Source organism: Heteronotia binoei, chromosome 3, assembly GCF_032191835.1.
Source record: "Heteronotia binoei isolate CCM8104 ecotype False Entrance Well chromosome 3, APGP_CSIRO_Hbin_v1, whole genome shotgun sequence".
Lineage (NCBI taxonomy): Eukaryota > Metazoa > Chordata > Lepidosauria > Squamata > Gekkonidae > Heteronotia > Heteronotia binoei.
Window position 1 is genome coordinate 139117894 of NC_083225.1, and position 125414 is coordinate 139243307.

The window sequence follows — 125414 nt, forward strand, 5'->3', positions numbered from 1 at the left end:
AACTGGGACACAATCTTTTAAGTACTTCACAATCTAGGACCAATGTATCTATCCTATGCCAGTTAAGAATTACAGTCAGGTATATGACCGCCCTGCACCACTTAAGGCGACTTATGGCGACCCCAGCCCCTCCTGTACACTTTATTTCTTCCTTCTGGTTTTACCTCACGACTAATGAGTAAAGGGGTTGGGTATAATAAGGATTTCTAGTCTCTTCGGGGTTCTCTTTTATTTTCAGGTAGACGGATAACTATGTATGTAGGGGACCAACCGCAGCTAACCACAGATTTTTATTTACACACAGTCTTCAGCTGGGGGGAAAGGGATGTATTTACATAGTCTATTTTGTATCTTGGATGAATAACAGTTGCTAAACAGTTCAGGCTTTACAATACAGAGGTTCATTGAGGTATCTCAGTGTCCACAGTTCTTATATTCTTCACTCTCCAAACTCTAATTAGGTTGGCCTCTTGGGCTTTATGTGTCTGGTCTCTTGAGTCGACTGGTGTGTCTGCTCCCAGCCCTTCTGACTCCCTCAGACTCACATCTCTCCCTCAGCTACCTTGTTAGTTCTTAAGAGTAGTGTAAATATTTCTGTGACCACTCAGGTCTTTCACTTTGACACTCGATTGTCATTCTCAGCCACCTGGCTGTCTCCACAGAGCTAACAGCGAGCTTCACTTCACCAGAAGTCTCTTCACAGCTCTCTGTATCAGCTCTCTTTTCAGCTCTCCTGCTGACCATATACTGCCCACTTCAACTGTCTTTCTCTGACAGTTGCTGAGAGTTGACTCTCCAGCCGTTATCTGTCACTCACTCATCCTGAGAGTTCCGAGCACTCCAGCCCCCACCCTCAGATCACATGACTCAGAGTCCCTGAGTCCTTAGCTTTTTTATTAACCCTTCCAATTCCATCACAAGGTACTGCTCCATTTACCCTCATTACACATGGTAAAATTTTCAACATCTACAAGCTTGGCTGTTTTGCATCACTTTCAGGCTTTGGAATAGTCAAAACTTGTTCCCATCTTATGAACATGAGTCAGCAATGTGATGTGGTAGCTAAAAAGGCAAATTCAGTTTTGGGCTGTATCAACAGAAATATTGTGTCCAGATCATGTGAAGTGATGGTATCATTTTACTCTGCTCTGGTTAGACCTAGACTATTGTGTTCATTTTTGGGCACCAGTTTAAGAAGGATATAGACAAGCTGGAATATGTCCAGAGAAGGGCAACAAAGATGGTGAGGGGCTTGGAGACCAAATTCTATGAGGAAAGGTTGAAGAAACTGGGTATGTTTTGTTTGGAGAGGATCAACAAAACGGGATCACAGTTCATATAACAAGCAATAAGAGATGTACTGGCTAGCAATGTTTAGTAAAACCTTTTTAGAAAAACCATATAAACTTTGTATACATTACAACAGCACAAGAAAGCTCCATTCTCACATTACAATATTACAATAAATTACAATATTACTATGAGCACCTGGATATAGGCTCATTTCGTCAATGAACTTCCTCAGGAGTAGTTTATTTCAGGGTTGTTAGTCTCTTGTAACAATTCTATGTAAATGCTGTTCTGCAACATCTTTTTTTTTAGATTCTGTCATCTACTCAATATCACTTAAGTGTATATATATTTCATTAGGAGCTTAAGCCAGTCCTGAACGTCTTATTTAACCAGATGCAAAAGCGTTCTGGAGTTTGCTGGCAAATTGCTCTCTACAATATTTTGATTTAAAGCAAGCTGTTCCTTTTGATGTCCATTTTAACATTATATATTTACAAATATTATTTTACATTCTTCTCACTGCATAATCAGTTATTTGTCTTGCTTTCAGCTTTTAAGTAAGTCAAAATCAATAACTAGGAAGCTTTAACACATATCAGAAAACAACTTTTAAGCCTTGTTGTGTTGTTTAGAAGTAGTGGTGATTAGTGAAATGGCAGCGCCCAGAACAGTTTTGTATCAACATGGATTATCCCACTTTCACAACTAACAAATCAACTGCTTGCACTACTAAAGACAATGGAAGAGGTACTAGCCATGCACTCTGAGTGCAGCACAACCACAGCTTGGAAGGGGACTGAAATGATGCTGTTCAGAGCAAAGGCTATTAGGGAAGCTAGGTGATTATGGTGCTGAGCTCTATCAAGCCTTGACAGGAAATAGGCTTCCCAACCCCCCTGCCCTGGCGGGGGACCCCCAGATTTGCAATTTCCTCCCCCGCTCTCAAAAAATCCAATAGCGGGAGGGGGGAAACGGCGCCAATTTTGGTGCCCCGCCGCCGCAGCAACACCAGCGCCGCCGGCCCAGGCACAGGCGCGGCTGCCACCCGCCGCCGCAGCCTGAGCTACAGGCTGCCTGAGGAGAGCGGCGGCAGGTCTCCTCTCCCTCCATCCCACCAGGCTCCAGCGAAGGAAGAGGCCACTGGCCGAGGCCCACCAACCCCAACCCGTGGCGGCAGCAGCGCGGAGCCTCATCCCCCCCACTTGGAAGCCCACCACCGAGCGGCCAGGCGGGAGGAGGCGGCGGAGGAGGAGGACGGGAGGCACTGGTGAAGCCCGGATCTGGAGGGGGGGCACAGGCTCCACCTACCTCTTGGCACTGACGTGAGAGGAGAAGAGAAGCGGGGACATATGAAGCTGCCTTAGAGTACTGAAGTACTCTAAAAATGCAGGAAGGAGAAGCACACGCGCCTTTTCCTCTCTGTATGTTTTTGAAAGATTAGTTCAAAAGTGGAGCAATCTAGGTAATTTCTAATTTGGATGGGTTTACGAATAACAGAAACAAATAGACTCTCTGATTTAATCCTTCACCCCCCTCCCCCGCTGCTCCGAAATCTGCAAACAGATCACTGAGCGCTTAGTGAGCAGAGGAATACTTGGCGTAGGGCGGTGGAGCGAGCTCGAGTCGTTGCCCGCTATTGGCGGTTGTCTTTGTGCGGAAGAGGCTGCCTGCATTCCAGAGAGAGGGTGAGTGGCTGGTGACACTGGAAGGCTTCTAGGATAGGGGCACCGGGGAAAGTGGGGTGCTGCGGATGCAGATTCCTAGATGCATGTGTCTGTTGGAGACCGCTGCTGAGAGCCCTTTTTCCTTCTGGAGGGTAGGGAGAAAGCAAATCGGGAGGGTGGGAAGGCTGGAGACAGAGTGGAAGGAGGTGAGGAGAGGCAGTGGCAGAGGAGGGAAAGCAGCAAATTGAGAAGGGGTGGAGGGAGAAAGCATGGGAAGAGAGTGAATCGGTCTCTGGGCCCAGATTGAGTAGAGAGGCAAAGAATTTAATACCCACACAAAACAAACTGGGGGGGGGGGAGCTGACCCAGTGCCCCTAAAGGCATGAAGGCCCCTAGGCCAGTGCCTACTTGGTCTAATGGGTTAATCCAGCTCTGTTGCAACTCCCACCAGTTATGGTTAACAATACCAACACAATTTCTGTAATCCTAGACCTACTGCATTGTTACGATGTCTTGTGCTGTCTGGTTGATTCATTTTCTATATTTTGTAATCTACTTTGAGTCCCAGAGAGCAAAGCAGTCTATAAATGAAGCACGTAAGTAAATAATAAGTTATAGTGCTATTATACATAGAGCTACTAGTTTTGGGCCAGCCACTTCAGAGGGCTGTTATGAGAGCAATATGGAGGTGGGGAGATCCAGGTATACCTCCCTGACTCCTTGGACCAACTAAATCAATAAAAACAATTTACCAAGCAATCCTAAACAGAATTATACATTCTAAGTCCACTGAAGTAAATGGGCTAAGTAAGGAGTAACTCTGTCTAGGATTATGCTATTAAAAGGTTTAAATACCTAACTCCCTAAGGGAGAGACCTCAGTGGGGTGTAATGCTATAAAGTCCAACCTCTAAAACAGCTGTTTTCTCCAGGAAAACTGATCTCTGAAGTCTGGAGACCTATTGTAATTCCAGAGGCTCTCCAGGCCTCACCTGGAGGTTGGCAAAGGAATACTCTAAAGCATCAAGCTAAACAGATACTAATGAGTTTATAAACAGTCAAACACTGACAATCAAAAAAAATCAGTACCCTGCTCACAACAGGAGAACTGTGAGAAAAAGACCCCCAATTCCAGAACATCGTAGTCACCTGTTTGGTTGCCAGGGTGCCTGGAGACTCAACTCACACACATCTGCCAGGAGAACGTGGGTTTTTGCCTACCAAACTGGAAGGGACTTATGAGTACTAACAGCCACAACGTTGCAGCAGCACTCCGTGTCTTTCGAGGAGAGCTAACCAGAAGAACAGATGGTTTCCAGTCGCTCTGTGCAATCCCCATCTCGGCCGTTGTAGCGGAAGAAGTTGCGCCACCAGGAACTGTCCAGGCAAGTGGTTTTCAGCCTTGACCAGATAATTCATCTTGGAAGTCTAACACTACCACCAGCTATCTTTCTGCAGTGCCAGACTCCTTTACAGCAAAGCGAGAGGCTCACGTACTCAACAGATGTCACCTATGCGTAAAGCCATCAAGCTTATCTTAGGCGTGGATCCTGCCAGACCGCCTAAGCCTTTGTCCAACAGAACCCAAGACAAAGACTGGTGCCAGTAGAGGGATGAAGAGGAGGAAGAACATCTTCACCTAGAGCCAAGTGTCTTTGTATAGACCGGGTGTTACCTTAGGTAGCAATTTGGCCATCTATTGTCACCTTTATAGATAAGTTTGATAGTTTTAATTACTCCCATCACAATCATTTTTTCCATTCTTTCCCTTAATGGTCATCCTGGAGCATCCCTCTTGGCCCATTGTTACCTGGAAGTCCAATCAGGTAACCAGAGCCAAGGCAGCCCATTGGCCAGATATGGGCGCCCTATCAGGTGCCACCAATAAACTGGCTATTGGCTACCGCATAAGTCCAGCCCTTATGGTAATTGTGGAGCCTCCCCTTTTTCTGAGGTCACGTACCAGCTGACCACTGTCATCCGCCCCTGTATCTCCCATCCCCTAAGGGTTCAAGGTAGTCCTTATAACCTGTGGTCCAGCTCCCCACAGGTGTGCATCTAGCAGTACCCCAGTTCCACTGTCTAGATACATCCCCGATTCTTGGCCAGTTGAGGGTCCCTTCCCCCTAGTCATCGTTCGTCGCCATTGGAGCCTTCCTTGAAGACTACGATCGGTAATTATCACCCTGTTTGTCAATCTCTTGTGTTATCTCTGCATTTCTCTCTATTTTTATTAGGACTGTATGTGTGTTGTATGTATTCATTGTCTTGTATGTGTGTTCTATATTTTTCTACAATAAATTAATTGTTTTTACTTAATTAGTGTCCTTGGTAAATTTAAGCAATAATTTCTGGACGTGTATCCTGTATACATAGATTCTAGATCCTTTTTAAGCCAGGTGCCCACCTGTCAAGTCCCCAACCTCGTTTTGAGGGCATTTTGGCTTACAGAACAGGAGGTCCAACCAGCATGTGTACAAGCATTTCTGTTTAAAAGACTACACTATTTGTAACCTCATACAGAATTTTGGAAATCCAGTGCATTCATGGAAGATTTCTCTCCTTGCACACACTTTTTATATGCTCTGTTATCAATTGAAAATCAGTTCTGAAAATGATAAAATAACTGGCTGTTATTCTCTGTTACTCAAAAGTTGTCTTATTGGAGCATCTGCATGACATAATAAATACAGACATGAAACTTACCTTCATCTTTATAACAGATTTTGCATATTATGGGACAGGGGAAAAATCACCAGAGTAATTTGATTGGTATCCTAGAATCTGAAATGTTAGACTAATATTTAAAATAATACAATTTGTTCCATAACTGAATTCAGGCTAGCAAAAATTAATTGAAAACTGGGGATTTTAGAACATGTGGAATGAACAATAGAATAATCATATTAATCCATTCTTTTTGTTCTCTTTGTTATCAGCCTGATGTTGGGTTTGTTTTATTTGTTGTGGTCATGACTAATCTGATTTCTTCAATATTATTATTATCCCTTATTGACTGTGCTTCAGTTATCCAAAGTCATGATGATCTGGGTTCAGTATGCTCCCACTAGCCCCTGTCAGAGCAAAACTGAGGCAAACAATACTCCTGTTTATCAGAATCCTACATATTTACCTTTCAGCTTCCCTCTGAACTATTTGGATAACTGGAAATGTACTCCCAACTAGTCCCAAGTTGTTATCATTACTGTACATCATACAATTTCTATTTTGCTGTTCTTTCAGAAAGATAAGAGAAAGGCAGCAATCATCATGAGTGCCCATTTGGATAGAATGGTTGTGTTAACAATAAACAAATGCAGTAACATTTGCTTAATTTTTTAAAATCTTAAATGTGATGTAGTTTCAGTGATAGTAAATTCCTCTTCAAATTAATAGGGTTCTGGCTTGCAAAGATGAAAATACAGAGAATGTCTGCAAAGTCTTCCGCCAAAAGTTGCTATAGGTTGCATGCAAGAAATTCAGTCTTACCAAAATATATTGGTTCAACAGGAAGATGCGGGCATAGTTTTTTGTAATATAATACAATAGAATTGACAGGAATTGACACTTTGGACAAGGACGATTCATCTCATCTGTGACCACACTGCAATTCATATTCTTAGAAGGGATTGTGTTGCAACATCTCCACACAGTGGCTGCAATGGGAATTCTACAAAGAACAATATATGTCTTTTTTTTTTTTTAAAGCAAGGATTTTGTCTGGAGGGCATGAAAGTGACTATTCAATTTGGCTTCCTATATTGTGTTCTGAATGTAATATTCTTATCAGGGAAGATAATAATGAGGAAAATGTATTTTAAATTTTTTAAATAACTTAATTTGTTTTCTGCTAACTAATGTTTTTATATTCATATAGATCTTAGAGTATATGATCAAAATAAATGTGGCAATGTGCTATGACATCATCCGGTGATAAACAGGTATAAGAAAGGTAACTGTCTGCTTTTTCCAGTGTTTTGAAATGCAGAAAGCAAAGGCAAAACTCTTCATGGAGTAAAATTAAGCATTATCACCAGCTAACTGCTGTGAACAAGCAGCTGTTGAGACTATTCCAGGTGCTGGTCAAAAGCTAATAACCCTACTTATATATTGTTTCCAAGAAAGCCTCTCAAGCAAGCAGCTGATCTTGAGCAGTAGAACTTCTCATGTTCCTTCATACTATTCTCTGTGTGGTAGGAGGTGTTCTTTGGCCCATACTTGTAGCATATGTTGGCTATACAATTTAGCCAATACACCTGAGTCACAGCAAGCACACTAACAGTGCAGTCTTAAGAAGAGTTTCAGCCATTGCCATCCCTGGGACTTTAAAGTGCAACCTTACTCAGGTCTATTCAATGGGGTTAACTTCCCAGAAAGCATTCTTAGGATTGCATTGTTAAAAGGATGTAACTCTGTTTAGGATTGGATTATAAACTATAAAATGGTTGTGGGGAAATAACAATGCTGACGATCTATGAATAACACATTAGCACATTTGTAGTTGGAGCTGGTGCTATAAGTGAAGGACCAGGATTTCTATCATCTCCCAAATGTTTATTGCTTTATTTATGTCTGGTTTTCTATCCTTGCATCAGCTTCAGCTAGCAGCAACTTGCTGTAGTTGCCCAGCAGTTACAGGATTCTCTTTTCTTCAGTGCTCACCAGAACTCAACAGGCCCTTAGCTAACCAGGGGCCCATGGGGCCTGGCCTTCTGACAGTTTTGGGGAGCCTCACCCCCAATCCCAGGGCTGCCCCTCTCTCTCCCCCTCCTGCATGATTTAAATGGTGCAGGAGGGGCACCCAGGAGTAGCCACTGCCCCTCCTGTGCCATTTAAAGGATCCACAAATCAGCTGATCGGTGGGCTCTAAATCATGTGGGAGGGGTGGCAGAATCAGTCACCAGCTTCCTGCACAATTAAAAGGCCCCATCTCCTGGGACCCCCTGCAGCCCCTAGCTATGGGGCTGGAACTCAAGCTTGTGAGATCTTATTAGACCTAAATTATGGCTGCTAGTATAGTACTTTTAAGGTTCTAGAATGTTGGTAAATAGTTTGCCCACCCCACGTAAGTGTTATGTTTATGTTACATTGTGAGCTGCATGGTAGGTAGGTTGGAAGGTCAAATAATCAGACCTAATCAATAATGGCCTACTCACCCATCACTAACAGAGGCATGCTAGGGAAGAGCTGTATAAGCAGTTCCATCTCAGTGTGTGTAGACTATTGGAGGAGGCGGGGAGAAAGCCAACTTGTCAGCTGTTGCTGCAAGGAAATGATTTAAACTTGAAGAATGAAAGAAGGCAATAATAGGTTAGGGTGACATACATCAGCTGTTTATAAGTGGCATAATCCAATCAAAACATGCTCCATTGATCTCAGTGGGGTAACTAATTCATGCTTCAATTGCTCCTGTTTTTATTAGCAGGGCTTTAAAAATGCTTTGGCTGAACTGTGCACAAAATCAGGGAGACTGATCTGGAAAGCTTCAAAGATCTAAAGGAGATCTGAAAAATTAGAGCGATGGATTATCAAATGGAAGGTCTGCTGTACCTGTCTCTTTTTTGCTGTCTGCTTAACAGCCATCTTCATTTTACCCACCAATATAAGGCTGCAGGGGAAACATCAGTAGGATAGCTAGCATTCTGATTCATTTAAATAAAAACATTTCAGTGATTACTGCATATTAAATCTGTAAGATGCAAAGGCATTGTTTGTATGTCTAGCATACATTTTCTGTTTCATTTGTTGCTCTTTAATGCAAATCGTCCTTCATATCATAATTAGCTTTCAATGGAATTTTCACATTATGATGTAATTGTTTTATTGCTATTGAACTATTTAATTGCCACATAGCATTAAGTGTGTAGTAAACTCAGTTTTGCTGTTGTTTTCTATGTCAACTAAAACTTTAATAATTATATTATGGCACTGTGTATAGTATAGCCAAGAAATCCTAAGACTGTCTGGCAGCCTGAAGTTCTAGCTCTTTTAGCATTACACACCACTAGGTGGCAAGCTAGACTTAGTTTTGGGGCTGAGAGAGCTCTGAAAGAACTGTGACTGACCCAAGGTCAACCAGCTAGTTTCATGTGGAGATATGTGGAATCGAGCTTGGTTCTCCAGATTAGAGTCCATCGTTCTTAACCACTACACCACCTGGCAGTCTCTGTCAACTATACATAGTAGATGGACTCAGAACATGACATGAAATCAGATGAGGAATGAAAAACTGGGAATGAGTAAATGACATAGTGAACAAGTATGGAGTTTCACACTCTGATGTCTACATTTCTTACATTGATACACTTGCATTTTAAATGGGTTATCATAACTTGGGATTGATATTACATCAAAGTAAATAGGCTGAAGTGCATCACACACAATCAAGTTTTTTTAATCAGCTTATAATAACTGACATGAATCAGCATTTTCAAAGTCAGTTCAGCTAGAATTTGAACACCCTTAGTATTACGTGAAGAATGTCTCACCAGCTAAATCTATTTATGCTAATGATGAAAGATTACACTACTGAAGCCCTACACTAGAGGTGTCAAACATGCAGCCCGGGGACCAAATCAGGTCCCCAGAGGGCTCCTATCAGGCCACCAAGCAACTGGCTGTCATCCGCTTCCTTCTCCCTCTCTCTTGCTTCTTTCTCTTTGCTTTGTGAGGCTTGCTCAATTGCACAGGAGCTACCGAGAAATTTTCTCTATAAGCTCAGGCTTCTCCTTTAAGGAGGAAGGGGGGGAGAGGCAGAGTTTGCTTTGCCAAGCTCTCTCAATTGCACAACAGAGCTATTGCCAAGCCTCTCTTCCTTCTATTGGCTGAGGCTCCCCCCCCTTCCTTGTCTTCTTGGGAAGGAAGGAAAGAGCCAGAGCTTCTTTTGCCCAGTTCCCTGGATCCCATGGGAAAAATACAAAGAAAGCACCTTTAATGCCAATGAGTGCTAATATTTTAAGGTTTTTTAAAAAAAACTTTAATTGTGTTTGTCTGTGTCCTTTATAAAGTTTATATCTCTGCTACCTAATCTTAAATAGGTACACACATGGCCCAGCCCAACAAGGTCTCATTGTCATATCCAGTCTTCATAACAAATGAGTTTGATATCTCTGCCCTAGACCCTGTTTGTGACACCAGCATTTATGCTTGAAATTTGTGAATAAATGACCTTAGGTAGGGTTGCCAACTCCAGGTTACAAAATTTTTGGAGATTTTGGGGTGGACCTTGAGGATGGTGGAGTATGAGGAGAGGACGGACCTCAGTGGGAGATAATGATATAGAGTTTCCAAAGCAGCCATTTTCTTCAAAGGAACTGGATCTCTGTCATCTGGGAATCAGCTGTAATTCTAGGAGAACTCCAGGTCCCAGCTGTAGGTTGGCAACCCTAAGCCTGGAGCACTTGCAGAGCATCTTTCCTGCCTTTCTAAGTACTGTCAGCAATGCTGAACATTAAGGCTTGAATCCTATGACATTGTTCCCCTTTCACTTCTTGCTGTCCACTGCGGAAGCTGTCTTCTGCTGCTGCACTTGCTTCCACTGCCACAACAAGCACTTCTGTTTGCATAAATGCTCCTTAGTAAGTGTTGGTCTTATACAAGTAAAAGTGAATTTGGTAGCAAAGGAAAGCCACTCTAGCTGCTGCAGAAAAGTGTGTGGGGAATAATATCATAGGATTCACACCACTATTGTTGTGGCATGTATATTGCCTCAATTTTTCAAAATTAAGAGGGCTGCACAATATTCAAATAAACAAGGCACTTTTTGGATTAGCAAACAGTTATGGTTGACAGCCTTCAGGTGGTGGTTAGAGATCTCCTGGGATTACAACTGATCTCCAGGTGACAGAGATCAGTTCACCTGGAGAAAATGGCTGCCTTGGAAGGTAGACTCTATGGCATTATACCCCACTGAAGTCTTGTCCCTCTTCAAATCCTGGCCTCCTCAGAATCCAGCCCCCCTCCCCCCCAAAAAAACCTCTAAGTATCCCAGAGTTGGCAACCATACAAGTAGCACTTCCAGGTCAGATGGAGATGATTTCCAGCCCAGCTTGAAGCCTGGCATTATTCTCCATATAAATCAGGCACTAGATACCTACCACTTTCTCCAAGGCACTAACATGAGTAAAAGTGTAAGGCTTTCCTAAACCTGAAACATACAGCTGCTTCCAAATTAATCTATTCAAATGGCAGATTATCAGACAGTGCAATGTATCTGAAGCAGTAACAGATAACTGATTCTGGTCCTTAAACCTCTATATAAATCCACACCATGACAGGGCTTTTTTGTACATTAAACTGAGAGCACTGCATTCGACAGCTCAAAATCTTCTCTCCATCCCTGGACCAAAGGAGGCCAGGCTGAATTCTACCACGGCCAAGGCCTTCTCTGTGGCAGTGCCAGTGCTGTGGAACACCCTCCAGGAGTCTATAAGGGCCCTACAGGATCTGGGTTGGAGACTCCAAAATTGAGGGAACCCCTGTCCTTAGTGGGAGGTTGGGGGACCTAATGATACCAGGTAGGACTGCAGGGGGGGTGGAATGAGAAAAGTCCTGCTGAATCAAACCAGTTCATAGTCCAGCATCTTATTTCACACAGTAGAGTTGCCAAAGACCTGAAGACTCTGGGGATGGATCTGGGAAAGGGGAGAGGAGGGGCCTCAGCATGGTACAATGCTATAGAGTCCACCCTTCAAAGTAGCCATTTTCTCCAGGGAAGCTGATCTCTGCCAGCTGAAGATCAGTTGTAAAAGTGGTAGATCTCCATGCCCAACCTGTAGGCTGGGAGCCTGATCACACAGTGATCAACCAGTTGCCCTGGAAGCCAATAAATTGGGCACAGAGGCCAGGGCCTTCCCCTGATGAAAGGGGGTTACTACAGCATAAAAAAGATAGGCAGTTATTAATGACTCCAGACTTCATGTATAGATATTTCCAAGGAAAGCCCTTACTTGGCTGAATATAGGATGTAACATTGCTATCCCCAGAACAGAATGAAGAAGAAGAAGAAGAAGATATTGGATTTATATCCCACCCTCCACTCCGAAGAGTCTCAGAGCGGCTCACAATCTCCTTTACCTTCCTCCCCCACAACAGACACCCTGTAAGGTGGGTGGGGCTGGAGAGGGCTCTCACATCAGCTGCCCTTTCAAGGACAACCTCTGCCAGAGCTATGGCTGACCCAAGGCCATGCTAGCAGGTGCAAGTGGAGGAGTGGGGAATCAAACCCGGTTCTTCCAGATAAGAGTCCACATACTTAACCACTACACCAAACTGGCTCTGAATGGAGGCAACTTATTTTACAGTTCTGATTCTTATGCACACTTCTCCAGGCTGTCCCCACAACTGCTTTCTGCAACCATCTCTCAGACTTGGTGATCTATGTAGGTTTGCATCAGATGCAGGATCCCAGGTCAATGGTGGTGCAATTTCGGTGTACAAGTAACCCACAATCAGTTTACAGTAAGCTGGAAGACTCTACAGACTGGCCTTGTTTACTCTTTTTTATATATATTTTAATTTAAAGGAACTATCAGAGAAGTGTGACCTCAGTTCACCTTTGGAATTACAAAACTTCAGACAATTGTCTGGATGTCAGATAAATGCCAGGCATCATGCTATGCCTTGAACATAACATAAGACAGGAAGCCTATCTCTGCACTGAAGTGTTATTATGAAAACATGAGGGAAATCAAATGTGTTACAGAAGATCCTGAAGTTCAAGACAATGCATCAATGAAGCTATCAGGATATATTTTTTCTCATCATTTATCTCCTTGGAAGCTTGCAGCATCTGGTAAATGTTATAAAGCTAACCCTGTAATTATTACAAATGATGCTACAAGGACAAAGCCATTTCCACAAATAATGCAAATTACTATATGAATGAATGTGTACCAGTGATAAATAATGTTGATGAATTGGGAGGAGGGAACTGCATGAAAACCAACATTAATGACTTGCACCTTCCTCTGAGAAGAATGACAAATATGGTGTTTGAAATTAAAAAAAAAAAAATAGGAGAAACAATTTGGGGGAATGAGAACAGTATTTCCTAACATAATGTGCTCAAAACACATAACCAGGATGGAAGTAGAAGGTCAGTTAATTAATCAGATTACTTTAGATTTAGGGGCATAACATAATCATAGGTTCCTAAGCAACACATACTTATTTATGGAAATTATTTTAGTCTCCCCACTAGAGGGAGCCCAGGGGGAGTTTACAGAAACAACAATCTATCAAAAAAACAAACAACCCTAAACCAGATTAAATACTCAATCCATGTCATAAACAGACAAATTCATTATAAAACTATCTCTGGCGACCATTAACTGGAAGTCCTCATAAAAAGGACAAGGATGCAGGTTTTTCAAATGCATCTGACCTTCAAGGGGAGTCCATTCCTTTAAGTTTGGTCTACTGCAAAACCCATTAAAAGATAGCAGCTGTTCTTACCTCCTGTGAGATGGGTCAGGTATAAAGGTTTGAAAGCAACTTGCAAGGGTTGTACCAAATCTTAGATATGGGTGACACTCCAGGAGAGTCTCTGTAATGCAGAATCCAGTGTGCAATGAGCACAATAACCAGCGCTTTTTTTTTAGCAGGAATGCACAGAAACATAGTTCCGACTTGGTGTCAGGAGGTGTGGCCTGATATGCAAATGAGTTCTGGCCAGGCGTTTTCTACAAAAAAGCCTTGTGTGAAACAATGGTGACATCAGGGGTGTGGCCTAATAAGCAAATGAGTTCATGCTGGGGGGTTGTCTTCAAAAATAGCCCTGACAATAACACAATAATAATACTTCCCATTTATATGTCACTTCACTCATATTACCTGCCATAATCATTGCAACAGCCTTATAGGGTAGGAGGCCAATTGTATTATTCCCATATTGCAGATGGAGGCTTCAGAGAAGCTTGTATCAGGCTACCAAATGAATTCATGGTAAAGGCAAAATTTGAACTGGGATAAATAAACCATGATCTCTTAGACACTAAACATCAGCAATTGGGTATATTAAAAAACTCTCACCTCCATTTCAAAATTAAATAAAATAAAAAATACTCCTAACTCAAAATGCCATAGAAATTTTTGCAAGATTGCTCTGCAGATAGAAAAGACTGGAATAATTATTTTGCATTCCTTGGTTTCTGGAATCTTGGTTCATTTTACCTCTAAGATTCACGGCCACCAAAAATAACTTATAAGCCTCCACACATATTTCAAGAGTCGGTGAGAAACATCAGAAGCTCCCTTGTGATAAACTTCAAATCCTTCAGATTCTGCATGCCAAGAGCAGCAGGGACCACAACTGCTTGAACAAAAAACGAACAGTGCTCTTGATAACCTGTCTCCCAGCAAATGCAGTCTACATTGGATTCAGTAGAAAGATAAATCTGTGAAAAGAAAAAGATAGTGAATACAGAGGACTCTGAAATGTTGAGGAACTCTGATTGTAGTTCAACATTTCAGGCAGTTCTGTGTTATTTGGGGGAGAATCTGTGTGTCCTACTCATTCACAGTTATACAGGAAGCTGACGTGCAGGGGAGGAGGGGTAATGGAAAAATATGTTGGGTAAAGGGAATGAGAATAAAACCAATGGTGGCAGTTACCACTGAAACTACTTTTAAAAAAACTCAGTAGCCAATAATATCCCAAGGCTAATCAGAATCCCTGCTGAGCACAACCCTCACCTGGCCTTGCCTCGCCCACTCTCTAAAAGCACTTGATGAGTGCCAGGAAAGGTGACCGTGGGCACTGTGATGCTCACAGACACCATGTTGGAGACTGAGCCCTAACCACCTAGTTCTATGTCTGGGCCCTATCTGAGAATCCCCCCCCCTCCGTTATTGTCTGTTTTTCCATTTGTTTTCCTCTTTTCTTCCTCTCTTCCACCCCCAACAGATCCACAACTTCCCATTGGATGGAAACCCCAGAAACTTGCATGCACAGCAGGGAGTCTGCGATTGGCTGTGATGCCTGGAGGGTAGAGCTAGAAGCTATTTGTCACACAACCATTTGCTGGGAGCCCTTGAACTTCATATGGGTAGCCATGTTAGTCTGAAGCCATAGAACAAAGTTTTGTGTGCAAAAAAGCTTATACCCAGAATTAAACTTTGTTGGTCTTAAAGGCGTCCCTGATGTAAGCCAAAATGCCCTCAAAACGAGGATGGGGACTAGTCAGGTGACACCTGGCTTAATCAGGATTTTTTACCTGTGTATACAGGATTCCACGTCCAGAAATTAATGCTTAAAAATATTAGGGACTCTAATTAAGTAAAAACAATTAAAATTTATTCCAGAAAAATATAGGCTTACATACAAGACAAGTAATTCACAAAACACAAATACAGTGCTAAAGAAAATAGAGAGATATATAGAGACAACACATGGATGGACAAACGGTGATAACTACTGATTGTAGTCTTCAAGAAGGCTCCAATGGCGACGATAGAGGACAGGGGAAATGGGACCCTCAACTGTGGCCAGAATCGGGGATGGATCTAGACAGCAGAACTGGGGTACTGCTAGATGCACACGAGTGGAGTTGGGTCAGAGGTTAGACTACCTTAGACCCTCAGGAGATGGGAGGTACAGGGGTGGATGACAGGTGGTCAGCTGATACATGACCTCAGAAAAGGGGAGACTCTGCAGTGACCATAAGGGTTGGACTAGTGCGGTAGCCACTAGCCAGTTAGTTGGCAACCCCTGATTGGACGCTCATAGCTAGCCAATGAGTGGACTTGGCCTTAGTTACCTGATTGGCTGTCCAGGTAACAATGGGCCAAGGGGGAGGCTCCAGGATGACTGTTGGGGAAAAGAATGGGGGGAATTACTGGGTGGAGGTGTGCTTAAGACTATTAAACTTATCTAAAAAGGTGACAATAGATGGCCAAATTGCTACCTAAAGTAACACCTGGTTTACACAAAGGAACTTGGCTCTGGCTGAAGATGGTCTTCCTCTTCTTCAGAGTTCTTCTTGACACCAGTCTTTGTCCTTAGTTCCGTTGGACAAAGGCTTAGGCGGTCTGGCAGGATCCATGCCTAAGAAAAGCTTGATTGCCTTATGCAGAAGTTGAAGCAGCTGTTGGATACATGAGTTTCTTGCTTTGCTGTAATGGAGTCAGGAAAACAAGATGGATTCTGGTGGTGTTAGCCTTTGGTTCATGGAAACAGGCTGGAAACATGGTGGCATGGCTTCTTCCACTGCAGCGGCCAAGATTGGGCACGCAAGGAGCAGCTGGAAGCTCGTCTGTAGTTCTGGCTAACACCCATCCAGAGATGTAGAATACTGTTGCAAAGCTGAGGCTTATAGTATCCACATAAGCCTTAGAAACCATGGGCAAAGTCCCCTTCTTAGAGCAGATGTGTGCGAGTCAAAACTCCAGGCACCCTGGCAACCATACTGGTGATCACGATGTCTATGTGTATGAAAAGTAGGGGCTTTTTCTTACACTGAACTCAAACTTCAGTGAAGGACTTCAGTGAAGGATAGCTTATTTTCGCTCACATAAAGACAGAAATGTGCAAGGTGAAACAATCACCATAAACTGACCTTCAATGTCATCCTTATAAACTGTGAAATAACCTCTAGAAAAATAGTTCACTTAACACACAATGTAGTCTATGAAATTCATAACTGTGATGCAACTTTAAAAGACAGTAGACAAATACATAGCTAAATGGAATCTGAATATGAGTGGCTGCAGAGCCACATTAAGAGGGATGCCTCTTTGTGCCTTGCTTTGGACTAGAATGAGCCTTTGGTCTAACTCACCAAAGATGGCATGTTATGTTATGAGTTTCAATTAGGTGTTGGGTAGGTGAGGTTATTGCTGTGTTTCTATTCCCTTGGTATGACATGGATTAAGAAATTTGCTGGGGAGGGGTTGTGGCTCGGTGGAAGAAGAGGAGGTGATTGGATTTATACCCCACCCTTCACTCGGAGTCTCAGAGTGGCTTACAATCTTCTTCCCTTCCCCACAATAGACACCCTGTGAGGTAGGTGGAGTTGAGAGAGCTCTGACAGAAACAGCTCTTGAGAGAAACGGCAGTAAAATAACTTGTGACTGACTCAAGGTCACACCAGCAGGTGCATGTGGTGCAGTGGGAATCAAACTCAGTTCCCCCAGATTAGAGTTCACTCTTCTAACCACTGCACCAAAACTGGCTGTACCAACTAGTTCTAACCACTGCACCACTATTGTCTCTAACCACTACAGGCTCTAACAACTACTTCAAACTGAAAGAGTTTCTGCTTTGCATGCAGAAGGTCCCTTTCAGGTTCAGTCCCCAGCACATGCAGTTAAAACCACCAGGCTGTAATGAAGACCTCTACCTGAAACCCTATTGAGCTGCTGCCAATCTGAATAGAGAACACTGACTTTGATGAAATAATGGCCTGATTCAATATTGGGTAGCATCATGTGGGTTCTTTTTATAGTTTTGTGAATTCTGGTCTCAGTGTGTAAAAAAGTGCTTTCATAGGATTTCCCCACGAACATAAAGAATCACTTGTCTCTTACAAATGGCCATATGACATGTCCAGAGATAGAAGGAAGAACAGGACTTGCAATGAGAAGAATATCAAGAGGAAGGAGGAAATGAGGAGATAACATGTCCAGATAACAAAATATAGGATTTAAACAAATGGATGTGAAAATAAAGGGGTGCATTATTGTGAGAAAATGCTCTTTCTTACAAAATTTGGGTACATCACATGGAGATTGAGGGCCTAGTATTGTCTGTAATGTACTCTCAAAATTACAAATGAGGCTTTTAAACTATAGTAAAAAAACAAACAAAAAAGTGATAATTTGTTATGCTGAGGGTTATTTCACACATGTATGTTCAGCCCATGATATCACATAATGACTTGCAAACAAACTGTTACATATCCATCATTAACAGAGCTTTCACCACACCAGTCTTCAAATTTCGGTAGACACAAGTCATGCACTGGGCTATGTGTTCTCAAATAATAAATCAGAAAATGATGTACATGTGTGAATTAACCCGCAGTCTCCATGTCAGCTAAAATAAGATGTCCTTCACAGAGGTTCTTCAGGTTTCTGAAATGATTTTATGTGGTTGTCATCATTTTAACTAACAAAATATCTTACTGGCACAAAATGTAAAGGTAAGAACAGAGAGGTTCTCCAAGAAAGCAATTCTTCTTTCAATCTCACTCTAAATGTGATCGTTAAGCTTCAAAGTCAGAGAGCAAGTGAGGTGAAGGGATAGCTATTCTTTCACCAGTGCAGTACTCTATATTCTATCCTGAGCTCCTAAGCCTATGGGGATTCTTCTGACTCTCAGAAATGTGTTTGTTAACAAGTCGGTTGAAATTCTGTTGCCAGCCAGCTTTCTCTCTGACAGCTGTCACAGATAACATTTCCCTGCATGACCTCCACAACAATACTGCTTTCCTTTTCCCACTATTTTTTTTAAATCACTGTGTGATATTATTGACCAGCTTGGGAGAGGGGCAGATTTGGGGGGGAAGGGGGGGAAAGCAAGGCTACATTAAGATTTTTATCAACGGCAGGTGAATTGTCTCCAACTGTTCAATCTGATAGAAGTAATCGAGCCAGAGGAAATAGCTGGGCCTTGCATTATTGATGAATGGAGGCTACAACAGCATTTTTTGGCTTCCAACAGGAAGCTTAGTGCTTTTCACCTGCTCATATATATTTCCTGTTGTTAGCTTTCCTCTTCATTTCAGCACACCAATTTGACTCTGTCACTTTAAGCAGTTACACCTTTTAAAATCCAGTAAAGTAAATGCGCTTTAGACGGTAGTAACTCTGCTTAGGATTGCAGTGTGAATGCATGAATAAATGATTAGCAATAGAGAATGGTTAAGCCACAAGATACTTGCCTGTCTCTGTCTGTAGGAAACAAAGTGTGGTGTAGGAGTCAAGTTGCAGTCAATTTATGGTGACCCCCTCACATTTTCAAGGAGATGAACAGACGTGGGTTTGCCATTGCCTGCCTCTGCATAGCAACCCTTTTAAGGAAGATTTTCAAACAACTTAGTGCTACGTATTTGCTTCTGTATACAACTGTGTGATTTGTGCATAACACTGTGTCTAAAACATGATGACACATTAATTTGTACAGCAAGCTGCTGGAATTCTTTGGTGGTCTTCCATTCAGGTACTAACCAGAATCAACCATGCTTAGCTTCTGAGATCAGGCTAGCCTGGGCCATTCAAGTCACGGCTGTTATAAATTGTAATATTAGCAAAAAGAGAGGAAAGCAGCCCAATAGATTAAAAGGAAAGGGTGAGTGTCAACAAGGTACATCCCAGAGTTTCTGATTAATTCACACCGTGTAAAACATCCAACATTTTGTAACAGAAGCCATCCTCAGTGGCATAGCCTTGCATGTATCTCATTGAGAAGATTTCCTAATATTCCATCTCAGGAGCTTTGTTTCACAATGGCTGCTGTGGATTGTTACCTGGAGCCTGTTACCCAGGTCAGTGAATCAGGACAGGTAGTGTTTATTTTCTTTATTTAAACTTTATTGATTAAAGTAGCTGTTTAGTATTTTAGAAATATCTGTAAGTTGCTTTGGGTCCCTTTGAGGACAAAAGGGAACAGAACGGCCAATCAGATGCAAAGCAAACCTAATAGCCATTCGAGTCTTTGTAAACGGAAATGTGAAACTGATAAATTTAGCGTACTATACAGAAGGCTTCATTTATCTGTCCTTAGAGGACTACAGAAGAGCACTATGTAGGCAGGCCCAAAGAAGTCACACATTAGAGTTTGTTATCCAGAGCACTGGCCTATTTTTCTTCATCTGCCAGTGCTAATTTTGAGTTTTCAATCATAATTCTTCCTACCCAAAATATATCCTTGGAGATTTTTTTTTTTTAACCTTTAAATACTGCCTTTGTGAAACTGCAACCTGTGCACTATTCCCCCTCCAAGAAATTTAACATAGTTCATTTGAAAACAGTCACAGGTGAAGTCTTTGAAACTGGAAATATGAAGTAGATAAATTTAGCATCTGATTTTAAAATGGACAAAATTAACATGGCACTCGTAAAAAATATTTTTACAGTATGATTATACCATCTCTGATTTCCTTGTGTGCCTATAAAGATCCAGCTGTAATACTCTCACAGAGTATTTCTATGCCATGGTACACATTTATTTTGTTCCTAGCTGGAAACCTGTGCTTCACTATGGTATTTAACTACCTTTAATCGTTATAATACTGAATTCTGAGTGATCTCCAGCTCTCACCTGGAGATTGGCAACAATGGTTCCCCAGGAGGAAATGACTGGTTTGGAGGGTGTATGGCATTGTACCTGTCTGCGGTCCCATCCCTCCTCAAACCTCACCCTCTCCAGGCTCCACTCCTCAAATCTCCAGGAATTTTCCAACCTTGAGTTGGCAACTCTATCTCCTTCCCAGCCAACCATCAACCTATTCTGATCTGGCCTTTTGACTTCAGCTTTCTATCTCCTCCTTCTTCCCTGAAGCATCTACCTAGGAAAAAGTCTTTCTCTGGAGTGAGGACCAAAGCAGCTTACATCATTCCCCAATGGCATCCTTTATAACATACTACAGTTCTGCTTTCTAGGCATTGGGAACAGGGAATTCCCCCTTGGGTGGGGGAGGAGGGGCGGTGCCAGCCCTGCAACCCTCACTGTCCTCAGGCAAAAGTCTGGCAGAACATCTCTGCTTTACAGGGGCTGCAGAATTGTAGAAGATTCCTTAGGGTAGAATTTCTAAAAATCCCTTCAAAGTGTGCACATGTCATGGAAGTACTCCCTGAATTTTGGGGTTTCTAGATTCAGGGGTTTGGGCTGGGAATTGATGAGTCAGTCAGAACACTTGTTATTGTTGTTGCTGTTGTTGTTCAGATGCACAGCCGAGTCCAACTCTTTGCGACCCCATGGACAAAGTCACGCCAGGCCCTCCTGTCTTCCACCATCCTCCGAAGTCTGCTCAAATTCGTGTTTGTTACATCAGTAACACTGTCCAGCCATCTCATCTTTTGCTGTCCCCTTCTTCTTTTGCCTTCTGTCTTTCCTAACATCAGGATCTTTTCCAGGGAGTGCTCCCTTCTCATTTGGTGGCCTAACTATATGAGCTTCAGCTTCAGCATCTGACCTTCCAGTGAACAGTCTGGGTTGATTTCCCTTAGGACTGACTGATTTGATCTTCTTGCAGTCCAAGGGACTCTCAAGATTCTTCTCCAGCATCTCAAAAGGATCTATTCTTCTGTGCTTGGCCTTCCTTATGGTCCTGCTCTCACAGCCATACATTACTACTGGGAATACCTTTTATATATACTTTTTATATACTTGCTTTTATATACCGTATTTTTCGGACCATAAGACGCACCCCCCCCCAAAAAAAGTGGGGGGGAAAGTGCGTGCGTCTTATGGTCCGAATACTAAAAGATGAGGGGGGGAGGGGCCTGCAGCCCCCGGGAGACAAGCGGCGAGATCGCTCCCTCCGCCCCCATCGCCAACCCAGCACTTTGCAGGGAGCGATCTCGCCGCTTGTCTCCCAGCCAGGCGTGCTTGCCCCGCGCTTGCGTGCCTGGCTGGGAGACAAGCGGCGAGATCGCTCCCTCCGCCCCCATCGCCAACCCAGCACTTTGCAGGGAGCGATCTCTCCGCTTGTCTCCCAGCCAGGCGTGCTTGCCACGCGCTTGCGTGCCTGGCTGGGAGACAAGCGGCGAGATCGCTCCCTCCGCCCCCATCGCCAACCCAGCACTTTGCAGGGAGCGATCTCTCCGCTTGTCTCCCAGCCAGGCGTGCTTGCCCAGCGCTTGCGTGCCTGGCTGGGAGACAAGCGGCGAGATCACCCTCACCGCAAATCCTTCACTTCGCAGGCGCCGGCATGCTTCTCTCGCGCCTGTGAGGCCCCCGGCTGAGGCGGCCCGAAGGCTGCAATGGCGCCCGCATCACCGAAGATGGCCATTTGCGCACGTAGACGAAGGTGCGTCTTATGGTCCGGTGCGTCTAATCGTCTGAAAAATACGGTATATTATCAATTTTAAAATTTCAAAATTATCAATATTTGATGTATTAATTTTAGACACCTCCCCCACACACACATACACACTACATAGCTAAAAATGGTAGATTCCTTCATGTATTTTGTATATGGTATTAAATAGGGATTACTGGAGGTCTTTGTGACTGAAACATATCTGGTCAGATTTTATTGGTTCCAGTCAGTATTACTAAGAGTATACTGAGTATACTGTAATGTGTACTGCAAAGAGTGTGGCCTAAAGGCCTATTTTGTTTTTAATGAACTATTTATGGGCATTGTAATATTAAGATACATTTTGTTTAATCTTTTTAAATATATGCTTGTTACTTCAAACTTTTAGGTATCTGACTGTAAATGAAATGGGAGAAAAATAAAGAAAAAGGTTTTAAGAGTGGACATCATTAAGGCAGGGTACCATACTTCTGTTTAATAACAGTGTGAATGTGGATATTATTTTTTAAATATAAAGAGTTCAATTTTAAAATGTTTTTGTTAAAACTAATTTGAAGTAAATAAAGTAGCATCCCATAGATATTTAGTAATCTCCAGTGAATTGCTATTCATTAGTTAGATAGGGGCTGCAGCAGACGTCAGTCAATAATACCAGAGAAATGTTTTCCAACCTGCAGTCTTGCTGCTGAAGAGGATTGAGGATGTAGTGATCGCCACAGGCACCGATGGTTTTAAAAAGGGGTTCAGCAGATGCATGGAGTATTGACTAGCTACTGTGACTAAAGAGAACCTCCAAATCCAAAGAGAGTAAAATTTTGAATACTAGTAGTGCCAAGAGGCAGGGGAAGGACTTGGCCTCTATGCCCTGCTGTTGGCTAGAGTTGCCAGGTCCAACTCAGGAAATATCTGATGACTTCTGGGGGTGAATCCAGATTTTGGAGGTGGAGCAAGGTTGTAACAAGCTGTACTATTCTACTGCGCTGTTTTGCTGCATCGTATTGTTATGCCATCTGGTCCTGCTGAACTATTCTGTTGGACGGTATATTGATATTGATTTTACTGTAATGCTGTTTTATGTTATATTGATTTTATTGTGATTTTACTATTCATGTTGTACTCCACCCTGAGCTCCTATGGGGAACGGGAAGAATATAAACAGATAATAATAATAATAATAATAATAATAATAATAAAGCATGATTGAACTACGAAGGGAGTTCTGGCCATCACATTTAAAGAAACCACACACCTTTCAAATGCCTTCCCTCCATTGGAAATAATGGAGGCACCTTATTTTGGGGCTCATAGAATTGGACCTCCGGTCCAATATTTATGAGTTTTTTGAGGAGAGGCACTAGATGCTATGCTGAAATTTGGTGCCTCAATCTCAAAAACAGCACCCCCCCCCCCAAGCCCCCAATACTCATGAATTGATTGTTCATTATACCCTGGTCTCCATAGGGTATAAGGGAGTACCCAACAGACATTCCCCCCAGACACCACTTTCTCATTACCATGAAGTAGGGGGAGGACCTCCAGACCAGGGGATCTAGCACTTATTCTCTGCTCTCTCTGAGCTTCTCTGCGCTCTCTCAGAGCTCTCTGAAATGTGCACATCAAAAAGGATATTATAGCATTAGAAAAAGTGCAGAAAAGGGCAACTAGAATGATTATGAAGAAAGGTTAAAAAGCTTGAGGCTCTTTAGCTTGGAGAAACGTCAACTGCGGGGTGACATGATAAAGGTTTACAAGATTATGCATGGGATGGAGAAGGTAGAGAAAGAAGTACTTTTCACCCTTTTTCACAATACAAGAACTCGTGGGCATTCAATGAAATTGCTGAGCAGTCAGGTTAAAACGGATAGAAGGAAGTACTTCTTCACCCAAAGGGTGATTAACATATGGAATTCACTGCCACAGGAGGTGGCGGCAGTTACAAGCATAGCCAGCTTTTTAGATAAAAATATGGAGCAGAGGCCCATCAGTGGCTATTAGCCACAGTGTGTATGTGTACATATATATGAGTACATGTGTATATATATATATTTGGCCACTGTGTGACAGAGTGTTGGACTGGATGGGCCATTGGCCTGATCCAACATGGCTTCTCTTATGTTCTTATGATCCCGTCCCAAAATGGGGATTGGTAACCCTACTTGGGACTCCAGAGTAACTGGCTGGATGCTGTGTGAAAGACTATGCAGGACTAGATGGACCACTACTCTGATGCTGCAGGGCTCTTCTTATAAGATTGTTCTAACTTGGAGTAAAGGTACAAGAAGTATGCTCACAATCTTGCTCATCTGTGAGAAATGGTGCTCATCTGCATTTTTTTTGTTCCTTTGAAACAGCACTTTCTTTTACAAACATCTTACAGAACTTTTAGCAGAGCAGCAGTTGGAGATTTTCAATATAATCCTTGAATAAATAAAAATATGAGAATTATAGTTTTAGGAGCCTAAGTCTTCCCTTTCCCATCAAATCTAACCCACTCTTGCTGCTATTAGCTGGGGATTTTAATTTCAACCATGGCAAAGAAGAGACCCCTGCTTCCTTATTCATTACAGTTCTCAGGAGTATTGGGCCGTATGCATAGGCTAGGAACAATTTTTTTAAAAAATGGATTATGAATCTGACCTACCAGATAGCAGAGTTGCAATCCTAAGTACAATGGATACTATGAGATTTATGTCTTAATAAACACACTGCCTTGAGCTTTTAAGTCTACACATGCTAACGTTTTAAAACCGGGGGCCCTCCAAAAAAGGGAAGGTAGAAAGAAAGAGCAAATGAAAGGGCATCCTCCCACCTGGAGCAGAGGATATGTCATCAAGTTGGCTTCAAATTATATGCAAGGTGCACATACACATAATTTAACCATGAGAAGCAGAATGACAACCAGGGGGACGGGGCTGAAGGAAAATTTGGGAAGGGGAATCCCACAATCTTCCCTGCTAAGAGAGTACTCCTTCCCTGTCACCTAAAGGCAGCACTCACCTACCTCTGCAATCACAGATGTTTGGGAAACCTCTGAGGCAGTGAGTGGGGGAGGAGAGGCAGATGCAAACAAGGCAAGAAGTCAGAGCAACCAGCTCTTGTTGAGGAAGAATGCCTTTGCCTGAAGCAACAACCTCACCACAGTAACTTTGGAAGCCACTTGGAAGAGCCTTGATGGGTAGAGCCTTTAGAAGTGTTCAGTATGCAAAACACTTTGTACCCCCCCCCCAAAAAAAAATACCAGCCCTTTTAGTGTTCTTTCCAGTCATTCTTGTAAAAGCAGGCTGGATATCTCCTGTATCCATTCACACAGCTGTTTTATCTTCCTTACATATATAGCCTTCAACATGATAATACATGAAGATGGGGAGTGAAAAGGCTGAGTGGTACAGGTACCAGAGCTTTGCTGGCTAGCAAAGCACCCAGAATGGCCAAAATGCTAGTATGGAGTATAAGACCAAGCAGGGGCTGAGAGAAGAAACCATGTAGACCAGAAGAAACAATGTTATTGCATTTTTGCAAGAGGGAGAACAGTAGTAGACGGTGCCTCTTGAGGCAGGAAAAACTGTGTGTGTCTGAGGGAAAATGCCTTGAGGGTGACAGCAGCAAACTAGTTGTTTTGAGGGCTCCAGAGAAAGAGCTTGGGGGCCGTATGTGACCCACAGGTTGGGGACTTCTGCATTAGACTGTTCTGTACATAGTTGTGGATGTTCAAATGCTATTCTCAAACGATCTGGCAAAGTACATAAGAGGCCACTAGGTCACATATTTTTAAGGAATACTGCAAACAGAGAATTCTGAAAGTTACTAAATTGTACTTCAATACTGATTCAAGGAAATAGTCAACTATTAATTCAAACTGACTGCACTATAAAGACTGTCAAAGAACAGCTTAAAAAGTACTTATACTACCAATTTTTTTTCATAAAAGGAAACAAATCTGTCTAAATCTATCCAACTATTACAACTGCTTTATACTTTTAATTTGCAGGATAGTTGCAGACATTTATTTTGTTTTGAAATTTGGTGCTCTGGTCACTGCATCTCATAAAAAATATTGTAGCTTTGGAAAAGGTGCAGAACAGAGCTACTAAAATGATTAATGGGATAGAACACATTCCCTATGAAGAAAGGTTAAAGAGGTTAGGTCTCTCTAGCTTGGAGAAATGATGACTGATATAGGTTTACAAAATTATGCATGGGATAGAGAAGATAAAGTAGTTTCCTTTTCTCACAGTACAAAAACTCACGGGCAGTCAATGAAATTAATTAGCAGTAGGCTCCGAGCAGTTAAAAGGAAGTTCTTCTTCACCCAAAGAGTAATTAACATGTGGAATTCATTGCCACAGGAAGTGATGGTGGCTACAAGCATAGACAGTTTCAAGAGGGGATTGGATAAACATATGGAGCAGAGATCCATCAGTGGCTGTTAGACCGAATACTACGTCTTTGGTAGCGATGCTCTGAATTTTTGGTGCTTGGGGGGCAACAGTGAGAAGGCTGGCCCCATTGGTGGGCCTCCTGATGGCACCTGGGTTTTGGTCACTGCATGACACAGAATGTTGGACTGGATGGGCCATTGGCCTGATCCAACACAACATGTTCTTATGAAATGGAAATGGTCCTCTTTTCTCTCCAAAAGGCAGGTTGTCTTAGACATATAACTCTCAGGAAAAGCTTGGAAAATAATTAAAGAACTACCTTCAAAAACTTGCAACACTGCCAGTACTTTCAAATGCTGCCATTTATTTACAACAGTCATAATGATGCTGTAAGCTTAACAATATATTATTAATTATAAAAGTCAGAATATAATCCTAAAACTGCTTGCTCCACAGTATTCCAGATACTGCTCCACAATGTTAGTGTGAAGTCTGTCATTTGTGTAGGTTTAAACATTGGTTGGGTTAACTTTTAAACATTGTTCTGAAACAGCTGTCCCAAATCAGATTAATGTTTACCCATTTTCACAACTGAACTGCACTCCTTCATAAAGAACAATCACATTGTTATATAAATAGCCATACAACAAAAAAAATGGTTATACATGAAAACATACACAAAAAACAATCCGTGAAAGTGGAAAGCCACAGTTTCAAAACAATTCACATGAGAACTAACCTGCTATCAGTGAAATCCTTCTAACTGCAGTTACAAACTGGGGAAAGAGAATAATGAAATTCCCTGCAGAGAAATTTTGTATAAAGCTCTCTTCAGAAGTATGCCAGTTTAATAATCTCATAACAATATAGCATTGTCCATTATATACAATTAAACATGTACATCCCTGAGATTCAGGAAATTTAAAATAAAGGATTTTTCATTAAACCCTTAAATATACCAGGTAAATATTTTCTTTATCAAGATGAACAATTTTAATTTTAGCATAAAGAAAACTATAAACAAGTGCAAAGTAAAGACCAACAACAGATATAAAGCTTTGACACTGACAGTGGAAGATCTACTCTTCAGAGATTCTCACGCAGTATTCTTTATAGATCTCTTGCATCAACTAGGAAGATAGACATATTCCGTCAGCAGCAGCCTCACATTTCTATCACTCCATCTTCCCTCAGCCCATCTCCCATGAGGAGAAGAGGCAACTTTAGGCAGGGAAGGACCTGTCCTAATTTTATGTCCTTTGTTTTACTTGTGAATGCTTTGATTCATTTAGTTCCATAATGCTATTTCAGTTCAAGGAAACAGCAGAAAGACATGAGAAGACTTATAGAAGTAAAAAAAATGACAAGTGTTTCCTCATTTTTCATCTATTCTCTTTTTACTTCTGGGGTGGCAAATAATGTGCCATTTGTACCCTCCAGGATGCTAAAGTCTACCCAACAACAGCAAATTAAAGATAATATTTTGGCTTCCTCCAGTCAAAAAGTCTGACTCAAGAAACAGAAGCAAACAACTCATTCGAATGCTCAAGTGTTATCGTGTACTGTATTTTCCTTGGCCAACAAACATTCCTCCTTCATCCTCCTCAGGATCTGTGAGGAACCAAGGCAAGCTCCTGGAGTTCTTCTTGGTCATATTTTATGCAAGGTTGTTCTACAGGGGTCCCAGGTTCCAAGGCATTCTGACCAACAATTTTTAGATGCACAGACTTAATTTTCCATGTGTTCTCCCTAAATGGACAGCGGATGAGACCAAAGATTTGCTCAAAGATGCCCAAGCAACAAGTATTTCTATGAACTGTGCCAGCTACTGCCACCACAACTAACCCATGCCGTGTAAAGACACACTTCAAGCCACCAGAATTCAAATTCGGGTTGAGGTAGAGGTATTCTTCTTTCACCAATGAGAGTAAACGAAGGCTCACCAATTCTGCACCTGAATATTCCTCGACATTTTGTTCTGAGGTGTTGTAACAGAACTTTAGTACTACATCATCCCAGAAGTGCTGTGGCCCCCATTCTTCAGGAGATTCTGCATACAATGGATTTTGTGAATTCAGAATAGCAAAGAACCACTGACAAAATTCTTCTCCCAAGCTGTGACACTCTTTGCTGTCTTCTTGTTTGTCTCCTCCTTGTTTTCCTCCACCTTGTTTCCCTTCCTCATCAGGTATCTGCAAAAAAAAGCAAGACCTTTTATTTCAGAAGTAACAAAAGGAGTGTTGGATTCTTTCTATATAAAACTGATTACTGATGGGTCAAAAGGATCCCAAAAATTCAAGAGTCATGCTATCTGTTTAGAAACAGAGTGTGTGATTTGTATCACTTGAAGGGTTCTGTAAATGCCTGTGTAATATTTACCTTACCAACAGTCACTTTAACTGGGCAGAAAAAGACATCTCTGACAAACAGCAGTACTCCTGACTGTTCCAAATAAGTAGGACCTTTTACATGAACAAAAGAGATTAACCTGATTAGCAGCTTCAGTTGAACAAATATGAGGCAGGTGACAGTGATGGCTTGAAGTCTACATAATGCTTACTCTTTTAGCTGACAGGTCAAAGACACTTATTTGCCTAGGCTTCAGTTGAACTTTTACCCTGATCATACTTGTCAATGATTTTGCTATTCCAAATTCTTACTTAACTGAATATAGCTTGGATTTTGTTAATTTTATTATTTAGAAAAGTTTGATTTTACAGTCCTGCCAGCCTTTAGTTTTTGTTGGTGGTTATGAGTGATTATTCTGTCATATGCTGTGGGTTGTTTTTATCATTGCTAGTCCGAGTTGTTATACAGTTATATTGTTATTTTTGATTTTATAGTATGAGATATTTTAAATCATAGTGAAATTACATAAAGAATATAAATAATCCAGAAAGCATTTGGTGCCTGTGTTATCACCACTAATCTATACAAATCTAGCTCCATTACTGACATGATGTCTATTAAGATTTTGTGGGTCACTTCTGCAAAAGAGACACACACCAATAATATATCAAAAAGAATAACAATCTTTTAAAAACTTTTACCTGACTGCTATATCTGGAGTATTCAGAAACATAGATCGTTAACGAGATAACCTCTAAAATTATTCTCCCAAAATGGAAAGTGACAATAAAATGATACTTCACACAACTTGAAATGTTAAACTTTCCGAATCTGTCAAGATGCCACTGTGAATGATATTAAGCAAGGCTTCCTCACAGCTATCCATACTGAAACTGTAATGGGGTGTGGCCGGTCTTTTTTTTCACAAGTGTTCCCTCCTGTTAAGGGGATTTTGTTCCAAAAGAATATACAGCTACCCTCAACCCTTTCATACCAGCCTACTGAATAGACTATTACACAAAACTCTTTAAAAGACATCAGAAACAATGAAAAGCTCACTGTAATTGTGCTAAATTTGAGGAGAGAAATAATACTGGCCATAGTTTATTATTCCAGGCTGCTTAGGAAGAAGTTGTGGCAATCATGCTTAGAAGTCCTGTCTCTCCTCCACAGCTCTGCACCAATCCCCGTGATTTGGGCCTCACGCAAATCTAATACCCAGGTCTTTATCTGGCTTTGAGTTAAGAGTTGGGGGCGGGGGTGTCAGCTTAGAGAAGAAAGGTTGTTTTAGTATAACAAATAAACATCCTGTTAATGGTGTCATTCCTTACTTGTGCATACAGATTCCACAGAAAGGAGCACTCTGTAGGGAAGCAGCAGCCTTAAACTTACTGTGGTAACATGTCCAGAGGATGCCATGATTTCCAGGTGTACATGCGCACACACACACACAAAATTTAGAGAAAGGTGAATCAAATCTCCCTTCAGGGTTTATTTTCTTCACTTGAGATCCTGTTTTACTATATATCGATGCATAATATTTACATTAAAGATTTTTATTTTCTGCTAAATAAATCTTTGTTGTTTATTTCAATTTGTGTCTTATTTGTTGTAAATTATCTCTATTTACCTCACATAGAATTGCAGGGCTGGTCTAGCAGGTTTCCAAACGAGAATTTCTAAGGGAGCACTTAGCTTACATGCTATCAATCACAAAGCCTGTGTTCCCATTTTATTTGATTTTGGATATTTGGGGTTTAAAGAATGTACAAGAGAGGCCAGAGTACAATCTGAGCATTCTTCAGTCCAGAAGACAGTTTTCTCAGAACCTCCCCTCCTCCATCTCTCACCCTATAGCCACAGAAATGAGTGGAGGTTAGTGAGCAAGTGATTCAAATAACAAATAGCTAAGAAAAAGGTTCAGAAGGCTCATTTTGTTTCTGAATAAAAACACCTGCTGCTAAGGCAGCATTTAAATGATCTAATGCTGAGGCGCAATGGACTCTTTCCTACTACAGGCAAAAGAGCAAACAGTTCACAAAAGATGATATTCAGATCTTAGCCAGGTTTACCTTAAACAATCATATATTGAACTAACCACAGCAGATACATGAAACTAACCAGAGCCTGCTCAGAAATCACAGCTTGTCTGCTGGCAGTAAGAAGTGACTGCAGCAGGAGAGTAACAGGAATTCTTTTTAATGCTCTGCAGCAGCAACTTAACACCTAATCCTACCAAGCAAACTATGAGTAAAACAGAACTCATGGTTCATATTCAGAGTAACTACAAATTGCGATTAATCCGAGTTTTTGGATCTCTTACTTGCCCAGGTCTGTGAAGCCATCAGTGCAACACGATGTATGAATCCAGGATACCTATGCTTCCTACCATACTTGAATTGGGAAATTCAAACACTAAACAGAAATATTCTTTATATACACACAACCAGCTTAATGCAAAAACTCTGTCACAATTTCTTCTAACAGCAGGAGAAACAGCAGTATCTTCTTGATTCATGGAGCCAGACGGATGCAGATTTATCAGCAATTGAGAGAATGTTTGGATTGTTCCTCTACATAGCTGCTTCTCTAAATCAGACATTTCTATGTAGGTTAGCTCTGCAGTACCTCAGTGACTGAACATACTAATTTCTAATCCAGTCATTTTTATCACCTAAGCAGTGGCAACAATGCTAGTTAGACAGAGATGAGGGGTATCTTCTTGTCTGCAGCAATGCACACAAAAGTGACATTAAGCCACATATTTGATAAGTCCAATTAGTTCTCTGCCATGCCAAAACAGAACCTGACCAGCTACACACTGAAACCAGCACTAAAAAAATGGGCAAGCAACAGCTATTTTCCAAAAGAACATCCCAGATGTGCAGGGCCCGCAAACAATTAGTCTTACCTTTATATTAGGCTTTTCCCATTTTATCCCTGTGCCACGATCCTGCAAATGCTCACACCAGTAGTGTTTTGCATGATTAATAAGTTGATACTTCTCAGAAGAAGGCGGCACTATAATGCCTTTTGATGCCAAGTACTTGAAGATTGTATCTCTAAATACCTTTTTTCTCTTCAGCAGTTCTTCTGTACTTTGACTGTACAGTAAGATAGCACGTATGGCTTCTGGAAAAAAAAGAGAAATTGAAGTCAGAAACAAATTTCCCAGGAAAGCAGCTTGTTGAAACAAGCTCCTCAGATGATAAAATATTTCTGAGGACCTATGTTCTCATGTTACAGCATAGGAAAGTCTTTAAGACATCATACAAGCCACAAATGGAAGCATTTAATTTTAAAACTGGTGTTTGAATTTAGAATTATTCAATTATCAGTTTTATTTCCCCCCAAAAGAGCTTATATTTTTAGTATCAGGGTAAACAACAAGATCCCCCCCACAGGTAACCAATTGCTGTAACAGCAATATATATTTTCCCATCTTGATTTGAAACATATACTTAAGCACAGGTAGATCACCCTTGAGAAAAACAATTTATAGATTTCAAGGACTTCCTGGCAGGAAATCAGAGACTATCATAACCAAGAATACTACCACAGTGTAGTAAAAATATATCTTACCATTTAAAAAAATTACTGGAAAAGAATTCTTGAGATCAAGCCAGTATATACGGTGCATTACCACTACCACTTACATGATACTATTATTTATATATACCATCAGTATATACAGTATTTGTGTATTATTATGAAAACCAGGCAAATCCCACACACTAAAAAAAAGAAAATGCTGATACTTGAACAGTGAAATCCTAGGAACATTTTTTTGTGAGTAAGCTCCTTTGAGTAGACTTGAGCAGAATTCTAAACAGAACTGCTTATGTTAGCTATCTAAATCTAGTGGAGTGGAGAAAGACAACAGATGGATGAAGTCATTAATTTGAAGGCATAATGTGCCACTGCCCCAGTGGTCAGCAAAACTGAGAGAAAAATCATGTCTCTTCATTAGGAGAAAGGGTAGAAACCCCAGCTCCTCATATGTGGAGCTATGCAGAGACTGCAAGGAAGTTCTTCGATTTCTGTCTACGGTAAGTACAACACTTGTGTGAAAATATTACCTACGTAGCTGTATATGAAATCATTACCTGAATAACCACCACTACAGACAGCACAATAAGAGGTTTCATCACAATTGCTAACTGAACCCATTAATGTACTATAGCAACCAATGATGATGTATTTTTGCTAAAACTCACACAGCCTAAGACTTTCATATTCAAGCAAATCTCACTAATATCAGATGCAGCTAGAAATATTATTGCTCACAGGGTGAACACAAGCCTAATGTTTTGTCAATAGATTCTCAAAATTATTAAACTAAGACAAAGTAAGGGCAAAAACTTCAACACTAACTCTTTTGGGGTCAGCTCGTCACAGCATACTAAAAGGAAAAGAAATATATATTTGCAAAAACACAAGACAAGACATAAGTGATAGGATCCAAAGCAGATACATAAACCTGCTGGTAGACTTCTGCTTGCTTTTTCAGCAGCATCCATTCTTAGTGCCATAGGAACAAGCCTTTTCTTAAAGCAAACTGCAGCTTCTCTCTTTAGAAGTACAGTAATCATACTAAATATTCAGAACTGAGAAGAGGAACAAAAAGTATATATTTTTATTTCCTTACACAAAGAATGAAATCACTTCCTTCTCTAGTGGCTTTTATTTTATTAGAAGATGCTGATAGCTATACAGATAAATGTTTAAGAGAGTGGCTGTATTGCTCTGCAGTTGAACAGCTAGATTAGAGTCAAGTAGCACTTCAGAAACCAACAGGAGGGCATGAGCTCCCAAGAGTCAAGTTCCCTTTGTTAGAAGGAAACTGTTTACAGTTTAAACAACAGCAAATCATGTCCATTATTCCCCAAACATATTTTGCCAAAAATCACTAACACCAGTTACCACCTAATGGGCTAAATACTCAACAAGGCTTTTTCTTTACTTTTGGGATAGAGAACGTTCAATAGGGCAGGTCTCTTTCCAAATTCCAAGACTTTTCAAAGGCAGTTTGTCACATGGAATGAGATTACATATTTGAAAGGCAAAAGACACTGGTTTGAAGACTGGAAGCAGTTTCAGGTTTATTTTCAAAACAGCTTCTGGGGGAGGGCAGCAATGGGGAATGAAAATCAGTGATACAGAAACAGTATAAGAAATAAAGCTGAAGTCTGGTGGCACCCTGAAGACTAACAATATTTACTCAGGCTTCGTTCATCATTTCCTTTTGTTAATATTTAATATCCGAGTTGTTTTATTTGGCTGCAAAATCCTAACACAGTTTAGTCTCTCTGGAATTACAGACACAGTAAGAAAAACCTCCCCCACCCCCATATCACTACACAAGTCACTTCCCGAAGAATAAGAGGAAGCAAGCCACTCAACTTTTTAAACTCCCCACTCTACCGCGCGTCAGAGAAAGCGAACAATCACACATACACCCGCTCATGGGAGTAAACTGAGAGATTCCAAATCCATTTGGGGTGAATGAAGAGAGAAGAGGCCCGAGTTCAGACACAGCTGCGCCTCCCTTCCCTCTCCTCTCCCCGAAGGTGAGAATCCAGCTGGGGTCCTTCACTCCCCGCACCCCCACCTTGGCGATTGCTCGGCTGCACTAGGCGGTTGGTCACTGTGTCCGTTAAGGCGATCAGGTCATCAGTGTGCAGCAACTCCAGCAACTCCTGGCAGCCTTTCTGCTCGCGCTCGCTCATGCCCGCCCCGGCCGAAGCCATGGTGGAGGTGGGAGGGGCGCCGCTTCTTCGAGCGCGAGACAGAGAGTGTTGGCGGCCCACACGCCCACCGCTGGGGGCACTTCCGCCGCAACCCTGGCAACCGGCGCCTGCAAGGCGACACAACGCTACTTTCGCGTTTTAGGTGCTGCTATGACTAGCTCCCCCCTCCTTCCTCATTGGGCGGCTTTCTCATTTGCTGAAGGGAGGCGGTCGAAAACGGCTCGACTAGAAACAAACGTGCGGCCTCTACTGTTCCATCAGCTTACTAGGATGCTATTCTCCAGGAGTGGAGCATTCCCTGCCTTACCTCAGGAAAGTCGTGGCAGTGTTCCCACTGCTGGGGCGTTTGTTTGTGGCGAGCGACGACCAACAAATTGGAAGGAGGCTGAGGTGGAGAATAGTGAAGCATTTAGGAATAAACTGTTATATTGAATAGGGCCACCCTGCGCCTCTTTCACCGAAAAGTTAAGGACACCGCTAGTCAGGAATTCATTTGGAAGTACCGAAGCCTTTTGACCTCAGTGGGATTTACTTCCGAGTGAAGGTGCATAAAGATGGGATTCTGCGTTGTGCTTAAACTCCAGGCAGGGTTTTAGATCAAGATGGGTAGCCGTGTTAATCTGTTTGTAGCATTAGAAAAGAGTAAGAGTCCAGCAGCACCGTTAAGACTAACAAAATTTGTGGTAGGATATGAGCTTTTGTGAGTCACTGAGAAAGTGAGCAGTGACTCGTGAAAGCTCATACCTTACCACAAATTTTGTTAGTCTTTCAAGGTGCTACTGGGCAGGATTTTGTTTCTTTGTTTTGAATTAAAACTGCAAAAAAGAAGCGATGTCGCCCGGTTGGTGAGTGATTATGAGCCTCTGTCATTTTAGAACAAAGTAGAATTATCATATTTTGAAAAACAAAAAATAGGAAATATTTTTCGACTGATTACTTCAAACAAGTAATCACTGTGACAAATCTCATTTTTAAAGACCCCTACTATTTAAGCTGCGATAACCAGTGTTCCCTCTAAGCTGAGTTAGTGTGAGCTAGCTCAGTTTTTTAGCCTCTGGCTCACACATTTTTGTCTTAGCTCAGGAAAAATGGCCCCAGAGCAAACTAATTTATGCAGTAGCTCATGAAGCAGAATTTTTGCTCACAAGACTACAGTTTAGAGGGAGCATTGGTGATAACTGCTGCTAACTAGGAAAATTTCTAACCTTCCAACCCCGAAAGAGGACATTTTAAAGAGGACATTTTTTAAAGAGCCCTATAACAGCGCCCGCCTCACGGTCCCACTGGATCGCTTTTAGATACGGCTTATGGCTACCCCAGCCTCTCTTTCTCCTCAGTTCTTCCTTTTAAAACTTTCACCTCAGGACTATATAACTCAAGGGGTGGGTATGATGGATTTCTCTGTACAAGTCTCTTCGGGATATTTGTTTTCAGATGGATGTATAATTCTATTCGTAGGGGACCACAGCAGTTTTGACAGTTTTCCCAAATTATAGGCACCAGAGAACTTTAACATAAACCACAGATATTTATTATAACACAAAGACTTAAACTGGGGTATGGGAGATATTTACATGGGCTAATATGTATCTCACACAGTTAACAAGTTGCTCAGTTGTTTCAGGCTTGGTAATATCTTTTCTTTCTCTTAGGTCTCTCAGGTTCACAGTTCCTATGTAATACACTCTCCAACACTAGCATAGGCTGGCCTCTTGGGTGTAATGTGCCAAGTCTCTCAAGTCGACTGGAGCCTCTACTCCCAGCCCTTCAGACTTCCAGACCCACATATATTCCCTCAACCACCTCTCTAGTTCTTAAGAGACGTATATAAGTGTCTGTGACCGCTCAGGTCTTCACCGTGACTCTCCTTCTTAGTCACACACAGCCCCTTGCTGTTTTTATAGAGCTAGCAGTGAACTTTGCTTCTCTTGAAGACTCTCCTTAGCTACTGCCCCAGCTCCCTCAAAGACCAACTCTCCCAGACTCTGTCAGGCACCAACTCTCTCCGGCTCTGTCAGGCACTAACTGACTCTCCTCAGCTGTTAGCTGTCAATCTCCCACACTGAGAGTTCCAAGCACTCTGGCCCCCACCCTCAGGTCACCTGATGCAGGCTCTGTGCATCTTCAGTTTTCTGTTTAACCCATAGCTTACCGTCATAAGCCCAAAAGATGACAGACACCAAAAAAGAGGACATCTGGTAACCCTAGAATAAGGCATAAATGTTAAACATACGGAAACATCAGCCAACCCAAAGTAACCTCTGGCATTTCCTACTGTGTTTTATAAAGTTCTTTTCTGTTTATTATTTGCCCGTCTTCCCACAGATATATGGAGAAATAATAATTTATGATGTATATCAGTTTTCCTAGAAGGTGGATTGATCCAATTTATCCTCGGTGCTACTCCCCATGCCAAGCTGACTGTGTCAAACACAGAAAAGTATCTAGCTGTTAAGCAAAAGTAAAGCCATGCACTCTGTTTAGGATAGAAAAGTATTAAATTGTGACTTTCGCGTGTTGTAGAAATCGTGTGGTCTGTTGTCTAGCCGAAGTTCCACATATAGACAGACAACCAGGTAACAAGTGTAAAGATTTATTGCCAGCCTGATAGGTCATCAGAGAGAAACAAGTCTGCAAATGGTCACACTATTTTATACTTGTCCGTTACAAAGCTTGAAGGAAGTATGGTTGACAGCTGTAGAACATGAAGCACAGGAGAATCTGCAAGATCAAAAAACATGCTGTGCTGCATCCCTTTTTTGGAGAATTCGCAGGCCCCCTCCCCCTCCTTTGTAAGCTAGTCTGAGGTTTTTCTTGGAGGTGCTGGATGACTACCCTAGTCACAGCTGTGCTTCTGAAATGGTTCTGGTTATGCCAAGAAGAGATCTTTAAGATCTTCATATCTCACATGACAAGTAATGGCTGATATCCTACCACTCTACTAACAAAAGTTTGAAATCTTCCTTTGGAAGAAGGCTACTTAGGCTGGAGGAACTTTCTCCAGTTCAAATTAGGATAATGCTCAGTTTTCTTCATTTCAGCATAGAAATGGGTTGTGAACTACAAGCTTTGTTAGACATTGATGAAGGGTACTTAATATTACTTAGTAATATTACTTTTTGTTGGGATAAAACCTGGATGAAAGACAAGAAAAGCCCAGTTGTCCCATTAAAAACAGGCCACTGTTAAATAATAAATAATAGTAAATTATGTGATAAATTTGTCAGTGTAACACATTTGGGGAATGCATGTTTATATTTTAGTATGAGAAGAATGTGCAAAAATTGAAATCAGTCCTTTTGTTTGTAGAACGTTAAAGGTTTTCTTACTCTCAAAATTAACGTTAAATCACCTCATTGTTTGTATTGATTTAAATGGGTAACAAATTTTGTGGTGTGACTTTTATTTATCCTCTTAGGAAGCAAGTCTGAGGGAATCCTTCCTGTCAAACTACAGAATTATAGAAGAAAACTTCTCCCAATTTAGAGTGATTTAAATCTGCTGGGGGCTTTTGTTCATTAATAATGAAGTGGGCAGTTTTTTCTCCTTGCCTGGGATGTTGAAGCACAGGCTGAGGAATGACCTTTTAAACAAAACTGAGAATATGGAAGAAAAGAAGTAAATCCTCCACACATAACTTCATCCTGCACTGCTACTTTCTGTATTTTTCTATCAGTTGACTCTGACACTGGAAATCTGCTCAAAGCACTAGGGTTTAGTTCCCCTGCATGTGTAGGACTTCCATCCAGCCTGTTTTCTCTACATGATACTTGCTTATCCTTCCATACTGGAATTCACAGCAATTGGGAGATTTGCATGAGGAAATGATACAACATACTTTACGGGTAAGATACACAAGACTGGAAGCTCAGAAATTTGATCCTCAGCACTGATCTTTCAAACTTGTGTTACCTTTCCATTACATTTATGTTTTGTCGCCTTTGGCCATGTTTTCTACAGGTAGGAAGCACTTTGCAAGTGTTAGCTTCACTGGTGTAGTAAGCCAGAAGTTTTAAGAACATAAGAGAAGCCATGTTGGATCAGGCCAATGGGCCATCCAGTCCAACACTCTGTGTCACACAGTGGCGAAAAAAAACAGGTGCCACCAGGTCCATCAGTGGGGCCAGGACACTAGAAGCCCTCCCTTTGTTGCCTCCCTCATGCACCAAGAATATAGAGCATCACTGCCCCAGACAGAGAGGTCCATCTATACTTTGTGGCTAATAGCCACATAAATACATAACAAAACATAAATGTTTTATCCAATCCCCTCTTTATTTCATTTAGCAGAGTGCACCAAAAAGCTACATGCAGCAGAGCCTCTTTGTTCTGTATATGATAACGAAGTTAACAGAGTTACACAGAGCCACTTGTCAGTTTCAAACTAAGTTATTTAGTGAACTCAATTCTAGGTAAGATAGATGACAGGAATACTGCATACTGTTTCTTGCATACTGGACACTACCATGGAAGCACCCATTCATCATAACCAATGTTCCCCCTAACCTACAGTGTTTTGTGAGCTACTGGCATTAAAGTTGTGAGCTACTGCATGAATTAGTGTGCTCTGGGGTCTTCCTTCCTGAGATAAGACAAATGTGTGAGCTGGAGGCTTAAAAATCTGTGAGCTAGCTCACGCTAACTCAGAGGGAACTCTGTTCATAACTGGTCCCAGATGCAGCCATGCAAGATTTGTCATTGATAAGGCCATCATAGAGGTAAGAAGCAACAGGGCACTCCCCCATTGTATAGATCCTTTCCAGATGAGAATCAACTCCTAGTGCAATATTGGAAAAGAAGCAGGCCAGAAAGAAGGAAGGGGCATACTAACCAGCTCTGCAAACATCTTTGCTGAGGACTGGCCTTTTCCTTTCCCTTCAAGGTACTTTTTAAAGTTTGGGTGCAGGCAGGTAGGCTTTTAGGGATGAACCAAAATGCTCTTAGCCCATTGCTTGCAGTCTCAGTCTTCAGGTAAGCCAGCCAAGATGTAACTACTTTATTTAAATCAACCAGTAAACAATAGTGTTTTCTTGTAAACAACTTTGGATCCCTTTACAGTGACATTGGAGCATCTTTTTAAAATTGAGTTTTGTACTTAATGCCACGTGACTATTTTTTATTCTAGTTACTGTGAGCCAGTTAGGGAGCAAATTTTAGCTGAAAAGTCCCATTCAGTATACAGTTTTGCGTGAAGGCTATACAAAAGAGAAGAGACCAGCAGCCATCATAGCATATTTCCCTGACTGGGTTAAAAATGGTGTACAAAAAAAGATAAAAGTTATGTTTCCTAGGCAGATGCCCAGACATCATAAAATCATATTTTAATAACACAATATTTTATTGAACAATTCTATTTACAATACAAAAGTTTAAAATGAAATACTACTGTTGATTTATTGCAGTTTGATGGCTCAGTTTTAATTTGTACTCATATAAAATGCAAAATAAAATAATTTAACATTCAACAAGGAAGCACAAATTTCCTTTCTTGCTGAACCTATAACGTTTACAAATTAAACTTAAAGAGTCCCAAAATGCACACATTGCATTTAATAAAAGTGTTATACAGTACAAAATAAATTAAAAAAACACCACCCCTTTAAGTGTCTCATCCTACCCCTTCTTGTTAAACAAAGGAGAACTGCTGAACCTTCTTGTTAAACATGATCCAAACTATACAGTTGCTAGATGTTTAGTGAATATGGCTGAAAAAACCAAAGTACCAGTGACCTTCTCCACAGATAAATTTTACACTTGTTCAGTAAATCTGGTTGTAGAAGCATGTTATGTAAGGAGCCACTCTTGATTACATTTTCTCATGACCTTTACTGTGAACCCGATTAAAGTAGTAACGGAAGTTTGTGAATATCCTTTTCAAACGAGATGTCAAATCCTACAGATTTGGAAAACTGTATTAAAATTACGGCTAGTGCAGTACACATTTGAGGCACAAAGGGTCATCCTAAAAACCAGAAAGCTTTGATCAACAGGAACAGAGCTGGGGAGGCAGGCTGAATACTTTTCTGTCATTTTTCTATATCACACATTCAAATATTGTCCACCACTTAATATTAATCTCCCCATCTGGAGCTATCAGAAACTGTTCAATCTGACCTCATGTTGCCATCAGAAATTTCCTGCTTGAAGAAACAGAGCAACACTATGGTAAGTGCACTTCCTCTTGTTTCTAGCTTTTAATGTTCAAGACAAGTTGCAGAGAAAGCCATGTGCTCAGCAGCAACACAGTGGCTTTGTGCACCACTTTCTGATGGGGGGGGCAGCAAGAAGAGACCAGCAGCTGCCTTAGCATATTTCCCTGACTGGGCTAATAAAACACTGCATAATAGCAGCTGCTGAGTTGCATGCTCTCTCGGCCAGAGGGGGAAGCAGTTAGACAAACACCACTGTGATATAGCATGAACAGATTGAAAAGATTGCAGGGAAGCCCTCCTTAAACCTTTAAATGATCTTTTAACTAAACTTAAAAAATTGTCAGTCTACTGTACCCATGTAGTTTTAACCAAATATAAATATTTATGTGAATGGTAAATGTTTTGTTGGGGTGGGGTTCAGATCTGTTATGGGTGTCAAGTGATTTATATGAATATGGAAACAGTGGTTACTCCTGATCTAATGAAGTCCCTAACCTCGACCATTAGGAGAAACCTTCCTGATGTATCCCAAGTGGTCTCAGCTGCTCCTGCTTCAAAGCTTGTTCTACCATAAGGTCTGGCGTATCTGCTGACTCAGAAGTTAGGAGGGACTAATCATAGGTGATGGCTGAAAATCAACGTTTTTTATTTCAGTCCCTGCAGAAAGAGCAGCAGCCAGCCAAAAACAGACTCCTATTGTGGGCAAACTCAGCAAGTGTTCTTGTGATGTGGATCTCTGCATTGACCAGGGGAGTAAGGGACAGCCTATTTGCCCTAATATTTGGCTTCTTAGCTTATTTAGTTTCTGGCTACTTTAGCGATTTAAAACTTAAAAAATAAACCTTAAATCATAGGACTGAGAATGCCTGAAAACCATTTTCAGATGTTACTGTGACACAAGCCTTTTGACCTGAGTGCCAGCAAAGCAATCGTATCATCTCTGCAAAGAAAATGTCATCTGTTTTAAAATAACTACCTGTGTTCCCAGTAACCTAACCCACCATAAGCACTTGTGTGCTAATTACCACGTCAGAGATTAAAGTATAAGAGGTGTTCCTACATATAGCTTAATATCAAATTAATTTTAGGTGTTTTATCTTTAAAATGGAAAGTTCTTCAATACAAAAGGCCAATCAAACCAAACCGGAAATAGTGAGCATTTTACAGAAGTGTAATTTGTTCAACTTTTTCAGTTTTACATTACATTACCAGCTGCTATTTTACAAACAACTATATAAACTTGCTTTGGGAAATTATTTGAACTTCAGTGGAATTTACTCCTAAGAAAGGGTTTATAATTCCAGCCCAGGTTAATCATAAATTTGAAGCCCAACAGGTGGCATGTGACAGGAATCAGAAGACAGACAATTTCAGGCTGAACAAGTGGCAAAAGTATTGTGATATGCAATCAGAAACCCAACCCCCAAATTTAGACTTGGTGTAAAAAAAAAAGTGTGAACACAACAGTGGCAGTCTTCACACTGAAACAAATGCACGAGACAGTCTATTTTAAAGCAACTTGCTTATATAGCGCTTAAGTAAAAGAATCCCAATAATATTTTATACTCTGCAGGTACTTCTAAATCCAATTCCACTGAAGCAGTCTTTCAGGTTTTTACACAGACCTAATATCTTCCACTTAGTGTAATTAGAACAGTAAAACAAATCTTCAAGAAATGACAGAAATATAACTATATGGGAGACACGGACGGTATGAATGTTATTTAAAATTCGCTAATAAAAATTCTGATAGAAACCCAATGGAAACAACTATGCCAACCTTTATGAGAACTTGCATTATTAACCCTCATGACTGGGAAGAACAGTTTACTGAGCTAGTATTAAGATAGATTTCAATAGAGCCACAATTATTTCAATTAACCATAAAATATGATACTTTGTTAACTTTTGCTTTTACTGGAGAAGTTCAGCTTTACAGGAGTTCTGTATCTGTAATGCAAACAATTTAAAAATGGTGCCATTGTTTGCTGGTGTTGTGCACATTTTCTATGACAAACAAAATAGATTATGCAAATAGGCTTAACTTGCATAATTGATATTCAAAAATGCAGCTTTTATAAAGAATTTGGTTTACTTGGGAGCTTAATTCTGATTTTAGCACAGAATACATACAATCCTGGTAACTGTGTAGGGGAGTTAAAACTGTCTTTGGTGCCCCAGGCATCAATCTCTAGAGGCAGTTAAGAAATCTGAATCTGTGATCATCTATTCCTTTCCCATTAGCTGAATCAGTGATGGACTTTTTAAAAACAATGTAAAATTCTAGTTTGCTTGTTCCTTATTAATGAGAGTAGTTTTATAATTTGATTTTAAAAGAATGAGAACAGAACAACATTTAAGTTCAAAATTATATGAACAGCTCACATAACAAAATCATTCCATGTTTTGCAAATGTAAGCTATTTCTAACAGAAGTTTTACATGTATGCATCATGAAAGTGAATATTTAAATGATCATATATCCATTGGTGGGAAACATTATGACCCCCTAAAATTACTGACACACTTGTTTTATATTCTTAGTACTAAAGATTCCCTCTCAGTGAATGCACCCAAACTTTGATCCAGTTGCACCTTCAGAACCTGAAAAGTGTCAGTATAGATATAACACAAAATCATGGCTTAATAAAACTAAATACAATTAACTGATTGAACCCAAACTGCCACACTATGGTTAGTTAGGGCACCTTTAAGAACCAAAGCTAGACTCTAAACTGATTAGTTAATCTTGACTGTTTTTGTGTTACATGAAGATGTACCATCTTAAGTTAATCTTGGTTTATTTCCCAATGATGCTCCACACTCACTCCACCTATGAAGTTATTAGGCAAGAACAGCTCCAAAATGAAACTGTTTCAGCTGGAGCTCCAAGCCTCTCTCCGACTTCAGCTCTAAAAGTGCGCCTGGCAAGACTCCTCTATCTACCTCTATTCTCTTAAAGAACCAGAAATGTGTCAAATACCTTCCATTAGCCCCTAAAAGGGGGTGGGGCAATGGAGCTTTAGTTAACTGCCTGAGTGCCATCTGTGAAATAGTTCACATAAACACCCTATTCACATTACAATGGCATGAACTTTTTTTGAATAGGGAGGTCTGGATGGAAATGAAAATTCCCTATCTAGTGTTTCCCATAGCAGTTAACCACCACACTCTTTCACATCCAACCTAAACTGGCATTCATGGCTGTTACTGCTTTGTACTTGGTTTCTCTGTAAAATGCATTTATCAATGCACTTGTGTTTACTGTGCAAATGAAAGCAGGTGTGCTAACTTTTCATGGGGTTGGGAATCTTAGCAGTGAACACCCTAGATATGTGGCAAGCAGGCAGTGTTCAAGTAAGACAAAGTGGGGGGACAATCTGCTTCGTGTATCTTGTATATTTTGGAGCAGAAACAGGATTCTGAGTGGGGAGCCGAGTTTGTATGTAGGGGGCTGCAGTGAAATCCAGCAGGAGGATATTATTTTCTTGGACTTTTGAAAAGAAAGGGTTAACTTGAAAAAAGCCTTGCACCTTCCCTGACTAGCTGCCAAGAAATGGGAGAGGGACTTCACTTAGTAAACTAATGCCTTTCTGAGAATGGCAAATCTTCTGGGAGCAAGTTTCCCCGCCTTTGTGTTGATAGTGGCTAATGATAAGCAAGCTGGTGATGCAGAGACACTTTTCCACCAGTGGGGTGTTGCAACGGAGAATTGTTACCAGACAGGTCTCTGGTGAGGAGTCAGCAGAAATAGCAACAGCACTTAAACCAGATTTGCAAAATCAATATTTAAATACTGTAAATAATTTTACCAGGATTTGATTATTTTAAAAGGATTCATCCTGCAGACAAACCACTGTTAAAATAAACCATGACACATTAGTTCTAATCTGACCCAAGGAGAATAAAAAGGGTGTATGATAAGAAAAAGAATTCTCAATAGAATGGCAATGAAAATTTTATAAATCGGTTTCTTCACAAGGAAAGACTGACTTCAGTTTTGGGGGAAATATTCTACCTTTACAATTTACTATATCAGGATAGGGGAGTTAAAGCTTCACCTCTCAAGGCACAGTGCTAATCATTCTTACAACCATTCAGTTAGCTAAATTATTTAGAATTCATTTTATCATTAAACTTTATGAACTAGTATATAAGAATCCATCGGGGGGGAAGCCAGTATTTCATATTGAAAATTCAGTGCTTGTCTTTTTTATATTGATACAATATAGGTATGTAGTTCTGCCAGTTACTTACCTCCCTAGCATCTGACAATTTACTTTGTGCCTTATGGAATCCTCTTCTATTGTAACTCACGTTATAGAGGAAACCAACCTTTAAAGGTATCAGCCATATCTATTTCACAATAATCATTATGCAACATTTAGTGGTACATCCCAGCTCAAATTAGCTTGCTTCACATCACGGGTGCTATCAATCCTTAACCTACATTTGTTATTCCCCATGTAGTACTTATATGGATTTGATAGATCTCACTGCAGTTGCGTTCTTCCTATATGTTTCAGTCAGATATTAGAGAAAGGTATTTTGGTGTAACTGAGTATAGTTTTAGTAGTTATGTTTGGATTAGATATACTTCTGTTCTTATTGCATGTCTCGACATTTATACCAGTATCTTAGTCACTTCGGCTCTTTAGTTACATTCAGTTGTTTGGAATCCAAACATCAAGGTAGTCCGTGTTAAGAATAATCACTCTCTACAAACAGTTCAACTTTTAACTGACCAATTTTTATGCACACAGCGACATTTAATGTGATGACTCAATAATGTAGACAGGCTTCCTTTGAACATGCACAACCAGAAAGCAGCATGTACTCCTCAGGACATCACCACTATGCATGATAACCATATGGTACATGCTGCTGCACCATGATGTTCATATGGTACCTTGTGGCTTCCGGATAACTGGTACTTTGGGGCTTTATAACAGTTTTTCTGTACTCAAATTCTGCACAGATCCTATTACAATTTAGTTCTGACTCAAATGTGCTTTGACTGAGCAAGGTCATGATTTTTGTTAATGACTTCAGATGTTTTAATTAAGGCCAAGAAGGAAAAAGCAAACTGATGCAAAATATTGTAGTGTTCCATCACAGCACTCCTCAAACTGAGAAGACTTCTCACAAAATTTGATCAGGCACCTGTAAAAACAAATAATGTTAGTCATTATTAGACCAATTCTACTCTTAAACTTCAATTCTACTCTTATATCTAAAACTAGGAATATGGGCCATTGCGGAGAAAAATACAACTGGCTCTAGAAAGAGGTTCTGGGTGAGTAACCCCCCCCCATGTCTTCCCATCCACCCATGGCAGCCATTTTCTGTAGGGGAACTGATCTGACTTCATCTTTCCATCTCCTCTTCCCTCCCTGCAGCCACTATCTAGGAAAAGTACAGCCTTTCTCCACAGTGCACATGTGTGGGAGAGCAAAGCAGATTACATCATTCTCCTGTCCCCCTTTTGATCTGCACAACCATGTAAGGTAAGTTAGGCTGAAAGTCTGACTGGTGTGAAATCACCCAGCTTCCACAGCAAGAACCTGGGTCCGGCAAACCCTGCTTTACAGCCTTAACCCCTATGCCACACTAGCTATCATATGGGAGCTGCTGCTGAACAGTAACAAGCAGCCAGGCCTAGGGTAGCCAACCTCCAGGTGGAGCCTGAAGACCTCATAGTATCACAACTGAACTCCAGACAACAGATCTGTCCCCCCCCCTGGAGAAAATAACTGCTTTGGAGGGTGAACTCTATGGCATTATATTCAGCTGAGGCCTCTCCCCTCCCCAAACCTTGCCCTCTCAAACACTACCACAAAAGCCCTCAGCCAATCAAGGGAAGGCTTTCTATGGATCTTCCCCATCTCCTCCCTCTCTCAGCCAATAGAGGGAAGGCTTTTTTTCTCTCCTCTGTGAAACAGTGACAGGCAGCTCAGCCAATGGGAGTGTATCTGATTCGTGACCAGTCTGCTAAGGGAATTATTATATAGGAGATATGTGGTCTGAAAAAACTATTCAGTGGTTGCCCAACTGCCGTATTTCAAGGCCAATAGCTTATCTGTAATTGTTTATTTCTTAAACACAATTGAAGTAGGCCTAAATGGCATATCAAGTGACATACCATATAGCTCAAAGACAGCCAAATAATAAAACTGAAATATATTTATCCCGACTGACAATGTTTATTCAAATACAGTCTACCATAATTTCAGAAATACACAGATGCAAGTTTGCAATGTTTCAGAGGTGTGTAAGAATTATTGCTAGTTCTTCACAGCCTCTTTAATTCTTCTTATATGTGATTAGGATACAATGCACCACTTGTGAGATTTAGCAATTTCATGTTCTCTTGGTGAAGCGTGAAGAAAATAACCTGTCTAGACTGGACTTTGTCATAAGGCCAACTAAATGGAACTCTAAAGCTGGGAATCAGCCTCCACACACCTATGTTCTTGGTGTACAGAAAATGATACATACATCTCTTCCTCCCTGAGCCTGTTTTCTGGCTACAGAAAATGGCAAAACAGAGGAAAGGTATCTTGAATCAGAATGGGCATGAACCATAATCCGTAATAAACCTCCCAGGTGGCTTTGGGAGGTTTGTGTGAGCAGAAACGCTGGCACAGCAGTGGAGCTTGGAGAAGGCATTTAAAGAGACCACAGTCCTCCAAGCCACAGTGAAAAGCCATTTAAAGGGAACCCTTTAAATGGCTTTTGCAAGCCATGCTGCACCATGAACCACAAACCAGTTTGTTAAATGGAAAGGTTAGTGGAGGTTCATAAGTTTGTGAGACCCAATGAACCATAAACCCTTCACAAACCTCCATTTTTTTCAGTCCGTGCTCATCCCTAATCCTGAATATCATTAAAAGTTCAAAACAGTTGAAACTTCTGTAGGTTATAAAGCATTCTGAACTGAAGTAGTTCAAGTACTAAAGGAGTTTTTCTTTTCCTTTATTAGCTTCCATGAAAGTGCTAAAGGAAACTAATGCTGGTCCTATAAACCTGATGTAATTTATTACCAGTCATCTGCCTGCCAGGAAAAGACTACCACACAACACACCAGCTGGCAGTTCAAACAGCACTTAGGTCCAGCCACAGAGCACATTACTTCAGTCCAGAGCTTTTTTTGTAGAAAATAAGGATCAAAATAAGGAACTTATTTGCATATTAGGTCACACCCCGTGACATCACCGCCATTTCACACAGGGCTTTTTGTAGAAAATGCCCAACAAGAACTTATTTGCATATTAGGCTGCACACCCCTGATGCCAAGCCAGCCAGAACCGCATTCCTACTCAAAAAAAGCCCTGCTTCAGTCTCAAAATTAAAGCACTGAGACCAAATCTGAAAAAGTTGCAATCTTTTCAAAAGATGAAATCAACAGTCCTAGCAGCAGCATATACCTGAATATAAAAGTGTAGTACTGGATTTTAAAAATATCTTAAGTTCACAAGCTTGAAGTACCAAAGTGTCTGTAGTCAATAACCATATGAAATTACTTCCCTCTACCTCATGCCTGCCACCCAGAACCACTTTAGTTTTAGCAGTAGTTTCAATCAGCTTAGACATTTACTATACTGATCACAATTATGAAACAGGCACAGAAATAATTGAGACACAACATCAAAAAAGAAAACTCCAGACCTTCACTCCATTTTTCTCAATAGCCTTTACATACATATTGAGCAGAGGAACCATGAAGACATCTTGTGCGATTTTATATATATGGTCTTAAACTTCTAATGATCAATAACAACCACCCTACCATTTCAACCATCAGAATGTTACTAGTAAGGGATCTGTAAGATTGTTGGGGGGGGGGGATCTTATTCCCCCGCCCCCTATTTCCTATGTGCCTTCTCTGAAAGCCCCATAACCCTTTCTCCTGCTTCCTACTTACCATTCACCATCCAGCCTACCTTTATCTGCCTTTGTCTTCAGATCTGCCTCCTGCCCTTCACTAACAGTCTTTCCCAAGGAAAACTGTTGCACAGCATCGTCTGCCAATCTGAGCCAGGCCCAGGGTGTGCAGAGCCAGCCACTGGGCTAGGCCAGGTGTGCAGAAGCTAGAACAGGGGAGGTTTATTTCCCTGTGTCTCCCTTTCCAGACTATTGACTCGTTCCCTTTTCCTAGTAGTCTACATATCCACACATTTTGCTGCTTTTTTTCTCCTCAGTTCCCACCTACAAACCAACCTACCTTTTTATCTGCACATCTTCACCTATATGTATTTACATCATTTATACTTGTTTCTCTACAATAAGGATCAAAATCACCTCAAATCATTCTGCTATTCTCCATTTTATCCTCACAAACCGCCTGAGTTTGCAAATGTATAACTAGCCCATGGTAACCCAGTGAGCTTTCACAGTAGAGTGGTGATTTGATCCTGGGCCTCCCAGATGCTAGTCTGAAACTCTAACAACTGTACTACACTGGCTTTCATAATGTGGCTACTGTTGAAAAGCAGCAAGCAGTCAGGCCTGGATGAGTCATGTAAGCTGGCTGATATCTAATTGGCAGATGGTTGCTGCTGATAGAACAGACTTTAATACTTGCAACACCGTTATAGTTGCCTAGTAATGCCACAGAAGCCATTCATTTCTTAAATTTACAGGCATCACTACTATTATTGTGAGTTTTAACCTCTACAAAGGTGGGGGGGGTTAGATTTCAGGTATTTCTGCAAACCTGGGGCTCTTCTCAGGTGTATAGAAGGTCTATCTTGTCTTTTCAAGGCTTGACTCTCCAACTGTTTCCACAAATGGGACCATGTTGAAAACCAAATACACTACTGACTGCATTTCTTATCCTTTAAACATTTTTTTTCCTTTTTACCATCACATGCTGAACTTTTAAGAAAACCTTTGTCAAAAATGAGTATTTTAGGGTCTTTTTTTCAATGGCTAGAACTATGCACAAGACAGCAGCAGCACTGTAAGACTTACTTTCATCATCTGAATCGAATCCAAAGAGTGTCTGACATTTCTTTTGTGCAAGGTGAAGCTGAAGTGCTTCTGAGTTACAGTAGGTGGTCAGGCATTTGCTGCATCGTAACCTCTCTGACTCGCTACAAGTTTTATCTTGCTCTAAATGAGCATCTACTTTGTATGTCAAAGTTTTTCTACGTTTTGGCATGCTAATGTACCGTTCATCAAGGTAACTTGGAGGCAATGGTCTAACGTAAGGTTTTGTTAAAATTAAGCCATATGAAGTGTTTTCCGTTATCTGGTTTGGTTTGGAAGGTGACTGAGAGACTGTTACAATACTGTTTGGTAGAGTATCATTGCAGTTGTGTAAAACTGGAAGAATGGAACCATTTTCTGTCCTTGTGTTGTCAATCACTTTTTCCAAAGCACTATCTGAAGGAGCCTGTTCCACTTCATTATGCCCATTGACTAACTGGTTACTAACTTTACAGTTCTCAGAATTTGGCTCAATTGCAGGTATCTTTTGGTCTATCAAGTTCACAACTGTAGCAGTATCATCACATGCATTTTCATTCCCATTCTGTGTTAGACTGTTTATTTTTTTCTCGCTCTGGATATAGGTCTTTGGTTCTGTAGAATCTTTCCTTGCTTTCCAAGTTGGAATTGGCAAGTCTACTACAACCTCTTTTTCATTACTGCTCTTTGTTTTTTCTCGCACGCTGCTTTGGGATTCCAAAACAATATCTGAAGAATTATTTTCATTGACCTCTTCAGACTGATCCGTTTTGTTTGGATAATGTTGCGCTTCATGCTCAAACAGCAATGAAAGGTCCTCAAAAAGCTCACAGCATTCTGCAAAACTACACTGAGCTTTAAACTCACTGTGGCTTTTTGTATGCTCTGCAAGCTCAGTGGACAGCTTAAATCTTTGATTACAATTAAAATGCAAACAAAAATGTACATTTGGATATACATGTTGTTTTAAATGATCAATAAAATGCTGGCAATCTAAAAATTTTCTCTGACAAAAGCGACATTTTCCTTTATTTGACTTCATTATATGCTCTTGCACTTTCAGATCAGTGGGATGAGCCTTCCGTGCGTGCTTATTCAGACACCTAATCTTTTTAAAGACTCTAATGCAGCCATTTGCAGGACACTTGAAGTTGCCTGCTTGGTCCATAATGTTCAGGTCATTTTGAGGGCATACTACACCATTTATTCTATGAAGTATGGTGAACTCTTTAGTCAAGCTGCCATCATTTTCTGGCAATCCTTCAGTAGTTTCTGGCTCAGGAGTGTTATTTGAACAGCTATCACAACTACCATTTTCAATAATGGTACCCTGGTTGCTAACATGATTTTCAGTTACAGCCAATGGAAGTTCAGCATCCTGTGTCTCCTGATCAGTACTTGGAACAATAACCTCCATTTTGCTTTCTTTAGAATTCTCCAAGTTCCCATTTTCAAGAGGAACATCTGCACCAGAGCAGTTTACTTCATTTACATCAGAGGATTTTTGATCATGACATGGGAAAGCCAGCTGATGTCTTGTCATCTTCTTGATGTGATTCTTTAAGTGCTTAAGCATTACTCCTTTTTGCCTGAATTTTCTGCGGCACATCACACATGAAAAACTGCCTTTTTTCTGGTGAGCCTGTGCATGCCTCACAATATGACCTCCAAGAAATTCCCTGTTGCATAACACACAGAGGTGCCTAGGTACATTGTGATCAATTTTAGGTGATCCAAGAGCTATGTGGTTCTTTCTGGAATTGACATGACATATTGACTGTGCTCCAGAAAGGACATCATGGCCTACTTCTCCATTGCTTACATCTGCTGGACAAGAATGATCACTACGCAACGCTCGACGTGGCAGCTTCTGTGTACTAGCAGAAGAATGTTTCAGTGTACTAGCAGAAGAATGTTTCAGTGTACTTTCATTTAAGTCAACTGATGCTTTGTCCCTTAGCAATGCTAAACAGTTTTGCTTGATCATCAAGAAATTCCAGAACTCTGGATCAAAAAACAAACCCTTTTTCAAAATTGGAAGCAACTCAAAACGCACACGATTCTGAACAGAACTGATTTGTTCATTGTATTCTTCATCTGCATGTTTATATAGGTGTTCAACAGTGTAATAGGACTCCAAGGTACGCTCAATAAAAAAGATGGAAAGAGCACATATCCTGACAATCTCCAAGTCATTTGGCAAAAAATAAGCAATTGTTTTATATATCAAACATTTCACTTTTGGGTCATCACGGAGATCCAGTTGAAGAGCACTTCCACATATTTCAACACAAATCTGCAAACCATCCTTGCCAACCTGTAGGAAAGAATAAAAATCCATTATTATAAAAGTTGCCTTATATTTACAGCATGCGTGTATTTCATTCTAAAAAAAGAAAAGAAAAGTAAAACTAGACAGAATTTTAAATTGCAGTATTTTAAATTGAAGTATTTAAGAGGGCTAGTACTTTCTCAGTCCTGGACCTGGTGGAACTCTCTGCCGGAAGACACTAGGGCCCTGCGGGATCTTTTACAATTCCACAGGGCCTGTAAAACAGATGTTCTGCCAGGTTTTTGCTTGAGGACAGTGGTGGTTGCCAGGCTGCCACACTCCGACTTAAGGGGGGGGGGACTGCTCCCAATGTCTAAAAAGCAGAATTACAGCACATTATAAAGAATGTCCACTGGGCTGTGGTTGCAATTGCTTTTAATTCATCGATTTTATTGATTTTATGTGTATTTTTGTTGTGCATCGCCTAGAGCCTGGCATTGGCGGGGATGAGGTGATTCATAAATTTAATAAATGATAATGATTTTCCAACTGGTAGATGAATATATTGAATGGTACAGGCTTCAACTTTTTCTCTAAAAAATCTGGGATCTTTGGCATAACCCATTTACCTCTAACAGACAATGATTTGGATCTAAAGTGCCACCAGAAGAGCTTCATTAATAGACATTTCCTGCCCTCTCTTCCCATTGTACCCACTGAGTATCCTGAAATGCTACTCTTCATAAACAAAGGATCTACAGAGGCCTATGCAGAGGGAGAAGGGAAATCAGCAACAGCCCCCCTTTACACTGATGGAAAACAACCTTTGGATTAAGCTCTACATTCCTCACCGACAGTGAACTAAAAAGCATGTGAAAATATGTTTCTCCTTTACATTTCCATAGTGACACACCATCAGGGGGGCTTGTTGTCCACTGTGATGGGATGCACAAGCTAGAGATACAATGATGAATCTTATCGAAGGGGTGCCTTTCTTACAATTCATATAATCTAATAAGCTTTCTTTAAAGCAAATGTTTATGGCAATGTGATCACGTACTAATACAGAAAGATTTTTAAAATATGCAATTATCACCTTGGAAAACACACACAACACAGAAAACTTAGCCACTGAACTTTCTGGATTCAGTATATGCACCTAGACTTCAAAGATGGTTTTTAAGCACACTTATGAACCTTATAGTCCTATGCAGATATCACATTTAACTGGCCCTCCTGGCGTTGTTTGTTCATATATTTCAATTGAATTATTTTATCATTTTACATGTATTTTTATTTTCTCAAATGTTTAATTTTTTTTTTAAGTTTGCTGCCTTGTGGACCCGACTGAGTGGAAGGGTGGCATAAAAATGTTTTTACTTCATTAAGGTCAAGAAAAACATCTAAAGCTAATAAACCAGCATATAAAAACTATCATTTTGAGTGGGCGTGCAAGCTAGTTTGCATTAATTATGATTAAAACTCATTCCCATGCCAGACAATCAATGCTTAAGGAAACTTCCTCTGTCTCTTCAGCCTGTGCCTGCAAGAAGGTGTTACCAGTGTCTCTTTATGCACATGCTCTGGTAGCGGAGCTTAATTCAGCAAGCAATAACATAGGTTTACTTTACACTAGTGGTGGGCACTAACAGGAAAAATGAAGGTTTGTTGTTCAGGGGTTTTCATTATTATTATTACTTTACATTTATATTCCACACTCTCGGACTAAGGGCGACTAACAAACAATTATATAAAACTATTGAAAACCAATAAAATACATTTAAAACATTTTGTGGCGCTATACACTTGATATGGCGGGATCTTTTTTTCTGTTAATGATCCCACGATATTCGTAGCTCCTCAGTAGTGAGAGGTGGTGGTTCTTTTCTGGATTCAGATGTTGAAGGCCTGTCAAAACAGTTCTATCTTACAGACTCTGCGGAATTGTGAAAGATGAACCCCGACCCATGAATTTCCATAAACTGGTCCATTACATGAACCGGTTTGTGGTTTGGGTGACCTGCCTCGACTGAGCTCTGAGAGTGAGTTCTGAAGACATTTATAGGACTCCAGAGCCCACTTACAGGACATGCCCCCCTGTAAGTGGGCTCCAAAGGCCGATGAATACCTTCAGAGTATGCTCTTGGAGCTCAGTCAGGCCAGCCTGATCCAGAGGTGGGCTCTGAAGACATTTAAATGCCTTTGGAGCTCATTTCTGGTCAGACAGCCTGACCTGGAAATAAGTTCAGAAGGTACTTAAATACCTTTGAAACTCACATGAACTTCACAGAGGTTCATGGGCAAATCATGGTGGGGGAGACTTCTCCCAAACCCTTGGTTTGCGAACTATGAACCGGCCTTATTCATCACTAATTTTGGTTTGTGCCCATTCCAGGATTAGGATAAGAAAACAATGGTTATTGCAAGCCACAGCTAACATCACAACTGTACCACCCCTATGTAAAATTTGCATAACTAGAACTGATTTGAATAGATAAACTATAATCAAGGCAGTCAAACATGCAGCCTGGGGGCTGAATCAGGCCCTCGGAGAGCTCGTATCAGGCCCCCGAGCAACTGACTGTTGTCTGCTTCCTATTCCCTCTATCTTGCTTCCTTCTGCATCACAGCTTGCTTTGCTAGGCTTGTTCAATCATACAGGAGCTATAGAGCAGAGCCTCTTATTTTCTCCATTGGCTGAGGCTCCTCCCTTGCAGAGGAAGGGGGGAGGAATAGCTTGCTCTGCCCAGCTTGCTCAATCGCACAGCAGAGCTACTGAGCCAAGCCTCTCTTCCTTCTATTGGCTGAGGCTCCTCTCTCTCCTGGTCCCTGGGGAAGGAAGGAAAGAGCCAGAACTTCCTTTGCCCAGTTCTCTGGATCCCATGGGAGAGATCCAAAGAAAGCACCATTAAGACCAATGAATGTTAAACTTTTTTAAAAAAATCTTTGTGTTTGTGTCCTTCATAAAGTTTATCTCTCTGCTACACATGGCCCAACCCAACAAGGTCTCATTTGTGTGTGTGTGTATAATGCCCTTCATTTGTGGCCTTAATTTTATCCTATTTATCTTCTACAATCTAAGAAAATACACTGGTAGAGAATGATGCTTTAAACATGTATGTGTTCTCCTATTGCAATGATAATTTAACAAGTACTTGCAAACACTTCAAAGAACATGTCTAATATGTAAAAAACACACCATAACTTACTTCATCTTTAATAACTTTCATGAAAGGGAAAATAACCCTTATGTTTGTAGCTATTCTTAGAAGATGGTAGCACTGATCTACAAATGCTTGTTTTGATGGATTAGATTTAAGTTGTAGTTTGCTCCAAATAAAAATCAGCTCCCTATAAATAGACAGAATACAACCTTGTTAGCATGCTTTAGACACACTATCCTTTGAAATGCAATGAAATCGTACTTGAAAGTGCTAGTAATGCAACCAGAAATGCATGTTTGTTAATATATTTGTAACATACTGTAAAACTAAATCTGATTAATTCTCATCTGACTAACTCATTACACCAAAAGTTTGCACAGGCTCAAACCATTTTTAAGTCAGGTATTCCTAAGTATTCCACATGAATACACAGCAAATCCAGGTAGGAAAAATAATTCTGTATTATTTCTGAGTTGTGCTTCTATTACAGATATAAAACTTTCTGCATAAATTGCAAATAAACTTAACAGAAAGTATGTTTTCTTGACAGTGCCAAATGAAATGTTAGTAGTACATACACCCAACAAAATATGGTTACAGGTGAAAGGTACAGCTGGTCCCATTTCACCCACATTTTCTTTAAAAAAAACCCGCTTAATTTCATTCACCTATTGCATTGTATCCTACCACTACCACAGCAACATACTGGTACATGCAGACCTTCCCTTATTTCTTGTTCTCTCAAAAAGCTAATGCTGCAGGACCCACATGGACAAAAAGCACTGAGGGGTAGGTGACTGCAGTGAGGGGACAGTTTTGGATAAAACATCTGACTACTTTCTTCTGCCAGCAGTCTTAGAAATAAGGCTGTGTTTGCAGAAAGAGGGGTATTCACCCAGTTCTCCTCCTCAATGCAGTCAAGAATCATACAACATTTTGTCCATGTAGTTCCCCAATCATCCATTAGCTTCTTGTGGATCAAAAAAGGAATGTGGTGAATAACTACATCCATCAGCATAACCCATCAGTTATTTACACTTATCCCATTATCATACTGGAATGCATTTTAATTGATATTGTATTTGTTTTAATCATCATTGTTACCTACCCTGAGCCCTGCTGTGCAGGGGAGGGAGAGCTATAAATCAAATAAATAAATAAATTCTACCCCTGATGGCTCAGGGTTTGTAACATTTAGTAACAAAAAAAATGTCAAAATTGTTTAAGTGCACATATGTATTTTGATTAGTAGACGTTAACTGTACATTATAAGGTACTCCAGAAACTGCAATAAAAAAAGCATATCAGAAGCAACTAGGGTCTTTTCTGGAACCGATTTAAAATGTTTGATGGTCACCACCTGTTTGCTCCATGGGAACACTTTAAGGATAGATTTTCTGAAAGAAAACTAAAGTGAGGATACTAATTGCCTGAGAAAAAACAAATACCAAAATATTTCCCTCCATTTCGAGCACTAGTTTAACTGGAACTGAAGAGAGGTGCATTCTAGTAGTCTATCTGCAAGTCACTGGAGCAGAGTCCACTTCAACTGAGTGGGTAGAGATGATAATTTAGAAGCAAGGTGAAAGAGTGATTCAAATGGATATTCAAATGAAGAAGGTACTTCTCTCCCAGAGTCTTTTAATTTTGTCTTGTATTGAACTGGAGTAATGACTGTTTGTGACCAAGATTTGTTGTGCTTCTGCAGTTTTATTTTTTATTTTTGTTATTTATGTCATACCAGGTTGCCAGCGAGGGATGGGGGGGAACCCAGCCCTGTCCTTTTAATAAAAGTTTGATAAGTGGAAAGGGGCATACAACAACCTTTATTGGCATGATATTGAACATAACAGGGAACCAATCCATCCATCAAATGGCAGTTTGCAAGTACATTAAGTGCCTCCTAGATGCTAGACATAAAAAATCTGCAACAGTTTCAATTATCAATTGAGTCCAAGTTGAGACTCAGGCTTCGCTGTTTGCTCACTCAAACGGGTCAATGAGTATGGAGCACAGGTCAGAATAAAAAGTACAGTTTAAGAACACATGTTCTAAAGTTTCTGTCTCGGGACATGCACAAGTGCACAGTCTGTTAGTGTAGGATGTTTTATGGGAGTAATAACATCAAGCTCTGGATAACATAAACAATTAGCCTATGGAATACAGTCTTGTAACAAGAACAGTGAACAGTATCTTACACATATGACAATGAAGACACACAAACTACACGCTCTGGTATGGAAGACCAAAATAGATTTTTTTTTGTACACACACACGTATATCTTTCCCAAAGCATGTTAGTTTTATTATTCTATAAATTGTTCATTAAATCGCAGGTTTTAATATACTCAAACAGAAAGCATTATGCCAGAAAACATCTGACTGCTTGAAGAGATCTGGAGCCTTATATTAAACAGAACAATTCCAGTCCCAGTTTCTAGTATGAGGAGGATTATTGCTGCCAACTAAAAACTTTGAAGAGAAGAATTTTATAGAACCAGAGAAAATGAATGTTTTTTTATGTTTTTAAAGTATTCAGCAACTATACAATTTATTTCAATACCTGGTTTGGGCTAATACTTTATTTTGCAGTCAGTACCACTGCAGTAAGCCCTACACACTGGACTACTGTCAAAAGACAGCTGCACAGGAAAGAAAAATAATACACCCAAAGGATAGAAATCAGAAAGCATTATTTAACTACAGGCAGAAAAAAAATTACAATTCTACCAATTATTTGCAGGAATATAACTCTGCAATCTGCTCAAGAAGCTGTATCATAGGACAGAAGGCACTTACCAGATGCAATACATATCTCCTTTTTGGAGATGTGGAATAAGGAATGACTCACAAAGATACAAGGCTAAGGCAGTCTTCCCTTCTTTTGCAATGTTGCAGATGATTTCAACACCATCCATAGAGTCGGTTTTTAGCAAATGCTGTAAAAGCAAAATGAGATAAGCTTAAGTAACTGGGGCTGCAATATGAAGAACACCTTCCTGGAAATAAGTTCCACTGAATAAAACAGGATTTGTTCTTTAAGGAGAGGAAGAAAAAGATATATAAATGTGCAAATACATTTCCCTTAGAAATAGGGTCTGAATCCAAAATCCCCCTTGTGCAAGCAGAAAAGAACTTGGGTTCACACAAGAAGAGGGATTGCCTTCAATTCTCCCTTCCACAGTGTCTCCCCTTGATGTCCCTATCTGCTCTTCATGAGCAGTAAGAAAAGGGAGCTGAGAAAAAGCTGATGTGTAAGCAAAGTTCCCAACCTGGAATACCATTTTAAAATTTTATTAGCCCATCATGAATATCTTTTTCTGAAATAGTATGATAAAACACTTTAACATATAAAAAGAGGCAACTTCAATGCTAAACTGATGTCATTAGGAATACTTTTGTTAACCCCATCTTCAGGGAGGATGGGAAGTACTAATCAACGGTTTACAATGACCAGTTTTAAAGTGAAACAGTTTCCAAATTAAAAAATATATATTGGAACACTGTATGCAAATTGCTTGATAGTTTTGAAACAACCAAAGCACACTAAGGAGCCCAAACCTGACCCCCAGGGGTTTCAAGGGCTAGTGTGCACAAGAAATCAAATTCTGATAGGAATATATAAAGTTTATTAAATGCTTAAAGAATAAATTCTAAGCATCACAAACTGTTAAAGCCACACAACAGAGAAAAACAAGAAAGCTAATGTGTATTAGATCTCACAATCTTAAAGTCTCAAAATCAAAAACAGAGGCTTAAGCATTCTCTACATAGCCAAGCAAATCATAGTCCAAGCCTCAGTCCACCAGAATCACAAAGTCTGCATTATCTCTCTCTGGCTCCTAGCTAAATTATAGTCTTGAGTCATCTGGTGTCAAGTTATGGTTCAAATCCAATCAGAACATGTTCTCACTGGAACCCTCTAGAATATTACCCATCACTCCTGCTTCCCCTCTCCCATCCCATGGGCCACAGATTCCCAAGAAGAGCTAGTTATTACATTCTTGACTTTAGCTTTGAAGATGTTAAAAGTCATGTAGGCAGGAAGGCCTAGTGACACCTGCAAGCTGGAGTGGACCTATTAGTATTCACAGTAACTCTTGGAGAGGAAGCACAGATGCTTTGCCTCACACACTCCATAACAAAGGAAAAATACATTAAACATTGTAATGTTGCTACTTATGTAGAGAAGAACAGCCAACAAAAACAAGTTGAACATGACTCAAGGCTAAGCTTCATCTGAAATCTGTATCTTTTTCAATGTTCTATATAAAAGACAACTATTATTTATTAAACACTGTTACTAAAGTACTTCATTTGCTACATGTCTGGAAAACATCATACAGCTTCCAATATTATGCAGAATTCCAAGTCAATATGTCATTGTGCATGTAATCGGTATGGTAAATCTTTAGTTCAGACAGAGTCAATACTGCCCATAACGAATACATTCATTTTTTCTATCTGTGTGATCTTTGGTCAAACTGATTAAGATTCCTACAGTGCTTCAAGAACATGCAAAATGAGGCCAGCACTGTTACAACAGGTGTGGTTAAATTATCACCAGCCACACTACCTTCTGATGAGTAATACTGTCCCATTCTGCAGAGTTACAGATTTCTTATTAAATTTTAAACATTTATTTTAATTGCATGTAAAAAATGAAATTTTTACCATGTAGCCCTTCAGTAGGGAAAACTCATACATCACAAGGCTTATAGTCAGATTTTCTTTTTAAAAGTTCTTAAGAGCAAAATGAAGCTGATTACAATCTGGTCTCATAAACTGTAAGTATAGGCCCTGATTTTCTTTTCATGATACATCCGAAATAATTATGAACCTGGATCTCTGCTAACTTTCATAGCGGTATTAAAGAAAAAATAGCTACCACTGCTCTTCAAACATCTCCACTACACTACTGAAAGCATTCACAAAGATATTAGATGCACCACAAACAACTGTAAGTAGACCTCTACTTGTGGAACTATCTTCCCTTTCACATTCTTCCTGCAGCAGCCCCCCCCTCCCCCCGCTTCCCAAAGGTCAGGGGTGTTTAGAGGAGGGTTGCCAATCTTCAAGTGGGACATGGAAACCTTGCAAAATATCATCTGATCTCCAATGGCAGATTTATCATTTTCCCTGAAAAAAATGGTTGCTTTGGAAAGATACTCCCCTCACCAGGCTCCAGCTCCAAAATCTCCAGGTATTTCCCACCAGGAGTTGGCAATTCTAATTTAGAGAACAGCATGAGATTCAACCCAGCTTATTGAAGGGGGGAGGGGGGAGTCAGTAGAAGTTGCTCCCTTTTGCATGAACAGTACTGCCCTTCACTTGGGATGGGTGAGTTTGAATTCAACCCGTTTGTCTCCTCATTGTCCTATTTTGGTGTTGCATATAATTTTCCTTTATGAACACAAAATGATAGGCAGCATTACTAAGCAAAAATTTATTGGCGACTGTACCTCTTGGAATAACTGATCTTCCACTGATGACATAGAAAGACATATAAAAAACGCTTGATGGAAATATAGGTTTTTGCTAATCTCAGGATGATTCATGCAAGATTTGATGAGCGATATTGCCTCTGGGATGCGTTCACAGGCGATAAGGTATCTAGCACGCAATTCAAAGAAGAGTGGATTTTCAGAACTTAAGTATCGGTTAACTGGTAAAGAAAAAAACAATAAATTAGATTACAGACCTTAAATTAAAAAAAAAAATTATACATAAACATGAAGAGTTAAATTAAAGAGAGATTAAGTAATTAGGAAAAATTCATCTACAGAGCACCACTTTTCTAAGAAACGTCAACTGATAGCAGAATCAAGTCAATGCTCTCAAAACAAACGCTACTATGCCAGTTGATCCAGAAGACAATATTCAAATCAGTAACATTAAAAGGAAGTAGTATTGTATTATAGTCTCAAATCCACAATAATACCACCACTGCAACTGTCTGATTAAAAAGTCTCCTAGAAAGAAAGTGTTATTTCTGTGTTCTCAGCCCCTACACAAGCAAAATCTTGAAAGCTGGGGAAAGATACCTTCACACAATGGGGACATGCACAGACAGCTTTTTGGTTAGTTCCCCCACCCCCTCAAGCTGAGCAAAATGGGAAGTCTTCATGAATGACTGACCATTTATTCAACACCTTCATGTATCTAAGCAGCCACTTGGCTGGTTCTAATGGCTTAGCTTCTAACCATGTTTAATGTGGGCAAAAGGCAATTATACAGAAAAAGGTAGGAAGAACTTTTCATCCATTCTTTTCTTCCCTTTACCTCCGCAGACACCCAGTTTGCCACCTCCACTGTTCTTGGGGTACAAGTGTGTGGCCTGCAGGTAAGTTACCTCAGCCAAGAATGTCTTAACATGCAGGACACTGAGGAGCAACAGAATCCATAAATTAGCCACACACACACCCTGAATGTCACCTCTATATTCTCAGACTATGTGAATGTTCTGAATTGGATCTATTTGAAGGTACTTCTCCCTAGTAAATACTAAATCGCACTGTGGAGTAAGACAAGTATAGTTCTGCTGTGTTTAACCATGACAATCTTGAGGAAGGCATGTCTATATGTAAAACAAAACAGGTGACAGAACACCACATTGGGGTTGATCGATCACATTTAAAATTATTTCTCAGTGATGCAGCTACTCATCAGATATAATGAAGTAAGATTCAAGCTGGCAGATTCAGAGTGCAGCAATATCTCTTAGCTACTCTGAAGAAATGCATTTCCCCCATGGAGGCTGGCATGTAGCAAAGCCTCTACTTTGCATTTTAACAAGTTTTTTCCTCTAGGCAGAGGAGGAAGACAGTTCACTTGTACCTCAGTCCATCTTCATACTAGATCTAGACAATGGGATGGCCAAGCTTCCCCCTTCTCCAGGCAGGGAACAGAATTTGGAGGACTTTAGGTTCCAGAGATAACCTGTAGGAGGAGCTGGAGGAAATGCTTCTCTGATCTCAAGTTAGAGGTGGAAACAAAGATGATAAAAACTCCTCACTTTCTTCTTTGGGATGTAGTGTCCAGGGGAACTCTGGGCTGAGGTCTGATAGTTGGTAGCCATTGATTATGTGCTGGTCTGGAAGAGTTGGAGCAAGCTTTACAGTAGAGCAAACTCTGTAGAGATCTAGAACATCTAAGCCAAAGAGCCTGCCCTATATTTTAACAGCTAATAGGGCATGTATAGAGAAAGGGACAAAGGATTTGCTTTTTTACCAATTTCCTTTGGATTCCTTGTTCAGTGTACTGCTGTGCTAAAAGTATGCTCGTAAACATTTTTTTAATAAATACTTCACAACTTTTGATGCTGGCAGCGGCTCTCTGTACATTAGACCTTTACCATCTCAGACATGCTATTTTAAAAGGGGCACTAGGAGTAAGGGGCACTAGGAGTAATAGCCAGTGGCTATTACTTCAGGGGAGTGTAAGGCAGTAAACTATCCCTGTGGTGACCAGGCACTGGGCAGTGGGAGGCAACAGAACTTGGAAGGGAAGCTACGCACCACGCTCCTCCTTACAAAAAGACATGTGGTAGTAGTGGGCTACCCTGAGAGTAGAAGAAAAGCCTCCCAGGTGTGGGGAAACACCTAGGAGGGCAGGGTGAAATAGGGTCTGCAGGGCAGAACAGGAACCTTCCACCACATCTATCAACAAAGCACCCTGCAGCCAATGAAGGAATACTGCAAGACACATTATAACCAGAATGGCCAGCTGTCTTGCAGTACAAATCAGCAGTAGACCCTTCTGTGACCTGTAAGTCAAGCTTCAGGAAATGATAAAAAGTTAGGATATAAGACTAGAAACCATGGTACTCTATGCATTATTTACATCAGAGGTTTTAATACCTAACTCCTGAGAAACCGGCTTCGCTTTAAGAATAGCTTGTAATACTGGATCTTCCCAAGGTCCTCCATCTCTGATAATTCGAGTCACCAACTCCAAGTTAACATTTCCATATCTATTTAAGAGATTCTGACATTCCTATAAAGGAAAGAATAGGAGACAACTTTACAAAATAGATTGAACTTTATTATAAACACACAGCATCAAATAAGCTTACATGACCAAAAACCAGATCTGCAGATACAAAGTTATATCCCAGAGACCAATAGTCAGATGGAGATTGGAGTACCACATCTAGCCCTTGCCAGAGTATTTCACAACTCCCATCTTACTACACCCATCAGAGGTGCCTATTTTAGGGGAGGGGAGCTTATGGCCTGGCCACCACCACTCCCAGCACTCCACTACTGATTTGCAGACTTCACTCTCATCAGCACTGGAAAGTTTCCTTAGTTGTGGGGATGAACAGCTTCACAGCCAACATGCATGGTCAACGATACAGGAAACACTGATTTCACAGTCCAACCTAGACTGAAAAGTTAGCTATCCCTGAGGTCCGGTACTAAGAATACTAGTTACACACAGTTAACATCAAACAATCTTACACTTTTATGAGCTCTGTGGATAAATGGGTATGTTTAATTTTGCTTATAAAACTCTACAGAGTAACACTTAAGACTGGCAGAGTGCTAGCAGTCTTATTAATGGTAGTTTGTGCTGCTCAATAGAGCACTGAAATAAGGATACCATAAAAGTAGGAATTTCTGCATATGTGGAAGATTTCCATCCATATTGGAAAAAATAATTACTTTTTAAAGGCTACAATCTAGCATTTAACTGGTTGATGTTTTAACCATAAAACAAAAATAGGCTGACAATCCAGAGGATGTGCAGTGCAGCCCAGAAGCCACAGAGCATTGAGGGCAATTAAGCACTTGCTTAAAGGGTTGCTGAAGAGTGGGAAAGAAAGGGTGACTGCTCAAAACCCTAATCACTTACAGCATATGAAAGCACAAGGTTATAAGTATCATGGAAGTGCCCCAAACCATATCCCATACCCCAATCAGGACACTGAAAGTTGTAATCACTTTGAAGCTAAGAGTGGCATCAAACCATCTAGGAACAAACCTCTATTTAAAGAACAGATACTTCTTACCACCACCTTCGTGCAGCTCAGGTTCAGGACTAGGAAGTGCTCTCCTGTTAATTTAGCCCCAGCTTCAGGAAAATTACACTATAATGCTAGGCTATGATCAGGACTAACTAACCAGAAAGATTACTCACAGGCTCCCAACTCTTAAATAATAGTAATAATCAATATTTCCAGTCATAGTAATTGAAATTACCTGAATCGATCCCAGAATGTCTTTTAAAGGATCTTCATAGAACTCATCCTTTCCAAAGAACAGCAGCAACTCAAAAAAACTCCTAGAAATCAAAGCAACTAGGAGTCAGACACCAAACAAAAATGACTGCAAATTATTTCACAATTTTTTTTCCCTTTTGAAAGTATAGAATCTCTAAATGGAAGGCCAGTGAACTCCAATTCCTTTACATAATAGCTGCATCCAAATTATACCAGAACACCGGCATGATAGGTTTTCATTGACCGACTCAAATCAGGATGTGGGCAACCAGATTCTCACCAGTTGAAACTTTCCAGCTTTAAGTGCAGCTCTACAGAATATTAAGCTTCTATCTTTGAAGTTACAAAGTATAAAATTCTCACCATATGGAGAGTTGAAATGTATTCCTGGACACTGCTGCCGCCTAAAATTTTAAGGGCAGTGATAAATCCAGAACCGCCCCCCCTCAAAAACTATAAATCTAAGTCATGAGGTAAAGAGATGCGCGCACACACACACATATGCATGTATATAAAATTAATGTCTTGTTCACTCCTCTTTCAGATCACAGGACTTCATACGGTATTAACTCAATTTCACTTAGATACATTTTGGGTCAGTTCAGCTCCATACAGTCCTCCATACCGGACACAAATGGTTACACACCAACACAACAGGAATTGAGGCAGACTGCTATCACTGAACTCTGGTTCCCAAGATGAACCACCCCAACTGGCACGGGTATAATAGATACTATAGCGGAATGGGATGAAAGGCATCGTTTTATAGGAGATCTCAAAGGGATGACAACATCTCCTTTTTTAACTTCCCTGCCTGGAATGAGAGAAATGACTCCAACAGTTTTAGGAGCCTCCATCTGGCCACATAATGTGAACCACAACTACCTCATGTTGTTAAGTACTGAAACTAACACTTTGGATATCCACTGATCTCTAGTCAGAGTTAAATATAAAATTAAAAGTGCACTCTCAGTGTTATGACTTCATCTGGAAACAAAGTCAAGAACATCCAAATTATTTGCATGAAGCTGCAAACAACTCTTTCTGTCAATAACTTTCCCTTGAAATAGATCCAGGTGGGCAGCCATAGTGGCCTGAAGCAGTAGAACAAAGTAGGAGTCAAGTCTCACCTTTAAGACCAACGAAGTTTTATTCAGAATGTAAGCTTTTGTACGCTGAAGTATGCATGCATACAAAAATTTATATTCTGAATAAAACTTTGTTGGTCTTAAAGGTACTTCTTGACTCCTACTTTTCCCTTGAGGTGGGGTAGTATAACCTAAAGAAGCCACTTCAAGATCAGACCGAATGCATAAATTATTCACTCAAATATAAAACTAGGGTTCTCCCAAGGTATGCCATAAAAAAACAGAAGGGGACATCTTACATTCACATAAAAGCTATAGTATGTTCAATGCTATTTTTTTTGCATAATATTATAAAAGTTATCTTGCATTCAGGATCATCTGAATGAAACGTATTTGAGGCTTTTTTTTACTTTGACTATAGAGGAGAGTCATAATCCCAGGCACCATCGTAAATCAAATTTCTCCTTTGTTGGCCTTTATAAGCTAGAAAGGGACTGTTCCTAATAATTTTGGCACACCAAGCACTAACTAGTCTCTACTGGCCTAGAGATGTGAAGGCCCAGGGAGAAGACCATAACAATTTGGCAAAGTCCACATTTCCCCCCATGTTCCCAAACATCCTTTTTTTCCCAATGGAAAAAAAATTCCAATGGAAATATTGAAGAGTGCTGAAAAAACTCATTTTCTCTTTTAAAAAAATGCTTTTAAAGTACTCATGCTGTAGTCACAAAGTTCCCTCTAAGCTGAGCTAGGGGGTGACGGTACACAAAATTTTATCAGGAAGCTCAGGAACTTCTGCTTCCACCCCCAAAGAAGCAATGGAGGATGGGGACACCTCCTCCTCCTGGGTTCCATAAAATTAGACCCCCTGGTCCAACCATTTTAAAACTTGGGAAAGTTTTTGAGAAGAGGCATCAGCAGCTATGCTGCAAATTTGGTGCCTTTACATCAAGAAATAGCTCCCCCCCCCCCAGCCCCAGATTATAGCCTAAAAGACCCACCGACTATAATGGTCCCCATAAGCTACAAAGGAGCTGGAATGAAAATTATATATATATAATTTTTTTTGCACAGTCCTATTATGCTTTTCAGTATGATTTGTGAGCTGTCCTGAGTCACAGGAATAAGTGGATATAGATACTTGAATAAATTGGGCAAGTTGATAAGTTAGTTAATTAGATTTATATCCCGCCCTCCCCACTGAAGCAGGCTCAGGGCAGCTCACAGTATGCAATAAAATCACAACAACAATTAAAATAAACATTAATTAAACAGTTAAAACAACTTCCTGCTTTTGTTAGGTAAGACAAGGTTCTGACAGTGATTGCTCCTCCTCTGTTATACTTGACCTGTAATGCTGGTATCATATTTCACTAAAAAAAAAACGCAACAAAGTAGACTCCAAGAGTTCCCCCCTCCTCCAAAGTGCTGGTATGCTTTCTAAGGCTCAGCACAGGGCAACAGTCCGAGGTCAAGTCTACCAATTAGTATTATTAGATTTGTGATTTGCCCAGTCCCCAAGTACATGAGTTTCTGGGCAATGCACAACAAGGTTAAAACATCAATATAATATTACTCAAAAAATATTTAAAATAGTCCTTATTATACTGAAATAGTTTCAATACAGTGGAAAGCAGTAGGTAGACTTGTTCTCTGGAGGCCAGGTCTACCAATAGAATGGAAAGTGGTGCATGAAATTTGACTTGATTCTGTTCTCTTATACGGTTTAAATCATTCTTAAAATATAGTTCAAATACAAAAGAATTTATTCTGAGATTTTTCCAAGGTGATGGAAGTAATCTTCTAGAAAACTAATTTACATGATAGTCAAATGTGGACTCGCTCAGAACTTCAATGTCACTAGCTTTTTTCTCCTCATAATACTGTGGAGCTTAGAGGGAACATTGGCTGTAGATATATACAGCTCTTTAACCCAGTATGTTTTTGTGCACCTATAAGGATATCTAATCTTCATGAAGGCAGCATGCAGGCTTTTCATTGATTTTCAACTGCTGCATACCTTCTGTTGTCCATCTGACCCGATCAGTGGTTGATCTTTTCACCTCTCCCTCAAACCACATTTTCCCACAGAAAATAGCTTGCTGCCCTAACTTGCTGTAGGGAAAAAAGAACAGAAGGAGGTTGGGCAGAAACTGCACCAAACCCTAAGAGAAAAACTCTTGAAGTTTCACTGAGAACTGAGCTCTCTACCCAGATTGCAAAAATTAATGTACAGCCTGTGCAACCTTAGCATACGCATTAGCTTCCAGGTTTTTACTAAGTATTGGATAGAGCTGCAGTTTTGCTTGTACAAAACTAAGGAATTTGTAACTGAATTCAATAAGTATGTCAAATATTGCAATTTTATATCCTAAGTTATAAATGAAGGATTTTATGTTAAAAGTATTAAAATTAGTTTAGGTTTGATATAACAGTAAGTATTGCATATATGTTCATCTTTCCCAAATTTCACATTTTTTTCTGAACCAAAAAAAAGGAAAAAATGTTTCCCTATGCCTTCAGAATTTCCACATCTTTATATTCACCAATATGTATTTAAAAGTCACATGATTGTGCTTCCAATATTTCAAAGCTGTATTTGACTATTTCAAAGCATGTGGCATTTGAATCAAATTGAATGAAAATTATCTTCAGTTGGCAGAGATGGCAGATTTAGAAACCAAAAGAAAAATACAAAATTATTTCTATCTCAACACAAAGACACTTTCAAACACCATCCAACAGGATGAGGAAAAATTGCTTATTCAAATGCTTATACTCTGCTTCCTCCCTGTGTTTTACAGTCCCCAGAAATTGCTTGTCCACCATATTAAACAGGCAGAGAAGCAATACAGATACGTTATGTTTAACTTAGTGCAAATAGTGAAGGTGAGTTTTTTGCACAGTTCCACTTGTTCAAGGACTCTCCACTGGACCCAAGCTAATATCAGTGCAAAGCTACTTACCAGAATTCAAAATATATTTCAGCAGTTTTCATTAGTACTATGTTGGTCTCCCATAAATAGTAATTGTGCTGACATACTGGCTAATTAACTTTTTCCAGAATATTTTCACCTCTGCCTCAAGACTGTGGGGAAAATGTGATTGTACTAATCTACCATTCAGCCAGATTAACAAACGAGTGGAAGATTATAAGATACTAGCGTTCACACCAACTTTATCAATCAATGTCAGCAGCACATGGTTAGTTACAAATTGTTACCTATGGGACTGTTGCTTGAGAAATAACCTTTTCATGCATTTGGGAAGCAGTGGGCTTGTTTCTGGGTAATATACAATACAGAGAGGAAGCAGAGAACAAGCATTTCAACAAATCATTTCTCCTCCATCCTGCTGAATGGTTGTCAAGTGTCTCTCTGTTGAAACTAAGTACTTTTATATTTTTAATTCTTTTGATCCTAAATCTGCCATCTCTGCAGATCGAAAATAATCTGCATTCAGTTTGACACCAATGTCTCAAAGTAATCTTCTCTGCAGCACATTAATATAGAAGACTGTTCTTGAACTTAAATTTCTCCAATAACTATGAGTTATCCAGAGATTTACTACAGAGCTCTACTAGAGACACAGAAGATTTACTTACAAGGCTAGGCTACTCAACACATACTGTACGTGCTCACATTCAGCTGGGAATGATACACTTGCAGATGTGAAACAACAGAGTGCTGTCTGAAGCACTTGAAGCTGCGGTAAAGGAACCTGCCATCTTCCAGCATAGTCTTCAACAACCTATGCAAAAAATAATGATAATAATTAAAAATTAGTCAGAAGTAGTTTGTCAATTGGATGAGAGAAAGCCCAACAGTTCTACAGCCACGGAAGACTATTTTGTATTAACAAATTAGTAGTCCACTTTTACAAATAACTTAAATACTAGATCACTGCCAGTGGTCACAATACAAATGTGTACGAACTATTTACTGTTATTTACTTCATGTAGCAGCTTGCCTCATTCTCTTCTCTATTTTACCCTCACAACAACCCTGTGAGGTAGGTTAGACATGAGAATGTGTGACTGGCCCAAAATCACCCAGCAAACATCGATGGCAGAGTGGGGAATTCAAACCTGGTTATCCAGATCCTAGTCTGACACTCTATCCACTACATCATGCCAGTGTTCGCCATTCTGACCCTCTGGATTTCTATGAAGTCTCATTACCCATCTGTAGGGGGGATACAACTATTGCAAATATTGTTTTACAAATGTATGCAATATTTAAAAAAACACCACAATTTCCAGCACAAAGTAATGAGAAGTATATAGAAAAAGATAAAATACACTAATGTACCAATATGAAGAGGAAAAAAGGGTACCGCATAAAAGATGGGCCAACTCAGAACTAACCAAAGTACATAAGCATGATCAACCAACATTAACAAAATGCTCCTTAGAAAACTGAGCTGAAGCTCATTTCATGGTGTATTTCAAATAAACACAAATCTACAACTACTATGATAAAAAGGATAATTTATGTAATCTGTTTCTATCTGCAATTAAATTGGCAAACATTCACTAGTGAATAACCTAACTAGGACCAATGTTTACATTAGTTAAAAACAGTTTATATGTTACATATACTGACAGTCCACTTCTCACAGGGAAGTGTATTCATGCCTCTACAGAAACTGCTTGCTGGCTTTGCTGTCTCTGCAAGTTAGTACTATTTTTTAATTATGAGAAGTCTACTTAAAATGTACATTTATTATTTTTACTAACCATTAAGTATTGTGAAATTAGTTTTGAAAATAAAGAAAAAGGAAATGAAAAACACTGATTTAATACCTTAATAATACATTCCTTCCTTGCCTTTGGTTACTGAAGCTACATGAAGCTTAAACAAGAGTACACAATGCTCACACCAGCTCAACTCTGACAAGTGCATTTTCTATTTTAGCAAGAGTCTCTTCTTTTCTCCAGAACCTGGAAGAAGGCAGAGGCTCACTACTAAATTTCAAATAAACTTTGAAAACAATGAGACATTTTCATTTTATTTAAAATATTTATGTGCCTGCCTTTTTCCTTGGCAACTCGGGACCAAAATGGGTTACAACAACAACATAAATAGATCTGTTCAATCACAGACATTTAACAATTAAACATTAAAGCAATAAAGGTAATAAAACTATATTTTTGTTCTTCCCAAGCATCACTCATCACCATGCGGTCAGAGAGACACTGGTCTCTATATTGCCACTGCACTCAACCAACTGTGATGCCTAAGGAACCTTCCTTCAGCTTCCTCCGGCAGAAGAACCACATACACTGAAAGAAGATTCCTTAAACTTTGCGGAGTGACACATGAATTGGGTGTTCTCAGGCAACTGGCCTGAGCTGCAAGTGTGGTGTCTGCTACTGCAAGTTGAAGGGCAACAGAACACCATCTAAGAACAACTTGAACCCCTCAAACTACCTTTTTCCCTAAGTAATTACCACCACACTTGGTTTCTTTGACAACTTTCAAAAGAGCTCTTAAAATATAGTCTTTTAGCTTCTTACGAAAGTCCGTGATGCCTCTAGCATGGAAGACCAAGCACACTTTGTGTGTGTGTGTGCGCGCATGCCTGGAAATCATGGCAACTTCTGGTTACCCCTATTAGGGCATGGAGGATGTTCAGACAAATGGCTTGATACTGACTGCCTCTGCCTCCCACCTTCGGAATTCCAGGGAGGTCTCTCATCCAACTACTTGTCAGGGTCAGCCCTACTTAGCTTCTTAAATTTGATGAGATCAGGCTTGTCTGGACTATCCAATTCTGGGTGGAAGACCAAAAAAGCTTGATATTAGTTCCATACCTTTCAGCATACAGAGGACCAGATAGTATTAAGACTTTTCCAGAAGCATCACTTAAGTTATTATTTTATTATAATATATTATATATCTTTATGGCAAAGAAAAAACTAAATACATTATGGTGACTTTGAACTGACAGATACAGTCAAATACAAAGGTTTATCTATATTATACAATCTGAAATTGACAAGAGATTTGATAAGAGAAAGGTTACAGCATTCTACTTTCAGGGGATCTACTGAATTTTAAAAGTTTTCAACCCCTCTGTATTTTTTGTTTTCAGATAAAATAGATTAAAATATATGTGCAATGGTATATTATCTTAAATAAATTGTATAAGATTTAGAGTTTAAGAATGACAAATGCTTCTTTTGTAACAAAGTCAGAGAAGGCTATGAACATCATGAGCCATGGAATACTGGAATGTGATAAGCACTGAAGATGTTCTTGCTTCCATTCAAATGCTTTGATTTGTCTTCCAAATTATGCAAAGAGCTGGAGACTAGACAAAAACCAGAAATAGTTTTAATATGTATTAAAATATTACTTTCAAAACACTGGGAAAAAATCAACACCAACAAAAGCACAGTAATTGATGTCATGTGACATTATTAAATGAAGGTGTTCTGTTTCAGTCTTCTCTCAAAGGTAAGTTCAGAAATCAGGAAATATGTAGTTAATGGAGATCTGTAATACTTTTAAAAATTATGTTTTGCAAGTGGGCCTGGACAGTATTAAAAAGACCGTACATTGCTGAATGCCTAGTCTACAAACTTAGCCCCACTGCTACAGGGTGTTATCAGCAACCTAGAAAACCTGCTTCACATCCAGTTGCAAAACCTGAAACCATTTTCCAATTAAGTCAGAGCACCTACACTCACAGGAGAAAGGAATTATAGCCATGGACACAGTATGACTTTCTTCAGTTCTATTTCAATCTTGCTTTCTGGTGTACTCATATGCCCTTGGCTTCTTCTGGTTTAAGACATTCACTGTTAAGAAGTTGCTTAAAAAAACACAAAACTTTCTACATAAGGCACTCCTGCCAGACTTTGTGTAACCACACACTTTTTCAATGCTAAGCATCTAAACATGCAGTCATACAAGTACTACTTAACAATGAATACATAAAATTATTTGTCTCTTCATCCTATATCTCTAACTGATGAAATTTAGCAAGGCATTTTTCCATTCTGCATCTGTGTAGTTCATTTTCAAAATACATAATACTAGCTATAAAAAATATTCAGAAATGTATAGATGCAACTGGAAAAAACAAGTGCAAAACTTCTCAAACTAAGCATTCAATATTTTGTTCTGTACGGAAGCTTGTCCATAGTTTATCTTGTTCTACAAATTAAAACAAGCCAAGTGCAGAAGAATAACCAAACAACTGAGCAAAAGTAAAGGTAGATTAAACACTTTTCATCCCAATCCTACGGACGTTTACTCGTCATTGTTTTCAATTATGCATACTTCTAATTATGTGTGCACTTTGATTATAACCTTTAGCATGCAGGATTTTTTCCAACTAATGCACAACACTGTCCAACACAACAAATTTAGTGAAGAAAGGATGATATTTTACAATGTGCCTGATTCATCAGTGGCAGGGAAACAATTCATGAAGAAGTTTAAAATGCACTATTATCCTGTTAAATCATTTCACTTTGGTGAAACACAAGTCTAGCTGCACATACTGGCAGTAAAAAAAATGGTGGAAGCACTTTGGAAGCCCAATTAGCTAAAATTCAGTCACACCCAGTCCTAGTTGTGGAATTCCTCTGTTTCAATTAATACAACATGTATTCATGTTGTCATGAGTACATTTTATCAAAACACAAAAAAAATCTACTTCTGCATTCTAAAATTTGAAAGTCATACTATTATGAAATGGCCTTAAGTTCTTTAAAGCATTGGTGGGGGAGATGCCAGATAGAATATAAGCTAAAGGTTTGCAAATGTTTTAAAACATTATCACAACTTTTTCACACTTGGAAATTTCTGTTACTACATACTGAAAAGATACACATCAACAACGTGAACACCATAATAAACCTGTATATGATCCTAATATTTTATCACCAAAGCTTCCTACAGTGTACAAGATACAGATTTTTAAATATATATGAATACAGACAGATCTACCTGCAAATCAGAAACACAACAAAACTTAATGAATTGCCAGACTCAGTATAAAAGAAAAACCTTACTCTGGTGTCCTTTGTATGAAAAACATCTGAATAAGAACAAGAATAAACGAATGTAACTATACAGCAAAAAATAAAACTGAAAAGCTAAGCCAATTCAAACTAAATTACAACAAGGTAAGCTATATAATAACTGTTTAACACCTTTATTATGTCTAAAACATTCTTCACACTTTATCTCAGTGATCTAAGGTAGGTCAGCATGGCTATCTCTGCCATCTTCACTAAGCATTAAGATGCTTGCATACAACCTGCATTTTTCTCTCAAGATTTCAGTTTAGCAAATCTTAGTAAAATCATATAGTATTTTTTGCACCATAAGACTCACTTTTCCCCCCCAAAAAAGTGGAGGGAAAAGTGTGTGCGTCTTAAGGAGCGAATACTGCAAAAAATTCACACAAATGCCTCTAAATTCACACAAACGGCTCTAAAAACTAGGTGCGTCTTATACTCAGGTGCGTCTTATGGAGCGAAAAATACGGTATATCAAATTTAAATCAATGCCATAGTTCAGATGTCAAAGTATGGAGAAAGCAAGCCGAATTTTTAAATAATACATTCTCTTCCCAAATTACGCTAAACACGTTTAGAAGATGTGCTTCACTTTCCCAAAACACACTGGGGACTGGGGCTGTAAGTTGAACATCACTACTTAAAAGAAAGTGTCACTGAACAAAGTGAGACTTACATTTGAGTAGACATGCCCAGGCTTGGTCCACTAGCGTCGCAATAACACCCAGCCTCCTTCAGGAAGTGGCAGTACCAAGAAGTCGCCACTTGTAACAGAACAAGGCCCGCCAGCCTAGTTTCCTCCCTCTCCGAGCCAACGCTCCAACCAAACTCTGCCTGTGTCAGCTTCTGACAATCCAACTTCTCAGCTGGGACTTTCATTACCAGAGGCAGAGCCAGCTGTTTCGCTTGACGAACGCGAATTCGCTGCCCCAGCTTGCCTACCTCTCTTTCACCCCCGCGTTTCTTTCTCTCTTTTCCCCTCTGGGCAAGTCAAAAGGCCATCGCTGCCTTTCCTGAACAACTCGGAAGAGGTTTTCCCAGGAGGCCTGGCCTGCCTCCATTCCCAACTGACTCCCTTATCGCAGAGACAGGATCCAGCCCAGCCTTCTCACCTCCACCAAGAGCCTGTACGCGACGGGGAAAGAGTGTGTGGAAAAATCAACCCCCACACCCCCCCCCCCCCCGTCCAGCAAGTAACTTCACCTGAGGTAACACCCCATCCCACCCCCACCCCGGAAAACCATTACAGGAAAGGCAACCCCAGTGAGGGAAAACTGGCAGGGGAACAACGCAGGTAGAGAAGCATTACCGCCCCACTCCCCCGCTTCTAGGCGAGTGTTACCTGAATTCTCTGCCCCACCCCAGGCAACAGTGAAGGAAGGGGAAGAAGCTGAATGAAAGAGCCACGCAGCCCAGAAGGAACTGGAGTGACACTTCCGTGGATTTCTGCCTCCCCCACAGCCTTCTCCCCCCATCCATGTCCCCAAGGAGACCACCCCCCAGCCACCACCTCCCCCCTCCAGAAGACCCGCTGGCAGCTTTTCTCTCCCCCACCCCACCCGTGAGGTGTCAAGCAAGGGGGCGGGGCCAGCCGCTCACCTGGCAGAAGCGGTAGCAGTAATACTGGCTGCTCAGTGCGGGAGACAGGCCGGGGGGAAGGCGCGGCCCACCAATGGCCTCGAGTTCCTCACCGAGCCTCTCCGACTCCTGATCGCTCTCGTCTTCCGCCATGCTGCTCCGGCCGCCCTGCGCGTACCGAGCTCCAGCTTGCTCCCCCCCCTTCCCGACTCACCGGATAACCCGCCTCCACAGCCAAGTTCCTCAGTTCCGGCACCACCCCCCACTGAATGTTGTCACTGGTAGGCTGGCTTGTCAATCAGCTGGCGGATCCACATCCCCTGCTCTTCGTCGCCTTTATTTCGGCGCTGTTAGAACTCTCCGACATCTGATTGGAACCAGCTTATTTCCATTCGTCGCTAAACTTTCAGTCCCACTTTCTGCTTGGCTGAAGGTCCGATCAGTCAAAGTCTCCAAGCCCCTCCTCTGCTCTTTACGATTGGGTCTATATTTCATCCTTCAAAGTAAACATCTCCGCCTTCTTCTTGTGGGAGGCTTTCAGCACGCGGAGGGCTTCCTGGCTTTCTCCTCCGTGAATGGTGGGAAGCGTTGTCACTCCGTACGCGAGAAGCTATAGAGAAGGGCGGTCGCTCTTCGCTTCTGTTACTGGGTTTCTAGCTCCTATCTGTCTCTTGATTGGCGAGGGTGTTGCTAGGATGGCTAAGTCCCGCTTTCCGTGCCCAGCCTGGGAGAGGGAAACAAGCCCCTCCTTTCTGTGTCTGGCTGACAGGCGGCTCCGCCGAGTCTGCCCCGCGCCGTCGCGGAGGCTCGAGGGGGAGCGCGGAGCACATCCAAGTCTGGTCCTGGCCTTTGTGGGGACGGATAACTGCGCTGTCGGGAGCAGTAAGATGCGGGAAGCGGGGACAAATCTCGGCAGAAGCCACTAGAGAGCCGCCCTCCTTTTCCATCTTTGAGTGTGGAGGAGGGAGAAGATTGTGGTCGTATCTGTAGAAAGAGGCGGTACAGGAGGGGAGGTTGGTCGGTGTGGGGTAAATGGTGGGGTGGGGGGAGTTGTGGAAAAGTCTGGTGATGGAGTAAAGGCGCCTAGAAGGAAGATAGGATTGATGGAAGGCCTTTCGTGGGAGGCTGGAAGGTTCGGCGGGGGGGATTATAAGAGGGTCATTATTAACATGAAGGCATACAGTACCGATTTAATATTTTGTAAATAAGAGTTGTATTTAGAGGAGTTGAATATATCCTAGCAACAGAGATGCTAAAAGGAGAGAACGGAAATGGGATTGTCTAATGACAGTTATTAGTACAGATAAGATAAAAATTGTCCACAAGATGTGAAGAATGTCTTGGTTCTGAAATACTTTTTATAGGGCTATGATGATGCCCTTGAAGAGTATAAAGATTATAGTGACTTGGCCAAGGCCATTCGCAATTAACATTGTCATGTTCTCTAGAAAACTTGAGTGCTACTAAGGTTCACACATAGTATATAGGGGGCATCATCTGTCCACTTTTTGTGCTTTGTGTTGTTTTAAAGTGTCTACTGCCTCTAACGGTAGATACAAATTGAAAAATATGTGACTTGTATCATGATATTTGTTGGTTTTTTAAAAGGAAGCTTCCTCCCTCCTATCCTTTCACTGTTTTGACCAATAAAAGCAAAGGAATACAGTGGATTATTCACAGTCAAACGCCCCAAATCTGTGTACAAGTCACAACTCGCATCTTGGCTCAGATAGAATAAATCATGGCTCTATCCTTTATGATATGAAAATGTGAGTCCAAGGTGCGAACCCTGTAGATGTGTGGCCCTACCACCACCATTTAGTCACATCTGACATTCCCATGCACAGATTGGATATTATCATATATTATAATCACCTCTGTGTTTAAAAATGTAGGTGGATTTTTGCAGAAAGACCCCTCAAAGACTTCAGTGCAAAAAAATGCAATTCCAGCAATAGCAGAATCCCCTTGGTGTATAGGTCCATCAATGGCTAGTTGTGACAGTGAGAAAAGAAACAAATTTATGCAGAGGCAGCAAACCTCTATATATACTAGTGGTAGAAGGCAGCATCAGGAGAAAGCTTGTATACAGCTTGTATGTTCTGTTTCTTTATGCAGAGGCAGCAAACCTCTATATATACTAGTGGTAGAAGGCAGCATCAGGAGAAAGCTTGTATACAGCTTGTATGTTCTGTTTCTTGGCCCTCCAGAGCAACTGGTTGGTTGCCATGTGAAACACTTGTGATCCCACAGGGCTGTCCATATCTGTTGCATGGTCACAGCTCAAATCCAACTCCACAGACTGCTCCATAAAAATTGAACCCATATTTGTGATGCCACAAGCAGAAAGGCTTACACTAGAGGCACAGTGCACCACAGAATTGTGCTTTCAGGTAGGCATGAGGAACCGTGCCATTAATTCACTGAGACTGAATCAAGAAAAAGAATGCCTCAGTCAAAAAAACAAGCTCAATAAGGACGCTAATGGCTAGTGTGCTTGCCTTACTAGATATTTTTTCCTTCACATCCTGTGATTTCTGGCCTGCCATCCTCTCACTGCATCCATCCATGTTTGCCTGAACTATTACTTTAAAATGTCATATCTATAAAATCATAGCCTATATATTAATCCTGAGCTACTTTCCAGTACTGTACAAAGTAATGCTGCTTACTTTACATCTTTTATTATGCTTTTGATGGTGAGCTGTAATCTGATTATTCCCCATAAGCACACATTTAAAATAGTCAAATAATAATCTTCTATGGCCATTCTGATGGAGTGTATTGAAGGGTTACTAGTTTGTATTTAACAGTCTCAAGGATCTGCACTTAGAGCAGGTAGAGGCAATTGATGGGGTGATATGGACTGCATCTTGTTTCCCTGCTATTTCTTACTCAGAGAGACTCATGTGGAGCTGGAAGGTTTCCTCTGGTTTGCAGAACATTGGCTAGACTCTGGGTCAGTTTCTTGCTTCATAGGGTGTGGTAGAGGAGTAGAATCCCCACATCCCCTTATATTACATTTTTGTAATATCAAATAGGCACACAGTTTACATGGGAGGGGAGAATCGTGTGAATTGGGACTGCAAGACTAATCTTTTTGTATGAAGCTCTTGTTTTATATGTGAGATTGGTCTCCCACTGCTATGTGTAGGAATGGAGGAGGTGGTAGTGAATCCCCTCCCCCAAGTTAATGTATAAGCTACAAAGGTGGTAGGGGAGTATCAGAAACAGTTAAAAGGAGCTTGTGATAAGATCGTGTCAGATAAAAAATGACAAAGCATTTGATAAATCACTGCTGCATGATTTCAGTTTTATCATTTTATGATTCACCTCTTTGGTAAGATGGTTTATGTTTAAAAGAAGGTGAGGAGAGACAGATACATAAACATGTTTTAAAAGTCTGAAAACAGAAAAAAGAAGGGAAGTTCAGTTACTATAGCAGCGCAATCCTAAACAGAATTATACTCTTCAGTGGAAAACTTTTACAAGTTTGGGAAAGGCATGGTTCCCGAAGCATTTCAAACATTAGCATTTATCCATTATATACAAATTAAGATGTTCAGGTTTGTGAAGCTTGTCCCTTCTGCCATTTGGATGACAATTACTGTCTGTCTGTTCAGTGAAATCCTACTGTATTGAATAGTCAACAAAAACACAAATACAGTAATATAGAGCATTTTAAAATACATGTAGAACAATAAGGCTTGAAAAGATCATGCACACTGCACTGCTAGATGAGAGACTTTATAAATGTTGGGAAAGTTTCCTTCATAAGTGCTTCTCTCATAAGCAAAGAATCCATTAATACACTCTACATGTTTCCATTATAAAAATAAAGTAACGTAGTCAATGGAGAAGAGTCTGGAGTTTTAACGTATGATAGCATTATAATTCCTTTTCTTGTAAATATGACAACATTATATTGTTACCAAAGCAACAATTGAGAATCCTCTGTGCTCTGTGTGAGTAGCAAGTAGGGTCTGGACATATTCTAAGGCAGGAGTGGGGAACATCCATCCCAAGGGCCGTATACGGCCCTCAAGATCACTTGGTGTGGCCCTTGGGGATTGCTGGGCTGAAATGAGCCATGTGGTAGCCTCTCTGGGGCCTGGCTGGCCAGTGAGTATTGTGGGGCCCAGCCGCGCTGTGCAGCAGCCTCCCCAAGGCCAGGCAAGGATCACAGGGCCCAGATGTACTGTGTGGCAGCCTCCCTGGGGCCTGGCTGGCTGGCCAGAATTGCTGCAGGGCCTGGAAGAGTTACTCTCACAGTTCAGTTTGCACTTGATTATCCCAGATGGTGTGGCCTAATATGCTAATGAGTGTGTGGCCTAATATGTTAATATTAGGGGATGTGGTCTAAGATGCTACTGAGTTCCTGCTGGGCTTTTTCTACAAAAGAGCCCTGGACCTATGCATTTGCGGCAGACCGGGTGTATGTGTGTGCCAGATTAGGCTCTCCCCACATGACTTCAAATAGAAAAACAATTATTTGCATTAATTTCTGGCCTGAATCATTCTCCTGTGGCAGAACACTGTTTTTGAAGTTGATAATTTTTATGGCCCGCAAATGATGTTATAAACATCCATATGGCCCTTGACAGAAAAAAGGTTCCCCACCCCTGTTCTAAGGCTACATTCAGGAACTGGTCTCCTTTTAGGCTAAGCGCTTTGTCACTAGGAGTCACCCTTTGCTATGAAAAAAACACATATGGCTTCTGGATATATTTTTGATTGTTTTTGTTTCATACCATTCCCTCCATACAATGCATCTTGCGTTCAGTAAAAGGCATGGCAATGAAGCAGTTGGGGTTTTTTTATTCAGAACTGCATAACATTAAATATTTTCTTGCTTTTTTGATGTGCAAGTGCCAAAATTGGGGGATTACTCAATTGGGGTGCTAAAACTACCTGCGGGTAAGGAATTGGAGAAAACTTTGAGGCTTGACATCAAGTTAACTTTGTTATTAAAATCCACAAAGGTAGTAATAGTAGCAAGTGACCATAATTAGTATCTTGTAGCACTATTAATTTGCCTAGTAAAGTAATTTCCTGGCTGTGAGAAAAGTTCTAGTACTGGGGGATTATGCAAGAAAGTGAGCTGTAGTAGGATTTTCTGCAAAAAAAGCCCAGCAGGAACTCATTTGCATATTTGGCCACACCCCCTTAAATCATTGTTTCACACAGGGCTTTTTTGTAGAAATAGCCCAGCAGGAAGTCATATGCATATTAAGCCACACCCCATGACATAAAGCCAGCCAGAACTGTGTTCCTGTGCGTTCCTGCTCAAAAAAAGCTATCTGAGTAGGATAGAAGGTTCAACACCAACCATGCATCTCTATAGTTGCATGCATATTCTACATGACTGGACAAATCTGTATTTAAACTCAAAGGTCAACTGGTGCCATATCAAGTGTGATTCAGTCTTCTGAAATCAAAAGGCCTCATGTTAAAGTCAAATATTATCTAAGCAAGTTAATTCAAATGTTCTAAAATACAATATTTGAGTCTTCCCAGACTAGTGGTTTACTTTAGATTCTTAACTGTAGTTCTGTGGAAATAACCATAGTGAATGCGGACCAGAGTTGGTAGTGTTTCTATACGCCAACTGGTGTCTGTAATCACAAAGGCTAGAAACCATGATGGCAATCTGGTGTAGTTGTTACATTGACTTCCTGCAATTTTAGCTTGTTACTTATGTGTTAGATCTCAGAGCCTCTTTTTGCCACATAGGCCATGTGCACTGTCTGACCCATTATGTAGCAATCAGCATTCTAAACAGGATCTGAAAAACTACCTTATCGTCAGAACAGAGATTGAGTTCAGTGGCACCTTTAAGACCAATAAAGTTTTATTCAAGGTATGAGCTTTCTCAGATATGTTGAAATGGAAGTTAACAGTCCATACATATAGGCATGTAATACATGGACCATGTATGGCCTGTTAACTTCCATTTCGGTGTATCTGAGGAACTGTACCTGTGAATGAAAGTTCATACCTTGAATAAAACTTTGTTGGTCTTAAAGTGGGCTCAAACTTTGTTCTGCTGCTTCAGATCAACATGGCAAGCAAACGGGACCATGGAGGCACAGCTGCGGAAACTAACCAACACAAAAACGCCTCTCCGTGTAACACAAAAATCAAATATACAATAAACAGTGTGAACAAATATATATTTCCTATCTGATACAGACAGTAATTTGCAAATACGTTCAATGAAGAAATGTAAACAGAGCTAAGGAAGCGAGAAGAAACGTTATATTGTGATACAAAGTGAGCTAATTTATTAAAGGCACCACATACTTACTGGATTCATTAATTAAGAGGATGGTCCTTGGAGGAAGAGTCTCTTTGGACTCAAAACGATATAGGACTGGTTTTCCCATTGTCGTCAGGCTTTCAGTAGAGCATTAACTATTTTGGACATTGATCTGCAGAACAGTAGGAACAGTGTGTGCTTTGGATGGACTTTTTGTTGAATCAATTTTGACAATTGTCTGTTACCGTGAGGAGGTACTGTGCTGATTCATTTGTTAGTAAATATATATTTGTTCACACTGTTTATTATTATATATATTTGTTTTTTGTGTTACACAGAGAGGGGCTTTTGTGTTGGTTAGTTTCTGCTTCAGATCATCATAGCTGCCTGCCTGGATTTACATTATCTTCAGTTAGTAACAATGTTGGTTGATAAAATGTATGGATCACTCAATCCCTGCCATAGCTGGGCTCTGAGCGATGTACAACATATTCAAAACAATTTCAGTAAAACAATTATAATAAAAACATAGTTAAAAACATACAAAAGATAGTCATATATGGAATATAATGCTTCACCTGCACAAGCATTGTATATTTTGTTATGTATTATAGTTAGAGTCAATATTGTCAGCACTTCGTATGTCTTGGAGTGGAATATTTGAGCATTTTATTATTCATCTATAGTTATGTACTAGAGCACAGCAGTGGGGCCTCAATAATCGTCGAACTACTTATTTGTGTTGACACAGGAGGAATACGCATCTAATGCATCTCTTCTTGTTTTCTGAAATCAGTTTAGAGAAGACAGCAATGGAACGATATGATGTGAAACCACCTCCTTCCCGCAGCCGTTCCAAGACTGCTTTGTATGTGACTCCTCAGGATCGTGTAACTGAGTTTGGCAGTGAACTGTACGAAGATGGAGGAAAACTGTATTGCACTTTCTGCAATGTGGTGCTGAATCATGTTCGCAAGTCTGCAATCAACGACCATCTCAAATCGAAAACTCACACCAAGCGCAAAGGGGAGTTTGAAGAGCAAAGTGTCAGGAAGAAACCACGGACTCTGACTGCCTCTCTGCAGTGCAACAGCACAGCCCAGACAGAAAAACCCAGTGTCATCCAGGACTTTGTAAAAATGTTTCTGGAAGCTAGCATTCCTCTTGAGAAGGCTGACCATCCAGCTGTGCGAGCATTCCTGTCTCGCCATGTGAAGAATGGGAACTCCATACCCAAGTCAGACCAGCTAAGGAAAGCCTACTTGCCTGATGGGTATACAAATCAACTTCTCAAATCGGAAGACCACTGAAGGGAAGATACTTGGTTGTGGATGTGGAGTATTAAAGTTTCATAGCAGTGATGTGGCTTATTTTTATATTCATGCATATGCAATGTTATGTCATGGGTTTTGTATAGTAGAAATGACAATGTTACAGAATGCAATGATGTTAAAAAAAACAACCCCAGTTCATTTGGATCCATAATGCTATTGAAATTTGTCAACTTTGGAATGGTAGTAAGGTGCCATATTGCTGAGTAACAATGCATAGTTACAGCCTTGAGTCCTCTGAAGTAAATGCAGTGGGTTTCAAAAGGTGTAATTCTAAATTGCAAGTCCCATCCCATGTTACATTGTAACTGAAAAGGAACACACTAGGCATGGTCATAAAGCAGTCTGATTTTTTACTCTAATCCCTAATATGTATATATGTATTTATAAGGTCCATTTATTAGGCCCATATTCTCAGTATAAACATAACTCCATTGTAATTATTCTTAGGGATGCTGCATTAGACCAGCCACTTGGGTATCCAGTGCAGATTCCATTTCCACTACTGCAAACAGCTATCCAAAATCAGGCTTCTGCTGACCATGTTTGATTCACTTTATGTGCGGGAAAAAGAATTCATCAATCAATATACATACGCTTGCATGGCTAATGAAAGGTACAAGAAAGGGGATCTGACACTAGTTACATCACCAGCATTTGGAGGGGCATTTAGCTTAAATCCTGTTGAAAATGTTTCAATGAGTTTTCTGTTTATTCCCATAGTTCCTAACAGCAACTGAGACAGTTTGTGGAGTGTCCATTAATATAAGCTAAGGGAGCTGAAAAGTGAAAAATCATCGTAACAAAGCAACAAATTTAATAGATCACGCTAATATAGAGTTATGCAGTTAGTTGCCTCTAGATGGCAGTGTTTTGCAAATAATTCTGCAGAACTTTTTAGTGTTATCTGGAGTATGCATACCAAGAAACCCCACTGAAATCAATGGAATTTACTCCCCAATAAGTGCATTACAGCCATCATTTAACACCCATTTCTCTGTCTTCCCAAATTTAACTTATAGTTGTCTCAGATAACTTTGGATATGTGTTACCTATCTGAATACCTTATTTTTTGAACATTTATTAGTTTGCAAAATTATTTTTCAGTGTGAAACTTATTTTTTTCCCCAATATAAAATGTATTCTAGGGAGAAGAGCAGTTTTACTCCTGGCAGTGAAAGCTATAAATATTATGAATGTATTGGTGTAGGATTGCCAAGTCTGTGTTGGAAAATACTTGGAGACTTTGGGGATGAATCTGGGAGATGTGGGGCTTGAGGAGGGGAGGGGCATCAGCAAGGTACAGTGCCATGGAGTCCATCCTTCTACGCAGCTGTTTTCTCCAGGGGAGCTGATTTCTGCCAGCTGGAGATCAGCTGTAAAAGTGGAAGATCTCCAGGCCCACCTGGAGGCTGGCAACCCTGTGTTGGTATAAACAGAATGGGTATGATCCAGCTAAAGTTGGACCTTCTTTAGCTTCCTGTTGATTTGTCTAGGAAAGTTAATACATGGGTGGAATCACTGGGGTTTTTAAAAGTGCTTAGTTTTGACTGGATTGTGTTCAATATATATATATTAAAAACACACACACAACTCATTAGAATTACAAGGAAAGAACGGGTTTTTGTTTTTTGCTATTTGCTTTTGAGTAAAAAAAGCTGTCAAGCAGCAAATGGTGTCTGAGTAGATAATGGTGTTTGCTCCTTTTCCTATTTTTTCCTCCCTCTTTAGAAACTAGGACTGGTACTTTGTATTGTAAAATCTGGAGCCTATTTGTTATTTATAATGAAGAGCATTTGTTTCAGGCTTCTAGAGATTATTGGAAGAGCTTATGTAGACTTTCTAGAACCAGCCCTTTCCTTTTTTTCTTCCTTGCAGTTTTTCATTGCAGTTCTTGCCCAAACTGTACCACTTTTGTAAAAACCCAAATTTTGCTAATAATTTTTCATAAACAGCTTGAATAAAAATATGGTGCTTCCCCTCCTAGCCCTAGGCACCGGACCATAGTCCTTGTAATGATCTCTAAAAGAAAACAATTTGCTGGCACAGAGTAATCTTTGGTTCAGGCTGAAGACTTGCTGCACATGCATTCTCATACACTGAGAATGTGTTATATAATGCTAGTATAATGTTTATAACAATGTGGTCCTCTTTGAGAACTGTAGCACATGCCAGCCTTATATGTGAACATGGGAACATAAAAGTTTTAAGATTAGATGCGATCCTGTTATTTACTGTCAAGAAAGTGCATGATAATAAATTAGTATTAGAAATGCCCTGCTTTCATTGATAGTGTATTCTTGTACTTGTTTTAGTTTTGCAACTGTTCTATTTATAAAAAGAACATGGTTTGGTCTTTTCTTCTACCTTGGTAGATTTAGGAATGGATAGGATGGTGAAATGTTCCATAATAATATTTTTGTTTGTTTTGGCTTATATGCCACCCCTTTTGTGTTAGACTGAATATAATACAGTGCCATCACTTCTGTACTTTGTGTTTTCCTTTCCTATACGATGTCTAATATGAGGAAACAGGAATTACCTTCTGCATATAAGGTAATGGTAAAGCTAGTGCAATGGGTATGCATATATTTAATGGGAACATTACTTTGCATTTCTTTTCTGTGTTTATTCCTTAGGGCAGCCTCATATATGACTGCTGAAATACCAATAGGTGGGTGAGCATAAGAAAGGGAGGGACGTTGGCTCAGTGGTAGAGCATCTGCTTGGGAAGCAGAAGGTCCCAGGTTCAATCCCTGGCATCTCCAACTAAAAAGGGTCCAGGCAAATAGGTGTGAAAAACCTTAGCTTGAGACCCTGGAGAGCCGCTGCCCGTCTGAGGAGACAATACTGACTTTGATGGACCAAGGGTCTGATTCAGTATAAGGCAGCTTCATATGTTCATATGTTCAAAGGGCTGGCGAGAAGTGATGTCCCACTGTATGCTTGTGAGATCCATGTATTCCACATGTATCATCCTTAAAACCTGTTATTTGGCATGTTATGCCATAAGCATAAAAAGAGAATGTACAGACTAAAGAAAAGGGAGCTTAGAGATATATACCTTTGACCTATGCAATTAGTATAAATCAGGGGAGAAAAATATGGTAAAGAAAATGAAATCTACATTATGCCCCTGGACAAATAAATTGCTGTGTTGACCCTAGAAAGTCAAACAGATACATTTGGAAGCCAGAATATTTTAAACATAGAGGGAACCTAGTCACACATTTATTATTCTCACTTCATTTGTGTATGTAAAATTTGCACTGAAACAAGTAAATGGTAATTACTTAACCAAGGGAATATAAATTATTCTTTTACAGATTAATCTTGATTAGCTATTAATACAAGATGTTGCTTTGTGACTAGACTAAGCTTGGATTCATTTGGGAGCAAATTATGTTGAACACATTAGGAATTGTTTCCAAATCAGCATAGGCAAAGATTTTAAAGAAGAGGAAATATGTTAGGAATTTTAGAGCTTTCATTTGGTTAATTCACTTCTTAATATGGCAATCAGACTATCCAGAGATTATTGGGAGTGATCAGAAGAATTTTTCAAAGATAATTTTTGTGAATTGCTACAGTTTAAATTTTATAATTGATTGAAACAACTTTAGATCCAACCGAGTCTGCTAGTTACAGTAGATGGACAAAATGGATTGTGCCAGCTAGGGGATGTCCTTGTACAGTTCCAACATTCATAATCCAGTAACAGCCATATGAAAAAAATTGAATAGTAAAATATTTAACATGGTTTTGAGTCTTGATGATAAATTTCTTCCAGAATTGAAAAAAGAACACAGTTCCAATATACTACCAGTAGCCATTTATATATACATAATGTGGATAACCTTGCTATCCTTTTATTGTTGCATTTTGAATTTACTTCTAGGATATATTTCATTTGCTTTTGCATGTTGAATATTCACTGTCTATGTTTTTAAAGTTTTGTGCTTGCTTTACAAAATAACATTTTAAAAGAAATTGTACTGAATTATAAAGGAAAATGTCAGACATTAATAATCTATTAAGTGGAAAGGCAGCAGTGATTACTGTTTGTGTCTTCCATGGTTTCTGCTATTTTGTGCAGAAATAAAAATCAGTGTCAATAATACATTGCAACCCTTCTTAGTGTAATGGTCATTTTAAGATATGTAAATGTATGTATTTGAAGAGCATATCAGTTAAGTGATTTTTTTTATAGTCTGCCATTTCTCACTGATGTTCAGGACAGATTACAAAATGTAAAACAATGCAATAGGAACAATATAAGACATGTAATAAATGGTGTAATGATTGGTTTACAGGCTTCAAAAATGCAGTAAAACGGAAAAAGATGTGACATATAAAATGCAAAAACTGGATTACAGCTATTAAGAAACAATGCAGTAAAAAAACCCTAGGTAATGTATACCGTGCTACATTTTACTACACGCCTATTGCCTTTATAAAAATGCCATCCTGAACAATTGCATTTTACACATGATTACATTTAATGAACGGGATGGATTTTGCAAATAGAAAAAATGCTACAGCTTTTTAAAGTGATTGAGGTGACATAAATGGGAGTGGAATTAAAAGGATAAACTCTATATGAATTTTTATAGATGTACGGAGTAGTGAATTGTATTTTTAATAGCAACAGACAGGACTGGATCTACATGTTTTTTGAGGGGGAAAAGAATTTTTAAATGATGCCCCCTTATGGGCCCATAGAATAGAATGGACTCCATACCCAATTTGCCCCCTCCCCTGACAGCGCCCAGGGCAAACGCCCCTCTGCTCCCCCCATTTGTTCAGCTGATGTCAGTTAGAACTCTCAAGAAACAGAAAGGCAACCATTCCTTTAACTCATCTCCTGGAAGGAAGATGTTTGTGGCACTCGCCTCCAAAAGGAAGGAAATGTAGCCATTGGAGTACATGAACCAGGAGGAGGCTCTTAACATTCTTTGCCAAAGTGTTTCTTATTTATAGTGGGTACAGTTAATACAATTGGGTACCGTTAACATAATTGGAGTCCTCTCTTAGGCATTCCACAACAGCCAAGAGGTGTGCCATCACACTGTGGCTTGCATCCAGTCTTCCCACTGCTCATGTTTAACTTCTTTTCCATCAATCATCTTGCCTGTCCTGTGAGATTTCAAATTCTATTGTTATGCATTGCCCTTAGGATTCCCAGCCTCTAGATGGCAAGTCAAAACAATTTTTATACTAAACAATATTCAGTAGTATTCCAAAAAATTCCATTCTACAGAAAATTGTACAATGTTCTCTCTTTGTTTGCAGAGCTACACAAAGTCCAAGAAATTCCAAAATAGATATGACTGCTTCCCAAAACAGGTGTGGCTGCAAACGGACTGCTGCTTCTGTCCTCAGAGTCAATAATTCTTCACGCAGCTCACCCAAGGGGTAAATTATTTCTACACTTCTATTTGCCCTGGGCTTCACTTGAAAGGGCCAGCTGGCCCTTTCAAGAGAAGTCCAGGGCAAATAGAAGTGTTGAGCCAGATCAATTGGAGACAGAGCACAACCAGTTGAAATAATTTACCCCTTTGGTGAGCTGCCTGAAGGAGGATTGACTCCAAAAAGAGGACGGAAGCAGCAGTCCATTTGCAGCCACACGTGTTTTGGGAAGCAGTCATATCTTATTTTAGAATTTCTTGGACTTTGTGTAGCTCTGCAAACAAAAAGAGAACATCATACAAGTTTCTGTAAAATGGAATTTTTTGGAATACTACTGAATATTGTTTAGTATAAAAATTGTTCTGGTGTATACATTAATAAATACCCTCACAGATTGTTCTATATTTATTTGCCTATTTATACCCTAAGATCTCAATCTTGACATTTACGTGATAAGTGGCAACTTCCTGAGATTATAACTGATCCCCATCAGGGCTGGTGGCTAGGTGGCTGCCTAGGGCGCTGGGAGGTAGGGTGCGCAAAATTGGGCTCCCGTCCTGGTGCCCCAGGCAAGCACCTAGTTTTCCTTTCTCCCCCGCCACCCACCCCTCCATTCCCTTCCCCCCCTTCACCTCTCCCCCGCGGCTCCGTGCCTCCCCCCTCCCCGCTGCATCTCCTCCTTCTCCCTCCCTTCAGAACCTTTCCCACCCCCACCTCCCGTGCCAGTTTCAATGTCGGAACCGGCTCTAGTGCTGCGTTCCAGCTCTCTAAAGACCCCCCTCCCCAGCCGAACACTGAAATCGCGGGTAAAACTGCATCGCAGGGCCGGGCTGCGCTCACTGTCTCTCAGGAATAGCATCCTGAAAATGCAACCCCCGCTGCCACTGACTCCTCCCCCTCCCCACTTCCTGGATGGGAGAGGAGGTGGCGGGGGTTGCCCTTTCAGGATGCTATTCCTGAGAGATGGTGAGCTCAGCCCGGCCCCGTGGCGAGGTTTTACCCATGATTCCAGGGGAGGAGGGGTTAGAGAGCTAGAACGCAGCGCTAGAGCCGTTTCCAGCATTGAAATTGGCACAGGGGGGTGGGAAAGGGTCTGAAGGGAGGGAGAAGGGGGCAGCGCAGTGGTGAGACTCAGGGGATGCAGTGCCACGGTGGGGAGGGGGGAGGCGGTTGGGGGAGCATCAGGCAGCGAGTCTGCCTAGGGCAACATGGGGCATCAGGACATCCCTGATCCCCATGCAACAGAGATCAGTTGAACCTGGAGAAAATCACTGCTTTCGAAGGTGGGCTCTGTGGCATTATACCCCATTGAAGACCTCTTCCCAAACCTCACCCTCCTCAGGCTCCCCCCCCCCAAAGAAATCCCTAGGTATTTCCAAATGTGGAGCTGGCAACCCTATTTGCCTTGCTTCCAGCTGGGTGCATCTGCAGCCTTAAAGAGCCTTCAGCCTGGCCCTCTAGCTCACTCATCAGTTCTGGCTCTGAGTGGGTGGGAAAGACACCAACACCTACAGTGGCATCTGTGATGTGTCTGGCATGACTGACAACAATAGGTGACCTCTTGGGACCTCAGAGACAAGGAGAAGTGGAGGGTGACCACTTAGATCCCAGCGTCTTGGAGCCTAGTTTATCAGGTTGGGTCCACCACATGCAGTGGGGGTAGACATAGGAGCACCACCTGCCTGGATTTTTAGCTTTGAAGAAAGAAGATAATGTAGGAGACCCGAGGCCATTAAGGGCTTTACTGGTGGTGGTACTCTGCACTTTGAAATGGATCTAGTTGATTGGGAGCCAGCAGAGATATTTTAAAATGGGCACCCCACAACCCATACCTTGGCTCAATTTTTTTAGAAAAGCTAGAAACACCCCCCCTGCCAAATTTGGGTGGCAAATTCTATTGGCATAAGAACTTTCAGCCACTGGCCTACACTGCATATATAACTATGAGTAAGAGATTGGGAGAGGGCTGAGCCAATTGCATATTTCCTTCTCCAGAGTTTATCCTCAAATTTATCCTAACCTTCCTTTCATGGCCTTAGCACAGACTTTAACCATGGATAATGTTGGGGGGGGGGGTAGAAATTAAATTTATTGGCTTTAAAGAAGATATAGGCAATATATAGATACAAGCACAAAGAAGAAATAGCCCCCTGCCCCCGAAATAAAAAAACCTACAATGAACATATAACACCACCAAAAATACCTAGTTAAGCAAACTGAAGCATCGATAGCTCAGCATTTTTTAACCTTTAAGCAAATATAGTTAAAATATAAAGAGATTCTTACTTAATTTTTTCCCATAATCTGAGGAAGGGCTTAAACATTATTTAACTATTCTGAGTTATGTATAAAATAAAACCATGCCATGTTTCAAAGTCTGAAGGTTTGTCTTTATCTTTAATTGTTCTGATTTGGTTGATTAATTTTTCAGCCATAGTTATCTGCCAGTATACCAAAACTGTAATTTTAATACTTCTACATATTTCCAAGTTTTGGCTATTTTCTGACAAGCCTCTATTAACATAAATACAGTTAATGGTTTAGAGGTCACTTTTTCATTTTGTTTTTCCCATATTGTTAATAGAGCCAAAGTATAGTACAAATGGTATAGTACAAATGGTTTGATGTTAGGGTTGCCAATCCCCAGGTGGGGGCAGGGGATCCCCTGGTTTGGAGGCCCTCCCCCCGCTTCAGGGTCGTCAGAAAGCGGGGGGAGGGGAGGGAAATGTCTGCTGGGAACTCTATTATTCCCTATGGAGATTTATACCCATAGAAAATCATGGAGAATTGATCCACGAGTATCTGGGGCTCTGTGGAAGCTGTTTTTTGGGGTAAAGGCACCAAATTTTCAGTATAGCATCTAGTGCCTCTCCCCAAAATACCCCCCAAGTTTCAAAAAGATTGGACCAGGGGGTCCAATTCTATGAGCCCCAAAAGAAGGTGCCCATATCCTTCATTATTTCCTATGGAAGGAAGCAATTGAAAAGGTCCCTTTAAATGTGATGGCCAGAACTCCCTTTGGAGTTCAGTTATGCTTATCACAGCCTTGATCTTGGCTCCACCCCTAATGTCTCCTGGCTCCACCCCCAAAGTCCCCAGATATTTCTTGAATTGGACTTGGCAACCCTATTTGATGTGTAATGTTCACCATTTCTACAAAAAAAATTTCTCCCAAAACTGACACTACTGGGCAACCATGGTTAATGGTAATCACCACTTTCCCACCAGCATTCCCACTACAATGTCCTCAACCTAGTCTTGCCATTTGCCTGCCCATAGTGGGTAAACCCTAACAGTGCCCCTCCCTGAAGAAAATGAGGAGCTGGAGGCAAAATGGCCTATAGTGTGAGACTTGAGGAATTTGCCTATAAATAGTAGTGGCAAACCCAAGACCTACATTGGGAAGTGATGTTGCATCCTTCACAGGTACTGTCCTCAAAATTGTTGGCATTTGCCAAGGCAGAGCAGACAACCCTAGCTTAACTATCATTAATTTTTGTAGGAAAAGCTCAGCAAGAACTCATTTGCATACTAGGCCACACCCCCTGATGCCAAGCCAGCCAGAACTGCATTCCTGTGCTGCATTCCTGTGCTTCTGATTAAATATAATATCTAAGCCAATGTTACAGTAACTAGGATTCTTGGTTTGCAAACCCTGGTAAAGAGGATGCCTTCACTGTCATTAAGGTTGGAACTTTTTACCATGGTTAAGGCAACTAGAGAGAAGAGGGGACTGGTAAATGAGAGAAAGGCTTTTGGAATACTGTTCTAAAGTATGTCCCTATTTCTTAGTTATGGATTAGAGATCAGAATTTTTTGTGTGCTAGACTTTTAAAATACAGAGGTAAAAAAGCAACAATGTTTGGGCATCTGAGACTCTTAACTCCATCAAATGTCATCATCATTCTCCACATATTACTGGTTATCTTTCTATGGTGCATATGAAAAATCCTCCCCCCCAAAAAAAATACCAATACAAAGCATTGCTTCAGTTCTCTCTACATTTTGAAATAATTTACACTGTAAAAAGAGACAGCATTTTTTCTGCTTTAATTTATTTTTTTAATTCAGTTCCTCTTGCAGGGTGGAAGAAACATGAGAAGCGAAACCGTTCAGTTTTGAGCATACAAGAGGTTTCAAAAGTGAGCGAACAGGTGACAGCAGCCCTCCCACTGCTGGCAAGATCTCTGATCAGCAGCTCTGATTTGTGTCAGAGTTTCTTTTCACCCCTTCCTCTGTCTCCCTTCCCCTTCAGCTCCTTGAGAGAACTGAAACCTTTCCAACAGACCTCATGAGCTCTCACTGCCTCATTTAAGAGGCTGCCTAAATGGTCCCCATTCCATTCCAACAGAATCTTTTTCATCTTGAACATGAAGTGAAGACCTATACAGGCCATGTGCTCCAGGAGCCTTGAACTGCTCTTTCTCTTTGTGATACTGATGTTGGGCAAGCCAGGAGCATACGGTAAGATCCCGCTACCCAAAAAAAGATATTTGGAATCAGAACTGTAATAACATTTGAATGTAGATCCCTTTCCCCCCCCCCCGCCCCCCCAAGCAATAAAAATTGCATTTTGGCAAGATACTGAGCAGTAGTCCAGCTTTAGCAACTAGTTGCATTTGCTCAAACACATTTCCAATATTAGCTCTTCAGTTATACGTCTAATTTAGAACTGGTAGATGTAATTTAGAACATGATAGATGACTGGTATAAATGAGAACTGGTATGGTGCAGTTTAAGTCCATTACCGATTTATAAGTGTGTGGATAGGAATATAGAGAAGAGCAGGCAGTATGTCTACAAGGTGGACCCACCATATGATGAAATTAGCTTATAGACCTAAGCTTGTTTATCCCTCTGAAAGTTGAATTAATATGCATTTTATAGAATTGCAGATGTGAACATAGATGAAACTAAAGGCCAAGCTAGAGAACAGCCTATTCATGAATGGATCTTCCAGTCACTTTTACTGGTAAATAGCAGCTAGAGAAGGTCCCATTCAGATTGAGACCAAGACAAAATACCATTTTCCCTTCCTCAAATGCCCTCCCTCTGCATAGTTATTTTGCCCTATTGGAAGAAACAAAAAGGCTATCATGTAACCTGTATGTTTCTTCTAATGGGGTGAGTAGCAGCTCTGGAGGTAATAAGAGAGGAAAGAAGAAAGTTCTAACTAAAATGTAAGACATACGCTTTTGGTAGCAGTTGCTTAATGATTTTGATTTTGAAACCAAATTGGATAAATTAATGAATATTATATTATCTTAGATCAGATGTACATTTCTCTCTCTGAATGTCCACATACTTGCAGAAAAGAAAATTCCTGTGTATATGCACCATAAACCCACAGGAGCAATCATACCATGCAGAGGGAAGAAAGATGTCTGAAAACACAGCTAACATGCCTAGAAGGCATTACAGCTCTTGAATGCAGGGCTCAAATATCAGGGAGGCCCCTTTCTGACCTCATTTTCACATGTCTCATTAGTCAAGGGAAAGAAAAAAATCTGTTTTATTTCTGAAATTTCACAGCATGGTAATGTACCTGCAGCCAAGGCTGGAGTCGTAGTAACATGTTGCCACCCCACCCAGTTCTTGGACCGTGACTGGATATGCATTTTTAGATATGTATTTCTGCGGCCACTGTAGAAACATTCAGTACAGTTTTGGAGATCTGAGATGGTCAGGTTCAACTCTCCATGCTGCCACAAATCTTGCTGGGTGACATTGGACTTGTCATGCTCTCTCAGCCTAACCTAACTCACAGGGTTATTGTGAGAATAAAATGGGGGAAGGAAGGACATAAGAACATAAGAGAAGCCATGTTGGATCAGGCCAACGGCCCATCAAGTCCAACACTTTGTGTCACACAGTGGCAAAAAATTTTATATACACACATACACTGTGGCTAATAGCCACTGATGGACCTGTGCTCCATATTTTTATCTAAACCCTTCTTGAAGGTGGCTATACTTGTGGCCGCCACCACCTCCTGTGGCAGTGAATTCCACATGTTAATCACCCTTTGGGTGAAGAAGTACTTCCTTTTATCTGTTTTAACCTTTCTGCTCAGCAATTTCATCGAATGCCCACGAGTTCTTGTATTGTGAGAAAGGGAGAAAAGTACTTCTTTCTCTACTTTCTCCATCCCATGCACAACGTGTGTCATCTGAGGTTCTAAATTAGTGAGATCTCATTTTATATGTAAAGTAATGCTTAAGCATTGGAGACTGATGTAAATTAAGATTAACACTTTACTTTTGCATTCTGGCTTGCATACTAGAAGGTGGAAGTGCATGTTATACCAACAAATACATTTTCCCTAGGTACTGAAGACAGTCATGCTGCTATTCCCCAGAACCGTGCACCTAATTCTATATGCATATAACATGCATATTTAGCAGGATAAAGTGCAAAGTCATTGGTATCAGAAAGGTTAGCTTCTGTGTCTTTGAATGAAATCAGTGTAAATCAAGGAAATCTATGATACTCTCATTCAGAGAGCTTTCAACCTCCTGCAAATACTGAACTCTGTCTCATCTTGAAAACTCTCTAGAGCTGGTTAGGTTATTTATAGGGTTAACTCAGGGTTGGGAAAGTCTTGGGTATATGGGAGTGTAGTCTGGGGAAGACAGAACTTGTCAGGTGCCTCAGTGGAAATGGGATGCCATTAAGCTCCACACCAAGAATACTTTTTTTTTTTCCTCAGAGGAACTGATCCCTGTATTTGAAGGTCAGTTGTGATTCTAGGGGATTTCTAGACTCCACCTGGAGGTTGGTAAGCCTAATTAGTAGCTCCAGTGCACCAGATGGATTGAGTCATCAGCAGAAGCTGTTGCTTCTGGCCTGGTGGGCCTTAAAGATGCTGTGGTCCCTGCGGCCATAGTTGTCCTTCCACCTGATTTGCTGTCCACAGACAAAATACTCTGGGTTTAGCTGACATGATGTGTAATGAAAAGAGACAACGGGGGAAATGAAAGAGGGGACAAGTTTCTCTTCAAAATCCAGAATGGGGAGACTCTCTCCTATGAAACAATTTTGTCTACCCCTGACTTCTGTCTCTGCTTTGTGCCCTTGATCAGAATACAACTCTGCCTCGACTCTTAGTGGGAAAGGTTCAGGTGGGTTGCCATGTCAGTCTGCAATAGAAGCTAGATTTGAGTCTAGGAGCACCTTAGAGATCAACAAGATAGTTGGGGTATAACCTTAAAGTCAAAGCTCCCTTAATCAAATATGGCTTGGCAAAGGTGGACTATAAATGAAGTAAATAAAATATAGATATATTTAACCCCCATAAATCTGATTACATGTGTTTGAAGCTTCTGTTGTCATAGGAAGGAAGGAAGTCCAAAGTCTGCACAGTGAAAGTGCTTTGTGTGTGTGCTCATGTATGTGAGTGACAGTCTTCAGACACTGCCTGACTTAAAAGTAGATATATTGATGTGGGTAGCTGTGTTGGTCTGACACAGCAGAACAAAGTTTGATTCCAGCAGCAAATTTAAGACCAACACAAGGTATAACTTTTGTGTATAAGCACACTTCTTCAAATACAGTGAAACAGAATTTCATCAACCATTACATACAGAAAGAGAAGGGAGGTTAGTTGCCAGGAAGGACCAGTTAGAGTCAAGACAGAGACAAAATTAGAAATTACTAGTCTGTTACCAGTCACCCACTATTTATATGTATTGGTATATATTGGACTGGTATTTTCCAGTTTTGTTTCTGTCTCTTTCTTGACTCGAATTGGTCCCTCCTGGCAACTATATCCCCATCCTCTTTCTTTCTATATGTAATGGTTGCAGAAATTTTAACAGTATCTGAAGTGTGCTTGCACACAAAAGCTTATACCTTGAATAAAACTTTGTTGGTCTTAAAGGTGCCACTGGACTCAAACCTTGTTCCAGTTAACAAATGACTGACATCAGCATTTTATCATATTTCATGTTATGTACCTAATGCATTCCAGCTATGTATGAACCTCATGAAGGAACAAGGAGATACCAAAGAGGCTATGAATGGTGTGTAATAAATATAGCTGCTGAAATTATTTACTTTTACTTTTCAGGGAAAAATGCTGAGAACTGCACAGCTGTTGTTAATGTTATACGGCATACAGCACACTGCATAAAGTCTGGAAATTCATTCAGCATAGAATGCCCAGTGACATATTGTCAAAAGAAGCCTGAAATGAAGTGGTACAAACAGAACAATCACAGAGAATTACCTTTGAATGATGGACAAAGGTACACATTTACATGGATTAATGACAATGTTTTTGCTTTGAATTTTTCATCTGTTAATAAGAATGACAGTGGACTGTATTACTGTGAGAGTATTTCAGGAAACCAAAAGGACAAGGGCCATTTCATAAACATCACTGTTCAAGGTAAGCCTCATACGTAATCAATATAGTGATGATGTTCTCCAGTTGACTGACTGTAGATATCTAAAATTCAAGTTGTCCACAAGCTTCTTTGGAACAAAAAGACACAGTAGAAATAATATAAAAATGCAAATAATACACTGGAATCTAGTCAACTGGTATCTGTTGTCCAGTGGTCTTTTGTTTTATTCTTCCTTTGTTCAAGAATTCTACATAACAATCTTCAAGTTCTTGGAACATTGTTGTTGTTTTTCTTTGACATGAAGCACTCAGATCCTTTGCTGTTTTCTGCATGAAGCACTAAGTTTGGTTTAGTTGACCCAAATGATAAGCAAAAGGCCCTTTAGTATGCCAATTGTATTGGTGGTGAAAAGTGCCATCAAGTTGCAACTGACTTGTGGTGACCCTGTAGGGTTTTCAATGCAAAAAATGTTCAGAGGTGGTTTGCCATTGCCTGCCTGTGCACAGTGGCCCTGGAATTCCTTCATGACTTCCTGTCCAAACACTAACCAGGGCCAACCTTGCTTTTGAAATCTGACAAGCCTGGGTCATCCAGGTCAGGGACAGGGTGCCAATTGTTTGACAACCCTATTCCTAATAGTCCTCCTCTGCTTTTCTGCTTGTTCTGCTTCTCTTGCCATTGATTTGCCTATCATGATGCCATAGTGGGCCTGAAGTGGTGGGAAATTACAGGTCTTTATGCCTAAGTTTGTGTAGTAAAAGTGGAAAATCTCATAGCAAGAATAAGTTTATTTATTTATTTGATTTATATCCCACTATCCCCTGCAAATGGGCTCAGAGTGAGACAAAATATTTCATTTAACAACATAGTAACATGAAAGCATTAAAATAAAACAGAAGAAACAATTTAAGCAAGGCTAACATTAAAATAGCCAGTTTGGTGTAGTGGTTAAGTGTGCGGGCTCTTATCTGGGAGAACCGGGTTTGATTCCCCACTCCTCCAGTTGCACCTGCTGGAATGGGCTTGGGTCAGCCATAGCTCTGGCAGAGGTTGTCCTTGAAAGGGCAGCTGCTGTGAGAGCCCTCTCCAGCCCCACCTACCTCACAGGGTGTCTGTTGTGGGGGAGGAAGGTAAAGGAGATTGTGAGCCGCTCTGAGACTCTTTGGAGTGGAGGGCGGAATATAAATCCAATATCATCATCAATATCATCAAAATATAAAAACCAAATTACAGTCAGAATAGGATGGCAGCTCTTCAAATTAAACTTATTATGGATATCACATGCAACTGACATCTCTTTTGATTCCATAATAAAGTAGCAAATCCAGAATAAAGTAGCTTAATGAATTTTGTGGGGGGGGGGGGAAGAGTGAAATTGTGATTTAAGTTTAAATTTACTTGAAAAATGAAATGAATCTTAACAGCAAGTATTTTTAACAAAATACAGTCCTATGGATAATATAAAGTCTGTAATTCATTTCACATGAAAATAAAAAGCAACAAAAGGCATCTGGTGAAATACCCAGTTAAATACAATTTACATCAGTCTTCAATGGCTTTTCTCTTAGGTAACTGCTTATGCATTCTCAGTGGGATTAGTCCCACTGAATTAGGTGTTGTTATTTCTGACTCTGTACACATGGCATTGCACTGTCACTGCAGAATTTGGGGCCAAAGGATACTGTGTATTGCAGCTAAATGTAACATTAACTTACTGCCCTTTCTCCATAGCAAAATCTGTTTGCCCCTGAAACTCCATTGCTTCCAAGCCCGTTTGCCACCACTAGCATTCTAGAAAAATGCATGTCTCACAATCACAGCTCTTGGAAACCGCAAAGCTGACTTGCCTTGCCCAACCATTCCCTTTTTTCATTGCAAAGCACCTCCTCTTCAAGCCATCAGACACTTTCAGGCATTTAAAGAACTGAGTGACAATTCCAAATTTGTAACTGGTCAACATCATGAATATAATACATATTATTAGGGTTGCCAATCCCCAGGTGGGGGCAGGGGATCCCCCGGTTTGGAGACCCTCCCCCCGCTTCAGGGTCATCAGAAAGCGGTGGGAGGGGAGGGAAATGTCTGCTGGAAACTCTATTATTCCCTATGGTGATTTATTCCCATAGAAAATCATGGAGAATTGATCTGCAGGTATCTGGGGCTCTGTGGGGGCTGTTTTTTGGGGTAGAGGCACAAATTTTCAGTATAGCATCTAGTGCCTCTCCCCAAAATACCCCCCAAGTTTCAAAAAGATTGGACCAGGGGGTCCAATTCTATGAGCCCCCAAAGAAGGTGCCGATATCCTTCATTATTTCCTATGGAAGGAAGGCATTGAAAAGGTGTGCGGTCCCTTTAAATGTGACGGCCAGAACTCCCTTTGGAGTTCAATTATGCTTGTCACAACCTTGATCTTGGCTCCACCCCCAATGTCTCCTGGCTCCACCCCCAAAGTCCCCAGATATTTCTTGAATTGGACATGGCAACCCTATGTATTATATACGTGAATATTATAAATGAATGATTTGTAGGACTGGTTATATAGACGTCAATCTCCTTCTTTATCTCACGATGCAATGCAAAGATAAAGTTCCTGATTTTGATTTGGTTGCTTTATGGCATTTTTTTTGTACCGCCCTGGGAAAGCAATAGGTCACGCGGATGCTCTGAGCCGACTGCCACTGCCCTCCATGGAGCCAGACCCAGCCCTGGCATTCCAGATCATGTCCCTGGAAGCCCTCCCAGACTGCCCGCTGCTCTGCCAAAGACAAAATTCTCTCCTGAGTTCTGAACTGGGTGTGGAGGGGGTGGCCTGAAGGACGGGTGGTGGGCTCGGAATTCTCCGCGTTTGCGTCCCCCGGGACGAACTGTCTGTGCATAAAGGGTGCCTGTTGTGGGGAAGTAGGATGGTAGTGCCCCCCGTACTGCGGCAGCACGTCCTAACAGTGCTGCACAAATCCCATCCTTGTCACCACTATAATATAGTGGGTTCTAAGCAAGACAGAGTCTCACAAAGTGATAACAAGCTCTTTATTAGGAATCACATAGTAAAGGTTACAATGCAAGACTGGGGATGGGGCCTGCAGGCCCAACTTATATACATCTCTAGGTTCCTGCGCTAGCACATCATTGGGTCATTCAAACTGGTGGGGGCTTGTAATTGGTCTAGGGCTGCAGGGATTTGGATCCTGCAGCCCTTTGTTCCCACGTCCCCAAGCTCAGTCTGCCTGGCTCAAATGAGCCGGCGGGAATATCCAAGTCTTCTCTTGAGTCCACATACATAACACTAAGTAATATGTAAATGGTGACGCAAAGACTATAGTATTATCAGCCGTCTCTGGAACAAGTCAATAGTTCTAGGAGGAAGTGAAACATACATGGAGGCTACACCACATTTTCCACTATAGCCAAGTGGTTACATTTCCTGTACTAATGAGTTGAAAGTAAGAACAACATAGGTCAAAAGTTACATTAGCCTCTGTAGCTTGCTGATATAAATGGTATAATATGATGCAACAGGAAACAGAGATGGAACAAACAAATTTCATTTAACAATGTAAAACTTTAAGTAGAATTAGCCTCAAACTGAAAACAATTGATGTTTTTAATTCCATGCTGGTGCTCCCCAGAACATGTTTCCCCTTAGTCAGCCATCTCACAGAATGCTTTGGTTAGTCCAGTCATTACGCTGTCTCCCCGCTTCCTTAAAAATATCTTTCTCTTTATATTCAAATAAGCCCATTAGCAGTTTCTACTAAGGTCTTTTGGGAATGTCATGTTTTTAGTTTTTAGGGGATTTTTCTCTGAAACCTTGACTTCAGATAGGAGATTGTACCAAGTTATCCACTTCCACACACATCTTTAGCTGATGGATGTCTTCTTGAATTCTCCATTTCCATCTCTCAGTTCTTGTGGATAATGTTCAATATTTATTTCTTTAGGACTTCGGAAACTAAAATTGTCATTTCTAAAAAAGGAGTCCATAGTGTGCCCATAATTCTCATAGTTCTGAAAAACATGGATATTGTGGTGCTTGCAATTTGTCCTTTTTTTATTTGATTGATTCAAGCATCATTTCTGTCCTGCTTTCTCACAGCACAAAATTGCTGTCAGATTAAAGGCCCATAACGATTGGCTGATGCTTTTAAATGGGTACTCACTGTTAGAAGATAGTCCTTTAAAGGACCATGTGAGCTAGTAGGGAAAGGAACCATGTGTGTTTGTATATACCTGTGTAAAGAAAAGGCAGTTTTGAATTTAGAACTACAGAAAGAGACATCTGTCTTAAGTAATATGGGGTGAAGGATGTCTCTCTTTCTCTGGGGATCTGATGTGGGATAGCTAATTTTCTGCCTTGTCAAATGTCTCTTCACCAACAACTGTATATTTGTAAATTAATATTTCAAAAATGCTGCAAAACCTCAGTGTGTTCTCCTTCCAATTGGTAGCCCCCCAAGTAGAGCTGATTCTAGATCTTCTTACTGCTCAGAAAACAGGGGAATTTGTAACAATATATTCTAGAATTTCCAGTCATCTATTTGTTCTTGTAAAATAGTGTTTTGTTTTTAAGTTGTGCCATTTGCAATAATAATGTGAAGCTTGAAGTCCTATTTTGCTACAGATTGGCAACTGCATCAGGATCTTCAGAAACTATGCTAGCTACATACTATTTCTCAAGTGTGGCCCCCATCTGCAGATACCTAAATCTACAAATTGGAGCCACATATACCCAAAACAGATTTTTCTATAAACAGAAAAATATGAAATGTTAAACAATACATGCGGGGTTAAATTGTCCTCAAATTAAACTTACCTTTGAGGGTCTGGCAGAGCAACACCACACAAATGGCTGAGAGTGGTGGGGGATGTGTGAAAGAAACCGCATTGGGTCCTGCAGTGGCAGAGATGGGGGAGGGGTTACCAGGATGGGGAGTGGAATGGAGTAGGGGAGGCAGAGAGAGAGAGTGCTAGAGTGAAGAGGCAGAAAGAGAGTGATAAGATGGGGCAGAGAAAGAGAGGGCAACAGGGTGAAGAGGCAGAAAAAGAGGTTCATGAGGTGGGGTGGCAGAAAGAGAGTAAGAATGATGGGGTAGGAGGCAGAAGGACAAAATGATGGGCAGATAACCAGCAAGGAGGCTTTGGAGAGGAATGATGACTAAAAACCTCTCTACAAACCCTCAGTTGACCTGACTGCTGTTGTCACAGGGACTGTTCTTTCTACTCTTCTAAAAATGTTGTCAGATAGGAGTGGGTGGAGTACCTCTTCATTCAGCTGGCTGGCAAGTTGTTTGGGGCTCTGGCCAGGAGCTCCAGGTTTGCAAAAATTCCAAAGAAACAATATGCAAGATCCAGGTTTGCTTACAAGGAGATTTTAATAAGCAATGATCAAGCTTACAGGTTCCCGTCTGCTAGTCCTGAACATGCACACTACAGTGAAACTTAGCCAGACCTTGAGACAAGATGCATAGTTAAAACTAGAACTAAGTACTGGCTACCTGTCAATAAATCGTATATCAAGCTATCTCAAACACTAAGATGAGCAAGGCCATCTGCACCTGGCATCTATCAGTGAGAGAAAACAAATCAGGCATGAAGATAAGAGCTGCTAACGAGCATGAAAGAGAAGAAGATTCTCTTGGGAGCTGCCTGACATGGTAACTAAAGGTTGAACACCAGCCTGTAACAAAGATGGAGTTGCAGAAGTTATACACAGATCTGACTCTTTTCTCTTTTTCCTAGGCTTTGTAAGATTATATGATGACTAATATTTCCTCAACTAACTTCTTCTCTTAGTTTCACATGTGCCATAAATAGAACACCTTTGTTTTTTCTGCTCTATATACCACTCATAGTTGATACTGAACACATGAAGTTGCCTTATACTGAATCAGACTATTGGTTTATAGGTGTCAGTATTGACTATTTTGACTGGCAGAAGCTCTCCAGCATCTCAAGGGGAGGTCTTTCACACCACTTCTTACACAATTCTTTTAACTGGAGATGCCTTAATCTGCATGGTCATTGTTGCCTTATTTGTAATAAATTTAGTTAGATAAGTAAATTATCCTTTGTAGATTAGCTGTTTGGACTAACCAGTTCTGTTTTAGTTGCATTACAATGTTGTTGTTTTTAAACCCTCATTGTTTAAGATATGTCTTGGTAGTGGTGCAAAGTGCTGTTAAGTCACAGCTGACTTACAGCAACACCATAGGGTTTTCAAGGCAAGAGATGTTCAGAGTTGGTTTGCCATTGCCTGCATCCTAGGGTTGCCAAATCCAATTCAAGAAATATCTGGGGACTTTGGGGGTGGAGCCAGAAACAAGGTTGTGACAAGCATAATTGAACTCCAAAGGGAGTTCTGGCCACCACTTTTAAAGGGACCACACATCTTTTAAATGCCTTCCCTCCATTGGAAATAATGGATAGGGGCACCTTCTTTGGGGGCTCATAGAATTGGATCCCATGGTCCAATCTTTTTGAAACTTGGAGGATATTTTGGAAAGAGGCACTGAATGCTATGCTGAAAGTTTGGTGCCTCTGTCTCGAAAACATCCTCCCCAGAGCCCCAGATTCACACAGATCAATTATCCATTATACCCTATGAGAATCAGTCTCCATTGGGAATAATGGATTGACCAGTAGATATTTCCCTCCTCCCACCCCACTTTCTGATGACCCTAAAGCAAGGGGAGGGCCTCCAAACTGGGGGATTCCCTGCCCCCACCTGGGGATTGCAACCCTACTGCATCCATATCATCATCCGGTGTTCCTTGGAGGTCTCCCATCTGGTCAGGGCCAGCCCTGCTTAACCTTCTGAAATCAGACAAGGTCAGGCTAGCCTAGGTTATCCAGGTCAGGGCAAGATATATCTTGTCAGTTATATTTAGTGGCTCAGGAGCCAGATTTGACCTGCCATCTGTTCTCCAATGTGGCAGCCTCTCTATTTCAAAAAAATGGGCGAGGCCATAGCCTCATGAGACTTGTGGTTGGCAGATGATTCTACCATGAAACAGCTGCTGCTGAAGGAACTGGAGGAGTGTATAAGCTGCAAGCCTCCCTGATGTGTGTACCTCATGCCAGGGATGGAAGTAAAGGGTCCATCCTCTCCAACAGCACCCCTGTTCTTTTCTCTGCAGCCTCTGCACTCTAATCACAGCATCTGAACAGTTTCCAGGAAGACAGCAAGTTGGCCACATAGAATAAAGAGTAAAATCACCACCACCAAAAAAAGAGCAAGCTGACCACAATGTGTGTGGGAGGGTGGTTTTAGTCCCATTTCTCAATGGCCACATCTCTCTCCTCTGAGTGCCTCAGCAATCTCAGTCTTTCACTTGAGAAGCTGCATCTATGTTGGTGAGAGAGCAAGAAGACAGAGAAGGATATAAGGGTGCACAGGCCTCTTGTGAAGAGAGGTTTCATAGTGCTGCTGACTGCTCAGAGCTGTTGGCTGCAGTGGGAAACCTCAACACCTTCAACTTCCTTTGCTGCCTTCTCACTATCTGCTTGGCACATGGCAGAGTAGCTTCGGCCTTCTTGTTCTCACCTGAGTTGTGAGCCTTGTGCCAGGGAGAGAGTTAGAAAACAGCAAGGGAAGCAAAAGAATTACTGGTGATGGAGGGACAGCCCTGCAAGCTCAGAGATGCTCTGGTAATTTAAAAGGCTATAGCTATATATTTAATATTGATATTTTTATCTGATGTTATAGTACAAGAGTGTTTGGTGGAGTGGCACACAGATATGGTTGTCAGCTCCAGGATGGTGGAGATTATGGGGGTGGAACCTGAGGAGGACTTCAATGGGGGTATAATGCCATAGAGATCACCTTCCAAAGCAGCCATTTTCTCCAGGTGAACGGATCTATGTTGCCTGGAAATCATTGCCAGGAGATCTCCAGCCTCCACCTGGAGGTAGGAGGTCATGCAGTAGTCCTGTGACTCTTTTGTTTAATAGCTGTTGTGAATGTGACTTTCCATGAACTGCAGAATGAGCAGCACTATCTTGGGTATTTTATTTCCAACAAGGCAAATTTGCATTTTCCTTTAGTCAGTTTCAGGTTCTACAACATCTGTCTTGAAGTATTTTGAGCTTCTAATTAAGTTCACACCTGGTATTTCCCTAAACCAGAAAATTATCTGTGTGAGTGTGTTTATCTCTCTATAAATAGACAGATATCTCTCCACAAATAGATATAATAATTAAGTATGGACTTCAACTGAACCACAAAGCAAAATATGTCATAGATTCTGCCCTGTTTGTGGTTTGCGAACAGACGTTCACGACAGGCCTAACACAAATTTCCACAAACCTTTAAAGTGTGTAGTTTAAATCATCTATCTGTACTTTTTTCTTGACTGAATACTTTTTGTTGTGCATGAGAGCAGAGGAAACTGTTTCATCTTAGGAAAGGCTGACATTTATGAACATGAACCAATTGGACGGGAACTAGGGTTGCCAAGTCCAATTCAAGAAATATCTGGGGACTTTGGGGGTGGAGCCAGGAGACATTGGGGCCAGAGCCAGGAGCAAGGGTGTGACAAGCATAATTGAACTCCAAGGGAGTTCTGGCCATCATATTTAAAGGGACAGCACACCTTTTTAAATGCCTTCCTTCCATAGGAAATAATGAAGGATAGGGGCACCTTCTTTTGGGGCTCATAGAATTGGACCCCCTGGTCCAATCGTTTTGAAACTTGGGGGGTATTTTGGGGAGAGGCACTAGATGCTATACTGAAAATTTAGTGCCTCTATCTCAAAAAACCGCCCCCCCCAGAGCCCCCAATACCGCCAGATCAATTCCCCATTATACCCTATGAGAATCGATCTCCACATAGGGAATAATGAAGTGCCCAGCAGACATTTCCTTCCCGCCCCATTTCTGGTGACTGATTGGCATCTTTATTCATGAGTTGCTGCAAACTTCTTCACAGACACACCATCCCAAGAAGCAGCCTTTTCAATCGGAGTCTGAAGCCTTTCCAATCAGAGTCTGAAGCTGACTTCCGGGGGAGGAAAATGTCGAGCTGAGCTGCTTCCCACAATGGGAGCAGGCTGGAACTTCTGTTCGGGGTAGTGGAAGGCAAATTAATGCCTACTACCTACTTTTCTCAGTTAGAGATTAGTCCAAGATATGCACAAGAAACTTTGAGGAGATTTACCTTGGCTAAAAGGGAGTCCCAGGGAGGGGGGCTCCTTTGAGGGGTCTTTGGAGAAGAGTTGCATTTTCATCATCTGCAGAAGTTCTCAGTCATTTATTTGACATAAGCTCAACAGAATCCTAACCTTCTTGGACTTTGTTAAACATGTAAAACTACGCAAAAATGGTGTGAATCTGGATAACCGGTAGAGAAGGTACAGATGATTATCTTTCATTCCGGGACTATTTGCAGTTATAACAGAATAAACTCAGAAGGTGGGAAATGGAAATATAGTAAGCTTGGAAGAAGAAGGGAGGAAGAGGTGAAATTTGGACTTTATAAATTTAAAGGATAATGCTAAAAAGTGGAAAGGAATTTATTGTTTGGTCTACTTGCGGTTTTGAAAAAAGAACACCATCGTCACAGACCTGCAGCATATGCAAGCAACACGAGATCTCCTTACCAGTAGAAACGGGATTTGTTGGCAAGTAAACCAGGAGATAGAGGAAGAAAAGCCTACTCTAGGATTATAACACCATTGAGAAACATCGGCGGCCATTGCTTGGAGGTCAAAATTAAAAAAATGTTTTTAAAGTATTCGGGACATTAAAAATTGTTGAAATTGATTGAGATAAGAAGAGGATAAATACTATTGGACATATTGTTTGTAATGGACTTTAGAAACCTTTAAAAGAAAAAGGGGGAAAAAAGTTGCAGAGAGCAGTGAAAAGTCGTGATCACCATTTTGAAGGATTTAAAAACTTTAAAAGTTAATATTTTGGTCTGGGAAGCTCTGAGGAAGGCGAAATTAGGCTTGTTGTAAAAAAGCAAGCTCTAATCTTTTGAACTGGATAGTTGAAGTTCCAGTTGGTGAGATCAAAATTTTCAGTATTTTTAAATGTCAGAACACAAGCAAGGCCGTACAAGGGCCACTTCATTGGAGAAAATGTAGGACCAATTAGAGGCAATGGAGGCTAGAATGATGAAAGGTATGAAAGAGATGATAACTGTATCAAAAAAGAAATTATAGAAAAAATTAAAAAAGATATGGAAGGTTTCAGGAAGGAGACAGAGGAAACATCTAAAAAAGTGCAGGAGGTAGAAGGGAGAATGAAAATACATGGCTCCACCTTGTTGAAAATACAAGAAAAAGTGACAATCCATGACTGCAAATTGATGGAGACTCAGATATGTCTGAGAGGAGTACCTGAAAAGGAAGATGGTGACTTGAAAGAGTATATAATAAAAATAATTGCAGAATTTTTAGAGGAAGATCCTGAAGAGACCAAAAATATGAGTGAACTCACACTATGCCAAGAAAAATAATTTACCAAGAGATGTTGTTATAAGATATATGACAAAAGAAATGGTGGGAAAGATCATGAGTAAAAACTTTGAAAAGACATTGATAGTGGGAGGCAGCAGAGTAAGAATCATGAAGGAGTTGCCAAGGCAAGTGATAAATGATAGAAGAACATATAAAAAACTGACAGAAGAACTACGGACAATGAAATGTTTAGGTGGATAATACCTGAAGGTTTGAGTTTTGAACTTCAGGGGAAAAGAATCACAATCACAAATGCACAGGAATTGCGTAGTTTTTATGAAGAAAATAAAGAATTTGCACCATGATGGATTACAAATTATTGTCTTGGAATGTAAATGGACTAAATTCACCACAAAAAAGGGCAACGTTTCATTGGATTAAGAAGCAAAATTGTAATATAGTTTGTTTACAAGAAGTGCATATTAAACAAAAGGATTACAATTTTTATGGAATAAACAATTGGGATTAGAATTTTTTTCATTGGCTAAACAGAAGAAAAGGGGAGTGATTTTTTATATCAAACAAGAATTGGAGCCAAAATTAATGTTCAAAGACAAAGATGGAAGATTTGTAGCAGTAGAAATAATATTGAATGCAAAGAAAACGTTGTTATTGGGATTGTATGCACCTAATGGTGCAAAGGATGTTTTCTTTAAAGACATTACGCAACAACTTGATGAACTGACGTATGAACAAGTTTTGATAATGGGAGATTTTAATGGAACAATTAAGAACACTTTGGATAGATCTGGGGGGGGAAATAATAATAAAGAAGGAAAATTGCCAAAGTCTTTTTTTTAATTGGTCAAACAAGAAAATTTGGAGGATATATAGAGGAAATTTAACCCTGAGGTGCGGGATTATACCTTTTTTTCAGCAAGACATAAACTTTCTAGAATTGACATGTTGTGGGGCACTAAAGATTTAGGTCTTATAACAAGGAAAATAGAGATTTTACCCAAAATTGGGGCTGATCACAACCCAATAATGTGGATTACAAAATTGTCTAAGAAGTTGAGAAAACGGAGATTAAATGAAGATTCACTACAGTATAAAGAAATAGTGACATACCTAGAAAATGAAACTAAAGCTTTCTTTCAAGTGAATAATAAAGAGGATATGGAATTTCAGATGGTTTGGGATGCCTACAAAGTACTAATGAGAGGATTATTGATTACCTTGAATAATAAAGATAAGAGAGCAAAAGAAAAACAGCTGTTGAATATTCAGAATGAAATAAATAAAAAAGAAGGGTGTTGAGAAAAAGGCCAGGGAAAAAGAAAATTATAAGGGAAATTACAATATTACAAATGCAAATGAAATATTTGTTAAATAAAGAATTGGGATGGAATTTGAAAAGACTGCAGCAGAAATCTTTTGAGGGAGCAAATAAACCTGGAAAGTATTTGGCTTGGCAACTGAAGAAAAAAAGAGAAAATAAAATTATTAATAAAATTGTAGTAGATGGAAGAGAGGGAATAAAAAGAAATTTTTTAAGTATTACACCAAGTTGTTTAAAGGTATTAAAATACAGAAAGAAAAGATGGATGAGTATTTACAAAAGATAAAAATAGAACCCTTAACAGAAAGTATGCAAAAAGTTTTGAATGATCCAATTGAAAAACTTGAAATTGAAGCTGCAATTAATGCAATGAAAAATGGAAAGGCACCTGGGCCGGATGGATATACAGCTAAATATTTTAAAACCTTTAAAGATGAGTTAATACTGAAATTGCAGAAGTTGATGAACATGGTAAGAGTAAAAGGGAAAATGCCAAACACATGGAAGGAAGCTGTTATTTCGTTGATACCAAAGGAAGATAGAGATGTCACAAATGTAAAAAAATTATAGACCAATTTTGTTATTAATATTGACTATAAAATATATTCAAAAATTTTGGCAGAATGGCAATCTGCTGTAAAAGTATCTCATCCAAGTCCTCTGCCTGACTTGATGGTCTATAGCAGACCCCCACAATAATACCACTGTTGTTTCCTACTCCTTTTATTTTTACCTCCTTCACATATACTGCTACGCCTCCGCCCTTTCTCATTTGCCTGTCCCTTTTAAATAAGTTGCACCCGTGAATCTTAATATTCCAGTTGTGACTGTCATCCCACCATGTTTCAGTAAGGCCTATTATGTCATAGTCTCCTCCTTTATTAGGACTTTCAGTTCCTCCTGTTTGTTTCCCATACTCCGTGCATTAGTGTAGAGACATCGGAATCCACGTTTTATGCATCCCTAGGGTTTGGTTTCCTTACAGGCCTGCAAGTTAACATTACCTAGCGTATGCACCACTCTCTGCAAATCTTTAATGTTCTTATCCCCAGTTTCTGGCATCATATGAGGCTTTGAATTATTGTCTCGCTCCCCCATACAATTTAGTTTAAAGCCCTCCTTATTCGGTTAGCAAGGCTGTTACCAAACACCCTTTTCCCTACCGCCGTAAGGTGCAAACTATCTCCCGATAGAAGACCACCATCTCAAAAGCGTAATCCATGGTCCAGAAATCCGAATCTTTTCTGACAACACCATCAACATAGCCAGTCGTTTATTTGAAGTATTCTTCTTTCTCATCCTAAGCCACAGCCTTCAACAGGAAGCATTGACGAGAACACCTGTGCGCCCAGCTCCTTCACCTTCTGATCCAGAAGCACATAGTCTTTTCTAATACGTTCAGGGCTATGATGGGCAGTATCATTCGTTCCCATGTGGATCAGCAAGAAAGGATAGTAATCCGTGGGCTTGATAAGTCTTCCAATCCTTTCTGTCACGTGCTGGATGTGTGCAGACAGCAGACCTCTTGGGATAACAAGTCCGGTCGGCACACTTTGGACTCCACCCCTCTGAGCAAGGAGTCTCCAATCACCACCACCTTCCTCTTCCTATATTGGGAAGCAGAAGCTCCAGGCTTCTTATCCACAGGATCCTGAGAAACTTTGTTCAAGCTTTGTGGAGGCTGAGGAAGTAGGTCTTGTTCCAATGGTTCAAAATCAGTTACTGTGGGAAGATCCTGGAACCTATTGCTGAGCAGCAGAGTTTCAGAACATCTGATTTTCTTTCTCCTTCGGGTTACATTTTTCCAGGAACCCTCCTCCTGTGTTGGATTCTTTTCTAATTGCTGAGATACCATTTCCTCTCCCTCCTCTTGTCCTTTCAAGAGCGCCTCATGTGTTTTGTCAAGAAAATCCTCACCTTCTTTTATACACCGTAGCATGGACAATCGTGCCTTCAGTCCCCGTATCTTCTCCTCCAGCAGGGCCACTGACTTACACGTGCTGCAAGTGTAATTCGTGCTACTCTCAGGTAGAAATACAAACATCCCACAGTCTTTATGCATCACTGCCTCTGCTCCCTCACCAGCCATACTGCTGCAATCCATTTCAAAATTTTCTTTATCTTCACTTATCTTTAAATCCCACTACCAACTACCACTTGAAACTACTTGTGGGTAACTACCCACCTATCTACAGAACCCCCAAGCTAGACCCCCAGGCCAAGAGCCCTTCAGCTCGCACCAAAGGCTCGCGTCTGGCAAGGATAAGTCTTGCAAATTAAAGGCTCAAGGCTCCACCCTCCTCTGACGCAACAGCAGAGGGTGGGGCCAGCAATTACCCCCAGGCAAACAAGCTCTCCTCACTCAGCAACAGCTACACAAAAGCAATCAGAAACCCCTTTCCAGCAGGCACCAAGCACATGCACAGTTGCTTCCCACAGCAACCCTAGGTAATGCTCCCCAGCAGTTTTAGAAAAGCAAATCAAGTCTCACTCACCTTACCAGCAGCTCTGTTCTAGATCCAAGCACCTTCTTCTACTGCAGCTGAGACACTTCTGCCTCTGGCAAGAATGAGCCTTGCAAATTAAAGGCTCAAGGCCTCATTCACCTCTGACTCAACAGCCAGAGCAACAGAAAAGGGTGGGGCCAACAGTTACCCCCAGGCAAACAAGCTCTCCTCACTCAGCAACAGCTACACAAAAGACATACAAAAGCAATCAGAAACCCCTCTCCAGCAGGCACCAACACCAAGCACATTCACAGTTACCTCCCACTGTAACCCTGGGTAATGCTCCCCAGCAGTTTTAGAAAAGCAAATCAAGTCTCACTCACCTTACCAGCAGCTCTGTTCTAGATCCAAGCACCTTCTCCTACTGCAGCTGAGACACTTCTGCAAGGATGAGCCTTGCAAATTAAAGGCTCAAGGCCCCACCCACCTCTGACTCAACAGCCAGAGCAACAGCAGAGGGTGGAGCCAGCAATTACTCTCAGGCAAACAAGCTCTCCTCACTCAGCAACATCTTACCAGCAGCTCTGTTCTAGATCCAAGCACCTTCTCCTACTGCAGCTGAGACACTCTTTTATTTTATATATTAACAACATCAAATCTATATACAAACAATTCTGTAGAGCCAGTGACTCAGATTATCTATATCCCAACCAAGCAAAATAATTAGGGTTGCCAGGTTTGTGTTGGAAAATACCTGGAGACTTTGGGGGTGGAGCCAAGAAAAGGTGGGGTTTGGGAAAGGGAGGGGCATTATTTCAGTGTGAATATAGAGCCTGATGTTCACACTGAAATGAGAAGCTTAATGCTATGATTAGAGAATGTAGAACAGGGTTCTTAAATAATTAAGCTGTCAAACTGAAGAAAGAATTGAAACATCACTAAAATCTAGAGAGATGTCTTTTTAAGAAAGTGGCTGTATTGAAGCTAAACTCCTCAGGAGCACCCACCTTGTGAATTTCAGTTGGCCTATTTCCAAGTTTGGGAGAGCCAGTTTGGTGTAGTGGTTAAGTGTGTGGACTCTTATCTGGGAGAACCGGGTTTGATTCCCCACTCCTCCACTTGCACCTGCTAACATGGCCTTGGGTCAGCCATAGCTCTGGCAGAGGTTGTCCTTGAAAGGGCAGCTGCCGTGAGAGCCCTCTCCAGCCCCACCCACCTCACAGGGTGTCTGTTGTGGGGGAGGAAGGTAAAGGAGATTGTAAGCCGCTCTGAGACTCTTCGGAGTGGAGGGTGGGATATAAATCCAATATCATCTTCTTATATCTTTTCATTTGGAGATGGGGGTTTTTGGCCCCTTGTGGTTTTCTGTTACTTTAAAAGGCCCTAGCACCTCTGGCCTCTATCATCATTGTATTGTCTATTATGTGTTGTACGTAATCCTTATAATATATTTTTGCAAACTGAAAGATGGTGTAAATACTTGGTGACTTTTATCAGTTGACTAATTACATCAAGTGCCATTCAAGCAGCACATTTTCTCTAGGGAAGCTGAAGTCTGCCAGCTGGAGATCAGTTGTAAAAGCGGGAGATCCCCAGGCCCCTCCTGGAGACTGGGATTCCTAAAAATATCAACATTTATATTGTTGTCAAAATAAATTTAAAAAAAAGAATTCGCTCTTCTCCCCATATCCCTAGTTGAAGCTCACTGCAATATGTGAAAGGTAAGAATGGTTTCTGGCATTGATTCTTAACCTCTTTATACTGCAGCCTAAGTAACAGAAATCTCTGTCACTTCTCTGACTTCACTGTGTATTCTTGAAGGGGGGGGGGGGCAGGGTTCATGCTGAATACAAGTAGTAGACAGGTAGGAAGCCAAGCCAGCAGTTTTTGGACCCTTCCCCTCCTGCTTCTGTTAAAGTGTGCTGATACTGCATTAAGTTCAAAGGCATGATCCACATAGACCAAAGTAACCTTTTTGAATTTGCAGATGACGCAAACACTACAGATGATCATGGAGCATCTAAAAAGGACAAGGCATGGATTATTTATCTCCTCTCATCACTGGGTGCACTGTGTCTCATTGCTGTTAGCTGCTTGGGCCCATTATATTTCATATGGAGGCACCCAGGTAAAGTCTAATTCTTTTCAGCTTCCAGTTCTCCCTTCTCTTGCAGGGCCAATGAGATTTGCCTGTCTGACTTCTGCCAAACATAATTTCTTTTTTCTTACAGTTCTTTCAATATTCTGGTTAAACATTATTTTCTTACTGATATGCCCTGTTTCCCTCCATACCATCAAAGCAGTCTGATCTACTAATAATCCTCTCAATATTGATAAATTTGGATGGTCTCATCAAAGCACTGTTCATATTTTGGACAAATCACAAAGAAAGTTCACATAATCAGTCAATTAATATGAGGATTTTTTTTCTCATTCCAGTTAAAAACAAGAAGATTTCATCCGCTTTGCAAATTGAAATGAATGTGGTAAGTTTGTTTGTTTGGTGTGTGTTGCTACCTAAACCTTGGTTTTACAGCTTATCTGCAGGTACTAAATATGCAAAGTATTACAAAAAACACAGATAGTAGTCTTCACCTCAAGTACCTTGCTGTTTCAAATAAAGGGCAATTTTTCAAGCGTATGCACATGTAGAAGGCTTAATATAGGGGTGCTTTAAAAACCAATAATACAGTTAGAGATGGGCATGAACCAGTTGATGAATTAAAGTTTGTCAGAAATTTCAGCCAGTTCATGATTTGTAAAGCAATGTTCGCAAACTGAAGAACAGCCATGGACTTCCATGAATGTTGATGCAGTTTGTGGTGGTTTGTGAAGAGCAGAAGAAAGGGCTCTTCAAGGTAGTTCATGCCCACCCCACTTACAATCCTGTTTTCATTTATGTATCTAGTACATTTTAAAATATCCCCACTTATGCATGTAGTTGTATTTTTGATTTTATAAAGAACAAGGGAGTTAAAGTTCTGAATGTGGCCACTTGATACTTAACATCATTGTCTAAAAAGTCATCAACAAAATTTAAGATGATTTTCCCCGTTGTCACTGGGGAAAAGTTAAAAAATTTCAGATGTTTGCTGAATTTCAAATTTGTTCAATATTTCTTTTTAAAGCCTGCTCTTAAACCTTGTTCAGATCTCTTACTTTACTGAATTCAGGTGTGGTTTGTGCTTCTGCCTTATTTCTGTCTTCCCTTTCACATGGTTCAATAACTATTTTTTTATTTTTGTGTTACATCAGAACCACAAACTTGAGTTTGTTTTCTTTCCTTCAAACCATAATTTCCAAGGAGGATTAAACCTTAGTTTATAATCCCCATTTTGAGGGAACAAACCGTAGTCTGTGTTTCAACTCTAACAAACTATGTCCTTAATGTAGTAATGGTTCATTATCAAACTGTATGTGAAGGGAAGTGGGAAGGGTTCAAAGTGAGTATTTATTAAATTTTAGTAATCAGATAATTTTACAACTGTTTACTTTCTGAATCATGCCTTATGTCACTCTCATAGGTAACTGTAAGTCTGTATAAATATTTTTCTCTGAATGTTTTGGATATTTTCATTGTTATTTTGAAAAAAGTGTCTCTTGGTTATATGATAAAAGGCCAAAACTAGATATTTGAACTGTCTACTGTTTCTGACAGTGGTTGTTGTCTTCTAAGCAGTTAAGTAACCCCATTAATTTATTGCACTTTTTTTTTTTGCAGTTTAATAGGTATTCAGATGTAAAGTACTACAATGATAATAGCATTGTTGTCCCAGATGAAAGATCTGTGCTACATCATGGTGCTGCTACACCTGGCTTGAAGTACAAACATGGCAGCACTGTCTGTGATGATCAAGTCAGTTTCTGGAAAGCATTTAGAACAACATCAAATCTGGAGCATCATCTGTCTGTCACCAGTATCCACCACTTCCCAGGTGAAGATCAGAATATGATTGTTTATGCATCTCTGAATCATGAGGAACGTTCTCAAAGAAGTGAACCCTCAGTAGAAATTGAACTTACAGAATATGCCACTATTGGGCAGAAGAATTAATTCTGGCCAGTATTTGTGCTTTCATTTATGAATGACAGCCAATGTGCTCAACTGTAGCCTAATAAACTTTCAGAGAAATATATCTTTATTTACTGCATGCATATCAGCGAATCAGTTTTCACCGGTAACATTCTTTTGTTCAAAGAAAATATTTTTTCTGTTAAACTCTGATTAATCCAATGAATCTCAAGTTGATTGAATTTTAGCAATTCTATCTCTACACATGTTCATTTTGTACCAAACCTTGAGCAAATCAAACTGCATACTGCTGATTGTATAAGTATTCTACTATTACATTACTAAATGATATGAAGGTACAAAATATAACAACCTTGATGAAGTTAAGTAAATCTTTAGTTTGCTCAATGGGAATCCTATATATGACAACTTGAGTTCCAAGGAAAATGTGATGCAAATGAAATAAATAATAAAATAATAATATAACTTTTTTCTGCAAAGAAGATCAACAAATACTTCATTCTCATCCTAAAATATATTCCTCGTGACCACTTCATCATCACCTGAATAAAATATTCACAATGAAAATAGCTCAAAAAAGTATCATTTTGAGAAACTGGAACCCTTCATTTTAATGTGAGTCCCAGCTCACTCGGAACCCATGGGAGATTTTCTGTGAATGAATGTATTTTTCTTGTTAGATGAAAAGCAAATGGACTAATTTTTGATAATTTATGTCACTGATCTGATCTTCAGAGGTGATATCACTTATTGCTGTTATTGGGGCAATCCAAACAGAAATAAAATAAGCAAGCCACAACAATGGAAAAACAGAGCTTTGATAGCAGAACACCAACTATATGTAATATAGTAATTATCTGCATTAGCAAATAAATAATTATGAAATAATCTATTGCTTGTTAAATAAATTACTGCTGCACCATACACTGTTATCAGGGATCTAGAGTGACTGCCAACTAGATTTGATGTTAACCCTGAGATTTCTACTGGAAAATGCAGAGCCAAACTAGACAATATGGGTAAAATGTCTGCCGTGAAAGTGTTGTGAAAGCAACATCACCCCAGAGTTGAAAATGACTGGTGCTTGCACCTTTACCTTTGCCTTTGCCTGCCATTTTGAAGTAGTAAATTCCTGGCTTGGCACTCCTTTAAACTGAGCCAGGGGGTTCAATTATGGTTGGGGCCACTTCAGCCTGTGGGAAAGAATGGCTCCTGCCTCCCCTCCCAATTTTTCTGATCTGAAACAGTGCTGAGAAGAGGAGCACTTGGGCAAATAACTGAATTCTGAGATCTTTGAAAGTGTTTAGTTTCATGAAAAAGCAGCCAGGCTTTTTTTCTGAGAAAAATCTGTCCTGCACCCAGAAAATCTTAAAAGGGGGAAAGGCTACCTCCCACTTGCATATAAAGAAAGTATGAGAGCATATGGTCGTTTTCGCACTCACCTCCAGCCGGCGCGACCCCCCTCTTCACCGCGCAGGATCTGCGCGGATTTCGCACTAAATGCCGCGGAGCAGTCTTTTGCGCCGGAAACTCCCGTCGCAAAAGCCGCTCAAACGTAAATCGCCAAAAAGCAGTTTGGCGTTTGAGCGGCTTTTGCGCCAGGAGTTTCCGGCGCAAAAGGCTGCTCCGTGGCATTTAGTGCGAAATCCGCGCAGATCCTGCGCGGTGAAGAGGGGGGTCGCGCCGGCTGGAGGTGAGTGCGAAAACGACCTATGTGTTGTTGTTTTTTTTTTTTTAAACTGGGACATGTAGGCAAGGGCTGCTAAACTCTGCTCTCTTCCATGCTTTGCATCATGTTTTTAAACATTTTTCTCCCTGTGTAGCTCCAACAGCAGAAGCCTTCTGGCCTTGAGAAAAATACTTAAATTGAACATAGAAAGGTAAAAGGTAAGGAGGCAGGATTTAGCTCTTTTTGTTTCCACTCTGCTTTTTATTCTAATAATTGAAATGAACATACTAACAACAATAATGATATGAAATAAAAATGTAAGTTAAAAGAACCACATATGCTTTCTGTTCACATCCTTTACAATGAAACTGAATATAGACATAGTACAAATGCTTACTATTAAGTAAAATGTATTTTTATTTGCACTACATTCTTCTCATTTCAAATCTATTTGATTGTGAACCATTCACACCCACAAGTACAGTAAATTAATCCTTCTACACTCAACATGCTGAGTCTACAAGGGAAGGTTCTGAGTCACACAGTAGTCTTGCAAAATGTTCAGTGTTTGGAGCATTCTGGCCTGGATTACTCCTTGAGGTGAGGCTGGGATTAGAGGTGCCACAAACCCATTCCCCAAAGCTTTTAGAGCTGGCAATGTCTGAACCACCCCCCTCCAATAGTGTGAGGACTTTGACATGTATCTCTCCTCCTTAAAAAGGAAAAATCACTCTTGCTGCTTCAGCTATAGAACCCTGTAGAAAGTGGTTTGGATGGTCAAATTTCTTCATATTACCACATGCATCATCATAGTGCTACTTACTATACATAAGCTTCACACAGGAAAATGGGGGGCACTTAATATTTTGTATTAGTGGGCAAAAGAATCATATGTTGGGCTATGGTCATATAAGTGATTCTCCAAAATATGTAATAGAAAAGTGTGTCAAATAGGCTATTGGAGGGATAATACAACATACTGAGACTGAAATGTAAGATTTTTTGGTATTCTAGGATAGCCCTTTCCAGCTTTATGGTGGCAGAAGATATTATCTGATTAATGCCATGGGAGTCAGTCAGATCTAAGGCTACCAGCTCCGGGCTTGGAATTTCTTCATGATCTGAGGATGCAGCCCAGGGAGGGGATGGACAATAGCATGGTATAATGCTGTATCCACCCTCCAAAGCAGCCATTTCTTCCAAGGGAAATGATCTCTGTAGTCTGGAGATAAACTGTAAATCTGGTAGATCTCCGGGCCTCACTTGGAGGTTGGCAACCCTGGAAGATCACTGTATTAAAATGATGGCAGTACTCAACCTACTGCTAATGGTCACCGAAAGGGTTGTGTCAAAATGGGCAAGCTGCATGGAATCATCTAAAATTACTTTCAGTACATAATGTCTTTAAGAAGTTAAAAAACAACAACCAAACACTGAAAGAACAGTATATGAATTAGAAGTCTGCCTTAATGACCTCAGCAACTTGCCTTTGATTTGAAAGACAAGATGGGTAAGAAAAACAGGAAGCGTCTCACCGTCTTATCATGAAACAGGCTAACTGCAAAGGAAAGAGTGCTGTGTACAGATAAGAGTGGGTTGTGCACTCGGTAAAAGGATATGAAACAGTATTCAGTTGAGATCAGTATAATTTTGAATGGAAAAAGTGATAAATGGCAGACTAATGTAGGATGATGGTAAAATGTCTTCTGGAAAATCATGTATAGCAGGGGTGGCCAACGGTAGCTCTCTAAATGTTTTTTGCCTAAAACTCCCATCAGCCCCAGCCAGCATGACCAATGGCTGGGGCTGATGGGAGTTGTAGGCAAAAAACATCTGGAGAGCTACTGTTGGCCACCGCTGATGTATAGGCTTTTCAGTATCAGTGGGTTCAGAATGGTTACTTTCTACCAGCTGGCTGCTGGTTACTAGTAGTAGGAGATGCCCTAAGTGTTAATAATGGATACAGAGCAGTGGGTGGGGAACTGAGGGACATCAGGCGGACTGATAGGTGAATCTCTAACAAAAAAAAAATCATGTTTTATTCTTATTACAAGGTTAGTGAGAATGATCATGCATTAACAATCCAGAACTGGAAGATCTGGGGACTGATTATGCAGAGGATTGGACAGAGTAGTTGACATTGCTACCTCTGACATCTCTGTAGTGGCAGGAACAGCTCTAGGATATGAATGAGTCTTTCCTAACACTGATATCTTGCTGATGTCCATTCCATCCTGGGAAAATCATCAAACAAGAACTACATTATTTGATGCCTGAAGCACTTTATTCAAACTTTATTGAATCAGCACAAACACTTTTTCTCTAAGGAGAAAAAAGATATATTCATTTAATTGAAGAAAAGCTATTAATTCTATTTCTCCTGTGTTTTTGATAAGTGTATGGTTGTAAATTATCAGATATATGGCTCCTTAAATAGACAATACAATTCATTAGTTATTCATATTCATGGCTTTTTGCCTATGCCCACCTGGAGGCTGGCAATTTTACATTCAGTCCAGGAATGGTTTTCACATATGAGAAGCTGTTTGCCCCATGAGCTGGTTCATAACTATGCCATTCATCTGATTGGAGCTGATTAGTGCAGCAGACTGGTTATTGCTACAGGGCTTTTTTTTTTTTTTAGCAAAAGCCCAGCAGGAACTCATTTGCATGCCAGGCCATACCCCCTGACATCACAATTGTTGCGCATAGGGCTTTTTTGTAGAAAAGGCCCAATAGGAACTCATTTGCATATCAGGCCACACCCTCTCATACCAAGCCAGCCAGAACTGGGTTCCTGTGCATTCCTGCTCAAAAAAAAGCCCTGGATATGGTATAACCTGGGATGCTGACAGTGAAGTCTGAAACAACACACTTGCCTGATGGCTATGGTTAAATGACCTATAGGTAACTAAGGATGAACAAGAACATAACATAAGAGAAGCCATGTTGGATCAGGCCAATGCCCCATCCAGTCCAACACTCTGTGTCACACAGTGGCAAAAAAAAATTATATATATATACACACACACACACATACACACACACACACACACACTGTGGCTAATAGCCACTGATGGACCTCTGCTCCATATTTTTATCTAAACCCCTCTTGAAGGTGGCTATGCTTGTGGCCGCCACCACCTCCTCTGGCAGTGAATTCCACATGTTAATCACCCTTTGGGTGAAGAAGTACTTCCTTTTATCCGTTTTAACCCGACTGCTCAGCAATTTCATCGAAGTTGAAACTTAATCCTTACAAGAGGGCAGCAATGCTGTTTGGGAAACCTGAGGTCTTGAAGAACATTGTGTTTCCTACATCTGATGGGGTTCAGCTATCCCTCAATGATTCAGTTAAGTCTGGGGGTTATACCAGGCCCATCATTATTACTAGAGAAGCAAGTTAATGTAGCTGTCAAAACAAACAAAAACACTTCTTTTCATCTTAACCCAGAGGATGGCTCTTACCTTGATTCAGACAATTTGCCCGCATGAATCCATAATATGTTAACCCTGAGGCTAGACTAAAAAGGTAAAGGTAGTCCCTTATGCTAGCACCAGTCATTTCTGACTCTGGGTTGACATCACATCACGACGCTTTCACAGCAGACTTTTTACAGGGTGGTTTGCCATTGCCTTCCCCAGTCATTTACACTTTCCCCCCACAGCAAGCTGGGTAATCATTTTATCGACCTTGGAAGGGTGGAAGGCTGAGTCAACCTGGAGTTGGCTACCTGAACCCAGCTTCTGCCAAGATCAAACTCAAGTCGTGAGCAGAGAGCTTGGACTGCAGTACTGCAGCTTTACCACTCTGCACCACTATATATAAAGTAAAGAAATAAAGGGAAGAAAAAGTCTCAGAAAATCTCTTGTATTTTGGGAATGTGCTAATATGCTACATAACTGTAAAACCTAATTTGCAAAGATTTCTACAAGCAGTCTTCAGCTTTCAGATTACTCAGTTAAATTCTGACTTGTTCAAGGATCAAATATTGCACTGTAGCAGATCCAAAAGGCTCTTTATTAGATCTGCACCTACAGTCTGAGAAAATTCTGTATCATGCTTGATTACCTGATAATTAAACATTTTATTGGTCTCCACTAGATGGCAGAAGACATCAATTCAGCTCATAGTTAGGAAAAATCAATCACTGATTTCAAATGACTGCCACAAAACCTTCTAGATAGATCCAAGTGGGCAGCTGTGTTGGTCTGAAGCAGTAGAACAAATTAGGAGTCAAGGTGCACCTTTAAGACCAACCAAGTTTTATTCAGAATGTAAGCTTTCATGTTGATCTGATGAAGGACTTAGAGGTGAAACTTGACTCCTACTTTGTTCCACCTTCTAACCCTGCTACCTCACACTCTGTCAGACCTTTGGCCTATTGTCTTTTTAAATAATTTTTATTAATTTTAACTACAAAAAGGAAAAGCATAAGCACAAGTACAGAAACATCAAGGGGGGGGGATACAGAGTGGGAGATCAGAAACAAAGAAAGCTGCAAATATATCAGTTACATTTTACCTCAAAATAAAATACCTAATCCTTTCTACCTGCAAGTATTGAGTGTTCCCCTTATATTCTACCGTCTTCATTTTCCATTATACATTTTTTTACTAAGCTATTACTTAAAATACAAGTCTGAACTATTCTTCTTCAGCAAACATAGATATAAAAAAGTCACCAAGGTCTCAACACAGAACTAACTGGATAAGCTTAACCATATTAAAAATACAAACTGACGTTATTTTAACAATATCATCATTTAGATAGGCATAAAAAACAAATATTTCTTTATCCTTCTAGCTTACATATTTCAAACGGGTAGAGAAAAAGATCAAATTTAAAATAATGTAAAAAGTGGAGAGATAAGAAAAAAAAGGTAAACAAGGAGCATATCAGTTTATCTATCTCAATATAAGCAATTTCTCCAAACAAACATATTAAGAGCGGATCTACCAGATTACAAAATGATTGTGTTGTCTGTCTTCTTAAAAATTAATCCAAGTTAACTGTTTATTTAAATTTATTTTCAGAACTTTTCAATCCTTTAGTTCTTATGTCCATATTAATCAGAGAGAACCTATTATGTCCCAAAAATCTCACTTTGCCTTTTAAAATCGCATATCTTGCTGGGAGTTCCATATTACGCAGTTACCTACAGAGAGAGAAAACAATTTAAAATCCCTTCTTCCTGAAAGTTTTCCACGTTTTGATTTTTTTGATGAAGTGTGCATCCTCTCTCCTTAATGCAAGCACCCCTCTCAGTAATGATAGTAAAAATCCCACGCCATTAGATCTTCTCAAAAATACTTCAAACAGCCTTAACTTCTGGTTCTTCTTAGTAACTGCGCCATAAGGTTTCATTTTAGTTTTCTTCTTTTCATTTCCCAATGGATCTTTTCCCATTTCCAACTCCACAGACATCACCAAGATCTCTTTGTCACTCTGCCCAGTTTTCGCTAGCTTTCAACATAAAAGCTCCCATTTGCTTTTTTATCGACTCTGTTAATAAATCAAGGTCCTGTTTTAGAGAGAATATGATATCCATTGTATCTTTTTAATGAAACATTTCACTTTGTGATGCCATTTTACTCCACAGAATAACTCAGTCTAATAATCAAAGTTGAAAAGTAACTCAGAGATCCAGTTAGTCTATCCTTCCAAATCTCCACCAGCCATATATGTTGATTGCTGCCATTTCAGTTGCACTCAGACAACAAATACAAATCTCTTTGGAATATATCTCATTTGTTCAGACCAAATTATAACCAAATAATAATCTCTTTATCACTTATTCAATCATAATCCGGGTCGATTTAAGTATTTATATTCAGTCAAATTCAGATTGTTGCAGGCATTCAAAGTTGTTCTTTTTATCTCTTGGAAGCCGGATTCACAGGAAAGTGGTAGTGGGGGGGGAGAATTCACATCTTTCCCTTCCTTTGAACTGACCCGTTTGTTGTTATGCAAAATGACCCATTAGCCGATGGTATGAAAAGCAAACTTGCTTGCAGAGTAGAATTGCTGTGTTTGAGACAGGAAAGCAATTCATCAAAGGCTTGTTAGCAGCAAAGAAAGCAAGCGGTCGGGTTTTCACCTCTTTCTGGATCAAGGCAACGGAGCACTGAAGCACATAAGAAGAGCAGGAACAGCTGCCGCTATATCCCTATCTTCCTGTAAAAGCCCCATGAAGAAAGGAAACCCCTCCAGGGACCCCCTTGCTGTGCCACACCTGCGGCACCTCTCCAACTGCCCAATTCAGGGGGGCTGCAAGAGACAAGCTCTGTGGACTCCCACTGAGCTCGAGGCGACGAAACCCTTTTGGCTTATTGTCTATTCTACATGACAACAACTCTCCAGGATGTCTTTCACATCACCAGCTTCTCATCCTTCTAACTGGAGAAATTCAACCTGGGATAGTTTATATGCAAAGCAGCTGCTCTTTCACTGAACTGTAGGCCATGAACTGTTCCTATTCCTTCTCTTTTCTGCTTCTGAAATTTTACCAAGGATTTCTCACAAAATCTGTAGCCACAAGATGTTGATACCTAGCATGTATGCACATGCACCCCCTCCAAAGTAAACTTCCTATTGCTAAATTCTGCACTTGTCAACACAATCTGTGCTTTGTCTGCAAAACATAGACAGCCTTGGCCCATCATTGCTACCCCTTTGCAATGTTAGCATTATTAATTTGATGTTATAACTAGCTGTGAAAAAAATCGGAGTATACAGCTCCTGGGAAACAGTGATAAGCCTCTTTTCTGACTTACATGGACACTCTTTAAAACTCATTTCAGGAAGGTCTGATTGATTAGAGGTCCCCTGACATCTTCTCCATGGATTGTGTTTTATAAAATAAGTGTAGTTACTCCAAACACAGTAAGGTAGAAACAGGAACAAAAACTTAATTAAGCACTCAGGATATATCATTCAACCTTGAGCTTGACTGTTATTCTTATGAAACCGCAGTCATATTTTCTCACACAGAAGCTAAAACTTAAATAAATACAGGAAAGGTTTTAGTTTGGGATGTTGCTATAAGTTTGACTCAAGGGGACAAAAGAAGTTAGCACTGGCATTTCCACTTAAAAGGGATGAACTTCCCACTAGTAGAAATCACTGGTTTAAAACTATACCAGACAAAGATGTGATTAGATGACAAAGGTAGACCACAATAACACAGAAAGGCTAGAATGAGATTTAAATTGAGTTGCATGTATAACTATCAATTAGGGTTGCCAACTGCCAGGTACAGAACATGTGTGAATTTGGACTTTGACTAGAAAAACAGATTTCAAACTGTTCTCTTTGTAAGCCTATGAACCAGTTCTTAATTTTTTGAGGGGAAAGAGTGGCAGGGCTCAGATCTATTTGAAAGGATCACTGTCTGGTACTGACCCTCTTTCCCTCAGTCTCCTCTCATGTTTAGCCTGGATATGATCACCACCTTCAAGTACTTGAAGGACTGTCATATAGAGGATGGTGTGGAATTGTTTTCTGTGGCCCCAGAAGGTTGCACAAGAACAAATGGGTTGAAATTAAATCAAAAGAGTTTCCGGCTCAACATTAGGAAGAGCTTCCTGACCGTTAGAGTGGTTCCTCAGTGGAACAGGCTTCCTCGGGCGGTGGTGGGCTCTCTTTCCTTGGAGGTTTTTCACAGCAATGAAGATCCTGTGAATTTACGAGGAGGTGTTTGTGAGTTTCCTTCATTGTGCAGGGGGTTGGACTAGATGACCCTGGAGGTCCCTTCCAACTCTATTATTATATGATGCTGTTTATTAACGATGAAGAGAATGTGCCTTGCACATGCTATTGGCCTTTGTTATCTATCTGTTAATGTTCCACACATTCTAGGCTTCAGCCTGGTATTAAAAACAGGTCCTAGAACTAAGTCCTGGCACCAGTTAAGCCCTCCCTGCAGCCCTTCTTTTTAGAGTCACAAGCGAACAAACCTATGTCTGCAACAGAAAGCGCAAGAATCTGGTCTTAAACTGAATTAGTACAAAGAAAACATTAGTGTGGTAGTAACATAAGACCAAACAATGTAATATCTACTTTATTTCATTTTTCTTTGAATACATTTTAAAGTATTTTGAATTCTTGAAAAATTCTGTGTAACTCAAAACCCTGTTCCCAAGATTTTGGCCCTGAGCCAGTCCACCAATGTTATATTCTAATGCTGTGTTCCATAAACTGACTGCAGCCAAAAACCAGACTACACATTATGCAGAAGATCCACGAGATCACCAAACTTTAAAAAAAAAGATACCTAAAAGCATCTGATCAAAAAGATTTCAAATGCAGTGAAAGTACAGTTGCTAGGCGAAGAGGGTAATTATTTGTGGTGTTTGTGAACAGTCTGCTTCTTTAATCCAGGCCAGCATTTTAGATTGCCCTAATTCACTGGCCTGGATTTGGCATGGGCAAGAAGAGAGAAAAAGAATGTTCTCAGCTCCGCACAAAGAAAGAACCAGACTTATTAACCTATGCTCCTGAAAAAAACATGCAGTTTCCTTATCCTGATTCCTTAAGGCATTAAGGATACCACAGCCTCCTCTTCCTTCCTGCACTTCCAAAGTTGCTGTTGCTTCTGTGGAAAGGGTAGGTGAGAAATACATTCTTGCATAGACTACTCACTGCTTGGGATTTAAAAAAACAAACAACTCTGTGGGTTTGAGAAGACATCATAGGATCACACTTCAAACTATCATCTAACATCTTGTTTGTCAGGGGGGAAAAAAGTCCTTGAAAGATTATGCTACCATAAGGTGCCACAAGACTCTTGCTGTGACAGATGAACATAGTTTTTTCCCTTTCAGGGTTCTTGCCTTTCAAAAGCTACAAGCATAATAAAGACACTGAGATGGAAGACTTTCCTAAGGAAGTGACAGTGCTGACTCAATACAATATGCCTTTTCCTTCCACTCACTATGAAACAATGGGTCTTCAGAGTGTTTCTTAATATTTTCATTATGGGTGTTTTTGCATTCAGTTTTGATCCAGAATTATTGAGTATTCAAATTGCCTGCCACTGTTCTGCTTTAATTATTTCCTTTTTACATTTGTGGATTTGCTGCACTCATTTTGCAGAGTTAAACTTCTGTATTGCGGCTCATGCACAGACTGCTGATGTCAGTTACAGGAACTGCAGATAGGGATATTATAAATCGATCCCTTTCAGAAGGTGTTTTTCCAACACCTCTGAAAGAGGCACTGGTCCGCCCTCTCCTGAAAAAACCGTCATCAGACCCGGCCGAATTGGCACATTACCGG

At 40.4% G+C, this 125414-nt stretch overlaps 4 protein-coding genes across 6 annotated transcripts; 2 read left to right on the top strand and 2 right to left on the bottom strand.

Moving 5' to 3' along the window:
- Nucleotides 1-26662: 26662 nt before the first annotated feature.
- Nucleotides 26663-34918, bottom strand: C3H3orf38 (chromosome 3 C3orf38 homolog). The gene is made up of 3 exons (XM_060234516.1): nt 34279-34918; nt 31579-31799; nt 26663-28510 (listed from the first exon to the last, which is right to left on the bottom strand). Exons 1-3 carry the CDS (start codon nt 34415-34417, stop codon nt 27923-27925), a joined length of 948 nt encoding a protein of 315 aa, XP_060090499.1. The 5' UTR covers nt 34418-34918; the 3' UTR covers nt 26663-27922.
- A 10378-nt stretch (nt 34919-45296) lies between these two features.
- ZNF654 (zinc finger protein 654) lies at nt 45297-75377 on the bottom strand. 3 transcript variants are annotated; one of them, XM_060234519.1, is made up of 9 exons: nt 75113-75377; nt 68890-69035; nt 64178-64259; nt 62834-62969; nt 60437-60639; nt 57774-57913; nt 55020-55161; nt 49542-51855; nt 45297-45731 (listed from the first exon to the last, which is right to left on the bottom strand). In XM_060234519.1, exons 5-9 carry the CDS (start codon nt 60530-60532, stop codon nt 45724-45726), a joined length of 2700 nt encoding a protein of 899 aa, XP_060090502.1. In that variant the 5' UTR covers nt 60533-60639; nt 62834-62969; nt 64178-64259; nt 68890-69035; nt 75113-75377; the 3' UTR covers nt 45297-45723. The 3 variants fall into 3 exon arrangements, with proteins under 3 accessions (XP_060090502.1, XP_060090500.1, XP_060090501.1); XM_060234517.1 differs by having other exon boundaries at nt 45297-45706; nt 49530-51855; nt 74920-75128; XM_060234518.1 differs by lacking the exon at nt 75113-75377 and adding an exon at nt 74920-75100.
- Nucleotides 75378-75544: 167 nt separating this feature from the next.
- Nucleotides 75545-82518, top strand: CGGBP1 (CGG triplet repeat binding protein 1). The gene is made up of 2 exons (XM_060234520.1): nt 75545-75780; nt 81954-82518. Exon 2 carries the CDS (start codon nt 81970-81972, stop codon nt 82465-82467), a length of 498 nt encoding a protein of 165 aa, XP_060090503.1. The 5' UTR covers nt 75545-75780; nt 81954-81969; the 3' UTR covers nt 82468-82518.
- Nucleotides 82519-92122: 9604 nt separating this feature from the next.
- Nucleotides 92123-114635, top strand: BTLA (B and T lymphocyte associated). Its single transcript, XM_060235154.1, has 6 exons — nt 92123-92361; nt 95966-96286; nt 103954-103956; nt 112420-112560; nt 112872-112918; nt 114154-114635. Exons 1-6 carry the CDS (start codon nt 92292-92294, stop codon nt 114484-114486), a joined length of 915 nt encoding a protein of 304 aa, XP_060091137.1. The 5' UTR covers nt 92123-92291; the 3' UTR covers nt 114487-114635.
- The last annotated feature ends 10779 nt before the right edge of the window (nt 114636-125414 follow it).

Bases quoted from the DNA above. Each gene is read 5' to 3' on its own strand.
- C3H3orf38 (XM_060234516.1), bottom strand. From the start codon at position 34,417: ATGGCTTCGGCCGGGGCGGGCATGAGCGAGCGCGAGCAGAAAGGCTGC. The intron at 31,800-34,278 runs GTGGGGGTGCGG...TTTTTTTTCCAG, and splicing joins GCAGCCGAGCAATCGCCAAG to AAGCCATACGTGCTATCTTA. The intron at 28,511-31,578 runs GTAAGACTAATT...TTTTTTTTGCAG, and splicing joins GGGAAAAGCCTAATATAAAG to ATACCTGATGAGGAAGGGAA.
- ZNF654 (XM_060234517.1), bottom strand. From the start codon at position 75,051: ATGGCGGAAGACGAGAGCGATCAGGAGTCGGAGAGGCTCGGTGAGGAA. The intron at 69,036-74,919 runs GTGAGCGGCTGG...TTTTTTGCATAG, and splicing joins ACTGCTACCGCTTCTGCCAG to GTTGTTGAAGACTATGCTGG. The intron at 57,914-60,436 runs GTACAGTCGCCA...TTGCTTTTACAG, and splicing joins AAGATCAGTTATTCCAAGAG to CATTTGCTAAAAACCGACTC.
- CGGBP1 (XM_060234520.1), top strand. From the start codon at position 81,970: ATGGAACGATATGATGTGAAACCACCTCCTTCCCGCAGCCGTTCCAAG.
- BTLA (XM_060235154.1), top strand. From the start codon at position 92,292: ATGTGCTCCAGGAGCCTTGAACTGCTCTTTCTCTTTGTGATACTGATG. The intron at 112,561-112,871 runs GTAAAGTCTAAT...TTCTCATTCCAG, and splicing joins TTTCATATGGAGGCACCCAG to TTAAAAACAAGAAGATTTCA. The intron at 112,919-114,153 runs GTAAGTTTGTTT...TTTTTTTTGCAG, and splicing joins TGCAAATTGAAATGAATGTG to TTTAATAGGTATTCAGATGT.